General features: G+C 38.3%; 1 protein-coding gene across 1 annotated transcript; it reads right to left on the bottom strand.

Annotated features, from left to right (window-relative positions):
- Positions 1–72,703: 72,703 nt before the first annotated feature.
- On the bottom strand, positions 72,704–140,942 carry Gmnc (geminin coiled-coil domain containing). Its single transcript, XM_035444129.1, has 7 exons — positions 140,883–140,942; positions 79,846–80,284; positions 79,542–79,594; positions 77,981–78,155; positions 76,003–76,091; positions 75,022–75,138; positions 72,704–73,321 (listed from the first exon to the last, which is right to left on the bottom strand). Exons 1-7 carry the CDS (start codon positions 140,940–140,942, stop codon positions 72,704–72,706), a joined length of 1,551 nt encoding a protein of 516 aa, XP_035300020.1.
- Between the last annotated feature and the right edge of the window lie 3,237 nt (positions 140,943–144,179).

Here is a 144,179-nt window from a genome sequence, read left to right as displayed (position 1 = left end):
AGTACAATATATTATTATATTTCAAGACATTTTGGGGGCAATGTCTATGGTGTTTTGAATAAGAATAGGCTCATATATTTGAATGCTTATTTACCAGGGTGTGTCACAATTTTTAAATATTAGAGGAGTTAGGAGGTGTGGACCTGTTGGAGAAAATGTGTTACTTAGGGTGGCCTTCAAGCTTTCAAAAGCCCATGTCAGAGCCAGGTTCTCTCTCTCTCTCTCTCTCTCTCTCTCTCTCTCTCTCTCTCTCTCTCTCTCTCTGCCTGCAAATCACCATGTAGCTCTCAGCTATTGTTCTAATGCCCTGAATGCTTCCATGCTTCCTGCCAATGGACTAAACTTCTGAAACTGTAAGCAATTCCCCAAATAAATCATTTCTTTTATGAGAGTTGTGGTTGTGGTTTCTCATCACAGACAGAACAGTGACTAAGACAATGTTTCACTATGTATCCCCTGGTTGGCCTGGAACTTGTAGTGTTGATAGGCTGGGCTTTGAACTCAGGGAGATCTGCATGCTTCTGCCTCTCAAACTCTGGGATTAACGGTGTGTGGTGCTATGCCCAACTTATTTGAAACTCTTTAACATCACAGAATACCATAAAAATATCAGTGTACAGACATGTTTCATTAGAAGCCCTGAACTATGCTTCGCCCCTTTTGTATTTACAAGGACACCTGCTTCACAGAAGAAGCTTTGGAGTGTTGTTGAAGAGTTTAAGGATTGGCTATAGAACTGTTGGAACATGGTTGTGGAGTTGTGTGAATAGTGTTGTGTGAGGAGCATTCTGAGTGTCTGTGAGAACACTTCAGGAAAACAAGACAAGAATATTGTGACCTCATTTTCTTCAAAACATAAAAAAAAAATTTTCAGACTGTTTTGTGCTCCTCCCTGGTATTGGTGATAGGAGTGAGTCTACTCCAGATTACTCATTATTGCTTGCTGTTGTTATTCAATTAATTGTTTAAACGATCCTTTATGTGTCTCTATAGAAAAACATGTTCTGCCATGTGTGGCTTGTCATTGTGATTGTATACAGCTTGAACTCATGAGAGCTTTACTCATGTCTGCAGCTCTGAATAAAGTTAGCTATTGCATGAGACTTTAGTCTGCCTCACTTGTCCCACCACCTCAAGAGAAGTGACATAGAACTTTCTAAAATTTGGTAAAACTATGCCCTAAGTCCTCGTGTGCTGGGATAGTTTTTCAGTTGGAGGACTTTTATTACTCTCAATATTCTGATTTGTTGTGGGTCTCTTTAGAGTTTTGTCTCTTGGTTTAATTTTAGTGAATTCACCAAATCTAGAAGTTCCTCTATTTCTTTTAGATTTTCTGGCTTTGGGACAAGTTTTTAAAGTGATCTTTATAGTATTCTGCATTTTCTGTTGTTCTAGTTGGATTTGTTGACTGTTTATACCTGCCATGCCTTAGTGCAGAGGATCATGGGACCCTTACCTGACTCTTCAATGACTCTCTACCACCTGTTGTGTGCCTCTGCCCTAATTGCAAGTGGCCTTGGGAGAGGAGCTACACTATACAGGCTGGGGAAGGCTAGAAGGGCTATGGAGAAGTCTTTATCCATAGATGAAAAGGGTTATGCCCAGGTGCAGGCTATGGGGGGAGGGACAAGCATATCCATGCAAGTAGCACCTCATGTATGTGTGAGAGCCGAAGTTACATTTTAAATTTTAATTACCTGGCCTGCAAGATCCATGAAACAAAAATGCCTCTGATCTGCCCCTTTCCCAAGGACAGATAGTTCCTGAAATGCTGGAAGCTATTGGTTATGGGAGATAACAAGCCACATGCTTTCATTGCCCTAAACAAGTTTGTCTGACCCATCTGCATCAGATGGGCTGGATCATATGTGGATGGGAGGTTCCCAGGCAGAGAAAACGTCAGGATGTACAAATGCCCCTGATTGGATTTAGGCTGGAGGTACATCAGGATGTATGCTTGGCCCTGATTAGACCTGATGGGAAATACAATGAATTACAGGTTTTCCATTTTAAGCTGCTGCAAACTGTAATTCTGGGCCATTTTTCCAGGAACCTGGGTATTTATCTGGCCAGAGCCCATCCCATCTGGCCAGTATTTAATTAAAGCTTGCTTCAGATTTGGCTTTAAAGTATGGTGATGGTCTTATTCTTGATCAGTGGGATAACACATGCTCTGTAAGAAAGTGCACTGAATTCCTTGGTCCTCTGGTTGAACATTGTTTGGTTTGTGACTGGGCCCTTAGGACAGAGTGTAGACATGAATTTTGTCTCCACCTGGGAAGGTATTTTTGCAATAAGAAGCACTACTTAAGTAGACAGATACAATCCTAAAAAGACCCAGCCTGGATTTACTTAATGCTTTTGTTGTCTTTCAGCACATAACTTATTTAAAAAATTCAGATCCTCACATATTGTACATTTTGAGGATGAGACATGATTTTAAAGATCAGACAAAATCTATTTCCAAACATTTAAAATGAAATATTTTTTGTTTGAGGGTGAGATAAACACATGAACATAACCAAGATCTACAGCTGGGAACAAAACCAAGGATGCTGACATATTGCCCAGTCAAAGACCTGCTTATGGTTAAGTGTTTTCTGGATTATATTAAACATGCTACTATTAAATAATAACAGAAGAAATAAATATCAAAATCTATAACACTAAAGTTATTAACAAATAACAGTTTTACAAAAGCAGTAAAGTCAAAATTGACAGAGTAGTTAAACTTAAATAATTAATACTGATTTTTTTTTTACACATTAGGCCCATTATCTTAGAAGAAAGCCATATAGTTACACCATCTCTCTGTGTAAAATATGGAGTGAAATTTAGTGACATGACACTAATAAGTCAAACTCTGGAAATTTTATCTCTCTAAATTCTTACAAAATTTAGGTCTATGACATAAGCTCAACATATAAGCTGTGTAAATGTTTATAGAATTGCATTGTATCTCTAGAACAATTTAGAGGGAAGTGACCACTAAATTCTGCTGAAGCTTATAATCCATCAATGTGGTGTGTTTCTTCATTGATTAAGGTCTTCTTAGATATATGTTTCACATTTTGTAGTATTTAAGTACAATATTCTGTATGGTTTTATATTTACTATCTAAACAGTTCTCTTTATTATAAATAATTGCCAATGGGTTTTACAGCATATGTTTTGATTTTTAGTTTTTTAAAATATATAATCATAAAATTTATTTTTCTGTATTTCTCACAAATCATTCAATGGAATGGATAACTTTTGGTTGGGATAGCTTAATGTGTTAAAATTTCTAAAAATAGAAAACAAATTGGGAAGGATAGAGATGAATCCAAATAAAAAGACAATGAATTTTACTGGTGTATACAATATACGTATTGAAATTTCCCAATGAGTACAACAATAATATGTATGAATAACACATATCAAAGGAGCAAAAATTAAAAAAATATGAAAAATGCACAGTTGACTACTACACTGATTTTGCAATATAGGAAAACACAGGAAAAAAAGATTCCTGAGGATTTTTTAGTATTGTTTGTCTGTTTGTTTGGTTGGTTTTTGTTGTTTCTGTGGCTTTTTGAGAGATAGGGTCTCCCTGTATAACCCTGGCTAGCCTGGCACTCACTATGTAGAACAAGTTGGCTTTGTTTTCATAGATATCTATTTGCCTTTGCCTCCTAAGGGTGGGATTACAGGTGTGAACTGTGCTGGCTTTTCTTAGGAATTTTACTTGTAGACATCTTATCTTATGAAAGCAGAGAAAATTTCATTTCTTCATTTCAATATGTGTAACTTTTTAACTTCTACATGAAGTGTATGGTATCAGAAAGTACCTTATCGTGTCTTAATCTTGAAGGGAGAATATTCAATGTTTTACATCTTTTAAGTTATTGTTGGATGCTTTGGTAGATCCTGTTTGTTAAACTCATGAAGCTCCATTTGTTACAGGAGTTATATCATAAGAATCTTTTATCTTGTATCATGAATTAATGTTGTGTTTTGTCAGTTGATATTCTGTGCTAATTGGTATAATCGCATGCTCATTAATTTTAACCTGTTGATAAAGTAGATAACAGTGATTGATTTTGAAATGTCAAAGCTGCCTTCCGTACTTAGAAAAAGTTGTTGAGGATTTTTATGTCCAAATATATAAGAAGCATCAGCCTTTTTCCCCTTTATTTTTATTTTATACTGTCTTTTTATGGTTTTCGTTATCACTTAACACAGCCTTATAAAATGCATTGAGAAAATGCTCATTCCACCTTTTATACTCTAGAAAAGATTACCTGAAATTGGCATCGGTTTTCTAAGTGTCTGGTAGGATTCTTCAGTGAAAACATTTTGAATTGGTTTCTCTGGGAATAAATATGTTTATAATAGATTTTACATATACATATATATACATATATATATGCATATATATATATATATTGTTTTTTTTTTCAAGACAGGGTACTCTGTGTATCTCTAGCTGTCCTGGAACTCACTCTGTATACCAGTCTGGCCTGGAACTCACAGAGATCTGCATGCCTCTGCCTCCCAAGTGCTGGGATTAAAGGCATGTACCACCACCACCTGGCTTAAAAATCAGAGCTCTTTGGGTTGATACTAGGATCTTATACATTTTATGTAAATTCCCCTAATACTGAGTTATAGCTCTACCCTAAGGAAGCTTTGAAATGACAGTTGCAATTTTCTTTAAATTATGTAACTTAAGCTAATTAATACTTCTCTACTGACTATTGGTAATGTTAGACCCCCAGAAAACTCAGATATCCGGGGTCCCAGGCCACAACCGATGTCACCCCAATCACCAGGCAGATTCAAGAGCTTGATGCAAACTGCATGAGGCTTTATTGTTTTTTAACAAGCTAACTGCTTGTTAGCTCTGGTCTTTCACCCACCCTCCATGGCGGATGGCTAGCAAAGACACCTCAAACCAGCTGCCGAGCAATCTTGTAGGGCAGCTTAAGGGGAGTGTCTAGGGGTACGCACAGGCTCAAGATTGGTGTGCCTCCAGGCTTGGAGTGCTTGCCCTGTGTTGATTGGCCAATAGGTTGTTATGGCCCAGAGGCCCTCCCAGGGTGGATGCTATGCTCTGTGTGTCATTGCGGTGCACTTGTCCATAAAGCACACCCAGAGCCATAAAGCATAGAGCCAACAGCTAACTTCTGATTGGTTCCTTGCCACGAGGCAGGCACCTAACCTCTAGTGACCAAGGCAAGGTCATACCGAGCACATGTTACTGTCATGGCTGCCGAAATGGGGGGGGGGGCTGGTCCCTTTAGTAATTTGTACTTTTAAGGAAATGGTAAATTGATTATAAATTGAATTTATGTTAATATCTTAGTTAATTTTCTAATCATATGAGAAAACACATAGTCAAGGCAACATAAAATAAAGCATTTAATTAAGCTTATGGTTTCAGGGGATTAGAGTCCATGATGACAGAGTTAAGCAATGATGACAGGAGTGGCTGACAGCTCACATCTTGATCCACAAGTAGGCAGCAGAGAGAGACACACATTGAAATGGGACAAGTCTTTTGAAACAAAAGCCCACCCCCAGTGACATACCTCCACTAACAAGACCATAACTCATAATTCTTCTCAAACAGTCCCATCAATTTGGGACAAAGTGTTTGAACATATGAACCTATTAGGGCAATTCTTATTGAAACCCCCAATGAACAATCATTTTCCATTGGTTAATTTTCTGTTTTGTGTTCTGGCTACAAAATATCACTACTTTATCATGCTTTTTTCTTTCTTTCTTTCTTCTTGTTTTGAGGTAATAACTGAGATTTGAAATTTTAACTACAATTCATATTGAAGATATGCTTTATTTTATATTTCATTTAGTTTTATTTGTTATTTTCTTTTCAGCATCTTTGATCTATGCATTTTCAACTATTATATCCTAAATGTGCATATTTTCTGCTATCTTTTGGATTAATAAATTCTTGATTGATTCACTATGTTTGTAGAATAATATTTACTTACATATTTTGAGAACTTATAATGTACCTTATGACCTGACATAATGTTTACAGTGAAGTATCCATGGAAATCTTTGACACTTACATACTGATATTGTTGTTTAAGTAACTACTAAGTTTCAATGATATATGGTAGGTGTGTGCTTAAGACATACTCCCTACTCTCAAATAGCTAATAAAGTTCTCCAAGAAAATAAGGGGTTTATTAGATAGGCTTTAAATTGATTGTGTTGACAAAGTTGGTATAGGAAGCCCCAAGTTTGTTAAACATTAAAGATACCTTGACATTTCTTAGAAAAAGAAATAGAAATTTGACTGCCAACTTCTTTAGAAAATATGTTTCCACTAATGGCAAATGGAGTGAATGTTTATTCCTTCTCCTGTTTAAATCATTATTTGAAATTCTAATTCCCAATGTGATAGTTGTAAGAGGAAAGGCCTTTGGACAGAAAATGAAAGATGAGTCCATGAGGATGTGGAGTGGAGATCCATGATAGATTTGATTTCCTTTCAGGGAGTGAAAGATACTAATAGATCTCCATCCTTACCTTCTTCTCAATTCCCTTCCCTTTGACCAGGTGATGAACTCTAAGAAAGCAGCTGTCTGAAAAACAGAGCTCATAAATTGCTATCTTAATACTAGTATTCACCATCTCCAAACCTCAAAAGTGTGAAGAAGAAATATGATCTGATTAAACAGCCTGGAGTATGAATTAACTTATTTTATTAACAAGGAATACATAAAACATTATTAATAGTAAAGGGTGGTAGCACACACTGGCACTCTGTTTTCTCCTCATGAGAAGCACTTGCTCAAAGCTATCCAAAGTTATTGGATTACATAATAAAAATATAAGTTTATATTTTGGGCATTTAGCATTCTCAGTAAGTTGACTTTCTTTTCAACAGGCAAGGGAGCTCTCTATAAATTATGCACTTTAAAATTGGACAGAACAAGTAAGAGATCAAAAGGTAAGAGTGGTAGGTTGAATCAAATTGGCCCTCATAAGCTCATAGGAAGTGACACTATTAGGAGGTGTGGTCTTTTTGGAGTAGGTATGGCCTTGTTGCAGTAGGTGTGGCCTTGTTGGAGTAGGTGTGGCCTACTGCAGGAAGTATGTCAATATGAGGGCAAGCTTTGAGGTCTCCTATGCTTAAGCTATGGTTAGTGTAGACATAGACTCCTGCTTTATGTAGATAAAGATATAAACCTGTCATATCCTTGTCTAGCACCATGTCTGCCTTCACACTGCCATGTCCCAACATGATGAAATGGACTAAATAAACCTCTGAGACTATAAGCTACCCCCAATTAAATGTTTTCCTTTATAGGAGTTGCCATGTCATGGTGTCTCTTCACAACAATAGAAACCCCAACTAACACAGATGTTGATAACAGAGGCTGGAATAGGGCTGGGATAGGCCTGACATGTTTTTGTTTCGAGGAAATTGAATTTTGGCACTTTGGGTCACAAAAGCAGTAGAATGCTTTAAGCATTGCTTAATGGGTCATAGTAGTAGTAGCATGAATAATTTCAACTGTGGGAGCCAGGCACAAGAGGTTTCAGAGGAGAAAAAAATTAATATGTTTGTCTAGAGATTGTTTTGTGATATTTTGGGGAAGAAAATGGCTTCTTTTTAACCTTGCCTGAAAAGTCTGCCTCAGGCTAAAGTTTCAAGATTTGATTAATCCAATCGTCCAAGAAAATTTCAAAACAGCCTAGTATAGACTCTGTTGTGTGTAGTATAGACTCTTCATTAGTGTTAACTCTAATGAAGATATATAATGAAAAGGAGGAAGCTGAGTAAGGAAAAATACAAAATGTACAATTTGAGGAGGAAAATAGCACCAGACAGTGGAATGGAAACAAGTCCTGTGTTCAAGGAGATAAACAGATTAAGAAATGGAATAAAGGGCTGCTAGGAGCCTCCTGAGCCTTGTGGACTGAGCACAGAAGAACCAGTTCCAGTGGACCAGGCCACCCAGATTCTGCCAAAATCACAGTGCTAGTCCTGCCTCCACCCAAGAGAAGAGGAGAGCCATTGGAATATTGGACCTGTTTGTACCCACCAGAACATAACCTTGGACCCATACCCATGAGAAAAGGGAGAGAGCCCACCAGTACCCACTAGAAGAAGGGGTGGTAAGATGACAATATAAGAACACATTAAACAGCAGAAAGATCAATATGACACCACCAGAGTCTAGGGACTCCACAGCAGCAAGATCTGAACATCCCAACACAGATTAAGCAGAAGAGAATGATCCTTAAAACAACTTTATGAAGAAGAAAGAGACACTCAAAGAGGAAATGAGAAAATATCTTAAAGAAATGGAAGAAAAAATGAACAAAAAATGTAAGAAATAGAGGAAAAGCCATACCAAAAATTGCAAGAAATAAACAAATCTCTTAAAGAAAACAAGGAGAGTCAAGAAAAAACAACCAAACAAGTGATGGAAACAATTCAAACACTTAAAGGCTTGAAAGCTGAAATAGAGACAATAAAAAAACACACAGTCTGAGGGAATGCAGGAAATAGAAAAGCTGGGTAAATGATCAGGAACTACAGATGCAAGCATAACCAACAAAATACAAGAGCTGGAAGAGAGAATCTCAGACTTTAATCTCAGATATACTAGGAGAAATAGATTCATTGACCAAAGAAAATCTTAAGTCCAAAAATTTCTAACATAAAATATCCAGGAAATAGGAGATACCGTGAAAAGGTCAAACCTAAGAATAATAGGTATAGAGGAAGGTGAAGAAATACACCTCAAAGGTACAGAAAGCATACTCAACAAAATCATAGGAAAAAACTTTCCTAACTTAAAGAATGACATACCAATAAAAGTACAAGAAGCTTAAGGAATAACAAATAGAGTGGACCACAAAAAGAGTCCCCTTCCCTAATAATAATCAAAACACCAATAAAAATATTAAGAGGAGATAAGGAAAAAGGCCAAGTAACATATAAAGGCAAACCTATAAGAATTGCACCTGACTTCTCAATGGAAACTCTGAAAGTTAGATGGTCCTTAATAGATATTCTACAAACACTGAAAGACCCACAGATGTCAGCCAAGACTACTATTCCCATCAAAACTTTCAATCACAATAGATGGCGAAAACAAGATATTCCATGACAAAACCAGATTAAACAACCCATATCCATTAATCCAGCCCTACAAAAAGTTCTGGAGGAAAACTCCAACCCAAGGAAGTTAATTACAATCACAAAAACACAGACAATAGATAATCCCCCTTTACCAAAAGGCCAAAGAGAAATAGGGGGAAGCAACACACAATACCACCACCAAGAATAAATACAAAACAAGCAAGAAGTAACAATCAATGGTCATTAATATCCTGCAATATTAATGGTATTAACTCACTTATAAAAAGACACAGGCTAACAGAATGGATATGACGACAGAATCAATCCTTCTGCTGCATACAAGAAACACACCTCAACTTCAAAGACAGGTGTTACCTCAAAGTGGAGAGAAACTCAACAGGATTCCTCTAAAATCAGGAACAAGACAAGATTGTCTACTCTGTCTGTATCTCTTCAATATTGTACTTGAAGTTCTAAGACAAGAAAAGGAGATCAAGGGGATACAAATTGAAAATGAAGAAGTCAAACTTTCACTATTTGCAGATGATATGGTAGTTTACATAAGTGATTTAAAAAAAACTACTAGGGAACTTTCTATAGCTGATAAACACCTTCAGCAGAGTGGTAGGATACAAGATTAACTCAAAAATTCAGTAACCCTACTATATGCAGATGATAAATGGGCTGAGAAAGAAATCAGAGAAACATCACCCTTTACAATAACCACAAACAACATAAAATATCTTGGGGTAATACTAACCAAACAAGTGAAAGACCTGTAGAGCAAAAACTTTGAGAAAGAAATTAACAAAGATACCAGAAAACAGAAAGATCTCCCATGCTCTTTGATAAGCAGATTCAACATAGTAAAAATGGTATTCTTGCTAAAAGCAGTCTACAGATTCAATGCAATCTCCATCAATATACTGGCACAATTCTTCACAGACCTTGAAAGAATAATACTCAACTTTATATGAAAAAACAAAAAACTCAGCATAGCCAAAACCTGTATAATAAAGGAGCTTCTGGAGGCATCACCATCCCTGATGTCAAGCTCTATTATATAGTGATAGCCCTGAAAACATCTTGGTACTGGCACAAAAACAGACAGGTATACTACTGGAATCTAATTGAAAACTCTGATATGGACCCACACAGCTACGAACACCTGATTTTTGACAAAGAAGCTAAAATTGTACAATGTAAAATAGAAAGCATCTTCAACAAATGGTGCTGGCATAACTGGATGTTGACATGTAGAATACTGACAATAGATCCATATCTAACTCCAAGCACAAAACTTAAGTGCAAATGCATCAAAGACCTCAACATAAATCCAGCCACACTGAACCTCTTAGGAGAGAAAGTGGGAGGTACCCTTGAATGAACTGGTATAAGAGACCACTTCCTGAACATAACACTAGTAGCACAGACACTGAGATTGACAATAAATGGGACCTCCTGAAACTGAGAAGTTTCTGTAAGGGAAAGGACACATTTAACAAGACAAAACAGCAGCCCACAGAATTCGAAAAGATGTTTACCAACCCCACATCTGACAGAGGGATGATTTCCAAAATATACAAAGAACTCAAGAAGCTAACCACCAAAAACACCAAATAATCCAATTAAAAAGTGGGGTACAGAATTAAATAGAGAATTCTCAATAGAAGAATCCAAAATGGCTGAAAGACACTTAAGAAAGTGCTCAACATCCTTAGCCATCAGGGAAATGCAAATCAAAACAACTCTGAGTTACCATCTTGCACCTGTCATAATAGCTAAAATCAAAAACACCAAGATGCGTATTCATACAATAAGATGTTATGGAATAAAGGGGCATGTTCTAGCCCCAACAAGCAGTAGAACTTGGCTGCTTTGGTCATGTGGTTCTGTCTTTAACGCCAAGGATAGAAGAAGGGAATTATGGAATCTTCCTCTGAGACTAAGAAAATCTGCTGAGACCAGGTTATGTGTCAGGGGTTTCCCTGAAGGGAAGACAAGAGAGGCCATTAAAATTAAACTTTGAAGGTAAAGCCTGGATTGCCTTGAAGATCCCAAGATGTTGGAGATGCCAGAGTCATGGGATACTTGTCAAGAAAAACTGGTCATGAGGAATGGAATCGACCCAAGAGAAATAATTGTGTTGCAGCCAATAAAGGTGAAAGGAGTGGAGCTGTGAAGAGTGCTATGACATCAGACATGGAGATGAGGATCTTGGACTTTGCTCAGTTGGTTTCATTCTTGCTTTGGTTCAGTATTTCCTCACTTTTCTAAATATAGATGTATAGATTGGCTCAATCTATATTTATCCTATATTTTAGGAAGAGTTAAAGAGAGGGTGATGCACGTTTTATGATTTCTCCAAAGTTGATTTCTTCTTTCCATTATTCTATGTTGTAACTTCCAGATAATATAGGCTTCCTTATCCCAGTCTTCTTGAATCAATAATTTTGCCATTTTTCTTTGGGATTCCTATCTTTTATGACTAATTTTCTACGTTACTTTGGATGAGCCATGATGCTCAATATGTGACCAAATAACACTCAGTGCTTTTTCAAACAAGATAAAGTTTGAAATTAGTGCACTCTGCATAAAGTAGGTTTTTCACTCTAATACTAATAAGCCTCATGTAATCAGTTAAATATTTAAACTGAATAACAGAATGACACCCCCATAGCAAGAGAGAGCTCTGATGAGGTGACCCTGACACCCAAGCTTCAGCTTTTTGCTAGGTGTTCATCTTGTCTTTGAGCATAAATTGAAGAAGTGCCTATTCCGAGTATGTGTCCTTCTGACCAGTCATGCAGAGTTTGGATTTGAATATCTCTGCCCAAAGCCCTTTCCTTAAAATAGACCTCTTTTTGCATTCTTAGGCACACACACACACACACACACACACACACACACACACACACACACACACACACACTTCCTTTTAGCTGGAAAACTCGGGTAAATTTCTCAACTCTGTTGTTTCAAATGTGTCTCCCGAAGAATGCTGTGTATGGCATGGTACTCCCTCTTCCTTATTCAGTAAAAAAAAAAAAAATGTTTAAAAAGTTCTACTTTGTTTGTTAGCCTATAGTCTAAAGATGTATTTTCTAATTGTTTTATGGTGTGAGGTTAAAATCAGTTTCTACCTTATCTTAGTAGAACTTATAAATCAATATAAATATTAAAGTAGAAAACTATATAGCTTTGTATCCTTTATAATCACTTTTCTTGTTTTCCAAGTATTGATGAGTCCTTTTATTAATTTATCTATAAATTGAAGTAGAGATTATTTCCATTTAACTTAAGGAGAGTCATAAATATTTACTATAGTAGAATAAATACTGTGAGAAGAAATACTCTCCTTACCAGTGATCTAAATATCATGATCAAGTCATGTCCTCAAAGCTGTTGTTTCCTCATTTGACCACTGTGGATAAGCATTGCTTCACAGACACAAGGAACATAAAGCATTTGAGACAATATGCCCACTCAGTGAATACTAGTATACTGAGCACAGAGTACAGGTCTCTTCCTTCCTTCCTTCCTTCCTTCCTTCCTTCCTTCCTTCCTTCCTTCTTTCCTTCCTTCCTTTTGGAATGTTCTCTTGCTTCTTTCCATACTAGTGAAAATCAAGCCCATAGACCATTATATGTACAAAGCCTGCACTCTTCAAGCCATACTCAAGCTAGTGGTGGTGATGGAACTTAAAGCTAGGGTATTACCATGTCTCTTATACACCATAAACAAAGAAGAGAGAGAATTCACTAGGTAGATTGTTCTCTTTTGAGAAAAGGTCTCGCTTATGTAGCCCTGGATGTCCTGGAACTCACCATGTAGACCAGGCTGGCTTTGAACTCACAGGGATCTATCTTTCTCTGTCTTCCAGTGTTGGGATTACAAGCTACATGCCACTATCTTTGGAATAATATTTTTCTTATAATGTCTGATTCTTTGAATTCACTTTCTAAGACCCAGATAATCATCTATATTGTATTCCCTCATTTCCATAAAATATGTATGTTTACAAAAGTGGTTTTATGTTAAATTACATTAAATATTTTGGGGGATTTTCATTCCCATGACTTCTCATTATTAATCTTGTTCTTTCCTCCAACCTTGATTCTCATTGCTACCTTGAAAATTTTAATTCATGTATTTTCCTCTTGTAATAACCCAGGGGACTCACCTACTCTCTCATGATGTGACATTTAAGAGATTTTTCTTTAAAGTAAACTGAGGTCTTTAAAGTTTCCAGTGAGATTTTGGTAGCTTAGTGTAACTTTTTCAATGTTATCATCTGCTTAGCTTCCTGTAATCCTGTCTTTAATTGAAAATGACTTTAATTAGAGCCCACATTTAAAAATGAAAAACGTAATGAAATATGAATCCTGCTGTTGACCGACTCATATGAATTCAGAAGCTAACAACTTATGTGAAATATGTAAATACTAGTTGGGTTTCAAATGTAACAAAAAAAGTAACAATGAACCACAGAACCAGGTGCACCTCACCAACACCTAAATAAACATCATGTGACAAATTGCTCAACATTAATATATGCTTTGAATAGCTCCCTGAACAGTAGAAAGGCCCAGGAAGCAGTTTCACATACCACAGCTACCTTCAAGAAGGATCCCACGATGGATTATTTATCCCCAGAAATCCATAGGTTTTTTTTTTTAAATATTTGAGTTATGACTTCTGATTTCAAGTAATTGCCATCAGCCTTTAGTTTGATTAAAGAGTAATTGTTACCTAAAAAGGTAAGAGTATTTGTTTCAAATTTCACTATTTTCAAAAATGAAATCACAGATGCTATTATCCATATATTCAATAATTTTTTTGATTTTTTTATTAGTTCAGATTAGGAAAAAGATTGTTTCACATATCAATCCCTTCTCCCTCTCCCTCTCCCTCCCCTCACCCCTCCTCCCCCATCCACGACCTACCCCCTACCCCATCCACCCTCCACTTTCCAGGCAGGGCAGGGCCCTTAATAGGTCTCCCCAAAGTCTACCACATCATCCTTGGCTGGGCCTAGGCCCTTCCCCATGTCCAGGCCAAGAGTGCATCCCTTCAAGTAGGATGGGCTCTCAAAATTCTCTTCTTACACCAGGGAAAAATAATAATCCAGTACCAGGGGCCCCCTAGAGTGCAGAGGCCTCCTCATTGACATCCATGTTCAGGGGTCTGGATCAGTCCTGTACTGGCCTCCCAGACAGCAGTCTGGGATCAATGTTCTACCCTTTGTTCAGGCCAGCTGTTTCTGTGGGTTTCACCAGGCTGGTACCTCGATATTTATTCCTCCCTCTCTGCAACTAAGTTCCAGAGTTCAGTTCAGTGTATATCTGTGGATGTCTGCCTCTCCTTCCATCAGCCACTGGATGAGGGCTCTAGGATGGCATAAAAGGGAGTCATCAATCTCATTTTAGGAGAAGGGCGTTTAGGTTATCCTCTCCACCAAGATTGTCAGTTCATGCCATCCTTGTAAGTCTCTAGAAATCTCCCTAGTGCCAGATCTCTCTTCGGACCTATAATGACTCCCTCTAATATGGTATCTCTCATCCTTCTCTCCTCTATTCTTCCCCCAACTAAATATTTCTGCTCCTCTATTTCCTCCTCTCCTCCACTCTTCTCCTCCTCTTATTCTGGCAACTCCCTCTCCCCTACCATCATGCTCCCAATTAGCTCAAGAGTTCCTGCCCCTTCCCATTCTTGGGTTCCATGCATTTTTCCCTTAGAGTCCTTCATGTTTCCTAGCTTCTTTGGTGAAGAGGATTGTAGGGTGGTAATCCTTTGCTCTATGTCTAAAATTCATATATGAGTAAGTACATATCATGTTTGTCTTTTTGTGACTGGGTTACCTCACTCAGGATGGTTTCTTCTAGTTCCATCCATTTCAAGATTCCATTGCTTTTTTCTGCTGAGTAGTACTCCATTCTACAAATGTACCACATTTTCTCTATCCATTCTTCAGTTGAGGGGCATCTAGGTTGCTTCCAGTTTCTGGCTATTACAAACAACACTGCTATGAATATAGCTGAACATATGTCCTTGTTATATGAATACGCAGTCTTTGGGTATATGCCCAAGAGAGGAATGGCTGGATCTTGAGGTAGACTGATTCCCATTTTTCTAAGCAACCACCATACTGATTTCCAAAGTGGTCTTACAAGTTGGCACTCCCACCAGCAATGGAGGAGTGTTCCTTTTTCTCCACATCCTCTCCAGCATAGATTGTCATTGGTATTTTTTATTTTAGCCATTCTGACAGGTGTGAGGTGGTATCTCAGAGTTGTTTTAAGTTGCATTTCTCTGATAGCAAAGGATTTTGAGCACTTTCTTAAGTGTCTTTGCCATTTCAGATTCCTCTGTTGAGAATTCTCTATTTAGTTCTGCACCCTACTTTTTAATTTCATTGTTTGGTGTTTTGGTGGCTAGCTTCTTGAGTTCATTGTATATTTGGAGATCAGCCCTCTGTCAGATGTGGGGTTGGTGAAGATCTTTTCCCATTTTGTGGGCTGTCATTTTTTTCTTACTGACTGTGTCCTTTGCCTTACAGAAGCTTCTCAGTTTCAGGAGGTCCCATTTATTAATTGAAGATCTCAATGTCTGTGCTACTAGCATATATTCAACAATTCTTATTTCATGGATATTTACAGTTGACTATGGTATTTTGTATGGGTAAAATGTTTCATGGGCAATATAAAATATTGAGCCTCATAACTTTTACTTAATCTCCTTTTCTATTTTTATGTATGTATGTTATTCATGTTTATGTGAATGTTTTCATTTGTGTGTTGGTGCACATATGTGTGGGCACATGTACACATGTGTGTATTTGCATTTGAGGACCTGAGGTTGATGTCAGAAACCATTCTTGATTCATTGAGACAGAGTCTTCCTGTATTATACCCATAGCTTGCTCATATGGTTAGTCTCCTTAGACAGCCTATCTGAGGGATCCCCTTTCAGGATGGAATTGCAGGCTAGTCCCCTAAGCCCACCTGACATTTATTTGTATTTTTAAGGATCCCAACTCAGTTCTTATGCAAGTGCTTAAGCACTGAACCATAATCCCATCCCATATATGTTTATCTTTAAAAACGTGTTTCTTCCAGAGGAAGAGGAGTGGACATGAGGAGGGACACAAGGGAGAGGAAACTGGGCTCGTGATATAAAAACAAAAAAGTAAATAAACAACAAATAAATATGTTTCTTCATCTTGTTGTTTAAATATAATACTTTAATTTAATTATCTATGCTTATTTGATTTACCAATTACTAATTTATTCATTGTTATTATCACTTGTGCTAATTCTCAAATATTCATAGATGTGTGCAGGGTAACTCATTAGCTTTTGGTTTTGTGCTATCTTTGATGTAGTCATTCTTGCTTAAGGACTTGTTTACAACCAGGTGAAGTAAGTTTTTCCAGGATTATTCTGAATACTTGTCGTCTCACTATACAATTAGACCTTCTCTGTGGGTTCCTGACCCTTATATGGGAAAGCAGGGATTAGCATCCAAACTCTGTGTAATAACAGGTGCAACATTGTTAGATACTTTTAGAAAGATTTAACATCATGCCTCTGGTGTATCTACTGAGCATGTTACATGACTCTAACCTGAATAAGCATTGGTCAAGCCTAGGCTCAGGAACATTTCACAAAATATGTCATGTTTGTCAAAACAACCACAGTCATTAAAGAAAGAAAGGATTCTCGGAAGCACAGAAGAGTAAATAGAGGTAAGATAATCTCTGCTAACCCGGCCACAGGAAAAACAACAACAATAACAACAGTGCATTGCTATTTTAAATAAAGTATGACTAGTGACTACATGCAGAGAGTAGGAAGACAGTTTTCTAGTGAAATGACGAAGAATTAAGAAATGACAATTGCTTTACTGTGTGGAATTTCCTGGGAGTATGGCATGATAGATTGGAAAACTTAACTATGTAAAGGGGTGTTACATTTGTTTATGCTGCATTTGCTTAATAATGTAAGTATGTGTTACATTTGTTTCATTTGTTTAATTATGTAAAGATGTGTTGCATGTGTTTCACTTTGCCTGCCAAAGGCATCTGATTGGTCTAATAAAGAGCTGAATGGTCAATACCTAGGCAGAGAAATGATAGATGGGGCTGTCAGGTAGGGGGAATAAGCAGGGTGAGAAATCTAGGCTAGAGAGAGAAGAAGGAGATAAGATAGAGGAGAATAAGGGAGAAAGAGAGAGACATGCCTGGGCCAGAAGCCAGGCAGCCGCCAGACAGACAGATTCTAGAAGCAGGAAAGCGGATCATACAGAAAGAAATAAAGGCAAAAAGCCTTGAGGGAAAACATATATAAAGAGAAACAGATTAAAGTAAGAGCTAAGATAAGGCCAAGCATTAATGACTAATAATAAGTCTCAGTGTGTCTTGATTTGGGAGCTGATTGGTGGCTCAAAAGAAAAAGCCTGGTACAGTAAAAGTGTGTGGGGGGGGGTGTGAGTGCCCACTCTATGCATATGAGGATATGGATGTTTACCCCCATTAGCACTCATGAAGAGACCAAATAAGGATATCAGGTAGTCTCTCCGTATCACTCCCTACCTTCTTGATACCAGGTCTTGAGATAAGGTCTTTCACTGAACTCAACATTCACATTTTGCTAGACCAGCTGGCCAGGAAGATCTTGGGATCCATGTGACTCTTGTCCCCAATTCTGGGGTTATAGGCTCATGCAGCCACTCCATCTTCTCCCATGAGTACTGCAGATTTGAGCTCTGAGCCTTATGCTTTCTAACCAAGTAGTGTTATGCACTGAACAATTTCCCCAGCCCTGTAAGTAACAGTTTTAATGAAATAACAGAAGTTAATTCCTAGTCTTATCAAATATTAGCTACTCAGTTATTATGAAATCACCCAGTTACATTGATTTTCATATATGTGGTAACTATAGGGACATGACTTGAAAAGGCAAAGGAACATTTAAAATAGGAGTCAATATTTAGGCTTAATTCTGGTATCTGTAGAGTATCTTCCTTCTGATTTTACTACTCTGTATAGCATCCATCATTTCCTATATGTATAATGTAGGAGATACATATAATGAAGAGGCAGATTGATAAAGATGTGTTGTCTTTGTTTCCATGCCTTCACAGCACAAATCATGGTCCTGGACCACAAAGACTCAGTGAGGTTTACTGAGAGAATGATGAACGTTGATACCTAGGAAAGGCTGCTATATTTGACTTTCAAGTTCGTCATACTATTTTAGAAGTCAAAGCTTGCCCTTGTTTTTACTTTTTGCTGATAACACCATGACAACTGTCCTATTTTTTTTCAGATCAGTGAAAGTAGCACCCTTAGTGGTGCACTGTCACTGCTCTTTTTGCAGAGAGACCTGGGAGAATGGAGCCAATAATCCAGGCAGACTAAACTCACGCAATAGCTAACTTTATTCAGAGCCTCATACAGTTTATACTCTGAGGGTTAAGAAAGGTCACACGAGTAAAGTTCTCATGGCTTCAAGTTGTATAAAATCACAGGGACAAGCTGTGCATGACAAAATCATGTTTTTCCACTGAGGCATACAAAGAAATACCAGTAGCCAGTTGTAATAAGTAATCTGAAGGAAACTCACTCCTATCCACTACACCTGGGTGGAGCACAAAAATCACATTCCAAAAAACAGTTCTGTGTTTTGAAGAAACTGAGGTCACAAGACTCTTGTCTTATTGTGTTGGAGTTTTCTCACAAGCACTTAGAATTCTTGACTCCATTCCTGGTCTGTGTTTTGACACTGTACATCAGGTACAGCTAGCTATGCCATCAAATATGGTAGCACAAACTGGATGACTTAAAACAACCATTAATTAATACTAATTCTACTGGAGTTCTGGAGTCTAGAACACCATGGTTGAGAAGTTTGCAGGGTTAGTTCTGTGTAAAGTTTTAGAAAGAGTCTATTTTGTGCTTCCCTCCTAACTTGTGGGAGCTTCACCCATCCTTGGAGTTAACTCAGACCCTGTCTTCACCCTCATGAGTTGTTCCCTGTGTTTGTCTGTGTGTTTCTGTATAATGATATCATTTAACTTAGAATACTTTTTTCTACATTTTTTAAATTTAAATTAGAAATAAAATTGTTTTACATGTCAATCCCAGTTCCCTCTCCCTCCCCTCCTCCCCTTCCACCCTACCTATCTCATTCCCTTTCTGCTTCCCAGAGAGAGTAAGGCTTACATGGGGGGTCTTCAGAGTCTGTCATATCCTTTGGGACAGGGCCTAGGTACTCCCCTGTGCCTCTAGTCTGAGAGAGTTTCCCACTATGTGGAATGGGCTCCCAAAGTCCATTCCTATGCTAGGGATAAGTACTGATCTACTACAAGATGCCCCATAGACTTCTGAGGCCTCCTCACTGACATGCACATTCAGGGGGTCTGGATCAGTCCTATTCTGGTTTCCCAGCTATTAGTCTGGGAACCATGAACTCCCCCTTGTTCACTCCTCCCTCTATGCAACTGGGTTCCAGTTCAGTTCAGTATTTAGCTGTTGGCATCTGCTTCTACTTCCATCAGCCACTGGATGAAGGCTCTAGGATGGCATATAAGGTAGTCATCAGTCTCATTATAGGGGAAGGGCATTTAGGTTAGCCTCTCCACTGTTGCTTAGATTGTTAGTTGGTGTCATCCTGGTAAATCTCTGGACATTCCCTAGTGCCTGATTTCTCTTTAAACATACAATGGCTTCCTCTATTATGGTATCTCTTATCTTGCTCTCATATATTCTTCCCCTGACTCAACCTTCTGAGCAAATTAGGAGCATGGGGGAGGGGAGAGGGAGCTAGGAGAATGAGAAGGGGAGAAGAAGATGGGTTAGGAGGACTTGAGGGAAGAGGAAGGTTGACTTAGAATACTTTTAAGAAGAGGGATTGAATTCTTTCATTTCTTTGTTAGGAGAGTTCATTTCTATGAACTAGTATGTCTAACCTCTCTCTGAAACCTAGTTGTTTTTTTTTGTCTTAGATTCTCCATGTTAGGTTACAGGAAGTGCATATATTCAAAAATGACAGCATTGGCTCACCTCAAGGTTGAATGTAGAAGGATTTCTGGCTGTTAGATAAAAGCCAGAATTCCTCAGAAAAATTGTGAAATGGAGTCTTATCCCCCAAAGGAATCCTTTTCCTTGCTTTGGCAGAAGGGATAGTGGCTCTCCATTAAATAATACCTGTGGCTTCATATTCCAAATTAAAGCCTATATTGCCCTCCAGGTTTCTGCAGTCCTTATTCACATGTGCCCATTATACATTTCAAAGTCCCTACACTAGCATCCTGGCCCTTCTAATCTCAGATCCCAGGTCTTTTTTATATAGACAAGGTGGTGGTTCTCCTCCCAACTCCATGCCACTGAGCTATTCTCTACCTTTCCTTCTATTGTTATCTCTACTATTATCATTTCCTTAGCCCTGCCCACGTGCAATCTGTTTCTTTACCTTTCAGTTCTAGATTCTTTCAGATGCCTCTGGATGTTCTCTCTCTCTAGCTATAATAAAAAACATCCCCCATTAACCATGGGATGGACATTTCAGTGAATTCTTTAAAGCCCCTTCACATGCACTCCATTTTGGGGGAGGTATGCTTTAGTTAGCTTTATTTTTAAAGGAAGACAAAACAAACATAAATATGACATCACTTACTCAAAGTGCGCATGTTCATTCGTACATCCATTTCTCCATATTTCAAAACAAACATGCTAATGTTTTCAATGAACAAAGGTAGAAATGCAAAATTAAAAATGTTAGAGATTCCTTGTTGAGTTCTTCAGGGTTCCAGGGGCAGAGATTGGTTTTGTCCATTACTGTCTTAATTTCCTTAGATACTGGTCAGCTATAACTCTCTACAGGGGAATGTTTTCATGGTTACATAAATCACAGCAGAGATCTGAACACACTCTATTCTTTAGTATGAACTGTTCTACAGAACTAATGGCTCAGTACAGCCCCAGCCTTTTCCTGTCATATAGTGGTTTCCACAAAATCTTGAAAGAGCTTTCGAACGGACAAAGCCTGACCTACGAGTAGTTCAACAAAGATAAGATCCATCACCAAATGGCTCAAGAGTCCAAACAACAAACAAATGTGAACCAAAGACCAAGTTGCACAAATAGGGGATAAACTTTTCAAAGACAAGGTGTTCGTAAGAATGCAAAACAAAATCAAACAGTCATTTTTCTTCTTCACCAAATAGAGGCAAAAAGGAACTGATGCCAGCCCAAGTGAAAATAGAGAAACGTGTCTGTAGTAAATGAGTCTGTCACCTCCTGAAAAATGTGTTTTCAATAACTTCATGGTTGCCACACGGTTACCAAATTTGGGGTTATACTCTATACTTAAAGAAGCCAGTTTTGGTCACAGTCCCTGAAAAATCAACCAAAACTGTAAGTGTAATAATAAAAAGCAATATAAAGGAAACACATTTAGTGAGGACACATTGGGAAAAAGGCATAAAGAGATCCAGTGGCCACCTAAGTCCATCTAGGATTATGTATATCTAAAAAGCCCTGGTGTCAAGATGTGGTTCCTCCTACCATTGACTCATGGTTGTCTGAGCTCCAGTCTCTTCAGTAAGGGTTTGTGACAGTTGTAAGCACTGCATGAAATATATTTTTGGGAAGGAAGCTGCATAAGCAGCCAACTGAGACTTCAAAAGAAGAGCTCGTATTTAACCAACAAAAGGAAGTTCCTTGCTCTAGTCTTACCAAAAGTAACTAGAGCCTAAACTATGAAAACTGTTTTCATACCTGGCACAAACAAATGTATTCTAAACTTAATCCTCCTTTAACTGCTTACGGTATTTTTTTTCAGTCCTAAGCATATGCTGCCACAAGATTAAGTTGTTAAAACAGTAGTTAGGGAGTAAACGACCTGGCAGAGATGAAGCTATTTTTTTCAAAAGACACTCAGATAAACACACACACACACACACACACACACACACACACACACACACTGGTTAGTTTTTATGTCAAGTTGACACAAGGTAGAGTCATTTGGGAGGAAAAAAATGCTCTCAACAGATTGGCTAAAAGATTCTAAGAGCCAAAGGTGGTAGGTGACTTCAAGGAAATAACATTTTTGTGGATACAACAGGGTAGTTGCTCATGTGATTGTGATGGCATGCACAAGACTTACACAAGTTCAAGTCTGGTAGTAGGGGATGGGAAGGGGTGTACATGAAGTTTCACCAGTAACTGAGGAGTTATTAGCTGATAGGAAAGGAGAGTCGGTTTTCTTAATGAGTTTGCTCTAAGAAGCTTAACCACACTCCAGGGCAGACCCCATACTCAAAAGTAGTGGGGCAACACAAGTTAAAAATAAATAAATAAAAATTAGAAAAGTGTCTCACAGTTGAATTGTAGAAGATGTTGGGCTTGTGGAAAGTATAAGCAAGGGTAAATATGATCAAAATGAAACCACAAAGAATTAAGAAAAGTATTATTTTAAAAAGATTAATTATTAATAGACACACATCAATATAAAAGATATTTTTATTAGAAAAATAACCTAATGATTCCAAAACCAAAATTAAGGACAGTAGAACATTTCAATACAATTCTTTACTATTGACTTCCCTCAGCAATCAACCCCCCCTTACTCTCCTGAGTGTTAAGGTGATGCCATGATGGGGAAGAAACAGGTGTTTTAAGGTTCATTTATGTAAAGTTTAATTGGTGATAAGGAGAATGTGAATTGAGATGTTTAAAAGAATAAATCATGCTCCAGATTTTTCTCTCTCAATATGCTACTGTTACATTAAGATTGCAAAAGTTGATAGTCTTAACATTAATTGAAAAACTCCTGGTAAGCCATTAACTTGGCAGACTGCCACCACATGTGAGTATACCACCTTTTCTGCAATGTGGATTTCAGCACAGACTATAAATAGTGGGAATGCTAATATGTCTAAAGCTTTTCTTTTCACAAACTCAAAAGAATTCTTGTAAGAATCAATGGATTCTCCTTGAGCAAATCAGATGCAACCCTCAATTAAGTATTCCCCTCCCTCAATTACCAGGACCTAAGAAAGTTTTTTCCTAAATGTTACTTTATCTTCTGCTCTGCCAGAATTTCGCCAGGTACAAGTGGCACATGGTTCCCCACAGAGCCTCAGAAGTGAAATAACCAGCTACCCCAGGACATGGTCAGCATTCCAGCTTTCTCATGTCCCCCAAGATTCTGATATCCCCAGATGGGCAGGAAGCAGTCTTGAGAACTCAGTGCCTCATTCTCCCAACCTGTCACCCCTAACTCCTCACGTTTTAAAAATAAACAAAAAGTGGTAATGTTAGCATTCGGGCATTATGCTGGCCTGCTCCCTGTCACCTGGAAGGATACATTTGTCAGCACATTTGTCAGGCAAACACCTAGCCAGCCGCAGAGTCTTAGATCCATACATCATTTGTCAGTATTCAGGCAAATACTTAGTCAGCCTTACAGCGTACTCGCTACATATCTCCGTTCATGTGCTACACGGCTGTATAAGGCTGTGTCCACATGCACAAAGGCCCCCTTTTCACAGTTAGCTTTACCCGTCCCTCCTCTCTCTTCACCACCACCCTTTCCTGGTGGACCATCACAACTTCTTTTACCCTCCTTTTAATAAACTTCCATGAGGGATTGTTGTATCTTGTGATTTGTTCTTGCCACCTCCCCTAAACTATAATACACACACACACACACACACACACACACACACACAGCTCAAAGGAACTTCAAATACATGAGGTCTTAAATATATAAAAATATTCACATATGCCTTTTTGCATTATTATCATATTGTTTTTCAATTTTCCTTTAATGTTGCTTTACTATCTCTTTATATCTGACACTCAAATTAGTCCTACTGTGGCTCATTTGAAGCCAGAGAAAAAAGGTAAACAGTCTTCTTTGGAAGCCTTCCATTTATAGACAACACATTTGATGACAAAGACATGTCATCAAGGAAGCAACAAGGTCCCCATTATCCTGATCAGACCTGCCATCCAAAACCCCTTCAGCGGTCATAGAAATTCCCAAACCCAATCTACAATACAATGTCAGCATCTACAGTTCAAGGAAAATTGTGCGAGAGGGGCCAGAAAGACTATAAGAGCCAGAAGACCAGGAAATCTGTTATAAGATTGTATATAATAAAAATAACAGAAATCTTCACCCATGTGGGACCTGAACAAATACAATACCAATGGTCATGCTAACATGGAAGGGGGAAATAACATGCTTACCAATATTAAGCCCTGATATCATATATATATATATATATATATATATATATATATATATATATGGATTCATATATATATATATATAGAGAGAGTGTATGTGTGTATGTATGTATATCTATATATGTGTGTGTGTGTGTATGTGTAAAACATTGAACATACTGAACAGGTTGTATTTATGTTCCTTAGACATTAAGGTATATGTGTATCAATAACAAACATAGACCATGATTTTGAAAGGGAGAAAAGAGTGGGCAATATATTGGAAGGGTTGGAGTTAAAAAAAAAATGGTAGGGGAAAATAATGTAATGACATTTTATTTGAATTTTTAAGGAGAAGAAAAGAATAAAAGGAGAAAAGACTTTTAAAAATGCAACTACAGCCACATAGTAATATGTAATTTGAAGCAATGTATTACAGTCACCAAGCTGCACACAGAATAGCAAAGTTCCCAGAGTGTAAGATGAACTTCTGTGCTTGAAAATAGGGGACACTTCTAGTGTTGAGTGTCCCTGCCATTCCTTTTCTACCTATCGGTCTGCAGAAAAGAAAACCTTTAGCAGAAGGGGCTGTGTTTAGGTGACTTGATCCAGGAGTAGTCACTGAGTTGATATGAGGAGACATTTGCATGGATAGTAACTCATGTATTGTTTTCTGAGACTGAAACTTCCAGAAAATGGATGAGCTTAGTTGGTATCTTATAATGTTTCCTGTGGTTTCTACTCTCCTCTGAACTGACCCCTCCTTAGGAGGGAACAGGAATTTCAAGCTCACTATTCTTCTAGCTGTAATCATCAAAGCCCGCCTCTCTCTGCTGTCACAGGTATGTCTGCAACTTAATTTCTAATATTGCAAACAGCAAAGTAATTTGGAACTGATTGAATTCTGATGAAATTGTTGTTATTAGTATTATTTATCACTGCCTTCCTGGTGTCATTGCAGAAGATTTCACACTCATCTCATGTAATACCACCTAAAGTTTATCATTTTAATAACCTGATAGTGAATAACGGTAAAAATTCTCCACCATATCAATGTTGAACAAAATAATGCAAAATAGTGCATATAGTGTGATAACAAGTGTGGAAAAGAGTGATTTTCCACACCTACTCATCTCAACGTGCCTCCTCTGCACTCATACATGTAAAATATATACAAATGCACAAATTTACACAGAGAAGACACAATGCGCAATGTAGCTAGCTAGCTCTGACTTGGATCCTTAACTTTTTCTTAGACTCAGCTGATTTTATACTTTATCTAAGAGATAAGCTGTTACTTTCAAATGCAGAGAATGAGTACATGGTTAAGAACTGTAGGACCAATGATGAAAACATGCTCAAGAAGGCACGGAGAATCAACGGCAGGACTTGGCAATGCTCCTCAATAAAGAAGTCGAGGCAAGGGCATTTCCACTTGCCTCTGCTCAGAACTTGGAGTTGTTCTTTGGCTCAGTATTTTTTTTTCTGGGCAAGTTTCTCTGCTGTGAACTAGCAGTCTGGAAGAGGAAGAATGGCCCATTCCCTTAATGATGATAAATAGCTGCTTTGGTCCTTACCTGGGAGGCTGCGGTAACCTGGGTCTGCTTTTGTGTGTGCCTGTGGGTAACAGGCAAGAATTCTCGTGGTGGCTGGATCCTGGCTGGGGTCCCTTTTGGCGTGTGTCTGACATTGTCTGGGGAACACTTTGTCCCTGGTGAGGCACACTCCCCTCCTAGGGCCTACAGCTAAGAAAACAAAAGCTCCTGGTGCCAAGGCTGCCAGCCTTATCTGTAAATCACTTTTTTTTTTTTTGTCTCTTCAAGGGCACACTGACCTTAGCACAGAGCTTGGGCAGGCAGCTCATCAATTTTTTTTTTTTTTTTTTTTTTTTTTTTTGCTGACAGCCTAAAAGATCAAAGGGGTTTGCTTTCATAGTCCTTGACTCTGCCAGGTTTTATACGTGAGCATCATTTTCAGCCTATATTGGTCCCTAGCACCTCCAGGAACCTGTGTTTGTGTGTGTGTGTGTGTGTGTGTGTGTGTGTGTGTGTGTGTGTGTGTGTGTGTGTGTGTGTGTTTGTGTGTTCACACATGTATGGCTGTATTCACAGCTACCTGTAAATGATTATCCACTTCAAATATATGTAAGAATACCACGTGACTGTTGAAGAAATATTAACTTTACTCATGTTAATAAATTGGAGTCTGTTAGTATCTGCTATGTGGAAATATCTTTGCATGCTCCATGTAAAGATTAATGAGCATAATGTGCTTGGTTTCTAATTTTTACTTTTAGTACTTTTACACTCACAAAGGAGAAAAATGAAGACCACAGAATAAAAGAATCACTCAGGCCAAGAAAGATGATTTGAGGCTGAATAGAGTAAAAACCTTAATCTCCTCATGTTTTGGTACCACACAGCAAATCTGTCAGAAACAGCTGTCTTGCTCATACACAAAGTACTAGAGAATACGATCCATATAGATGCTGTCACATTAATAATCTAATCAGTGGTAAATCATTAGACACATTAATTAGGACCATTATCACAACGAGACATCAGACATCGATGGTGATTTTTATCATCTTTGCTATTTAAAGGTTTTTCCATTTGCCCTTTAAGTATTTGCTATCTTTGTAATGGCTTGTATTTTAACACATACACTAGTCAACATGTTTGCAGTGCTGTTCTGGGTATGTCCCATGGGTCACTTTTTTCATGTAGTTGTCACAGCCAGTCTCAGGAATCTGTATAAATAGTACTGAACATAAGACAATCCAGAGTCAACAGGTGCAGGGTTTAGTCTAAAGAAGAATTATTTTGCCTTCTAGAATTCTGCTGAATATATCTGCTGGATGGCAGGGTGACATTATTTTAGAATCAATGTTTTTAAGAAACCTTGTGAGACTCTGGAGCAGCTTTCTCTTCTGAGACCGTCTAGACTGCCTCCATATCACTGAACAGGTACATTGACCCCACAGGGTCTGCAAAGAGGAAGCACAATGGCTACTTAAAAAATCTGCATGAATAACCAGTCTGAAAATGATCAACCAGAGCTGTTCCCACTAAACATCGCATGAAAGACTCCAAGATGAGTAACTACAGTGAAGGAATGTTGTACAATTCAGACTTTCTTTTTTTCAGTAAGATGCACCCACCAGCCCTGACCTGCTGCCTGACACATGGCTCAAGTTGCAGTTTAAACAGAGTAGAAATCTATTGTGCATGATGGGCCCCCAGTGAGTCACCAGTGTTAATAACGAACACTGCAGAGTAACTGTCCCTCACACGGACTTTGGCAGGGTTTAACCTGAGAAAAGAAGTGATGGGACTCTGGATATAAGAGTCTTCTCAGGCTCATGTTTTGCTGCAAGGACAGCTATGGATGTGCTTTGCTTTCCAAAGCTAAACTCCAGATACTCCTTTGAATGCCCTTCTAAGGCATCTTCAGAGTTTTCCACTCTGGATTTAGGGATGCCTGATTCTGAATGTACACACCAATCACCAACATATTTCCCAACTGTGCTTGTCTCTCATGTCCCACAGCCCATAAACCTAGAGATGGTTATGGTTCCCATCATTGAAAAATCAGAAATGAATCCATTCAGAGACATAAGACTAAATTCTTAACTCTATTGGATCCTGAATGACTTTCAAGGCTCAACAGATGTCAAGAGTCTCTTGAGGGAGGAAACCCTGTAGCTCTGAAAAAAATGTTTCTAGCTTTGTAGATTGGTCCTCAGGGGGGTCCCATTGTCTGCCTCAGCTCACTGCTGACCCTCACCAGGGACATCTTGTGTTTCTTTGATCCAGCAGGCAGTCCACAGACTCTAATCTGTTTTCAGCCTAACTTCCCTTTCTTTGTAATGTGCAACTATTCAACAATGTTGCTGATATTCTAGAATCAGAATCAAGATTTAAGAAGAAATATAAAGCCATGACAGCATGGGGAAAATTAAAACAAAACAGAACAAACAAAAATAGGTTGCAGTTCAAATTATTTCTGTACCTGATTGGGGTCCATGTGGCTGGAGGTGTGAATCCTTGTGCCTTCCAACCGTTATCAGTTTTTCCTCCTCTGTGATGGCAGACAGTTGACTCCCTGTCCTCTGCAGTTCTTCAAAGCACAATTTCCCTTAAAGCCCATCCTTTAGAAGACATAGTGGATTAACACACTGTGTGAATAAGATTTATTATAATTCAAGCAACTTGAATAATTGTATCCTAGATGAAGAGATGAGAAGCTGTCTCTTTTTAGTTCTGTTTGTATGAATGTCAGATATGAACAAGAGACAGGCCTACACTGTCTGTGGCTCTTCACATAGAATTCCAACCACCTTGCATTAGACCTTCCGTGTGTTAGCCAGGAGTTCCACCGACTCACTGCTCCACCCTCTAGGATTCAGTTATGATTTCAGTGGAGCTATCAGTTTTGCCCTCAGAGTCACAAGATGAGTATAGTCCTTGTTGTGTTTGTCTCCACAGTTCATACCTTTGTAATGCCTGTCTGGCATGGTGTCAGAACTCAACTGTGATGGTATATTGGCAAATAGTATCTAACTCAATATTCAGTCTTGCCTACAAGTATTTGTGCAAGATCTGCTTCACTTTTTTCTCAACTATCACTCGAAGGCAAGCTGGGGGATAACATGGGTTAACTGATGAGGAATCAGAGACTCACAAAAATTATAGATACTTACCCAAATTCACACAGCTCACATCCAAATTTCTCCTATTCTCAATGCAGGCTTTATCTCAAACATGAACATTTATGTTATTCTTGATGTCAGAATGCTACCAGTACCCAGAGTTGGTCATGTAGTGTAAGTCTATATGTGACAAGATTCATCTGTCCAGCAGAAAGCACCTGGGTGCACCTCTTAGGAAGGGCGTGGTTCTTACTGACTTTCCCCAGAGTTTCCTAATAGCATTATGCCAGCAAAACCTATCTCTGAAACTTCCTTTCTAGTTCCAGTGTTGCAATACTAAACAAAAGTTTTTACTTGAGGAGAGAGAAGGGGAAAAAAAGAATTTTGTTATGAAGTTCAGTTGTGACTCACACTGTGGGTTCTTTCAATTTTTAGTAGTTTTTCAGAAAGAATCAAAGGGAATTCTAAAGCAGATATCTTAGTGGAAGCATTAGAACCATAAAAAAGCAAGAGAAAGATTCTGTGACTTCTCAAGTGATTTTGCTCAGAAAAAAATATAATTGATAATAATCTTCAAGCAATTCTACTATGGATTGCAAATTATTACCAGTAGATGGTGCTGTGCATTAGCAAACATCATGTCTTAGAACTACCAGGTCTCCAGGGAGCCCATCTGTGGGGAAATTGAAATAAGATAGAATTATCCAAGGGAGAACTACTGAATAGCAGATGCAGTAATAGGCACACCTGTGCTATTTAGAAAACAAAATTATTAGTTTTTACAAAAAGCATATTTTAAAAAACTCACTTAAATTATGTCTGTTAGAATAATTCTGGTGAGACAAATCTGATACAAATTCTATGCAGCCAATAACAGTGCATTCATATGGGAAAATTTTGCATCCTGATGACATCTCTCTAGCTTGAAGATATTACATGAATGTCCAGATATCAACTGATCTCTGCACTGCTTTCTTTGTTCCAATTGAGCTCCAGTTCTCACACTCAGTTCCTCTCGCTTTGGAAGCTCTCCTCTTAAATCACACATCTATGAATTGTATGTAGTCTGACAATCATATCTACCTTATATTTTAGAGTTTTTCCTTTTGAAGCTGTGGGACAAAAAAGAAATAACTCCAGGTGTTGGAAGAGGCATGGTGGCTTACTTTGTTAATCCCAGCATGCTGGAGGCAGAGACAGGTAGCACTGTGAATTCTTGGTCTGCATATGGAGTTCCAAGTCAGCCAGGATTACATAGTATGAGTCTTTTTTGGAACAAGAATTCATTTAGTTTATGCCAACACTGCTTATACTGGGCTTTGTGTTCAACACAGGTTTATTGACTGGTTGATCAGTGAATTGCATTATATTGACTTTTCTATACACACAATCATTCATTCCGAAACAAAGATCATTCTGGCAGAAGTGTAGAAAGCAAATTGCATTTGTCTTAGGGTTATAGGGAGCTTAACATGCTGTACACTGAAATCTGAAGACAGACAGGACACCACTGAAAAATTACAAGTGGGAAATGATTTATCTACTGCTGCTCAGACAGTGTGGAGACCTAAGCATTGAGGAGGACCAGTAAGATATCTTGTGAGAAGATGTCAGACTCTGAGGTGAAATGAAATATCACCAGTGTGAATAAATGTTACTGGGCTTATAAGTGAATGGAGAAACTGACAGTTTTGAAAGTTCCTTTTGGGAAAACACAGTAAGTTATGGAAAGGGACCTTTTGATTGGCATCTTGGGGTGATGATGGAGAGAGAATGTCAACAAAAAAGCTCAGGTTACTCCAGCTGGAAAGCTGCAGGCCATTTGATTAAAATAAACTTTATATTTGTAAGTTTGGAGACAGAGATGAGTAGTTTGAGAAAGCAAAGGTGTGAAGAATGCTACTTGCAGATGCCTCTCTTTCTTCCTCTTTTCAAAGTAATTATTAAACAGACATATGAAGAACATGTGTTCAGTGGGATGCCAAATAATTCACCTTCCCAGAGGGATTGCTCCACTGGGATTTTTTATGGCGGAAAGATTAACTTATGGAGTATATGACATCACTGTGTAGAGTAAAAATGACAACCCTTCCTAATTACTTTGGTATAGGGATCACTGATAAAGAAGAATAAATTAATATCCACAATGATGAAACACACCTTAACATCAAGGATAGACATCATCTCAGCATAAAGAGATGGAAAAAATATTTCAAGCAAATGAATTTAGAAGCAAGCTGGTGTAACCTTTTAATTTCTAACAAAATAGACAAGCCAAAAGTAATCAGAAGAAAGAGAAGGACACTACATACTCATCAAAGGAAAAATATGCTGAGATGGCATTGCAATTCTCAACATCAATTCACCAAACACAAGGGTACCCAAGTTTATAAAAGAAACACCACTACAGCTTAAATCACATTGTGACCCCGAACATGGATGTGGGAAACTTCAATATCCCATTCTCAATATCGACAGGATATCTAGACAAAAACTAAACAGAAGAAAGCTTGATCTAACAGACATTATCAATCAAATAGACCTAAGAGATATTACAAACCATTTCACCCAAGTACAAAAGGATTCACCTTCTTCTCAGCACTTTGTGGAATAGTCTCCAAATTTGATTATGTATTCAGACACAAAGTGAGTCTTAACAGATACAAGAACATTTAAATAATGACCTGCATCCTATTGGACCACCATGGTTTAAAACTGGCCATTATTAACAACAGAAAGCTTATGAACTCATTGAAACTCAAAAACTCATTACTGAACAAAAAGTGGGTCTCAACAGAAATTAAGAAAGAAATTAAAGACTTTCTAGAATTGAATGAAAATGAATACCCAGCATACTGACATTTATGGAACACAATGAAGGCAGTTCTAAAAGGCAAGTTCATGGCACAAAGTGCTTACATTAAAATAAACGGAGAGATCTCATACTAATAACAGCATGCCTGAAAGCTCTAGATTAAAATGAAGATGGCAAGAAATAATCAAAATCAGGACTGAAATCAATAAAATAGAAACAAAGAAAAATACAAAGAATTAATGAAACAAGAGTTGTTTGTTTAAGAACATTAATATGGTTGAAAATTCTTACCCAAATTAGCTAAAAGGCAGAAAGAAAAATTCAAATTAACAAAATTAGAGATTAATAGAGGGGAATATCAACAGACACCAAGGAAATACAGAGAATCATAAAGACATACTTTAAAAACCTGTACTCCACCAGATTGGAAAATCTAATAGAAATGGATAACTCTCTTGATAGATACCTCTTACCAAAGTTAAATCAAGATCAGATAAACAATTTAAGCAGCCTTTTAACCCCAAGTGTAATAGAAGGAGTAATTAAATCTCCCAACAACAACAATAACAACAAAGCAGCCCAGGGAGTCAATGGTTCTAGCCCCAAATTCTACCAAATTTCCAAAGAAGTAATAATGTCAATAATCCTCAAATTATTCCACAAAAAGAAACAAAAGGAACATCTACCAATTGTTTTATGAGGCCTCAGTTGCTCTGAAGCCCAAAAGACACAAAAACACAACAACAAAACAGACCAATTTCCGATATGAAAATAGATGCAAAAATTCTCAGTAAAATATTGGCACAAAATCCAAAAACACATAAAAAAAGATCACCCACGTTGACCAAGTAGGCTTTATCCCAGAGATCCAGGGATATTTCAATACACATAAATCAATAATTGTAATCTATGATATTAACAAACTGAAAGAAAAATGCATGTTCATATCATTAGATGCAGCAAAGGTCTTTGACAAAATTTAATATTCCTTCCTGATGAAAATCCTAGAGAGATTAAGGATAAAAGGAACATGCCTTAGTATAATAAAGAGAGTTTACTGCAAACTCATAGCTATTGTCAAATTAAATGGAGAGTAACTCACAGCAATTCCACTTAAATAAGGAACCAGAAAAGGTTGTACACTTTCTCCATGCCTATTCAATATAGTACTTTTAAAGTCTTAGCTACAGCATTAAGCTAACTGAAGGAGATCAAGGGGATACAAATTGGAAAGGAAGAAGTCAAGGTATCTTTATTTTCAGATGATATGATAGGGGTTACATAAGTAACCCCAATTAGAAAACTCCTATACCTGATAAACACTTTCAGTAAAGCAGTTGGCAGAAGGAGGCACTCACAGCTAAGCACATACTCCTGAAATTCAGTTGTAGAAAAGGAGGAGGGATGAGCAAAAGAGAAAAGACTGTGCTGAAGAAACCCACAGAAACAGTTGGGTTTCTCTCTCCCGACCTAGTGAGAGCACAAAGACCCTATTTGTAAAGCTGGGAAACCAGCATTGGACTGAACCAAACTCTCTGAATGTGTGTGTGTCAGCTAGGAAGCCTGAGCAGTCTATGGAACCTCTAACAGTGGAGCCAGTATTTATCCCTAGTGCACAAATGGATTTTGGGAGCCCATTCCCTATGGTGGGATACTATTGCAGCCCAAATACATGAAAGAGGGCCTAGGCCCTCCCCAAATGATGTGACAGACTTTGATGATTCCCCCATGGAAGGTCTCACTACCCTTGGGGTGTAGGTGGAAGGTGGGTTGGGGGGTTGGTGGGGGACATGGGAGGACAGGAGGGCAAGAGAATCGGGGAATCGTTGGTTGAATAAGATTATTTCTAAAATAAAGATAAAAAATTAACTCACAGAATTTGGTAGCTTTCCGATATACAAATGAAAGAATGTGAAACAAAATAATACATTTCACAATAGCCTCAAATAATTAAAAATGATATATTGGAGTAACTCTAACCAAGCAAATGAAAAACTTATATGATAAAAAATTAAGACACTGAAGAAAAAAATTAAAGAAGATACCTGAAGATGGAAATATTCCTCCATGCTCACTGATCAGCAGTATTAATATAGTAATAATATAACATTTACTTGACATTCTGCAAATTTGAGTACCATCAACTTTACAAGTGTTTGCTTTCCTTTTTCCGAGGCAAGGCAGAAGTTCACGTAGGTTAGAGTACTTCATTTGCAAGAATCTCAGGGTGGCACTGTATGCTGATAAGTCTGCAGTTCAGGGATGTTGAGTAGGGTTTCTTCCCTGCATCTTCTGGAAATATTGCCCAAGTGAGAGTTCTCTGTGGTGGCTCTACTCCTACAAGTTCTATCTTGGCACTCTTCAACACACACAGAGAACTGCAATATCATTTGAAATCCAGCCACATTGCTTAGTTCCAGAATTCTGCTTGTGTGGAGATTTAGTACCATCTGGACCCAGCCACCAAGTTTTACTACTTGTTTCTTCTGCAGCAAAAGTTATGTCACACAGAGGCCCACTTGAATCCAGTACAGAACAGTCATGAATATGCAGAGCTTTCCTTGGATAATAGATGTGAGAGCCCTATCCAATGAATCCACATAGACCTTCTAAAGTTCTGCATTAATGATGAGTGGGGAAGCCTTATTAATATCTGAGATTCCTCCAAATATTTCACTCAAATCCTTCTGTCTCCTACCCACACTAAACTCTACCGAGTGACAGATTGGTTCTGCTCCTAATGCTGTCACAGACCTGCTTTACATAGACTGAATGATCTGAATCTTTTCATATATTTCTTTTAAACTATGACTGTCATCTTTGTTACCTCTTAGCTGTTAAAAGCAGCTACACAGTCCCCCTCTGCCCTGACCTCTGCTAATGTGAGTGTCCCCTCTGCTCCCACCCAACTCCCACCATCACGCCTTCCTTGGATCTTTCTGAGCCTTCTCTTGGCATAGAGTGGACCCGCCCAGACAGGGACACCTCCCTGAGTCTAGAAACACCTCACTCTTGGCTTCCCCTCTGCCCACTACATTCTGCTTGAGTGAGGAGAATACCAGGAGAGGCCACACCATCCAGAGCTATAGACACTGAAGTCATGGCCCACAGATGCCACCAGGTGAAAAGGAGAGATAGAGAGACCCCACCTGCACCCACTGGAAGAAGAGATGGGAACATGACAGAATAAGAACACACTCAAAAACAGAAAGACCAATATGACACCACCAGAATCTAGGGACTCCACATCAGCAAGGCCTGAAAAGCACAACACAGAGGAAGAAGAAGAGATGGACCTAAAAATCTACTTTATGAAGATGAGAGAGACCCTTAAAGAGGAAACAAGAAAATCTCTTAAAGAAATAGAAGAAAAGACAAACAAAATATTCAATAAATAAATAATTTTCTTAAAGAATCTAAAGAAAGCCAAGAAAAAAACAACCAAACAAATGAAGGAAGCATTCAAAACACATCAAGGTATGGAAACTGAAATAGAAACAATAAAGAAAACACAGAATGAGGGGATGCTAGAAATAGAAAGGCTAGATAAACAATCAGTAACTAAGGATGAGAATATAACCAATAGAATACAAGAGATGGAAGAGAGAATCTCAGTTGTTGCAGACTCACTAGAGGATATACAATCATCGACCAAAGAAAATCTCAAGTCCAACAAATCCCAAACACAAAATATCCAGGAAAAATAGGGCACTGTGAAAAGGCCAAACCTAAGAATTATAAGTATAGAAGAAAGTGAAGAAATACAGCTCAAAGGCACAGAAAACATATTCAACAAAATCATAGAAGAAAACTTCCCCAACCTAAAGAAGGATATGCCTATGGAAGCACAAGAAGCTTACAGAACACCAAAAAGGCTGGACCACAAAAGAATTCCCCTTTCCACATAATATTCAAAACACCAAACCTACAGAATAAAGAAAAAATATTGAGAGCAGCAAAGGAAAAATGCCAAGTAACATATAAAGGCAGACCTATCTGAATTACTCCCTACTTCTCAATGGAAACATTGAAAGCCAGAAGGTCCTGGATAGATGTCCTACAACCACTAAGGGGACACGGATGCCAATTCAGACTACTGTACCCAGCAAAGTTTTCAATCACTATAGATGGAGAAAACAAGGTATTCCATGACAAAACCAGATTTTAAAAATGCATATTCACAAATCTAGTCCTACAGAAGTAATGGAAGGAAAACTCCAACCTAATGAAGATAACTATACTCACAAAAATATAGTAATAGATAATCCCACTTTACCAAACACCAAAAGAAAAAAGAGGAGGAAAGCCATACAATAACACCAGCAACAATAAATCCAAAACAAACAAGAACCAACAATCAAAGGACATTAATATCCCTCAATTTCAATGGTCTTAACTTGCCTATAAAAAGATACTGGCTCACAGATTGGATACAAAGACAGAACCCATCCTTCTGTTATATACAAGAAACACTCCTCAACTTCAAAGACAGACATTACCTCAGACTAAAGAGTTGGGAAAAGATTTTGCAATCAAATGGACCCAAGAAACAAGCTAGTGTAGTAATCCGAATATCTAACAAATTGGACCTCAAATTAAAATCAATCAAAAGAGAAGAAGATGGGCATTTCATACTTGTCACAGGAAAAGTCCATAAAGATGAAGTCTCAATCCTGATCATCTATGCCCCAAATATGAAGGAACACCACATTTAAAAAAAAATCATTGCTAAAGCTTAAACCACACATAAAATCTCACACACTTATAGTAGGAGACTTCAACACCTTGCTCTCACAAATAGACAGGACCACAACACAGAAACTTAAGAAAGAAACAAAGGATCTAACAGAAGTTGTGACCCATTTGGGTTTAATACACATCTATAGAACATTCCATCCAAACACAAAAGAATATACCTTCTTCTAAGCCCCACATGGAACCTTTTCTAAAATTGCCCACATACTTGGCAACATAGCAAACCTCCACAGATACAAAAAATTGAAATAAACCCCTGTATTTTATCAGACCACCATGCTTTAAAGTTAGAATTCAACAACAACACAAATTGCAGATAACCAATAAAGTCATGGAAATTGAATAATACCCAGTTACCCCATTCCTGGGTCAAGGTGAAATAAAAAATGAAATTAAAGACTTCCTAGAATTTAATGAGAATGTAGACACAACATACCCAAACTTATGGGACACTTTGAAAGCAGTGATAAAAGGAAAGTTCATAGCACTAAGATCCCACATGAAGAAACTGAAAAATGGTAAGAATAGAGAATTGACAGAACAATTGAAAGCTCTAGAAAAATAAAAAGATGCAAACTCACCACAGAGGAGTAGACACCAGGAAATAATCAAACTTAGAGCTCAAAGCAACAAAGTAGAAACTAGGAACACATGACAAAGAATCAATGAAACAAAGAGTTGGTTCTTTGAGAAGATCAACAAGATTGACAAACCTCTATCCAAACTAACCAAAAGGCAGAGAGAGAGAGAGCATGATAATTAACAAAATCAGAAATGAAAAGGGGATATAACAACAGACACTGGGGAAATCCAGAGAATCATCAGGTCATACTTTGAAAACCTGTACTCTACAAAATTAGAAAATCTAAAGGAAATGGCCAATTTTCTGAATAGATATCAATTACAAAAATTAAATCAAGAACAGATAAGCAACTTAAATAGACCTATAACCCCTAATGAAAAGAAGCAGTCATCAAAAGTCTCCCAACCAAAAATAAAAGCCTAGGGCCAGATGACTTCACTGCAGAATTCTACCAGAAATTCAAACAAGAGCTAATACCAGTACTCCTCAAATTGTTTCACACAATAGAAGCAGACAGGACATTGCCAAACTCTTTTTATGAGCCTACAATTACCTTAATACCCAAGACACACAAAGACACAAGTAAAAAAGAAAATTACAGACCAATATCCCTCATGAATATCAATGCAAAAATACTTAACAAAATACTCTCAAATCGAATCCAAGAACACATCAGCAAAATCACCCACCATGATCAAGTAGGCTTCATCCCAGGGATGCAAGGATGGTTCAACATATGAAAATCCATCAATGTAATCTACCATATAAACAAACTGAAAAGAAAATCCACATGTTCATCTCACTAGATGCTGAAAAAGCCTTTGACAAAATCCAACATCCCTTCATGATAAAAGAACTTGGATAGAACCAGAATAACAGGAACATACCTAAACATGATAAAAGCAATAAACAGCAAACCAACAGTCAACATCAAACTAAATGGAGAGAAACTCAAAGCGATTATAATAAAATCAGGAACAAGACAAAGGATGTCCACTCTCTTCATATCTCTTCAATATTGTACTTGAAGTTCTAGCCTGAGCAATAAGACAAGAAAAGGAGATCAAGGGGATGCAAATTGGAAAGGAAGAAGTCAAACTTTCACTATTTGCAGATGATATGATAGTCTACATAAGTGACCCGAAAAACTCTACCAGGGAACTCCTACAGCTGACAGATACCTTCATCAAAGTAGCAGGATACAAAATTAACTCAAAAAAATCAGTAGCCCTACTATATACAGATGATAAATGCACAGAGAAAGAAATCATGGAAACATCACCCTTCACAATAGCCACAAACAAGATGAAATATCCTGGGGTAACGCTAACAGAAAAAAAAGTGAAAGACCTGTCCAGTTAGAACTTTGAATCTTTAAAGAAAGAAATTTTAAAAAGTACCAGAAAATAAAAGGATATCCCATGCTCTTGGATAGGTAGGACCACCATAGTAAAAATGGCAATCTTACCAAAAGCAATCTACATATTCAATGAGATCCTCATCAAAATCCCAATACAGTTCTTCACAGAACTTGGGAGAACAATACTCAACATTATATAGAAAAACAAAAGACCCATCATAGGCCGACTCATCACAGACCAGACCAGGTGAGCGATCCCCTGCTTTTACCCAACTTCTGTCCTAAGTGCCATTCACCCAGATCCCTCCAGGCTTGTCCCTGCTTGAAACAGACACGCCCAGGCAGGGAGGAGCTCCCTGAATCTGGGTACAGGACACTCTTCCTTCCCCTTCCACCGACTCATCAAAGACCAGACCAGGTGAGCGATCCCCTGGTTTTACCCAACTTCTGTCCTAAGCGCCATTCACCCAGATCCCTCCAGGCTTGTCCCTGCTTGAAACAGACACACCCAGGCAGGGAGGAGTTCCCTGAATCTGGGTACAGGACACTCTTCCTTCCCCTTCCACCGACTCATCACAGACCAGACCAGGTGAGCGATCCCCTGCTTTTACCCAACTTCTGTCCTAAGCACCATTCACCCATATCCCTCCAGGCTTGTCCCTGCTTGAAACAGACACGCCCATGCAGGGAGGAGCTCCCTGAATCTGGGTACCGGCCGCTCTTCCTTCCGTTCCCGGCGACCGATCTGCCAGGAGGATCCCTATGGAGGCCTAACTTCTTCAGAGTGAGGAGACTACCAGGAGAGGCTAGACCATCCAGAGCTTCGGACACTGAATTCCTGGCCCCCACACACTACAGAGTAACAATACCTGCACTCACTGGAAAAAGATATGGGAAGAAGACAGAATAAGAACTTGCTCAACAACAGAAAGACCAATATGACACCACCAGAATCTAGGGACTCCACTCCAGCAAGACCTGAAAAGCCCAACATAGTGCATGAAGATGAGATGGACCTCAAAAATTATCTCAGCAAGATGATAGAGACCTTCAAAGAGGAAACAAGAAAATCCCTTAAAGAAATAGAAGAAAAAGCAAGCAAAAAATTACAGGAAATAGAGGAAAAGACAAACCAAAAAATTCAAGAAATAAACAAATCTCTTAAAGAAGCTAAAGAAACCCAAGATAAAACAACCAAACAAGTGAAGGAAGCTCTTGAAACAGTTCAAAGCATGAAAGCTGAATTAGACACAATAAAGAAAACACAGAATGAGGCGATGCTGGAAATGGAAAGACTGGATAAACGATCAGGATCTAAAGATGTGAGTATAACTAATAGAATCCAAGAGACAGAAGAGAGAATCTCAGCTATTGAAGACTCGCTAGAGGATATACATTCATCAACCAAAGAAAACCTCAAGTCCAACAAATCCCTAACACAAAATATCCAGGAAATATGGGACACCGTGAAAAGACCAAACCTAAGAATAATAGGTGTAGAAGAAGGTGAAGAAACACTGCTCAAAGGTACAGAAAACATATTCAACAAAATCATAGAAGAAAACTTCCCCAACCTACAGAAAGATATGCCTATGAAAGTACAAGAAGCTTATAGGACACCAAACAGACTGGACCACAAAAAGAAGTCCCCCGACACATAATAATCAAAACTCCAAATCTACAGAATAAAGAGAAAATATTAAGAGCAGCAAAGGAAAAAGGCCAAGTAACATATAAAGGCAAACCAATTAGAATCACACCCGACTTCTCAATGGAAACTCTGAAAGCCAGAAGGTCTTGGATAGATACCCTACAAGCACTAAGGGAGCATGGATGTCAACCCAGACTACTGTACCCAGCAAAACTTTCAATCATTATAGATGGAGAAAACAAGATATTCCATGACAAAAACAGATTTAAACAATACATATCCACAAATCCAGCACTACAGAAGGTTCTGGAAGGAAAACTCCAACCCAAGGAACATAACTACATGCACAAGAACACAGGCAATAGATAATCTAATTTTGCCAAACACAAAAAGAAGCAGGAGGGCAAAATCCACACACAATGACACCACCAACAATAAATCCAAAACAAACAAGAACCAACGAACAATGGACATTAATATCCCTAAATGTCAATGGTCTTAATTTACCCATAAAAAGATATGGGCTAACAGAATGGATACGAAGACAGAATCCATCCTTCTGCTGTTTACAAGAAACACACGTCAACTTCAAAGACAGGTGATACCTCAGAGTAAAAGGATGGGAAAAGATTTTCCAATCAAATGGCCTCAAGAAACAAGCAGGTGTAGCAATCCTAATATCTAACAAATTGGACTTTAAACTAAAATCAATCAAAAGAGATGAAGAAGGGCATTTCTTACTCATCACAGGAAAAGTCCATCAAGATAAAATCTCAATCCTGAACGTCTATGCTCCAAATACGAAGGCACCCACATTTGTGAAAGAAACATTACTAAAGCTCAAACCACACAGAAAACCACACACACTTATAGTAGGAGACTTCAACACCCCCCTTACACCACTGGACAGAACCACTAGACAGAAACTTAACAAAGAAACAAAGGATCTAAAAGAAGTTATGACCCAACTGGGTTTAACAGATATCTATAGAACATTCCATCCAAACACAAAAGAATATACCTTCTTCTCAGCGCCACATGGAACCTTCTCAAAAATTGACCACATAGTTGGCAGCAAAGAAAACCTCCACAGTTACAAAAGTATTGAAATAACCCCCTGTATCTTATCAGACCACCATGCATTAAAGCTAGAATTCAACAGCAATACGAATTGCAGAAAACCTACATTTGCATGGAAAATGAATAACTCCCAATTGCACCATTCCTGGGTTGAGGAAGAAATAAAAAAAGAAATTAAAGACTTCCTAGAATTTAATGAGAATGTGGACACAACATACCCGAACTTATGGGACACCCTGAAAGCAGTGCTAAGAGGGAAGTTCATAGCACTAAGTGCTCACATGAAGAAACTGGAGGAAAGTCACATTAGAGAATTGACAGAACAACTGAAAGCTTTAGAGCAAAAAGAAGCAAACACACCAAGGAGGAGTAGACGCCAGGAAATAATCAACCTGAGGGCCGAAATCAACAAAGTAGAAACTAGGAAAACAGTACAAAGAATCAATGAAACAAAGAGTTGGTTCTTTGGGAAGATGAACAAGATAGACAAACCTCTAGCCAAACTAATCAAAAGGCAGAGAGAGAGCATGCTAATCAACAAAATCAGAAATGAAAAGGGGGATATAACAACAGACACTGAGGAAATCCAGAGAATCTTTAGGTCATACTTTGAAAACCTGTATTCCACAAAATTGGAAAATCTAAAGGAAATGGACAGCTTTCTGGATAAATATCACTTACCAAAATTAAATCAAGAGCAGATAAACAGTTTAAATCGACCTATAACCCCTAATGAGATAGAAGCAGTAATCAAAAGCCTCCCAACCAAAAAAAGCCCAGGGCCAGATGGCTTCACTGCAGAATTCTACCAGAAATTCAAAGAAGAGCTAATTCCAGTACTCCTCAAACTGTTCCGCACAATAGAAGCAGATGGGATATTGCCAAACTCTTTCTACGAGGCTACAATCACTTTGATACCCAAGCCACACAAAGATAAGACTAAGAAAGAGAACTACAGACCTATATCCCTCATGAACATTGATGCTAAAATACTCAATAAAATATTGGCTAATCGAATCCAAGAACATATCAGAAAAATCATCCACCACGATCAAGTAGGCTTCATCCCAGGGATGCAAGGATGGTTCAACATACGAAAAACCATTAATGTAATCCACCATATAAACAAACTGAAAAAGAAAAACCACATGATCATCTCACTAGATGCTGAAAAAGCCTTTGACAAAATCCAACATCCCTTCATGATAAAGATCTTGGAGAGAACAGGAATAACAGGAACATATCTAAACATGATAAACGCGATATACACCAAACCAATAGCCAACATCAAACTAAATGGAGAGAAACTCGAAGCTTTTCCTCTAAAATCAGGAACAAGACAAGGCTGTCCACTCTCTCCATACCTCTTCAATATTGTACTTGAAGTTCTAGCTAGAGCAATAAGACAAGAACAGGGGATCAAAGGGATACAAATTGGAAAGGACGAAGTCAAACTTTCACTATTTGCAGATGACATGATAGTCTACATAAGTGACCCGAAAAACTCTACCAGGAAACTCCTACAGCTGATAAACACCTTCAGCAAGGTAGCAGGATACAAAATTAACTCAAAAAAATCTGTAGCCCTACTGTATACAGATGATAAACTCAATGAGAAAGAAATCATGGAAACATCACCTTTCACAATATCCACAAGCAACATTAAATATCTGGGGGTAACACTAACCAAAAAAGTGAAAGACCTGTACAATAAGAACTTTGAGACTTTAAAGAAAGAAATTAAAGAAGATACCAGAAAGTGGAAAGATCTTCCATGCTCTTGGATAGGCAGAATTAACATAGTAAAAATGGCAATCCTACCAAAAGCAATCTACAGATTCAACGCAATCCCCATCAAAATCCCAACACAGTTTTTCACAGACATTGAAAGAACAATACTCAACTTTATATGGAAAAATAAAAAACCCAGGATAGCCAAAACAACTCTTTACAATAAAAGATCTTCTGGAGGCATCACCATCCCTGACTTCAAGCTCTACTATAGAGCCATAGTTCTGAAAACAGCTTGGTATTGGCACAAGAATAGACAGATAGACCAATGGAATCGAATTGAAGATCCAGATATTAACCCACTCACCTATGAACACCTTATTTTTGACAAAGGTGCTAAATCCATACAATGGAAAAAAGATAGCATCTTCAACAAATGGTGCTGGCACAATTGGATTCAGACATGCAGAAAATTGCAGATTGATCCATACCTGTCACCATGCACGAAACTTAAGTGCAAATGGATCAAAGATCTCTCCATAAATCCAGCCACACTGAATCTTCTAGAAGAGAAAGTGGGAATAACCCTTGAACAAATTGGCACAGGAGAACGATTCCTGAACATCATGCCAGAAGCACAGACACTGAGGTCTGCAATCAATAAATGGGACCTCCTGAAACTGAGAAGCTTCTGTAAGGCAAAGAACACAGTCAGTAAGACAAAACGACCACCCACAGAATGGGAAAAGATCTTCACCAGCCCCACATCTGACAGAGAACTGATTTCCAAAATATACAAGGAGCTCAAGAAACTAGCCACCAAAACACCATACAATGAAATTAAAAAGTGTGGAGCAGAACTAAACAGAGATTTTTCAACAGAGGAATCTGAAATGGCTGAAAGACACTTAAGAAAGTGCTCAAAATCCTTGGCCATCAGAGAAATGCAACTCAAAACAACTCTGAGATACCACCTCACACCTGTCAGAATGGCTAAAATCAAAAATACCAATGACAACCTATGCTGGAGAGGTTGCAGAGAAGAAGGAACACTCCTCCATTGCTGGTGGGAGTGTGAACTTGTAAGACCACTTTGGAAATCAGTATGGCGGTTGCTCAGAAAAATGGGAATCAATCTACCTCAAGATCCAGCCATTCCTCTCTTGGGTATATACCCAAATACTGCATGTCCATACAACAAGGACATATGTTCAACCATGTTCATAGCAGGTTTGTTTGTAATAGCCAGAACCTGGAAGCAACCTAGATACCCCTCAACTGAAGAATGGAAAGAGAAAATGTGGTACATTTATACAATGGAGTACTACTCAGCAGAAAAATGCAATGGAATCTTGAAATTCTCAGGCAAATGGATGGAACTAGAAGAAACCATCCTGAGTGAGGTAACCCAATCACAAAAAGACAAACATGGTATGTACTCACTCATATATGATTTTTAGACATAGAGCAAAGGTTTACCAGCCTATAATCCTCTTCCCCAAAGAAACTAGAAATCATGAATGACTCTAAGGGATAAATGGACCCCAGGAATGGGAAGTAGCATAAACTCCCGAGCTAATTGAGAGCATGAGGGTAGGGGAGTGGGTGCTGCCACAATAAGAGCACAAGAAGAAGAGGAGAGGAGAAGAAATGGAGGAGCAGATATATTGAGTTGGGGGAAGAATAGAGGAGAGAGAGCAGGATGAGAGATACCATATCAGAGGGAGCCACTATAGGTCCGAGAAGAGATCTGGAACTAGAAAGATCTCCAGAGACCTACAAGGATGACACGATCTGACAGTCTGGGCAGTGGAGGAGAGGATGGCCTAGAAGTCCCTCCCCTGGAATGAGAGTGATGACTACTCTCTATGCTATCCTAGAGTCCTCATCCAGTGGCTGATGGAAGCAGAGACACACATACACAGAAATACACTGAGCTGAATTCTGGAACCTAGTTGAAGAGAGGGAGGAATGACGAATGAAGAGGTCTGTACCAGGTTGGAGAAACCCACATAAACAGTTGGCCTGAAAAGGGGAAAGCATATTGACCCCAGACGCTCTTTGGGAGGCCAGTACGGGACTAATCCAGCCCCCTGATCATGGATGCCATCGGGGAGGCCCCTGCACTCCTGGGAGCCTCCGGAGATGCACTGGCTTTTTGCCCTGGTGTATGTGGGGGACTTCGAGAGCCCATCCCACTTGAAGGGATGCACTCTGTCTCTGAACACATGGGGAGGGACCCAGGCCCAGCACAGGAAGATTTGGTGGACTTGGTGGAGCCCCGGTTGGGGGCCCTACCCTGCCTGGGGAGTGGTGGGTGGATGGGGGGGGGTAGGTTGGAGGTGGGGGAGAAGGAATGGGGGTAAGGGGAGGGAGAGGGAGAGGGGAATTACATGTGAAACAAGCCTGTTCCCTAACTTGAATTAATAATAATAAAAAGAGAGAAAAAGAAAAAAAAAAAGACCCATCATAGCCAAAACAACCCTGTACAATAAGGGAACTTCTGGAGGCATCACCATCCCTCACTTCAAGCTTTATTATAAACCCATAGTTCTGAAAACAGGTTGGTATTGGCACAAAAGTAGTCACACAGACCAATGGAATGGTATTGAAAATCCTGATATTAACCCACACACCTACGAACACCTGATTTTTTATGAAGAAGCTAAATTAATAAATGGGACCTCCTGAAACTGAGAAGCTGATGTAAGGCAAAGGACTCAGTCAGTAAGACAAAATGATAGCCCACAGAATGGAAAAAGAGCTTCACCAACCCCACATCTGACAGAGGGGTGATTTCCAAAATATACAATGAACTCAAGAAGCTAGCCACCAAAACACCAAACTGTGAAATTAAAAAGTGGGGTGCAGAACTAAATAGAGAATTCTCAACAGAGGAATCTAAAATGGCTGAAAGACACTGAAGAAAGTGGTCAAAATCCTTGGCCATCAGAGAAATGCAACTCAAAACAACTCTGAGATACCATCTTACACCTGCCACAATGGCTAAAATCAAAAACACCAATTACAGTCTATTCTGGAGAGGATGTGGAGAAAAAGGAACACTCCTCCATTGCTGGTGGGAATGCAAACTTGTAAGATGACTTGGGAAATCAGTATGGCAGTTTTTCAGGAAAATTGGAATTAGTCTATCTCAAGATCCTTTGTGCTGCCCAGGGAGAGTGAGGCCTTCCATAGGGGTATTCAGAGTTTATCATTTTTGGAGGGATAAGGCCTAGGCCCACCCCCATGCGTCTTGGCTCAGGGAGTATCCCTCTATGTGGAATAGTCTCCCAAAGTCCATACCTATGCTTGGGATAATTACTGATCTACTACAAGAGGCCCCATGGATTTTTGAGGTCTCCTCACTGACACCCACATTCAGGGGGTGTGGATCAGTCCCATGCTGGTTTCACTGCTATCAGTCTGGGCACCAAGAGCTCCCCTTTGTTCAGGTCAGCTGTTTTTGTAGGTTTCACCAGCCTGTTCTTGACCCCTTTGCTCATCACTCCTTCTTCTCTGCAACTGGATTCCAGTTCAGTTCAGTGTTTAGCTGTGGATGTCTGCTTCTACTTCCACCAGATGTTGGATGAAGGCTGTAGGATGGCGTGTAAGTCAGCCATCAATCTCATTATTAGGGTAGGGTATTTAAGGTAGCCTCTCCTTTGTTGTTTAGATTATTAGTTGGTGTCATCGTTGTAGATCTCCAGACATTTCCCTAGTGCCTGATTTCTCTTTAAACCTATAATGTTTCCCTCTATTATGGTATTTCTTATATTACAGAACAAGAGAGGAAAATGGAAAAATTCATAGTTATATTTGAAGATTTTAATGCTTACAGAAGGAGCAAAGGAACATTTTTCAACAATTTCTTTGTACTGAAATTTCTGTAACTCTCCACTAAGCACTAATAAAAGTACACATTAACTTTATTCTTAATCTAATTATTTTAATGTGTATATGCATGTCTCTACATTTATGTGCAACACATTTATGTACTTGACTTGAAGGCTAGACAAGAGCATCAGGTACCCCAGAACAGGAGTAACAGTCCTAAACTGCCATGTAAATGCTAAGAACAAAACCCTGGTCCTCCACATACACACTAAATGGTCTTACCCTTGAGCCACTTCTCTAACCCTTTATCTAGTTTTAATGAATCAATGTTTGTAGAGTTCGGTAGACAGATTAATCACACCCAAACGTGTACGTATGCTCACTTCTTATATCTATGAATGTTATATTTCTTGATAAAGAGGAAGTAAAGCTATTAATCATCTGATCTTAAAGTAGATTATCCCATAATAATCTTATAATATAATAATAATAATAATAATAATAATAATAATAATATCCCATAATATTGCACTGGGTGGGTCCAGTGCAATAAAAAATGGTATTCACAAGTGGGAGAGAGCTGTTGAAATGCTAGTTTTAGAAAAGGAGAACAATCATGTCATCAAAAGGCAGGCTGAGGCAGACTGATATTGCAGTGACATTTCTAGGTTTGAAAATCTGAAGCAACATGAGAATTTCAGGAAACCAGAGGAGGTCCAAAATATATAGTGCTATTTAGAAAATAGATCACACTGAAGATGAGTTTACTTTCCTAAGTATTATGCTTCTGTCTGTAGTAATACCCAATGTAAATAATTACATTCTTTAATGTGTGAGCTTGGGCAGCACTAATTGTAGTGGGGTTATCAATAATAAAAAGAGGAGGGTATAAAGCTGTGAAGGAGATGGAGTTGGATAGTAGGGATAGTTTAAGGGAGGTAGCAGTGAATGGAAATGATCACTATGGATTCAACGAACATGAAATGTCCTAAGAATACGAATATTATTTCCAAAAATAAAACAAAATGTTTACTTTAATAGGATATATAAAGCCAATTACATACATAGAAAAACAATGTATTCAAAAGAAATAGCATAGCCCACCAACTTACTCTCTGGTTCAAGAAATAATTTCACAGAATCTAAAGGTCAGTATGAGTTTTTATACATTTAATCTTTATAAAAAATAGTATTTAAACATGTTATTAAATATCTTCTGTTAGCATCCCCCATGAAGCCTTTTAAATATAAGAGCTGGAGAGTAACATTCATCTAGTGAATTTTAACATTAAAATGAGCTTATGTTTCATTCTTCATGGAAATTACTTCACATATTCTTCACAACAGAATCCCTTCCCACCATCCAATGGAGATCCTATTATGACCTCACTTAAGATATAGACTACATCAGATGTTTTTGAGTCTCAATTCAAGATCACCTCTTTCCTTGTATTTCCTACATCTCTGTGTGCCTATTTTCTCATCTGTTAAAGGAGGGTATAAGTAGTACATTGTGATTGTGTAGCTGTAATAGTACATTCAATTATATTTTATAAAGTTTATAAATCCATGAGTCACCTACACTAACAGCTGATTACTGTTAATGTTTACTCAATTTATAATGGCTGAGATCAAGTTTTATAGAAGAGAATGGAGTTTAAATCATTCTTTATTCACATTTCTCTTTCTATGTCTCTCTCTTGTGTGTTTCTCTTTCTCCATTTTCCCCTCTCTTTCCCTCAGTCCTTCAACCATGTCCATCCCTCACTTACAAGTCTATACTTAACTTTCCAGGTATCTTGAACAAGTCAGCCTTGACGAAGCAGGTGAAGGACTAGGGGCCTTGTGAGACTCTCCAGTGTCTTGGATCTGCTCACTGTAAGCTCCACTGAGCTATGGAAACTGCCAGATACAGATTTCATGAATCCTATCATCAGTAGGCCTGAATTCATTACAATACATTTTTCTCTAAACATGCCAATGCTTTCTTGACACCATGCATGACCTCTTATTACTCCTCAACAAAATCTGGCAAGCCCAACCATGCTGGAAAAATAAAGCATCCCAGAAGGCTCAACTGCTGAATATACCCATGCTGAAATTAATAGCACATTCCAAAGAAATCTACAGCAGCTCAACCCAGCAGAGCAGAAAAAAAAGACCACAATCCTCTAGACTACTGATTTTGATAATTCTACAATGAAAACCAGAGGTTACGTACATCCTAAAATCCAAAACTATTCTGGTGAATATGCTATGTTCTAAGATGCCATTCTGAACTGTCCTAATCATAATTCACCCTCACAAAAAGAATCACAGATGTCCCCAGATGGGACAAAACTCTAGACTCTTTTTAGTTTCTCCCATTATTGCCAAAGAGAAAAGAGGATGCCATAAGTTTGAATGGGTTTAGCTAAAGCTCAGCCTGCTTTGAAATTAGTCCAGGATGACTGCTGCATGACATAAGAAATGTGCAAGGAAACATTAAATGTAAGGAAACAGGTGTTTGTTTAGTTGTCTCAAAGGCTTTGACATTTCCTCTGTTTTTGCTGAAAAATATTAAACTAATTTTTCTGTTAGGTTCCTTACTCTCCTGTGAGTCCAAAATGAGGTTGATATTTTTCTTGACTAAAATACTAAATGTCAATGAATAACTATTAAGGCATACATATTGTAAAATATATTAATTGGGACACATATATGTATATACTTTACTATACATGCATATATAATACACCCACATATAGATACACATATATACATACAATAGAAGACAGTATGATAATTTTATATTGTGTTAAATGAATACAGGTAAAATCAGGAAAATTTGTACTTTCATCCTCTTTGACTTTTCTCAGTATTTTAAACAAATCTGTGAATAAGCAAGTTAAGGGAAGAAGAGACATTTTGATTCACAGGTTAAGAAGGATTGCAACCCTTTATGCAAGGAAAGCATGGTTGCAGAAACAGGAGCCAACAACAGGAGATCACATTTTCTCCACAGTTAGAATGCAGAGAGGAACCAGAAAGTGAGGTCGGGCTATCCAATCTCAGGCCCAACCACAGTGACCCATCTCCTATGTTCTAAATTTCTCGGCATGCTAACCCGCAATGCATAGGCTTCATGTTTCTTGGGATAGCTATGACTATAGCACAACACAATGTCATGTCATTGCCTTCAGTTTTGAAGTCATTGGTGAACCTACCAGGCTCCAGTGGACATTTCCAATGCAATGGTCACACGTATGCCCCTGCTTAAACAAACTTGGCCAAGAAATCAACTCAAAAACAGTGAATCTGGGAAAGACGCTAATAAATAGGAGAAAGGGAGTTGATAGAGTTAGGGGAGAGCTGGGAGACAGTGGGACAGAAGAAAGACTAATCAGAATGCATTACATAAATATATGAACTTGTCAAAGAACCAGAACAATTAATGGGATTATAGCTAGTTAAAGTGACTGTTATCAGGCTTAACAGCACCTGCTTAATCACTGTTACATTTGATTGCACCTGCTGGTGCAAAGGTAGATTGCTTTACATCAGTGTACACTGTTGCATTTAGACAAACATGCAAAGGCTTCTTTTGCAATTGAGCTTTTCAAGATGTGCAGCAACTATTTATATCATTTTAAAGCATTGTTTCTGAAATGGCAACAATGATTTGCAGAAGAAACACTGTGTTGGAGGCTTTCCTTTGTTATTCAGGATAGCAAATGATTATCTACTAATGTACTAACCCATGAGAATTAGTACAGGGCCATTTGAGAATCTCTGAGAGAATGTATTCACTGAGACGTGAACACTTTCCAGTGCAGTGCAATCTGTGCCCAAGTAATGAATGTAGCCAGTGCATTGTTAGACTGGCTGAGAAACAGATGCTCTTGGTTAATTAGCTGGTTTTCTAGTGATTACTAGTCTTACATTTGAGCTAAATGTAGTTAAAGGCTACAGAGGCTACAAATTAACTCTCCATTTTGAAATTAGATAGGGTTATTTCACAATGGAGGTCATCATTCTCAAAAATAAACATCTATGTCAATTGGTACCATTGCAGAAACGCCACTTTGAGCTTTACTTGTACACAGTATTTGTCCATATAATGTGTCAAGCACTTCCACAGATGAGTTTTGAAACAAGTGAATCACACATGACTATTCAGGCAGACTGGTCTATATGAAATTGCCAAATTCATATCAAAATATATATGTTTTATAGAAATGAAAATTTCTTATGGTTCTGCTGGTGGGAGTGCTTGGGAATGCCCACTTCTACATCTCTTTCATGAAAACTTTTTGTTGTAATGGAGCCACTTGAAATAAAATTAGAGCTGTTTGAAATGTACTCTTCTCTTTTCTTCATTTACAGAAAATCCATTTTTCTGTTTTCTTCATTTACAGAAAATCCAATTTTCTGTATTTTTAAGTCCTTTCAAATCTTTATAAAGAATAATTCTCCCAAGTTAAGTATGCAGTCAATAATTTGGGGTAGAATTATAGGCAGGCAATGGCATATATTTTACAAAAATATAGGGATAGAGAAAACACAGTAGATTGAATCTCATATCATTAAATGTGATAGATAAGATGGTAAATGAGCTAAATAGAGAATTCTCAAAAGAGGAATCTAAAATGGCTGAAAGACACATAAGAAAGTGTTCAACATCCTTAGCCATCAGGGAAATGAAAATCAAAACAACACTGAGATACCATCTTATTCCTGTCAGGATGGCTAAAATAAAAACCACCAATGACAGTTTATGTTGGAGAGGATGTAGAGAAAGGGGAACACTCCTCCACTGCTGGTGGGAGTGCCAACTTGTATAGCCACTTTGAATCTGTATGGTGATTCCTCAAGCAAAAGGAATCAGTCTACTACAAGATCCAGCAATTCTACTTTTAGGCATATACCCAGAAGAAGCACATTCATACAACAAGGACATCTGTTCAACTATGTTCATAGCAGCATTATTTGTAATAGCCAGAACCTGCAAACAACCTAGATAACCCTCAACTGAATAATGGAGAGAGAAAATGTGGTACATTTACACAATGGAGTACTATTCAGTGTGGGTGGGGGAAGCAATGGAATCTTGAAATTTGAAGGCAAATGGATGGAACTAGAAGGAGGTAACCCAGTCACAAAAAGACAGGCATTGTATGTACTCACTCATATGTGGATGTTAGACATAGAGTAAAGAATTGCCAGCCTGCAGCCCAAGCTGCCGGAGAGGCTGGTAAACACGGAGGACCCTAAGAGAGACATACATGGTCCCCTGGTGAAGGGGAAAGGGGCAAGATCTCCTGGGCAAATTGGGAGCATGGGGGGAGGGGAGATGGAGCTAAGAGAATGAGATGTGGAGAAGAGGTGGGGTGAGGAAGACATGATGGTACAGGGAGGTTGAGTTGGGGGAAGAACAGAAGAGAGCAAGAGAAGAGATACTATAATAGAGGGACACATTATAGGTTTAAAGAGAAGTCAGACACTAGGGAAATGTCAGGAGAGCTACAAAGATGACACCAACTAACAATCTAAGCAACAGAGGAAAGGCTACCTTAAATGCCCTCTCCTGATAATGAGATTGATGACTGACTTATATGTCGTCCTATAGCCTTCATCCAACAGCTGGTGGAAGTGGAAGCAGATACCTACAGCTAAACCTTGAACTGAACTGAAATCCAGTTGCAGAGAAGGAGGAGTGATGAGCAAAGGGGTTCATACCAGGCTGGTGAAACCCACAGAAACAGCTGACCTGAACAAGCGAAGACTCTTGGTCCCCAGACTGATAGCTGGGAAACCAGCATGGGACTGATCCCGACCCACCTGAATGTGGGTGTCAGTGAGGAGACCTTGGAAACCTATGGGACCTCTTGTAGTAGACCAGTACTTATCGCTACCATAGGAATGGACTTTAGGAGCTCATCCAACATGGAGGGATACTCCCTGAGCCTAGACATAAGGGGGTTGACCTAAGGCCTATCCCAAAGAATATGACAGATTTTGAAGACCCCCATGGAAGGCCTCAACCTCCCTTGGGAACAGAAAGGGAAATTTAGAACATAGGAGATTGGTCACTGTGATTGGGCCTGAGATTGGATAGCCTGACCCCACTTTCTGATTCCTCTCTGCATTCTAACTGTGGAGAAAATGTGATCTCCTGTTGTTGGCTGTGTTGCTGCAACCATGCTGTCCTTGATGATTGGTTTTTATTCTATGAGAAAGTTATGCTTTAACTTGACCTACATAAGCTGGTCTAAGAACGTTCCAATATTGAATTAACTATCTGTCCTCCTCCATTCATGCTATGTTTGCCAGGACTCCTTAATGTGAATATCCAGGTTTGATATAATGAGTAGCATTCATGAACTGAAGTGAAAGTCAGTGAACCAGGAGATGAGGTAATCCATGAGCAGATTGTTCTGACCTCTCAGAGTACTGTCTGTCAACCTACTTGGCAAGATGAGTTCACTCTTTTTATTCATGCAAAACAAAGTCACTTCAATTTTAAGGGATTAAAATTTCCATTCCAATTTTCCTTTGACCTCAGCTAAATCTACTGTTGCTCCCTGATGTAGAAGTATGGAGGACATATGGACCTATACATGTTTGAATCTGGGTATGTGAGTCTGTGCCTGCCAAAGGTTATGTGCATAGGTAATGATAAACTGCTTTTAAAATGGAGCCATGTTTTATGTTCCCACATTCTATACTGTCAAGGCACATGCAAATTGAAGACATCAGATTGACCTAGAAAGCCAACTAATACATGCATTGTCTTAACACATAACTGTAATTGGTAATTCTTGTCCACACCTTAAATGACTTGTTTCTTAAAATTTTGTGGGAGGATATTTTGGACACACATTGTAAAACGTAGCCTATAAATGTTGGATCAAAGATATTGATAGTAAGTTATTCATGATACACTTTAAGAGAAATCCTGAAAACTGATATGATATGCTGTTAAAATACATGTGGTGAGCTAAGGAAAGAATTATAGTCCATATCAAGTAAAATGCATGTCATGAAGGTGAAAGAATGTTTGAGGAAGTTGTTAGGCTAGCATGGATTTACTAAATGAAGCAAAAAGTAAAGTGTAAAAAGTCAGGGCCCAGAACTCTGTTGATTAGACTGATAACCAAAGTTCTGATGAGAGAAAAATCAACATACCTTAAAAGCATAGAGATGGGCATCTTCTCTGTGCAGGACTGATGTTAGGTGTACTAGTGTTTTTTGTTTTTTTTGTTTTGTTTTGTTTTGTTTGCTTGTTTGTTTTTTGTTTTTTGTTTTTTGCTTCAACAAAACACCTGAATAATCAACTTGCTAGACATCAGGATGTTTTGACTCACATATCAGAAAGTTACATTCCATTGCTGATTGGCCTGTTTTGTCCTGTAGTAAGACAGTATATGGTGGTAGGAGTGTTTTGTAAAAGAAGCTGCTTAGCTCATGGTAACCAGGAAATGGAGAAAGGAGGGGAGCCATGATAGCAATATCCCCTTCAGTTGTACCCTTTCATGTGACTGGAAGCCATTACAGTTGTATCCCACATCTTAAAGTTTCCATTTCTCCATAATGCCACAGGCCAAGGATTCAGCCTTAAAAATCATCCTTATGAGGACTGGAACCCTATCAAAGCAGTAGCAGAATGTAGTACCTAATAGGATTTACAGACAGAAATGACGATAGCATGTGTGAGTCCCTGGATTTGCAGAAAAGAAAAGGCACTTGACAACAGTGTGGGAGTCATTTGGCGATGTGTATAGAAAGATGTCAGTGTTAATCTGACAAGCTGTAGACCTGGTTCAAAGACAAAGCATTCCTTTGGAAAAGAGACGTTAGGATAGCAAAGCTACAAGCATCTACCTTACTATATGGGTCCCAACTTTGGGTCTTGTTTCTAATCAAAGTCATTTCTAAAGCCTTAAATGTATTGAATTTTGAGAGGCGCAGTGCTTGTGAGGCATGGCTATGGACTTTACGGCAGCGGAATGTAGTTATAATTATCCTAATATCATAAAAGATGCATGATTTACCATTTAATCAGCTAAATACACTCATTAATTGGAAATGCTCTCATATCTTGAGACCTATTAAAATCCTAGTTCAAGATGGTATAAATAATAGAATCTAAAGCATTGTTGAAATCTTCGTAGAATGAAAACGAATACATATAATATCCTGATATTAAATGGAGACAGCTCTAGATCAAGGAAAAATTGATTGTCTGCATCCATAGATATCCCAGAAGTTAGATCACTGGTCATAGGTTTATGATTTAAATGACAATATTTGGTTGTTGGGAGAAACTGATATGGGTTTCTTAGATTGTGGAGGTCAAACATTTGAAATGGAAAGGACAAAGTGGATATCTCCACTATGCACCGGGGTCTTTACTGCTAGATAATGCACCAGGATCTGTTGTTTCTTTGTTATGAGGTTACGCAAAATTCCTTCTTTTCACTGTTTTGAAATACTGAAATATTAAATACAATGTTGATAATCACCAAGCACCAGCATGTGACTCTCCATCTTGACATACACCTGTTGGCTGTCCCCCAACTGCACCTTGGTCTCTAGAAATACATTTTACTTGTTTTGGATTTTGTTTATTTGAGATATGCTTTTTCAGATTCTGCTTATGACTGACATCCCATGCTGTTTCTATTTATGTGCCTAGCTTATTTCACTTACTGTTTTACCCTCCAGGTTCAACTCTGTTGCTGTATATTACAAAGTTTTATTGTTTTCAAGCTTGAATAGTATTCCATGGTGTGTATGTACCACATCTTTACCCTATCATACTCTAATGGAACTTGTGATTGGTTTGGAATTTGGTTATTGTGAACGCTGGGGTACTCAATAAATGTGGGGATAGTGATGAATCATTTTCAGACTGATTTCATTGCCTTTGAAATTATAATCAACAGTGAGACTGCAGGATCACATGACTGTCTTGTTTTTAATACTGGATGAAACTCTATACTGTTTCCACTGTGACTTTATTAATTTATTTCTTTACCAACTGTATGGAAGAATCCCATTTCTTCATACCCATGCCATGAGTTATTATCATTTGTAAAACAGACATTTAATCTGGATACGTTGTTATCTCATTATGCTCTCTTCATTTTGACTTTGATTTTGTTTTTTTAATTATTGTCTATTTTGCACATAATTTTTTCAGTTTTTATTAAATTTTATGTCTGTGTATTCTAGTAATTCTTTCTGAGTACTATTCTCATTTTTTTTACAGGTGCTTCAGAACTATTTCTAGTTCTGTCATTGGACCTTGGTTTCTTTTAAATTATCATTATTCTCTGAACATTTACTGCCCTTGAATTGTTATCTGTTCCTAGGTGGAGATGCTGTCTTGTTTTTATGAATGTTGTATGACAGCAGTAGAGCTTCATAATTCAGCCCAGCCCGTGATTCTAGAAGTGCCACCATATGATTTCTTTAGAAGTCTGTTGCGTTTCACAGGTATATGATGGACCTAATACCTGAATTTTAAGGACTAATGAGAAAACTCCTGCACTATATTATCACAAGCATCAGTTGGCTAGATGATAAGATAGTTTTGTACTGGCCCATGTAATTAACCTACTAGTGTGTCATCCTGTTATTTGGGTTCTATAATCAGTCAGGCATGTAAGCTGGCTTTTGAGTTCATGTGAAATGAGTCACTAGGGACAACAGAAATGGATATCTGTGCTTCTTAAAAATATGCACTTTGAGAATTATTTTATGCCTGTTGAAGCCAAAGGGGTTTGTTTGAGTTGATTTACATTTTATGTGAGCTTTTAGATCAAACAAGAATAGTCCATACAATTCTCAAAATAAGTATAGAGATAGGGGATTTCCTCCTCACAGTGTCACTGTTTGGACCACTTGGATGTCTGTGGATATTTTTTCTTTTACAAATATGACTTGTAAAAGAAAATTACATTTGATTCTCTGAAAATTATAAAGTTGAGAGTCTCCTTTCCTAAGCAGGACTTTTGGAATTGCCATGGTATGAAGATTGGGCAGTCTAAAATTTCAGTATAATGTTTCCCACATGGATCTCCTTTAAATATGAACTATGAGCAGGGCTTGTATCACAGCTGGCAGAAACACTGAAACACCATCAAAGTCTTTGTGCTGGTCACATTCTGTGTTGAATAAAGAAGAAAACCACTGCATCTTCCTTAGTGCTCCCATGAAGTGAGAATGCAGTGGACTTCCAGAGAAGATCTCACAGGTCCAGAGAACCTGATGCTTGCTTGTGGTTCTTTTCACTGTGGAAACCCAACACTTTAATGGAGTCCTGTGTCCTACATTGTGATAACATAGGGAAATAAATCTTAGCCTTCAAACTCAGATTTCAATTAGTTTTTCTAAGTATGTAGTCATCTTATGGAGTCCTGTGTGTCCTATACTGTGATGACTTGGGGAAATAAATCTTCAAATTCAGATTTCAGTTAGTTATGCCAAGTAAGTAGACATCTTGGACCTATTTCTACATATTTCCCAAAGAATATTCTAGTCTATGCATACTTTTTACTTGAGCTTTCAGGAGTTGGGAGACAAGGCCCAAGACTTATTTGTCCGATCTCTTACTGATGTCACTCCCGACAAAACCATGTTATTTTTCTGAAATACCTATTTTTTCATGTTTTATATCTGCTTTATGGTCCCTCACATGTATATTTTTAAATTTTCTTGATTTTCAAATTTTATACAGACTGTGGTATAATTTTAATTTTCATTGTATGTTGTAATTTTGGATTTACTTTCCTGCTCTTGGGTGGCACAGCACACATTGACAAAATTCTTAATACTATCAGCTGTGTTTCATTTTGATATGGCTAGATATACAACAGAGGACTTTCACAGCTTCTACATGTTGCCCGAGAGATGGAATGCAAGTTGAGAACGATTTCAGCACCTTGGCTAGAGCAGTGGGCTCAAGACCATTTGAACGTCTTGTGCAGTATGTCGATATCTCCTCTCTATAGTACTAAATCTGTGTCTAAAGTTGATTGATAAATGGATCTTGCTGTCAGCTAGGATAGTTCTATAAGTAAGACCTACAAAAGCCTTCAGAAACTTTAGCTTTTATTATCATCTTTCAAAAATGTTAGGAAAACTAATCAGAGAGCTTTGGGACTGAAAATAAAAACATTAAAGAGCATAAAACCCAACTTCCCTATTCACATCATGAATTAAGACATTAGATCATGTTTCCTATTGAGATATTCTCCTTATCATCATAAAAGGACATTATTAAAAGATACCTATTAAAAGACACGATTTCTGGTGTAATAAATTATTTGATCAGCAAATTCAGGAAACAATTTTATACATCCATTTTTCTGTGTAAAATGAAATGAGTAATATAAATATTATGAATCTAAGATTTTTATTTATGCAATGGAAGTGGAGACTTTATGATACAGAACATATTATTGTATGTATATTATTATCTTACGAAAGTGTCACAAACAAAACATTTATGATAATGGGTAAGCATAATGACTGTCATCTCTTCATTTGTTGTGTCAAGTTTGAAAATATTATCCAATAATAACTGGCGATACATTTAATGGAAGAACTGAAGTGGTTGCAGAGATAATATCCTTTCTGAAATGACTTTGGTTCTCACCTAAAGAATGTGGTCATTCCAATGTACCTCCTAAGGCTACACACTATATAGTGTTGACAGTGCTTTACTCATACATGTTCAGGTGGGATTTAGAATGATGATAAAGTAGTACCTTCTAGACAGAGACAGATATCCCTCCCTCCCTACCTCCCTCCCTCCCTCCTTCCCTCCCTTCCTCCCTCATTCTTTCCCTTACTTACAGCAGATGACAGTATAACAGAGGGAGAAGTGATAATATAAGCAAAGGGATCAAGACCACGATGGGGAAACGAACAGAAACAGCTGCCTGAGTAAGTAGGAGCTCACTGAATCAGGACTGACAGCTGGGGAGCCTGCATAAGACAGAACTAGGCCCTCTGAATGTGGGTGACAGGTGGGTGGCATGGGTAGTTTATGGGGCCATTAACAGTGGAACCAGGATGTATTTCTAGTGCATGAACTGGCTATTTAGAGCCCATTCCCTATGGAGAGATACCATGTTCAGTGGGAAGGGCCTTTGTCCTGCCTCAAGTGATGTGACAGACTTTGTTGATTTCACTATGGGATTCCTCACCCTCTTTGAGGAGTGAATGGGGGTGAGGTAGAGTGATGGGGGAAGTGCTTCTGTGTATGTGTTTGTCTTACTGGATGATAAAGTACTGTTTGGCCAATGAGGCAGCAAGTTAGGCAGGACTGGGATTCAAGGAGGGTTCTGGGAATGTAGTAAGAAGTGGTGATCAAGGCTGGAAGTGACATAGGGAGACTCATATTTAAAGAAAGACAACCAGGAAGTCCCCCCCATTTTTCCCCTATATATCCTCCAGTGGCATGATGTGATCCACCGGCAAGGGAGGACCCCAATGGAAGGTTCCAATAAGATAAGTCTTATAAAATATATAGATTTATGATAATTAAGACTGAGCTAACGGATGAGAATCCTAGTCATTGGCCAAGCAGCATTTGTACCTAATACAGGTCTTTCTGTGCATTAACTGGGGCCCTAACTTGGGCAGGTGGCTGGTGTAAAGAGTACACATGGCAGTAGGGCTCAGGCGGCTTTGACAGAACGATTTATTGTAACAGTAGAGAGGTGAGGGGGGCTGGAGGAAAGGAGAGGGAGGAAACTGGGATGGGTATGTAAAATAAGATTGTTTTAAAAATTAAAAATACAATGACATCATTGAAATTTACAGGCAAATTGATGGAACTAAAAAAATGATCCTGAGTGAGATAACCCAGTCCCAGAAAGAAAAACAGTATGTATTCACTTATAAGTGGATATTAGCTGTAAAGTAATAGATAATCACGCTACAATCCACAGACCCAGAGAAGCTAAGTAAAGAGGAGGGCTTAATGGTGAACTCAGAATCTTCCTTGGAAGGGGAAATAGAATATATTTAGAGGGTAGATTCAGGGTGGTGGGGTTGGGAACAGGTGGCAGTGAGGGAGAAAATACTGAGAGAAATGGATATAATTGGGGACATTTGGGTGGCAAGATGGAAATCTAGCGCAATGGAAACTCCATGGAATCTAGGAGAATAATCCTAGCAAAGACTCCTAATAATGGGGGACATGGAATCTGAACTGGTCATCTTCTGTAACTAGGCAAGGCCTTAAGTGGAAGGTTTGGGACACTAACCCAGCCAACAGTGTGTCCTGCCTGCAGAGTGTTCTGGAACAGGAGCTAAGCAAAATCCTCGTTAAAAAGACACAAGAGACTTCATCCAGCAACTGACAGTTGCAGATGCAGAGTCCCATGGGCAAACATTAGGTGGAGCCCAGGGAGTCCTGGGAAGCAAGAATGGAGGAACCAGAGGGATCAGGGACACCATGATAACATGGCCTACAGAATCAACTGACCAGGACTCATGGGGGCTCACAGAGATCAGGAAGCCTGTAAGGGTCTGACTTGGGTTCCCTATACATACCTTATGACTGAGTAGCTTGGTGGTGTTGTAGGATCCCTAGCAGCAAGAGTGGGGTCAGTCTCTGACCGTTTCACCCACTTATGGGACCTTTTTCCTCCAACTGTGTTGCTTCATTGATCATCGATGTGATGGTATGTGCCTGGTCTTTACTGTAGCTTGTTATTCAGTTTTTGGTTGATTTCCCTAGAGGCTCTGCTCTTTTCTAAGGGGAGGTGTGGGGGGAATAACTTTGGAGAAGGAAGAGGTGTGGAGGCAGAAGACACTGGGGGAAAGAGAGGGAGGGAAAATTGTGATCAGAGTGTAATATATAAGATAAAAACAAGAATAAAAGGATAAAGTAAATTGTTACCATCCTGTTTTAATACTAATGCCAATTAAAGTCTTGTCTAGAGCATTGATCTATGTGGGGAATAAATCATTTCAGTCAAGTGTAGCTTGACAGCACAAAGTGTCTAAATAAAAATGAACTGATACTGTAGGGAGTGTCATTGCATCTTGATTGACACCCTTTCCATTCACAGTCTGTCCCTTCCTAAGCTGCATATTTGCTGTTTGTGTTTGTAAGGGCAGTTGTACTGAGGTGCACCTAATAGTTCTGGAAGATTTTGTGCTTGTCACAATATCTTCTTCCAATAGTCCATGTTATCTTAGCTTTATTCATTGCTGTGGTGAAAGGAAGAAAGGGTTTATCTGGTTTATACTTTCACATCAGAATTCATCACTGAAGGAAGTCAAGACAGGAACTCAAATGGGGGAGGAACCTGGAGGCAGCAGCTGATGCAGAGGCCATAGAGGGGTGCTGCTTACTAGCTAGCTCACCATGGCTTGCTCAGCCTGCTTTCTTATGGAATCCAGGACCACTAGCATAGCATGTCCCCATCCACGATGGGCTGGGCTCTCCCTCATAAATCACTGATTTAAAAAATACCATATATGCTTGTCTGCCTACATTCCAATCTTCAGGAAGCATCTTCTCAATTGACATTCCTTCCTCTAAGATGATTGTAGCCTGTGTCAAGCTGACACAAATCTATCCAGCACAAGTTTCTTACATGGTGTTATTTCTTTACAGATGACAATAGGGGGGAGGAAAATACTCTTCCATTGTCAGTATGTGTTGAGAGCAACCATAAATGCTTCTGTATAGACCATTTAACTGTTACCTTAAAATCTTTGTTAGGCACTCTAATAATACTATTTGGAATATTTCCGGAAGTGAGATTAAATTTTAAAGCTGTGAGGCTTGCTCAAAGCAACAGACCTGTGAAGTAGAAAATACAATCCATCCACTTTTAGTCGAAATAATCTTTTGGAAGGAACTCTGTAGGGAGAAACCCTGATTTAGAAGTATCGCTGACCATGAGTGTGGTCAGAGTTATGTAACAAGGGTTTAAGAAGGAGGGAGGCACACATGCAGCTCTCTTTCGCCTGGCTGAGCAGACTGGGAAGCATCTCAGTGTCCGGTCCATCCTGCTCAAGTGCAAACCTGGTCACTGGCTCCCTTGCAGGAGTACTTTTCCCCAGTAAATTACCGTTTATCAACCTATTTCCTACTCTACTTTGCAATTGTCAATAGAACTTTTCAACTGATTATGTTAAATTTGGGTAGAGTCAAGATACAACGTAAAGGCTACTTTAGCAGACATTTGTAAAGTTGGGTGTTTCAGGGGCCAGAGAGATGGCTCAGTGATTAACAACACTTGCTAACTTTGCAGAGGTCCTTAATTTGGTTTCAGCTCACTGCACTGGTGACCTCTATGGGCACCTGAATGCATGTCATGTACATACATTTACGCAGGCCTACGTATATACACATAAAATAAAATGAATAAAATTCTATTTTTAATATTTATAGATCTATCACATAAATATCCCCCAGAGTGTTGGTTATTACAGGCACCAAGGTTTGATCAGATTTTAAAAAATTGTAGTAGGCATTTAAAAACATGCAGTTTTTGTCACAGGATGTTCACAGTTCTTTTGTATTTGGAAGAATTTCAGTATAATAACTACTATCTTATATAACAGCAGGTTTTTTTTCCATGACTACTCTGTCTCAATACAAGTTGAGTTGTTTGTCTTTGGCTGGGTTAGGGAGTTGTAACTATGACAAGTCCTAGATGACCAACAGTAATCCAAAAGTTTTAAATCCAAAATGCCCCAAATCTAGAATTTTCCAAATACAGTCATGATACCACAGGTGCAAAATTCCTGATTTCATCAATAGGTTGAACCAGAATAAGTACATCAAAGATACTGTGAGATTATCTTCATACTGTAAGGTTTATATAAAACATAAATAAATTTTGCTTTTCTACTTGGAACCCATCCTCAAAATGTTGCATTGTAGTATTTCAAATAGTCCCACATCTAGAACAAAATTCTGAAATATGTAACACTTCTGATTGTAAGCATTTCAGATAACAGGCACTCATACTGAACTAAAATCTAGCTAAAATTCAGCATTGACATAGAAAACAGTGTTTCAGAAATAAAATGAGACAGTCACACTTGAGGGAGAGAAAATATTCCCTAGATAGGCTGTAGGCTGGATGATATGCAAGCTGGAAAGGAATAAATGAGGACAGCCATTGCCAGACATTTGTTGCCTCTACTAACGTTAAAGTCTTGGCAGCATCCTTGGGAGATCACAGCAAGGTCAAGAAGGACAAACGTTTTCTTCCAGTTTCCTTCTGAGATTCTAGGGAAAACTGTGTGCTTGATCACAATGAAGTGAGCTTGAATCCCTTTTTCAAAATATTGTCTGTTTGCATCCCCCACAAAATTGCATGGTGTGTGTGTGTGTGTGTGTGTGTGTGTGTGTGTGTGTGTGTGTGTGTGTGTGTGTGGCATGTGTGTGCATGTGTGTGTGTGTGTGTGTGTGTGTGTGTGTGTGTGTGTGTGTGTGTGTGTGTGTGTTCATATATGAGTGAGCACATCCTGTGGAAATCACAGGCTGTGGAAGTCACAGGTCATTTTTGGGTGATGGTCTTCATATTCCACTTTGAGGTCACTGAACTTGTATCCAAGGCAGCTGCCCTACCAGCTTTAATGGATGCTTTCATCTTTGTCCTCATTCTAATGGAGGAATACTAGGCTTATAGGCATTTATGACCATGACTGTGGCCAGGTTTTATGAGGTTCTAGGGATCTGAACTCAGGTCAGCAGGGTTTTGACACAAGTTCTTTTGCCCCTGAGCCAACTTCTCCAGCTTGAGGTTTTGAAGATCACTATAAACACTAGCTGTTTCTTTTTTGCATAGTTTAGAGTGCACAATTGCATTTCCTGCAATAGTTCATAAAAATAGGGCTCTCGGGCTGGAGAGATGGCTCAGAGGTTAAGAGCACTGGCTGCTCTTCCAGAGGTCCTGAGTTCAATTCCCAGAACCACATGGCGGCTCACAGCCACTTGTTATGAGATCTGGTGCCCTCTTCTGATGTGCAGATATACATGGAAGCAGAATGTTGTATATATAATAAATAAATAAAATTAAAAAATCAGGGCTCTCTCCATATTTCTTGAGTTTCCTGCATCATTCTTCTTTATTTTTGCATATGTGGAAAGTAATCTTTCAATTAGAAGTATGTCTTGAAATCATGAGATTAATTATTGTAATCAAAAGTAGTTTAAGGATTAAGGGAAAGTATGAAGAGTTATGAGCTAAGAAAATAGGGATCAAGCTCTGCTGACTTCCAAGGTTTAAATATCAGTATCCTACCAATATGTAAAATGACTTGAGTATTTGTTGCTTGAACATCTAACTCGGTCGCATGGGCTTTATCTCTTCCTGGGGCACCACTTGCCCTTGTATTGATTCAGGACAATGGAGATTTCCTCCTGTTCATCACCCAGACCTGTGCTTATTGCTGTTTAAAAAAATGTTTTCACATTTTTTTTGCTGCTATTTTGGTTTCAATATTAGTTAGAATGTATACAAGTGGGAAGATGTTGCACTAATGTTTTTCTACCGCTCTCTAGAGGCTTTATTGTTTGTTCAGTCACCTTTTTATGATTAGCTCATATATAAATTTATTACTTTCATATATGATGCAATGGCTAGTTTTTCATTGTTTTAGTTTCATACATGCTTTCTAATTTATTTGCATATATGCAAAATTCAATATACAAAGTTTGTAAATTCATAAACATACTGTAAAAGACACATTATAGAATCTGCTCTAAGACTGTGACTAGAAGATGATTTAATAAAGGTAAAATATTTATCAACATTAGTCAGAGAAAAAAATTATGACAGCCTTAATCTTTTTCTAAAGGAGAAACAAAAAGACTTTGTGTGACAATGGGAAAGACATCAGTAACCAAGGGTAAAGGTGCAGCAACTACTCTGTAGCATTCAGACATGCCATATAAGTCTGAATATACTCAATAAGGAAGTCATTGCCTATTAAGATTCCCATTTTATAAGTTATTCCATAAAATATGATTCATGAATAAATGAACTTGGATTATACTTATAATGAGAAATTGATACAGATCATTTATAAAAGTTAGACACTCATAATTTCAAATTCATGATAGTTATCAACTGACAGAATCAGAACACCCAGGTTCCAGGAATTTTTAGTAAAACAATCAAAATATTAGTTCTGGGAGATTAAAAGATGGGTCATTGGTTAAGAGTACAGGCTGCTCTTCCAGATAACCAGGGTTTGGTTCCCAGCACTCACATGGCAGCTCACAAATGTCTGTAACTGTAGTCCCAAGGGACCCAACACCTTCACACAGACATACATGCAGGCAAAATACTGCTGCACATAAAATTATTAGTTCAACTTATTGTAGTAATTTTGTTAACTTAAACTTTCAAATGAGCAGGTGCGGTTTTCCATACCCACCAGAAATTCTCTGAGTATTATTTCAATACATAAGAACACAGCAAACCCAATGTACCAATTACTTCAGTGTTACTGTCTGTAGCTTCTCTCCTCAGGATAGCATCACTGGCTGGAGAAGTTCTCTATGTGGCTAAAACCCAATTGGTGGGCATATTACACATTGTTAGATGTATATCCTGGTTTACCGTACTTTCTTCTCAGACAGATGATGGTGACTAGCATACACTCTTCTTAGTGTTCATAGTACATTATCAGCACATTGAAGTTTTCCAAAGAAGTATTAAAATATTAAAATTAAAGCCTAGACAAAAGGGGGAGGGCCTAGGTCCTATCCCAAAGGCTATGACAGATTCTGAAGACCCCCATGGAAGTTCTCACTCTCCCTGAGGAACAGAAATGGTATGGGATAGGTAGGGTGTAAGTGGGGAGGCAGGGGAATAGGGGATGGAGAGGGAACTGGGATTGACATGTAAAACAATCTTGTTTCTAATTTAAATAAAAAATGGAGAAAAAAGAAAAACTACAAAAACAATATTAAAACATTAAACTGGGGAGTTTGAAAACTATCTCAATTTTTTTCTTGAGGGATATTTTATTTAATCTTAAGAAATTCAGATCATTTTGAAAGAAAATAGATAAGAGCTAGACTCCCTAGTCTTTGTTCTAAGGCCAGAATAGACAGACATAAAGAGCAATGTTCTGCTTGCAATAATCCAAACAACACACCTTAATCGTCACCTTGCTCTTTTGGATTCATTGCACATTATTGCCTTTCAATTACAGACAGAAATTTTATTTCCAGAAAAAACTTCCACTGCATTCTAGGGACATTATACATCCTTCTATAAAAAGAAATCATGTAATCAACTGTGCCGGTTTCCATTCCTGAGAGGTCTTACACCTTGTCCTGTTTGACTCCTTTTTTATTCTTCCAACTTGTGCCTGCACTCTTTGTCATCAAAAATTTGCATCTCTTGAATGTACATAATACCAGGCTTTCAGCAAATCCTCTTCTGGTTTTCCTCTGCAACAATGTAAGACACGTACCATAGTCCCTAGAAGACAAAGTTGTATTTTGAAATGAGCATATATAAAATTGATTAATAAGTATAAACACATGTTACATATTTAAATGATGTGCTTTAGAGTGTAAGGAGGCTTTTCGTTTGAGAATATAAAGGAATATTTTTTTAACTCTGTGTGTTGGTTAAGAATAAATAATAGAATCTGAAGGTGTGCATAATCCTTAAAAAAATGTAACGCCACTTTTAGGCCAAAACCCTGACATTGATAAGGGGAGTTCATTTTTAAGGCCACACTGTGAGAGAGCAGAGGGGCCACCTATATGTAATTGCAATGTCCTTTCTCTGTTCAAAGTATCATGGCTGTAAAAGGAAGGGATAGTTGAGCATGCTGTGTTTTGATTTGCTGACTTAAACATATCCTAGTAACTGCTGCAGATATTAAGTTGTTTCAGAAGTCTGTGTCCAAAGGCCCTGCAAGAGAAATGAATGCTTCTTCAGTTCTTCACTGGGCTAGTTTAGAATCCTAGACCACTTTGTCTTCATTGTTACTAAGGAGATGACTCACAACAAACTGATTCAGCCGCTATTATTTCAAAAGTCTATTGGCTAAATGATGATACAAATGTTTAGTAAGCACAGGAAGGGCGGCAAGCAAGGCTAGTCCTGGTCCTTACACACCAGAGGAGAAAAGACAGTCTCTGGCAAGATGGTGTTCTAACTCCCAATGGAGGTTGTGGTATTGGCGTTAGCACAGGTCTCCAGGCAGGTGGACCCATGGGAGTACCTGCACAGGTGCCACTTCCAGATTTCACCTGCAACAACACCCTGCTAGCCACACCCTGCTAGAAAGGTGTTTCTGCAGCTTCTGTAATGTGGCCAATCCCAAGAGGTCAACATGAAAAGAGGGTGTGTTTTGGCCTTTTGCCTGATTGTAAGGAGGGCTTTGAATTTGAAGCATCCTCATTAATGATTTGTTCCTGCTGTCAGATCCTCTGCAAGGGAGGATCCCAAGGGACCATTCCCTCCAGAGGTTCCTGAGATACTGAGGCCTCAACCCAGCGGGACATCGGTTTAAGAACTCTATTGAAATGGGAAATTACCTTGAAACACCCCTCCTGCGACTTTTTTTTTATTTCTAATCATCAATCTGGCATAAAGATGAAGACAAAGACAACTGCATCTATTGTGTACCTGACAATGTTGCATTTAATTCTCCATCTCCAAAGAGAGCAAGCAGAAAGCTCCCAGGGTATTAAAATTTGTGGGTTGTACATTGTATGTGTCTTTACCCATTATCTTACTAGACCTCCAGGAGGATCTAATGATTCACACAAAAGAGAATAAAGACAATATCTCAACTAATCTGAACTCTATTTCCTGAAATCCTTTCATGTGTGTGTGTGTGTATGTGTGTGTGTGTGTGTGTGTGTGAGAGAGAGAGAGAGAGAGCGTGTGTGTGTGTGCGTGTGTGTGTGTGTGTGTGTGTGTGTGTGTGTGTGTGTGTGTTGTACCATATATGCACATATATTTACATGTATGTGGGCAGACATGTATATGTATGTAAATGCAGAAGCCCAAATGTTATGAGGTGTCTTTGTCAATCATTCTCCACTGTATTTGCTGGGGCAGGATCCCTTTCTGAACCCAGATAGCTCGGATTCTATCTACTCTATCTAGTCAACCCAGTCTGTTTTAAATGGATCCTGGGGATTTGAACTTTAGTTCCTCTGCTTGCTTTGCAAACACTTTATCTGCTTAGTAGACCCCTTCCCATCACCAAATAGATTTTCATATGAAATGTCTGTACAGTTCTACTTTATGTTTTAATATGAGCAGAAGCAATTGAGAAATAAATTAATATCCTTTTAACATCTGCCTTTTCATTGAAGAGACCCTATTAGTACACTCAATGATAATTTACTTCCTGATACTTTGCCACCATCCCCTCCTCATACTAAATTTGTGAAACAGGTTAGTTTTTATAGTTCTCTTTAAAAATGGTAGAGAATGAATTATTTCTCTGTTGAACATGGTGAGAATTTGGAGTCTCCAAAGGGACCAGCAGTAACAGTAAAATGAAGGATTAAGAGGCCTCTCTACCTCCAGTGCCTCTGCATCCAAAGGGCCTGGTGTACTGTGCTGCAGCCATGGTGCCATACGTTCATTTGGCTTCCACAGTATGTACAATATGTGTTCAAGCACAGAAGACATTATCTTGGGCCTCAACTCGTTCTCATGTTGTGCCCTGAAAGCCAGGCTTAAGTTTTCTCATTTTTCACATATACATATTTATTTATATAAGTTTTCGTTTCTTCATTCCCATCCCTCACATGTACTTGTGACCCCTGGACTCTCTCCAATGTATGTCCTTTTTCTTTATTATTACATATTTTTACGTGGATGTGTAGATATATAAATATGACCTGTTCTCTCTGCTTAGTACTACTAAGCCCTCACTGTTTTTCCCATTTCCCCCTCCATATAATTTGTATCCTGTTGTTTCCATAGCAAGCATTCCCCAGCCTCACACCATTTATTTCCTGATACCTGTAGTTACTCTAGGTTATATACTTATATCCGAAGATTTGGACCTAGGAGCTAAGTGATGAGAGAGAACATACAGTATTTGTATTTTGGGTATGGATTGCTAAATTCAACATAATATTATCTGGTTTCACCTCTTTACCTGAAAATTTCATGTTTATTTTCACATCTACACTAACTACACCATATTCAAGTATCATTTGGAAAAAGATTCAACCAAAATTTTCTTCAAGACAAAAGAAAAAGTCAAACGGCACTGCACAAATGCAAAATCCTGACACTGAGAAAGAATCTGTATGTATTCTCTATAGATATGCATATCCTCCTTGTGAATTGCAGTCTAGAATAGATCACAGACTTGGGGAAACTGCTCAGTTTCCATGATCAGTTAGTCTGGTCGGCTGATCTTCTCCCCTGGTATCACCACGACCGTCTTGTTTCCCTCATTTGGGGAAAGTGTATGTGGGAAAAAAGGAGAAGATCAGAAAGTGATTTATGAGACACTGTGTTGCCGTTTAAGTCCACAGACCTCATTGCACTCTGCTTTCTGTTGAGTTTGTGTAAGCACCTCCTTAACGCCATTTAAAATTCTGCTCCTTATCACAGACTCTCTGGAGATCCCAAATGAGATTCCTGTGACCATGCTTTAAACTTGGATTGCATCACCCTGGAAGAGAGAGTTCTGTCTTCCTCAGAGCCAGTTCCCTTGCTTTGATCAAAGATGCTCAGGTTTTGCCTCACATTTACAGATGTTTTAGTTTCAAAATCACATTGCATCTTCATAGCTTCACTCAATTCTGTCACAGGTTGCATCTACTTAACAATTCCCCAATTGTTAATGATTGTACTTTTAAAAAACTGAATTGGAAATGATGTAAAATTTATAGCAGAAATAGGTACAAAACCTCTTTCTTAGTACATCACTCCATCCACTGTATATGATTTCTAAAATAACAGTCAAAGGACAGTAAAAATAAATTTTGTCATTTATTAGTCAGAGATTCATTACAAAATTAACTTGTATAATTAGAAAGAATTCCAATCACAAATAAATCATAGCATTTAAAAATGCAAGTGGTAAATTGTGCTTGCCATTTGCAGATATTCTGTATAAGAATTAAAACTAAATGCTTATGTTCATCTAACAAAATGTAGACATAAAACATTTAAAAACATAACTATGCCATATATTTGTAGTTTAAGAAATACACCTATTAGGTTTATTCATAAATAACCAAAAATAGAGAAGTTGGATGGGTCAGGAGTTGAGGGTAGGTAGGGTGAATCTATGTTGGTGAATATGATCAAAATACATTGCATAAGATTTTCAAATAGTTAATATATTATTATTTAAGAGACAAAAATTTAAAATATAATTAACAATCAACATTAGATTCAAATTCGCATATAAGGTTAGATTCAAGACTATTGTATCCATAAGGCATTTGCTCCTTTAGGCCACAGATTATTCAAAAGCCTCACTTATATACCTGGAAAAAGGAAACACCTAGTAACCCTAAATACCAATGATACTAATCCAGCTATGTAGTTACTACAAAATTAGTGCAAATAAGGATGAATATGGTCACAACCCAGTAGGAGAAAAACTTATTGTTGCAAATCATTTGCACCATATGAAAGTGCCCGTCACATTCAAAAAAGGACAGAGCTTTTGTTTGTTGCTTTATCTTGTAAAATATTAACTGGTTCACTGCAGAGAAAAGATCAAACCATAAAAGTCAGAACATGCACTCAGATAATGAAATTTTAAACTTTTCAACATCAACAAAATGAGATTCCACAAATAACTCAATATAGTTCATGAATTTCAAGGTGTGATTGCAAAAATATATGATAATTCCTCAGATACTGCCTTTCATAATATAAGTCCAAATGAATTACAAAAGGAATGTAATTTCTATAAAACAGGCTGAGACCAAGTTGCTTTGAAACAATGTCAAAAGCTGTGATATGTATGTGGCTGTTCTTCGTGCACCAAATGCACTGTGTTGAACTTGGACTTCTCCTCAGAGTGTGCATCCCAAGACCCAGCACTTAAACAATGCAACATAAATACCTGATATCTAATTCTGGTATTCTGTTTATTCAACTTTCAAAATAATTGCATTGTTTACTTGATTCCTAGTAGAGTAACATACAATCAATTCTAATGTTCCGTTTGCTATTCTAAAACGAGATTAATGTCACCCACCAGGGACATGGATCCCAGAAAGTAAGACACACTTCTTCAAACAGAAAGTTGTTAAAGGTTCTATTGCTCCCTAAGTTCAGAAATCATTCTAGTGTATACTATTAGGCTCTCCATGATAATAAACAAAACTGATTAGCAATAAACATGATAGCATAGCTTATTTGATTTGATGATCAAACAAAATCAGAGAACAAAGGACAAAAAACAAAGGAACATCTTTGTTACAAAGGATTCCAGACAGTTCACAGTTCAGGCACAGAGTCTGTGGAGTGACTGAGACAGAATGAGAGAAACAGAATGGGTTGTGTGCAAACAATACAGGTGCATATCCATGATAGGAGCTTAATTCTGGGAAGAGCAGGGTGGGAAGGAAACACACTGTGTGACTATCTCTTAAATCTAGAGAGGTATAAATCCTTTGCATTAGAGCTATGAATAGTTTGAACATGTCTCTACTGGTAGATGCAAATGGCTCTCCCATACAAAACTGGCTCACACTGAAGAATGCTATGATCAGAACAGAATTTGCCATGCTAAGTATATATTGGTTATAGTTATTTTCCTTGTTTTGATTGTATATAAGGTGCACCCTAGGTAAAATCTGCATTGCTTATCAAAATTAAAGGGAGGGATAGGCTGGGATGACATCTTTGATTAAAGCTTAAAGCTAATGGAATCCACACTCAACTCAGAATGTTAGTGATGACCTAGTCTAATTTCTATATTCCAGAGTCACAGATGAAGTAGGTTTCTCAAGGTTAACCTGTGCAGGAGTCTAGGGTGCAGGACATATGTCACAGTGCCTTGTCCAACACACATTCTAAGTTCCTATAAACCTTTTGAGGGAATCACTGAACGGAGGATGCACAAGGATAAAACAAGAGCAAAAGAAAGCTAGACTACTCTTTTAGTGACAGGGTTTTCTAGGTCTGTGAAGTTTAGGAAATCTTTCTCTCCTTCTCTTTTTTAAATTAAAGTCCCTCAAAAAAAGTTTGAACCGTATTGCTCAAACTTACAATGCCAGGTGCCAAAAGTAATAGTTATACCACATAGCACTTTAAAGTAGCAGTAATTCTTTGACTGCTGTAATTTGTCATTGGTATTGCTTATTAGTGAGGTTAGCATTGTTGAAAAGACACTTTGACAATAGCATCATGGGACACTCAATTATTTGATCTTCCCTGGATATAATGTTACTCACATTGGTACTGTGTCTTCAGTAGTGCCAATGGGCAGATCCCCCAATCTGTGAACATTCAGTAGTAAGTATGTGAAGCAAAAATAAGGCTCATTCCAGAAGTAGTTTTCAGAAATAAAGACAAGCAGAGGAGTAATAGAAGCAACATTTAGACCATTTGACCAAAAATGATATGCTGTTTAACTGGCCATTATTGGAAAAGTACATTGTGGCCTTGAAAAATACATGTGATCAGAAAATACATTTTCGGGCGCCAGACAAAGAGAGAAAGCCAGCTGCTGGTGTGGACATGTAAACAAGTCAAATATGAGTAAAAGAAGAGCAGATACCTATTAGTATGGTTTCTTGACAACCATATTGTACAGTTTCAAGTACATAACCTACAGGAACACTGGCAGTGGCAGGAGGCAAGCAAAAGCTGCTGTGTTCTGGATGATCCACGTGGAAGAGGTCTTTGTAAACAGATGTCCTGGCAGTACTTTGTAAGAGAAGAATGGTCACTAAGGCTCCTTAGGGACCCAGGTAAACTTCCAGCCTCCCTCCTCATCTCGACGCACAAAGGCTTGTCCCTGATGGAAAGAGTGTGTTTTCACATTGCAGTGAGGGCTCAGAGATGTGGAAAAGGCCACCTCTGTCTTGTTGGGTGACACATCTGCACTGTGGTAAGGAAGAGTTTGCACCCCTACCGGAGGATTGGAAAGCCTAGAAAAACAGTGACAGTCTTGCTGGTGGATGGGGGTGACATTTGAAGCATGTGCTCTGTTGCCTCCATAGTCAAGGTGTTGATCTCTAGAAACAGTAGCATAGCCAACTGTATCATGTAGAAACTGGGAGGATGTACCGGGGACTATTATGGGATGAGAGGCAATGGCACTGTAGTTAGCTGGTAGGGTGTCATCAATGGTGTTGAGGTCTTTCAACCCAAGGGTTTGAAGAACCCAGGGATCCACACAGGGCCCGGTTTGTTCTTGACAGTTAGAAAACTCGGTGGAGAGGTTTCTCTTGGCAGTTTTTGACTGGGGTATCTCAGCAGGGGAGTGTCTGTGTTCTTTGGGTTTCCTCTTCTCCTTTCTGAGTTTTCCACATACTTTAGAAAATTCATCTGATGACAGCAATTTCTGGAAAAGCAATATTTGAAAACTGTACTTCTTTTGGATATTTACTGTTTGCCCATTTGAATACCAAAAAATGGCTAAATGTCTTGTGTGTTCCCACACAAGTAAAACTAGTCACTTAGCTACTGTTTGTTGAGTAAGCATCCTTAATAAGTTGTTACTTTGTTTCACATTCTTTATTCAGTTTTTAAGAATTGAAGGAAGCAGATGACATCTGTAAGATTTCTACTAAGGGAAACAAATGCTAATGCCAATAGCAGCTGTCACTTATTAAACTTATTCATAAGTAAATAAAATAGCATCATTATTTATAAAGCATTACTTGTATGTTTTCTCGTGGGATGCAGATGCTCTTAAAAGAATCAATAAAGATACTATTAGTGATAAGCTGAGTACATCTTCATATAAGAATCTAGGCAGAACCTCTGATTTCAACACTATTTACTACCTCCGACTTTTATCATACTAACTTTTAAAACACTCTCATGTCATTTGTTATATTATTCTAAATTTACAAAACTGATATCAAGGGAATTTAAAATGTCCAATTAATATCACTTGATGATTTTTATTGATTGATAGCTAATGTTAGGATCCCAGACTAATTAATATAGGGATGTATTTGTTTAAGTCAAAGATAAGTGGATTGCAACAGAGTCAAATTTAATGACTCGCTATGAACTCAAAAGCAGGAAGTAGCATCAAATTTAGAACAAATAATACCATAGTTTGTCTAGAAATGAGATAAAACTGATGCAAGACATAGTAACAAGAATGATGGCAAATGCAAACTTAAATGTGAAAAATCAAAGAACAAAAAGGTCACAGGTGAGTTATTTGTCCTCGAGTTAAAGCAGTTCACTCAAATGTACATGGACAAAGAGTACTTTCATATCTGTAATCACTAGTAGAGACTCCTGGGACCCAAGTATATCCACAGCATTTCAGATTCAGATATACCTCCCCCCCCCCCGCGCCGTGTGTTGTGTGTGTGTGTGTGTGTGGTGTGTGTGTGTGTGTGTGTGTGTGTGTGTGTGTAGTTGTCCAGAGGTTGAGTTGGGACTCTCCACCTTACATTTTCAGACAGGGCCCCTCACTGATCTTCCTAGACTGGCTGGCCAGTGGGATGCAGAGATGTACTGGTCTCAGCTTCCCTGTGATGTACTCAGGTTGCAGATGAGTGCTGCTGTGCCTGCTTAATGTGGACACCTTATGGGTCCAAACTCAGTTCTCCATGGATGTGTATAAAGCACTTTACTTACTTAGCCATCTCCACAGCTCCCAGAGAGACTCTTACCAAGGCTCTTGGCCTGTCCATTTACCAATTAGGATAGCAAAGGCCTTGAGGAAGAACTTTAGCTAACATCTAACACATAATTAGAACTACTATTTTTTATGTTTGATTTCTATTCCAATACTCCACTCTTTATTAACCCCAATAGTCTTAGCAGCTCCTCTGATTAACTTCTGTCCTTAATTCCCTTTGTGATGTGAAGCTAAAATCTGAAACTAGAAACTTCTGGAAAATGCTATATAACAATTCTGTTGCAGTTATTTATTTCCTTAAGGATAATATCCATCCTACTAACTCCCATAAAAACATCTCGTTCTGTAAACTTCATGTATTTAATCATGGGGTTGTCACGTAGTGATTTGCTCTGTCAAGTGACTGCCTTGCACTTGGAAAACAGATAATTACATACCTTGGCCTTTTCTTCCAGACATTTAACCAAAGTAGAATTCAGGTATTGTCTGAGGTGATTATTCTCTTCATGTAGCCTAGCAAGTTCTTCCTCCTTCTGTACCAGAGTGTCCTGGAGCTGCAAGAAGCACACAATAATGAAGGGTGCACCCCTCTATTGGCTTTGTAACCTAATAATACTGCACTGCTCCCCAACATTCTTGGACTTGATTATTCTTGTTTGTTTTAGGAACATAATTTCAAAGAACCCTGGTCCTCTGAGTCTTAAATTAAATCTACCCTCCCTACCACCTGATTGTTCAGTTTTGTGCACTGCGTATTCCATTCATTACAAAGTATTTGAGGAGATCAGATGACTTTCAGAACTGTAACCACAGGGAGTCAGGGGGGTGTGAAGGAAAGTGAGCCACACGGAACTGTTTAAATATAGGGAGGATGGTTAGAAGGCTTGGCTAGACTCCTTCCTTGCAGTTCAGAAAATAAAAACAGAAGATGTGACCTGGCTTTTCCCAGCCCCAAACCCGTGTGTCCAATAAATAAAAGTGCTCATTAGGAACAGCCACAAATGATACCCAGAGGAGGAAGTCATCTTTTGGAAAACTTTTACCTTCATTCCACCTCTCAAAGATAAGCCAGGTTTATTGCTCTAAACACTGCTGTATTCATCGTTTGGTCTTTGCAGTTGCCCTCAGAGAAGGGCTGCAGAAGTATTCCACAGATAAGGGGGATGAATTTGGTTAATTGAGAGGTCAATCATAGGTTTTCTTGGAGCTTTTGCTTCTGTGAGTTTATTCATTTAACTTTTATCACTTTGGACACACAATTATTGTTGTGTGTCACAACAAACACTAGGCCATGGTGAAATTATTTTTTAAAAAGAAAATATTTAAAACTAAAGGGAAATATGAAATAAAGGGAGTCTCCAGGAACAGTGGACTTTATGGAACTAGGTTAGTCCCAGTGTCTCACTACCTATCCATACCTGCTTGTTTCTGTAGAGCTGAGAGGAGAGCTGAGCCTCTTCCCATGAACATGAATCCAGAACAGGGAAATTTAAGTCACAGGATGCTTCTATGTAAAAACACAAAATAAATGCATGAACATATTTAGAACTATGCAATAAGTACTCACAAACAACTCCTAAAGTTTAATAGATTTAATTACTTTTATTTCACACTGGAAAACAAGACTTTAAAGATTTCAGAAGAAAGTGAGCAAATATTTATGCATAGCCTACCAGTGGCAGATGTATTTTAGGAGCTGAGTGGCTCCTAAAATGTGTGTATATATTCTTTCTGGTTAAGTTAATAGAGGCTGCCTCTTCCATTGAACTTCATAGAAATACTTACTGACCCCATCTCCACTAGGCACAATATTGCAATTCCACCCCTCCTTTCTAGTGTTAATCTTATTTTCTGATTTTTAGCATTTGATAGCAGTACGTTTGGCTCTATAATCAAATCCTGTATTTTGATGCTGCATTTTCCTCTCACTCGTCTTACTTATGAAATCTGAAAGGCAGACTGTGTTCAGAATTTCATGTCATGGTATGATAACATTTTATAGCATTTGTTTATTTATTAGTGCTACACATGAAAACTAGGACCTTGCATATGCTGGAAAAGCACTGCATGGCTGAGTCAAATTCCCACCGCTTACCTCCCTTTGCCTTAGTGATAGGCTTCTTTTTTTTAAAAAAAAAAAAAAGATTTATTTATTTGTTGTGTATAGTGTTCTGCCTTCATATATCCCTGCACACCAGACGAGGGCACTAGATCTCATAATGGATGGTTGTAAGCCACCATGTGGTTGCTGGGAATTGAACTCAGGACCTCTGGAAGAGCAGCCAATGCTCTTCACCTCTGAGGCATCTCTCCAACCCCGTGATAGGCTTCTTGTTTCTCTGAAGAATTCTATGGCGATTTCACTGCTAAGCCATACCTGATCTATTTCAAGTGTCTGCATCTGTATATTTAAATGTTTTTTCAAAGAACTGCTTTTGTTTTCTTTTTCAAATTTTACAGCAAGCTATGCCCATCAATGAAAAATGGTTTCTACATGCTAATGTACTTTAGCCTTCACTCCCCCAATCCTTGGCTTCATTCCCCCATTTAACCTGCCAGTCTTAAAATGTTGAAACATTTAGTGGTAAGTTGGAGTGACATGTAAGAAAATAAAAATAAAACTTGGGTTCACATCCTGAGACACGCCTCTCTTTTGCTAGAGTAAAAAGACAAAACTGAACAATGTTCTCCATGACACATGTTTTATTCATTTCAGTGTATGCTTCAGCATCTTTTCATACCCCTCTCCCCAGTCTCTAAAATACTTTGGGGGTGGAATGAATGCACAGGTATTCTGAGGTGCTGAAACCAAGCATTAATACAGAAATCCCATTAGTATGTGCAAGAATATTAATTAAGCTTCAGGCCAATGTGAGTGTTGTACGTAATTTCCACCAACATTGGACATCTCTCTAAAACTGAGGTGTGTATATGAAAGGGGAAGGGTTATTTCTCTGTATGAAGCTCTGGGCACAAACTTTGTATGATATTAACTTTGTTACTCATTATTTATTTTTCTCTCAGGGTCACACGAATCTCAACAAATTACAACATAAATATTCTACCTGATGTTTTGACTAAAGAAGCAAATTGCTACGAGAGTGCTGTTTATAACCCGGTGCTACACCAAAAGTTTCTTATGAGCTGGCAGTCTCCAAGAATTACAGAATATAGGAAATACACGCCATCTAGCACACAAGAAGTAGGGTTTCATTTTTCTTAGTTGAGAAGTACAGAACAATGAGTTTACTGCTAAAAAAAAATTCCAGGGGTCTCAGTGCTTACTTAAATTCTCTATAATATCACTTTCTCTGTTGAATCCCAGTCCTTGATGATTACAGTCACGAGACTGTGAAAAGACCCATTCTACAAGCAAAGCAGAAGAGTAGAACTTACCCTGTGTCTGTGGTGCTTGTTGGGGCTCAGCGTTGTCTAGGAGACTAGCAGCCCAGAAAGAGACCCAAGTCTCCTTGGAAACGTCAACACTAGATTCTGACGTTGTAGTGGAATACGGGCAATTATAACTCTGGCCTCCTACAAAATACGGATCTTGGCAAGGCAGAATGCTGTTCTGTGAATTTCAGTTTGATGGGGGTGTGGGAGATGGCATGGCGCAGTTGGGAGGGTGAGAGAATGGGAGAAACATGGAGAAATTATACATGGTAAAGCACATCAATAATAAAAGCAATAACTACAGGTCCAGCTACATAGTTGAATGGTGGGGTTACAATTACTAAAGAATACTGGGTTCTTTCAATTACCCACTACTTTCTTAAGGCCTTTCACCAAATAACTAGTATTGGACAGTCCAGGTTGTAAACATCAGAGGGGTATTTCCTATTGTAGTGCCTGGCTCAACAGATAAGCTACCCAGAAACTAAGTAAAAAGAACTAGATTTCATGATCTAAAAATGTAAGAACTGCTTGCTGCTCTGTAGTAGTTATCTTGATTGTATCCTATAAACCTTGAAAGGCAAAGATCACAGACTTCAAAGGGTTAAGCGAACAGTTCTACAAGGCATCATCTCAAGGAACTTCCTAATTTGGAAGTCTGAACCAGCTGTGTGTTGTGTGTCTTACATTAGAATGGATAAACATGTACATATATATATATATATATATATATATATATATATGGAGAGAGAGAGAGAGAGAGGTGATCACATACATTTCCCCCAACTCCAGTCACAGAAACATGAATGACATCAATCAAAAGCTGAGAATAAAGGCAGCGGGTTCTAGTTCCCTCCATAGTTAACACTCAGTACCCTTTTCAAGTTATCCTGCCACCAGTAGCTGTCTGGCATGCCTTTCTCCACTGTGTTCTGACTCAGTGAACACCTTCCTGTCCCGCCCCAAGTCACTCGTCAAACCTCAAATGTGGTCTCTCCAAATGCCCCTGCAGGGGTAGGCAGTCTGCCTCCTTCCTAGCTTAAGCTGTCCAACAGCCCATTCTTAATTGTGTGTCAATGTTTAATCAAGTCAAAAACATCCCTTACAGCAGAGTCCAGGTCTGGGCAAACTCTTTCTGGCTACTCCAAGACAGGTGTTGCTGCTGTGAAGACTTTCTTGGACATGACATAGAGAAGGCAGAGAGTGTGGGAAAGGAAGGGAGTAGAGAAGAGGAGGAAAAAAAAGAGGGGGAGAAAGAAGAAGAAGAAGAAGAAGGGAGAAATAAGAATAAAAGAACAAAAGTTATTATTATTGAGTCACTGGAGTCGCCCCAGGCCCCTGCTGCCAGTGACTGAAGGTTTGAAAGGGTACACTATTGAGGCAAGCACAGCTTGGGCAGCTCTGCCTGAAGAAATTCAGCCAAAAGTTTATCAAGTGCTATTTTCTTTTATTCTAAAAGTATGTTTGTAGACTCCTTTTTTTTTTTTTTTTTTTTTTTTTTTGAGGTTATTCTTGGAATCAGAGCTAAGCTATTAAGCAATCGACACCTGAGAGGAAAACAAACCCCAAACACTCGTGAGGATTTCAAATCTAAGTGTTTGCAAATATGTGCATAATCTAGAGGAACAGGTGGAAGGGACGAAGGTGTGTGCAGGGTGAGGGGGGGAAGGGGTGGAATGCTGAGGCAAACATGCAAGGAGAGGGAACAGAGAAAAATAAGGCATGCGGGGCAGCAGGAATGGCCTCTACTAATTGGAAAGTACAAAGGCATTTCCCAAAGCAGAATACATTCTTAAGGCAGTTTATTGTCTTCCAGGGCCCCCCGGAGTTCTGGCAGCGAGACTAGCTAAAGCCAGTTCCTCACTTACCATCTTGCAGAAGAAAGCGCTGCAGAAACTGGGCCCCCTCAGCGTTTTCCTTAAAGCCAGAGTTAGCTTTGAATGGGACGGCAGAGAGGAGCAAGGAAGCGAGTTCTAATCCGTTGGAGCAGCGAGTGAAGCCCGCAGGTACTGCTCTTTGGTTTAGTGCGAGGCTGTCAAACAGGTGACTTGCCTCGGGAGTCACCCAGCCTAAGCCACAGCAGCTCGAGCTCCGGAGACACCGACACTGGGACTTAAGACCTGCAGGACTTCTTGCTAGGGCCAAGGAAGGACCCTGTGTTCCAGGCCTCTGAGGCAGTGCTTGGTCAAAGCCTGTGCCTGTGCGAGCTGAGTCTACCGAGTCTACCTGGAGCAGTGGCGGCTGGCGATGGGGACTCAGCTGCCCTGCTCCCTCTGTGCCACGCGCCCAGCAGCCGGCAGGGCGGGGCTGGGCAGGGCGGCCAGCCAGGCCCCGGCGGCATCAGAAGCCCAAACCTTGGTCTCTGTGAAGCGCTAAGGCAGCCCATCCGAGGGACCCTGGTGTGAGTGGCTTTCTATGCATGCCTTGCTCACAGGATAACAAGTGATGGCAACTTAATAATAACGACAACTTTATTTTTATTTTATTAATGAGTCTTATTTCACCCAGTTCTTGAAATGTTTAAATGTGAGGGCAAAATGTTCTCAATCCTATAGTATACATTTTCCAAGACATATATGCCACATCTAACTCCATAGCACCGTGGTCAATGGGCTGCACACAAGTACTCAATAAAAATTTGTTCAAACAATGAATTAATGTTCACATTTATGAATCTCAGGTGCTTTTCTCTGAGTTGGACTGATGCACACCACAATTACATAAAATTTTTAAAATTACGATTACGAAAAGAGATGTCTGTCTATACTTTGTAAAGTATTATATTCTCCTGTCTTTAATTTCATCCTCACAGGTATCTCCACAATGTTCAATCTAGGGATGCAAGAGAAGCCTCCTTTAGAGGCTTCTTCTATCTTGGACTCATCATCTAAATGGATACAATGCAGTGGACAAATGGGATCTAACTCCATCAGCCCTGTAAATATCCTCAGAGGTCTCTAAGACACCCAGCCAGAGACACCTGAACACACCTGCCTATTAATGAACAAGGCACAGTAGACAAGCTGTGGACTCTGTCCACCAACAGATAAACACACAAAGAAAACATAAAAACAAGAGAGCTATATTCAGTTATAAAGAATGACATAATGTTATTTGCAGAAAATAAATGGTAGTCTTAGACATCATTATGCTAAGTGAAATAAACCAGACTCAGATAGACAAAGAGCTTATATATTCTCTTGTATGTAGAGTCTCTATTTCAAGTGTGTGTGTGTGTGTGTGTGTGTGTGTGTGTGTGTGTGTGTGTGTTGTGTACAACAGAAAGGGTACTATTTTACTATTTGGTAAGAGGAAAAGGACCAGCAGATGGAAGGGACAAGAGGGTAATGCATGTAAATTTGAGAAAAGTACATGATGCACTTGAACAAAAAAATGTTATGAGGAAGCCTGTTATTTTGTACAATGAATAATGCTATTAATAATTTAAAAAGAAAAACTAAAGAGGTTGACAGTCAACATAGGAACCAGTTTTAAACTCTCAGTTTAAAAGGAAAATCCTGAGGCTAAGAATATGGACACTGTTAGCATGATAGGTAAGTGTCAGACAAGATTTAGACTTCAGGCTAAGGTAACCATGCTTCATTTTACCTATTCCCAAGCAAGTTCCTTTGACACTCCTGCTCTTTATACCACATAGGTATCTGTGTATGTAACTGGCACGGTTACTAACTGATTTGTGTTACCTTCAGATTCCTAAGTTGAAGTTCTGGTGCCAGTGTGACTATATTTAGAGAAAGGGTATTCAACAGACATAGCTTAAATGTGGTCACTAGTGGACCTTATGTCTGGTGGTATTATCAGAAGTCAGGCACACCAGGAATCTGAAAGAAAAGGTCGTGTGAGTTCAGAGTGAAGTGAGTCATGAAAGGAAGGCTCAGGATAAACCAACAGCCCTGCAGAAGTCTTGGTGATGGGCTTCCAACCTCTGTACTGAGGATAGCTCTCCTGTGACACTATTGGTGGGTAGCCTTAACAAACCAATGGGTACATGACACAGAAACTGAGAAGCAAAGTTCGTCCAGCTTACATATAGTTCTTTAGAGAAAATTTGACCTTTCTTTGATGCCCCCTTCCTCTATTTTCATGCATAGAATTTAGAAAAGCCACAAAGTGACTAACTGCTCAGTGCCCCCAAGATCAAAAAAGGTATAGATAGAGAAGGAAGTGGGAGATGTGTCAGAACTCCTTCTCTGATAATATTTATTTGGAAAAGATGTAAATGAATACCACTACCTGTGAAGATCATTGCATCAAAAATAGACAAGCTGGATCAGTCAATGCCAGCTCATTCCAGGGTGTCATAAGAGAAAGTGGTCCCCAGTCTGCCCTCACAGTACAAAGGACAAAGCCCAGAGCATGAGGGATAACAGATCAAATTCACTTAGATCTTGCCAATCTACAATTTTATTTAAGGCAAAGAGTTGTTGATGCTTTAGTCCTGCAAACAGCTCATCGCTTTAACAAAACCTACTTAGTTTTGTGATGAGCACAGAGGCAGAAACAGGAGGGCTGGGTGGCTTTGCTTTGGGAAGCTTTCACAGATGAGATGTATAAGCCTTTGAAAGGCACATTTTCTTCTTCATTCCAACAATGATACAAAGAAAGTAAGTGAGCAACTATAGTAGTTAAAGAGGAACATTGGCTTTTCATTAAAATATACATGGATTCCAATTCCTGGTATTTTCTGAGATGGAAGTATGTAGGTTGTATTATCAGGGTCTCTAAATCCTGGAAACTCATTTGGTAAATTAGAAGAAAAATGCTTACAAGACAGATCAAATATTAACCCTGTTTGTTAATGCTCAATAATTTCCCAATTTGCTGATTAACTTATTACTATTATTCATAAAGAGGGTTCTGCCTTTGATGATGAATAATTGTCTACTGCTCTGCTGGGTCTGCTGAAGTCACTGAAATGAATGTTGAATTTGCAAAATGGGAGGTTTTGGAGGGCTAGATGTAAGTCTTAAAATTCTTTGGTGTATTTTTAGTACATAAATACTTTATAAATCATCAACTACCTTAGCGAAATAGATGTGGGAGGATATGTGGAGACATAGAAGCACTGAACACAGAGAGCTGTGGACAATTGAATGTAAATGAGATCATAAGTTCTTGCTAAAATTAAAACACAATGGAAACACTTTAGATCCATGAACTCTGACTGTGCCCATCATTTTCTTATAACTCACTACTTAAGCATGAGCTTAATTACTATTATTATTTTAAAAAACACTGAACCAAGTAAACAATAACATGAAATCCTTTGGCAAGTGTATCCATGTGTATGAAATAAAGGTGCACATCAACCTATGCAAATTCTTTCTTATGTAAGTAATGAGATTAGTTAAAAGTTGCCTTTATGTTGTGTTAGAGGACATGGTGTTAAAGAGGAAACAATAACAGCTCAGCTGCTGAATCAGGGCTGTATGTATGTATGTATGTATGTATGTATGTATGTATGTAGAGAGAGAGAGAGAGAGAGAGAGAGAGAGAGAGAGAGGTAATTTGACCTGCACAAAAACCAGGTCTGCAGACAGACAGCACAGTGTAGAGTATGATCAGAGGTGTGGTGGGGATATAAATAGATGGGCATATGGAATGGTCTTTCCTTTCACCCCTGGAGAGTGCTTTCTTTGATTTGCCCATTAATGGATTCAGTAGCATATATAATAAAGAAGAATCATTTTTCTTTGTAAACACAGCTCCTTCCCATGGCACAGACAGCTGAGTCTCCAAGAAAGAAGATCATGTTTCTCCTTTCTCCTACAGGTAGATTGTTACATGTGGAAAAGTTGCAATGCAGCAGTTTTGTATTGTGAGATTTAACACTTGCAATTCTTCGCTATATCTGTATAGCCATGACACTTTCAGTTTACTGCATACAATTTTAAAATTACTCATCCAAAAATATATGTGGGGATTATTCTAGTATGGACAGAAGCTTGCCTAGTATCCATCACCTGCTTGTTCTTGGAAATTTCTAATGATTATGATATATGTGATACATTTTTCAGGGATGAAAACTATTTCTACATAAGCTGAATATGTGAAAGTATCAATATTTAATTCTGATAAGGGAAATAAAAAATTGAGAAAAATATAGTGGTCACTAGCCAGAAAAGAGAAGTGCTTTGGATGAGGTCAGGAGTGAAATGTTTCATTTGGGACCAAATCAAAAAGAATGCTTCTATGTGAAAAGCATGGGCATATGTGTGCGTGCGCGTGCATGTGTGTGTGTGTTGTTTATGTCACCCAAAATTTCTTTAATAGCTTTATATCTACCATTATTTATTTACTCATAAGATAATTGTTGATTCAGCTATGCTTGATGTATTTTATTAAGTCAGTTATATACAGTTATCATATGGGACAACCAGAAGATTTTCATTGTTAAAGTATGTTAAAGACATTGTTAAAGTCTTTCAAATATCAACTATGTACTTTACATACTCAAGATTGCTTGAAAATGGATATAGACCTGTATTAATTATTCAGGAAAAATGTTCTGCCCTTTGTAGCCTTGCTTTGTGCCTTTTGTCATAATTTAACACTTCAGCCCAGAATTTCAGTCAAGTTAAAGTTGTTTCCATTTTATTCAGGTCCCACATGGGAACTGGGGTAATCAATACCTTACCTCCCTGCCATTTACTATGAGAGCACTGGTAGGAAGCTCTAATCCATGGTAAGGTATATATCTAAATTAAAATAAGAAAATGTCAATAGGACTAGGAAAGAACATAAAAACATTGAAGTTTACCTTACATTGACAGAAACATTAGAAAGGAAGCATTTCAAGCCAAGCAAAGAGGAGGTAGCTTCAGGGCTGAGGAGGTAGCTCTGTAATTTGGTGCTGGTCTATTATGTAAGGTTCCAGAATCCATCCCCAGCAGCAGTAGCAAAATATATAAACAAGTCAATAAATCAATAGAAGTTTATTCCACACACTTTATCCCACTGCACTGAGAAATCATTAAAATAGTTATGATGATTAATATGTGTCAGGGATATGCTCATCTAACTTTGATATAAAATAAAATTCTATTTCATGAAAATCTATAGTTTTGTCAGCTAGGCTCCAGTGCCCACATTGTTCAAGACTCCCTATCAGGGATGCTTGGCAAGCTAGATGACAGATGATAGACAGTTGATGTAGTATTAACAGCTTGGAAGGCAAATGGGCAATGACTGCAGCACTTAAATTTATTGAAAATACAGAAATCAGGAAGTGGGTTCCAATTTCTAACAAGATGATTGGACTCATTCCATTCTACCCTTGGAGTTACCCAAGAAACTAAACCTGTGAATTATTTCACAAATTATACACAAAACCCTGAAAAACATTCCCTAGTTTCCTTTTTATTATTTGATTTTTTTTCCGAGACAGGGTTTCTCTGTGTAGCTTTGGAGCCTATCCTGGCACTTGCTCTGGAGACCAGGCTGGCCTCAAACTCACAGAGATCCACCTGCCTCTGCCTCCCAAGTGCTGAGATTAATTTTATTATTTGATTTTTATTAAATTTTTCATTTATTTTACATACCAACCACAGTTTCTTAATGACACATTAATTTCTGGCAAATTTATCTTAGTAACAACCACATCAAAGAAATTTAAGTCAATATCTGTTTCCAGTCAAGTTTTGTTTTCAATTTTTCTTGTTTCTTTAGAAAATGAAGGCATTATACCAATGTGTACCAATGGAAGCATTTACACATATTAACAGAGCCTTAAAAGCATTCACGTTGTTTGGATGGAGGGTGCCACGACAAAGGCAAGTGAGAACACTGCAGATATCCAGATGCTCTCTCTCTCTCTCTCCTCTCTCTCTCTCTCTCTCTCTCTCTCTCTCTCTCTCTCTCTCTCTCTCTCTCTCTGTCTCTCTCTCTCTCTCTCTCTCTCTGTCTCTCTCTCTGTCTCTCTCTCTGTCTCTCTCTCTCTCTCTCTCTCTCTCTCTCTCTCTGTGTGTGTGTGTGTGTGTGTGTGTGTGTGTGTGTTTTCCTCTCAATCTAGCTTTATACAGGTGACACTTCCAGATGCCTTCATATCCGGGTAAGAGAGCAACAAAAGCCAAGAAGGTAATAGTATTTAAAATGTTTTTTTTTCTTTTTATATAGAACACAATTGGGAAAAATCTCCAACTGAAAATTGTGGAAATTACATCATGTAAAAACTTTTATTCTATGAATTCTCTAGTCCTCATAAATTTACATCTAGATGTATATTTGTCCCCATGCATGTATCAGAAGCAATCAGTAGAGCCCACACCTCCAGGTACTTACAGAGACAGAAACATTCAGAGGTTAGAAATGAGCCTATATTCTGCACTCCCAAATTTCCAATAAGGGACAATAATCAGTACAGAGTCTGCAGACAGGGAAGCAATATGTCTTCCCTCCCATTGACATCAGTGTCTGCACTAGTGGATTTCTACTCTTCTAAGGACAACTTAGAGAACAGCCTGTGGCCAAGGCATGTGTTGTTGGCCCCAGGTATTTTGGATGATGTGAACACATTTAAAATATTCAGACAGGCATTCTAAAGGAACCCATTTAACTTATACATGAACATTTTACACAAAGCCATTTACTACCAAAGCTCATTCTCTCTTGAGTTGAAACAAGACTACTTAAGGGATACTAAAGACAGCTTTTTATTTTTGCATCTATCTTGGGAATCTATTATATAATTGATGTTTCAGCTCAAGAGAGAAGGGAGGGAGTGTGTGAGCACTCTTGTATGCGAAGAAGCAATCAAAAGCTAGTTCAGATATCAAGTTGCCTGGAGAAATAATATGTCAATTTGACATTTAGGCATGTACAATATGTTTTGAGAACTTGCAACATCCATGTTCTTCAAGCTTGCAAGCACAAAGGAAATCAGTGAAAAACTTGAACATAACTAGATTAAACTTTGTCCACACATCAATATGAAGAACACAGTCAGATTTTGTTGTTTTTATTTTGGTGGGGTACATTGCATGCATGTATTTGTATGTTCACATATGTAGATATGCATGTGTATATGGTGCACATGTGCACACTCATGTAAAGGCCAAAGGTTGCCATCAGATAGCTTCATCCTCCACTCTCATATATTGAGGCCTGGTCTTTTGCTGTGCCCAAGCTTGCTGTCTGTGGCTAGTCTATCTTCACAGCTTGCTCTAATCATCCCTTTTCTCTGCCCACCTTCAATTGGGATTACAAGGATCCAAACTTGGCCCACAAGCTCAAACACCTAATTAATTAATTCTAGCATTATCTCCCAAGCCCCTGACATTTAAAAAGCTGGAATAATAAGGGATGGTTTCAATAAATTAGACTGCCTACAGTATGGATTGTAATTCCCAGAAAACGACACTGTGTTTCTTATGTTATGCATGTAAGCACATTCTCATAAACATAAAGGTGCTAATACATTAATGTTTAATTGTTTATTGCAAGCTCCTGCTGGGGCTTGTTGTCTATATATGCTTAGAAACCACAAACGTTCTGCAGTATTTAGTGGGTGCCCGTTTAAAATCTGAACACTAGGGCCAACTTATTTCTTATTTTACAACACTTTAAAATGTGAGTCTAATATCTTTCTTTGATAATTCTTAGCATTAATATTCTGAATTAAATTACAGTTGCAATTCCCATACTGTTTAATTTGGTACAATATTCATAATATAGAAGGTACCATATTCTTAGAGGGGGACAACAGATAATAAATTAACATGTAAAAGTAAATAAGGAAATTATATAATTACAATAAAAATACATGGTGGGCATGAATAATCACAAAGGAAAATAAGTGGTTGCCATTATACAAAAATGTTAACATTACCTCTTGAAATAGAAATCCAGGCTGCATGCAGAGGCTTTCTGCAAGTAGTTGCTCTAGTTGGCTGCCTTACATTTCAGCCTACAGCCTATATTTAACCCTCAACACATCTTTCTCCTGATTTCAGAACTAGTCCTGTAGCCTGATCCAATTAATTTATCCATGTCCACAAACAAATGTGTAAATAATAAATGTACACACAACAGGTAAAGTTATTTTAACAGTACTTTACAAAAGAATGGGGGTATTACACAGTTTTATTGGTACATTCTTTTTCTTTTTTGTAGTTTATTTTTGTATTCATTTTACATACCACCCACAATTCCCCCTCCCTCTTCCCCCACCTCTCCCTAATCCATTCCCATCCTTCCTCCTTCCATCAGGAGTCAATAAAGCCTGGCACATTCATTTGAGGCAGGGCTCCCCCACCAACTGTTTTTTTATACATTCTTTTCCACTAATACCTTACAGAAACCAAGTAAACTGGAACAATTTTAATGCATGCTGTTAGATTTGTTATAACCCAATAAATTAACTAAAATATTACATTGAGTACAGAAGCAATCCTTCCACTGTTTCCTCTCTTAATGGAAATGTTCAGATTATTTCCATGCCTCTGTTTCTAAAAACAGTATATAATATAATTTTGGTATGTATATCTTATATAGTAGTGATATATTGGTTTACTTAATAGGAATACATATTTTAGGAGAATAGTGATGGAGTAAAAAGGCTTAAAATTTTAAACCCTCCAATTAAATTGCCAGGTTGCTTCCTATTAATTTGGTTCAAATTTTAAGTAGCCACACACAATTAATTTTTCAGAACATTTTTTAAACTTTGAAAACTTTCAAATATTTATTTTATTCAGTATGATGTACAAGTTTTACATATATGTACATACATAGTTGCATGTATATGCCTCCGCCTGCTTAATTTATTAGTGTTTTGTGTGTGCATTGTTATTAATGAGATTTCATATTTTTCATTTATAACTGCTTCAAGGTTGGAGAGGTAGGTAATTTGATGGAATGCTTCCCTAGCATGCACAAAACCTCAGGTTGCACCTGCAGTGCCACATAAGCCAGGAGTTCTGACTCATGCTTGTCATCACAAAACCCAGGGGACACAACAGAATCCAAAGTTCAAAGTCAGCTTCAGCTACAGAGTGAGTTTGTGGCCTATCTAGGCTACAGGAGCTTCTGCTTCAAGAAAGAGGGAAGGAAGGAAGGAAGGAAGGAAGGAAGGGAGGGAGGGAGGGAGGAGGGAGGGAGGGGGGAAGGAAGGAAGGAAGGAAGGACAGATAGAAAGGTTGTTTCAAAGCTAAGCAGAAGCCAGGTTTGGTGGTCCTGGCTTTAATCCCTGCACTCAGCAAGCAGAGCAAGGTGCATCTCTTTGAGTATGGCCAGTTTAAAAGGTAAATTCCAGGCCATGAGGGTGACTTAGTGAGACCCCATCTCAATAAATAATCCAACAAATATTACTGATTTCTTAAAATTATGTTTTGTGTCTTGGTTAACTAAACAATTAACTGTACTTTTTTTTTTAAAGAATCTTTTCTGTTAGCTAGAATCATATCGACAGCAGAAAGAAGTGAAATTCTTTCCCACATTAATGTTAATGTGTTTCTTTAACCTGTGCCTTCACTTTCTCAACCATCACTGAAATCTAACAGAAAAAGCAGGCTTCCCAGGCAAAGGTCCAAACTTAAAGTAGCATCAAACCTTTGTAATATTTAAAAGTTTTCAAAGTTTAAAAAATGATGTGTATAATCTAGTATTTGGCTAATTTCTCTTCACTTTTCTGAATAACTTCTCTCTTTTATCTCTGGTATTTCTGACTGCAGGTTTTTGATAGTCATTCATGATATTCCTTCATCACGTCAGTGCTTCAGAACCACCCATTCCTCAAATGCTAGGTACAAATCCCCTATGAATCTGTTTCTACAAAGTGTTTTTTTCATACTTTCTACTTTTTAAAATTCAATAGTAGTGGTTATATAATTTGTCCCAAATCATCCATTTGTCTTCCAAATGTGTCCATGATAGGAGTTGCATCTCACAACACTTACTCTGTCCACACGTCCTTAGTCTCATGCTTTCATATTGCACTCTGTCTTTTGCTCTTTATTGGGATTTTGAGGGCTTCGTCATATCCAATGTGGCTTCCCAGAGTTCTGTTGATTTACTTGTTTTATTGTGTTTTTCCTCGGTTGTAAGCATAATGTATAGTAGTGTTATATGCATAATGGTTGATATGGTGATGGCTGGTTAATTTCCATGAAATGTTTATTTTACTCAAGAGCCAAATGAGACACATGCAATGTTCTTATTGTAATTGTATTATTATCAAGTTGCCCATGTATTAATAAGCAGTTTTCCCTTCTGTTTTTATATATAAACCATTTTCATACAAAGGTCTGTGGCTGTGTGTGTCTCTTCATAAATGCACATTTATCAGAGGACAGCAGCCTACTGCAGCCTCCAGACCATGCTTAAAAACCCAAGATCTACTCATGCTCGTTAAAGCTGCTTCTTCTCTGTCACTGTTTCCTCTTCCATTTTCTCTTAGATTTTTATTGCTTACTTTTCTTTTTTCTTCTTGTAATTTGCACACAGTTACAATTTTGCAAACTGAATTTAAGGGCATAATTTTTGGAAGACTAGAATTCATTCTTATCTTCATAACTGATGAAAATGTTTTCTATCCAGCATTGTATTTTAAGTTTGAGTTTATATGCTTTACAGTTTTATCAGTTTTGCAGAATGATAAAATTTTATCTTTCCAATATCCTTAAATCAAAACTATTTGTTTATGTTTTCACTCAAGAATTTATATTTTCTTTGTAGTTACAATTCAAAAGCTCAAACACTATTGTCATTTTCATTTTTGAGATTACGATCATCATATATGCATACATACTTTAAAACAGCAAATTTATAAAGCATTAATACTTCAATCTATAGTAGCAGCAATTAAAATATTAAAGACTAATAAAATTTATTGTATTGAATAGATGACAAAAATTACATCAATGGACAGTATAGGAAAGACTTGCATCACTTTTAAAATTAATAAGTGCTATTTTATTACTTCCAACATTGAAGTTGAGTGGGAAGTATGGAATTTTATAAGCTGATCCCTTGTCCCTTAAATTGGCACCATTATCAACATGCTCACATAGGGATAAATCTGTTAAAATTTCAAAACAAATTGGAATGCTATGAAAACTGAGTCCTATTGTTCATGTTTAGTTACTCTTCATGGTGTACCCTATTGGATTTTAACTGATGTGTAATGGCACATGTCCACAGGTAAATCATCTACAGAATTGGCTCCACTACCATAAAATCATTTTGCTCTCTTCATTCTTCTCTTTCACCTCATTTCCTATTTTATGTTATACTTTTAGGTATCATGTTTCTCTTTTTATTGTATTTTGCCTACTTGACAAAATTAGTATTCACTGATACCATCTTGTTAACTTGCCATGTAGAATAATACTGTTACTTAATTTTATTTTTTACTTTTGGTGCTAAAACTGAAGACATATTTCTATTGATATTTGACTAAAATGATATTAATATTATGTAGTGCATTTTATGCTCTTATGTGCTTGCCAATTGTTAATAACCGATGTTATCTGTGGGGTATAGCTAATAATATATAACCCATGTTATCTAATCCAGTCTTTATATCAATGCCACAAGATAGGCAAAATAATTGTAACTAACCAAAAATGAATAAAAGTGGTTGTCTAAACTGTGCAGATAAAATGAAATGGAGCTAGTATTTTCTTGAAATCAAGTATATTCGGTTTTAGCAAAACTTGGGATTTTTTATATACTTACTCTTATAGATTCAACACTTGTCCATTCATTTTTACTGTCATCCAAATGTAAAACTACATACATAGTCTTTTCACTTCCCTCTCCCTTACTTTCACCTGTACCTCCTAGATTTTTAAAACACTCTTAGGCTCTAATTTGTGCACCATTTATCCCTAGATTTTGATGAGATAATTTAAAATTTTTCCTCAATATTATCATTCTGAACAATGCATTTCCATGTCACAATTTCAAATGGGATATCATTTCTCACAGCACAAATTAAATTAAGATTAAAAATGAATATCATGAGATTTGTCTAGAGCACATAGAGAAAGCTAGTGTGGCATTTCTGAAAAATGCTTTTGTGATAGGAATTCTTGCATGTTAACTATATTTACTTACATGTTCCACTTGTAAGTGACAGCATAAGAAAATATCCAGAAAATAAAATTTAAGTTCAATTAAAATATGTTTGTCATAGCACTAATTTGTAATAAACAATTTCTCTAAAATTAATCAAGCTGAATATTTTTGTTAACATTTAACCTTATGAATGAATTGTGTTTATCCATAAAAATAATATGCAAAACAAAGAAAAAGATAGCATAAATTTGAAAAAGAAAGTCAGTGGGTTTGGAGGGAAAGAAGGGAAGGGAAATATGATATGCCATAACCATCTCAAAAAATTATTAAAATTTTGCAAACAACTCAGGCTAGAAATATCTTCTTTAGACCTGGGAAGATACAAAAAATGCTGTGTGACCTGGCAACAAATTTGAGCTGCTGGCATCATCAAAAGGGCCATTTTTACTGAGGAGCAATAGATAATTTAACGTGTAGTTTTAGAAATCTCTACAGATTTCTTAGTGGTTGTTTGTTTATGCTCAAAACCTACCCTGGCATTTTAATACTTTAAAGTTCATTTGTCCATTACCACTCCCCATAAGCATGATTTTATTTTATATTTCTTTATATTTCAAGCATTGTAGTCTTCTTAAAATCTTTTAAATTTTTTATTTGTCGTTTTTTTGAGATTACAATATAATTACGTCATTTCTCCCTTCCCTTTTCTCCCTCCAACCTTCCCATATACCCCTGCTTGCTCTCTTTTAAATTCATGGCCTCTTTTTTTTTCAATTAGTGTTGTTACATACACACATGCACACATTCCCAAATGCATAAATATGTCCTAAATGTTACTTATATGTATGTTTTGGCTTTGGATAATATATCCACAGCTAAATAAAAAAATGCTGAAATCATTATAGTCTTTACAATACAAAGTAGGATTTCATACTAAGACAACTTGAACTTTACTGCCCTCTATGGGATTTTAACTGATTTACAACTTTTCTTTTTTTTTTTTTCTTTTTCCTCTCTGGTCTATTCCTAGCTCTCTTCTAGTGTTCTCTTCCAGTCTTTCTGTGTTTTTTCTTAAAGGCCCAATCACAGATTGCAGAATGAAGTTACATAAGTAAAACTTGGGTGTATAGTGTGTATGTGAAAGGAGTATACGCTAAAATGAGCAACATACTCACACGGCACTGTACAGTGGCGGGACTAATATTGTATTTATAATTTATATAGAGTACAGATACTAGGCCAAAGTGAAGCCTGAAGTTTACTCATGAGCACACAGACGCTGACTTGGATAAAATCAATTCTCTAAATCATGGATTGAGATGTAAATCATCAAAATTTGAGAAAATGAAGAAAAAGTAGTAATGGCGATTATGGTAATGAGCTTGCAGAAGCTGTGTGATTTTGTGCCCCTATGTGGCCTTCCCTCTGGGAGATTCATGCAGAGATAATTTTGATGATAGATGCGCAAGGAATTTTTGAGATCTGTGTTTTTTTCTCTTAGTAACAGAGCTCTCTCTCTCTCTCTCTCTCTCTCTCTCTCTCTCTCTCTCTCTCTCTCTCTCTCTGATTCTTTCTTTTTAAATATTTAAATTATAATTTACACAGTTTCCCCATCCCTTCATCCTGTCTCATGTACCCCTCCTTCTCAAATTCATGGCCTCTGATCTCCTCCCTTTCTTAATCGTTGTTGCATATATATTCAATAAAAATACAGAGAGACATGATAGTCCTCATGATATTGTTGTATATACACAAGTTCAGACAGAACACATGGCATTGGATAACCAATTGAGCATCTATTCCCTAGGGCAGACTATTTCTCATAATCCTTTAATTTTTTGTCTAGGGTTGGAGCCCTGTGAGATTACCCCCTTCTATGTAAACATGTCTGTTTGTATTGTCCTTGTTTGGGGTCTTGTATAGAGCTCTGTCTCTAACAAGTACTCAGGATTTCTAGGTCAATGATATCTCTCACTCTCACTCTCAAGGTCACTGATAGACCTTGTTTGGTATCTGGTGGCATCATTTCTGCTCAATTCTTTCCATATTTTCCTGGGTGTCTTCAGCCTCTTGTTTTTCTTCTTGTTCTTCTTCCTTCTTCTACTTATTTCTTCCTTCTTCTTTCTCCTCTTGCTCCTCCTTTTACTCTTTCTCCTCCCTATTGTCCTCTCTTCCTCCACTTTCTTTCTCCTTCTTATTCTCCTCTTTTCCTCCTCATTTCTCCTCCCTAGTCTCACCCTCTTCTTCCTCTTCCTTTGTCTATCTTCTTTTCTTTTTAGTTTTCTCAAGTCCACAACCTGTTCATTATTTTACCCAAGGGTTCTTTGCAATAAACATAGTATTTAACTCCTTTTTATTCATAACTTAGGTTTTCTATATACACTGAACATACTACATAAAATATTCTTTTTATCTAAGTGGTAAGTGAATGGAGTCAGAATGTGGGGAGAGAATTAAGAGTTTGAACAAGGCTCTGTCTTAAACAGGAGCTGTCTTCTGTTAGAAGCAAGCATGTATGCTATTAAGTCCTGTGCCTTGATTTCTTTATCTCTAAAGAAAGTGTATTCCCAAATGTTTTGCAAGTTTGTGGTAAAGAGTAAAAGAAATACTAAATGGAAAAATCACCATGACTTAATATGTGGTTTGGAAAGTAATTAGTTTTAATGAAAACCCAAATTCAACCATCTTACACTAAACTTACTAACAGCTTATTGATTACTTTTTAATAAGCAAAAAACATTTCATTTATTGTCTGTGTTGCTTCTATAATTTCATTAAGATGCTTTGATATCAGACAATATAATTTTAAAGTGGTTTAATGAATATTTTCTTCATATGTATTTACTGTCTTATACTTAAATTGTTTAGCTGCTCCAAAATCACAAATTCCTGTTTTGTTTTGTTTTTTTCTGAAGGTCTTATTTTTTTTCTCAGACATTGTGTTTTCTTCCAATGAGCTATTGGTCTGCTGAGGCCTCTAAAACACCATAGGCAATCATCACTGTCATTGGTTGCTAACCAGAGTTGGATGGTGAGACTCTGTTGCTGAACACATATGTTCTGGTCAAAAAACAGAGAAGTTAAACTTGAATTCAGAAAGAAGCTTCCCCAGTCTTCACCGACTTCATGGTGGTGGCAGGTACTAGCCAAACTATTGATAGCTTTTGCGATGCTAGTAGATGCTATTCAGGCCGATGGGAGAAAAGTGACATCAACAATCTTACTCATCCATTGACCTGTGAGTCATACTTCCAACAGCCCAGACATCTGCTACAGCAGCAGTGGCAATTCAGCTATCATGGAAACTCACCATTTGCCAATATGACTTGAGAATTGATCCACACAGGCAGATAATATCTGATGCTATCATCTTGGCCAAAATCCTGCAGCTGATGAGGGCTTAGGTCCTAACGAGGAAGCTAATTCTTCTGGTAATTAAAAATGATAAGTCTATGGGACCTCTAATGGCGGAGCCAGTGTTTATCCACAGAGCACAAATGGACTTTGGGAGCCCATTCCCTGTGGAGGGATACTGTTGCAGCCCAGATACAACAGCCTAGGCCCTCCCCCGAATGATATGAAGGACTTTGAAGGTCTCCTGTAGAGGGCCTCACTGTCCCTGGGGTGGGGGAGTTGGGGGATGGGTTGGGAGTGTTGGTGGGGAACATGGGAGAATGGGAGGGTGAGAGAATTGGGGGGGATGGAAAAACAATATGTTTATAAAACTTCCATCTAAAATCTCTCCTCTCTCTCTCTCTTTCTCTCTCTCTCTCTCTCTCTCTCTCTCTATATATATATATATATATATATATATATATATATATATATATATATTCCAAGCATGACATGGCTGCTGCACTCTCAAAATCTTGCCTGCACAAGATTGGTTCCGTCATTACCTTGCCATGGAGCAGAGGGTGACATATATCTCACAGATATAGATGCAGGTGTTTGTTGATGGGGGAGGGAGAAACATGTTCTTCAGTGGTGTAATCACTGGTAAATTGCCCATGCCTTTCCAAAAATACCCTCAATACCTTTTAGTAAGCAACCTAATGAAACTCACTGAGTCACCCCTTCCCTTGAAAAAAACAGCACATGAAAGTAGAAGCAAAAATAATTGGCAACAAGAAGGGGAATGAATAGGAAAGAAGGTAGGACAAAAGAATGCAATGTTAGGTGAATACAATAGCAAAATAAAGTATTATGTATTTTTGTATAATTAACGTACCCTAACAAAATTTGTCAAAGAGGAAAGTGTACTGGTGCTCCAAAGTGCCAGCAAGGAAGCCATTGCTCACTGATGCATGCCTAGATGGAGATTTTAGATGTCAATGAGACTCATGATGCATGAAGTCATATGTAAAATGACACAAAACAGTCAGAGTTTGTGTGCAACAACTATGATGTAAATGAGGCAAACACAAGAGCAGATTGCTACCTTTAACATAGCAGATTGGTTGAGCTGCTAATATCTCTCTTTGCTCTGGCCCAATTCCTGTCTTGGAAGTGGATCTTTTCTTCATGCATTTTCTTATATGGGTTTACAAATGACCCATCTTCACTATCTGCATGACAATTTTATGTTGCCTGAAAGAGGTTAAGATTCATCTTTACCAATAAATAGATCCAAGTTGATCCAATACATTTCTTGATAAATAATCTGTACCCAACTGTGGTGTCACCATGCAAATCCAGTCAGGCAATCCATATTCTGAAATGAATCTTCTTTGAATGTTCTATTGTGTTATCTCTGTGTGTATGTTCTAGAGTACCACATTGTCATGATCACTGTATTTTCTCTGTGAATATGTGTATGTTCTGGGTATCACATTGCCATGGCAATTGTATTTTCTCTCTGTGTTTACATTCCTGAGTGCCACATTGCCATGATCACTGTATTTTCTCTCTGTGCATATGTTCTGGATTACCCATTGCCATGACCATTGTATTTCTAAATCTATAAAGTTTTATCCATTTCCTTGGCCAGTTTTATTTTCAATTCATTCATTTCACTGTTATTTTTTTTACCAAAACATTCTGAGGTTTGGTGGGGAAGAAAATTAAATTTATGGGTTGTGTTTTGTAAAATAAGTGTCGTGAAAACCAAGTCTTATAATCTTAGTTGTATCTAAGTGAAGAATTATTAGTAAAGTATATCACCAAGGAGACTGGTTCAATATTTTCTCACCACTATGACACAAATACATGATAGAACATGTCATGGAGGAAAGATGTGTTTTGCATCACAGTTTCAGAGAATTCAGCCCATGGTCATATGTCCCCTGAGCTTGGGCTAAGGACATTATGTCAGGAAAAGACTTTTGAACTCAATGATAGGAAGGAAGATAAGCATGAGACAAGTAAGGTACCAGAGACACAATGTCCAAGACAACTTGACCTCAGTGATCTATTTTTATAGAGGTAGACCAGTTTCCTGAATTCTCCCACATATTGCCTCCAGGATGGCCTAAGCTTTAACCAAAGAATCCCAGGGGATGATTCATATTCAAACCAGAGCAAAAACCAAGTAGATCAAGGATGCTACACCTAGACAAACAGTGCAGTTATAGGCTTTAGGACAAGGTGTAGGAGGAGGATTGAAGTGACAGATATTTTAGTACAAAACTGGAGAGTTTACTTGGTAGGTTTTATTTCTATAAAGTAGAAGATACTGAATCCATTGGTAGACAAACATATTGTCTTGTAGACCGCTAGGAAGGTCAAAAATTGTGACAAAGGGAAGAAAATTAGGGAACTGAACATTAATGGGAAGGATTCTGACAAAATGAACAGCAGCAGATGTGTTGGACTAAGTTTTATGAGGTTGGGGCATACAGACACAGGAAGAGCATCTGGATGGAGGACTTCTCTCAGAAGAGGACACTCCTAACTCAAAAACACAAAAGTGAAAATGGGAAAAACAGCAAGTTAGGCAAGTGCTAGGTAAACAATAGATCTTCATCAGCTAAGGAAACAAGGTTGAAAATTGCACACTTGAGCTACACACACACACACATACACACTTAACATGCACAATTCCTCTTGGGTACAGAAAGAACTCATTTAGCCATCCTTTAAGAGTACTTATTGTGGGCTGGAGAGATGGCTTAGAGGTTAAGAGCACTGACTGCTCTTCCAGAGATTCTGAGTTCAATTCCCAGCAACATCATGGTGGCTCACAACCATCTGTTATGACATCTGGTGCCCTCTTCTGGTGTGCAGATATACATGGAAGCAGAATGTTGTATACATAATAAATAAATGATATTTTAAAAAAGAGTACTCATTGCAGAATAATTTTACCAACCTGAGAGCCTCTCATGAATGACCAGTGCCCCTGGGAATGTGTACAATGTCAGCAACAGTGTAAGTTTTACCTTAATGCACCCAGAACTTGGAACTCCAATGTGTCTAGTTTTCTCGGCCCCCTCACCTTACCACCACAAATTCACTATGAACCATCCAGTCCTAGAGCCAACCAACTTCAGGATTGTGAGTGCAATGTTTTTGTAATTAAATTGCCTCCATCTTTTTAAATTTAAAAATATATCTATCACATTTAGAGCATTTTCTTAAGTATATCAACTCATGAAGCTTAGTGACATATTTTAAAGATTGAAATGTTAATTTAGTGGTAGAAAGTTTGCCTAGGAGACATGAGGCTCTATATTTGATAGGCAGTTCTAGAAGAAAAACCACATACCACATATATATTTCAAATATAGGGCCTCCCTGAAGGAGGAGTTGAAGAAGGATTTCCCAAGAATTCATAAATGACTTTGTGGTTTTCCTTAAGCTGATACCAAAATGATGCAAATACCTCATAGAACTAAAACAAGATAAGGGTTGTGAACATGTTAAGAATGGTGAATTGTACACATTTAGTTCTCACTTTATTTTAGCTTATTAGTTATTTACTTTAATTTATGAAAATCTTGAACATTGAAAAATAAGAAAGAAAATTAGGTTTCTGTATCTTCTCATTTTAGAATATGACTTCATAGAAATATATTTCCATGACCCTACCATAAGCTTGCCTTTCACAGCACTGTTCAAATAACGACTGACTGAACAATCATATATTGAAAAGTGTTCTTTTTCATCCCAGGAACTCTGGGAACTTTGTCTGAGAGACTCGGACAAGAGACAAGAGAGCTGCTTGTTTGTAATTCCCCAGCATTCCCAGCATTTTCTCAATTTGATTCATATATTTTATTTCATGAGATGTCGTTTTGTGTAACACATTTTGTCTTTTGAGATCTCCTTACAAAACATACCCTCCTTATTTCCCTCACCCTGCACTTATTTCACTTTTGAGTGAAAATTAGCTCAGGTATGAGTTACACTTCATACCCAGCAGTGTTAATTTTGCTAGGGTATATTCAGAGCCCTTCAGTACAATATTCCACAAGTGTTATGGTGTAGATGAGACATAGAGTTAAACGGTCTTAGAAATGTTTTTTATGGGGGGGGTAGTTTTTCGAGACAGGGTTTCTCTGTGTAGCTTTGGAGCCTATCCTGGCACTCGCTCTGGAGACCAGGCTGGCCTCGAACTCACAGAAATCTGCCTGCCTCTGACTCCCGAGTGCTGGGATTAAAGGCGTGTGCCACCAATGCCTGGCTTTTTTTGGAAATAGAGCAAAGCATGCTCCAGAATGTTTTTACACATTCAAATTTTGTTTTGTTTTTCGAGACAGGGTTTCTCTGTGTAGCTTTGGATCCTGTCCTGGAACTTGATCCGTATACCAGGCTGGCCTAGAACTCACAGAGATCTGCCTGCCTCTGACTCCCAAGTGTTGGGACTAAAGGCGTGAACCACCACCGACTGGCCTTAGAAATGTTTTACTTCTTTCTTCCCTATTCTTTTGTATTTCCCATCAAACTAGGGCCACTTTGCTTCATACTCTAATATTTAATATTCCTGAAAAAGCAGGTTTTTTTTTCACAAACTCATTCTCAGGAACAGTACACAGTCAAAGCTGGCCCCTTACTCAGGAAAAAAGCTAGTGAGGCAGGCTCTAATTCATGTCTTTGTAGAGAGACAAATGATGATTTTTTTTTTTTTTTATCTAGAGCAGATGTGTTCTTTGTGCATGCTGGAGAAAGGAAGGGACACCAGGAGCTACATATTCTGCTTCAGGGCATTTTATAGTGAATAGTTCCTGGGTATCACCATTGCCAGTCCTTGATAACGAACAGGCCAGGATGGGGAGGTCGAGGTTTACTGTCTTGCTATAAGATGTGAACAGCGTGATGTGTGAATGATCAGTCCTGAGACAGGCCCATAGACAAGACTCTAGTAAAGAAACAGATTTTAATCAATAGGGGATTACTGGATGACTTTCATCACGGATTTTTCTCTTCAGAATGAAAAATCCATAGTTCATAATCGTCATTTTTATAATGTTTCTAACCATTATCGGTATAATTGGAAGTATCACACATCAATTCTTCACCACCCTGCCTATAAATCCTTGTTAAATCCCATTCCTGGACCTTTTCCCTAGTCCTTTTTGTTCTTCCATACACCCATGACCATAACCCTTCCCTTTAAAACCAGCACATATCTTTCAAGCACCTGTTTTTATTATCCTGTGGCTTTTCTTGCCCCAAACCCAAGACCACAAGCACAGTTTTTTAAGTGAAGGGTAGAGAGATCTGAGTTATGTCACTTTATTTTCCCCGACCTATTGTGCACTTTGGCACTTCTGTTCTTTCGGGAGGGATTATTTTCCCCACTTCTTAGCAGAGCAAGTTTTGGAGTGAAATTCTCTCTGCCTCTTTAGGTCTAGGAACTCTGAAATTCTTGCCTTTTAAAAATTTCTCACAAATCGGGCCTCGGTGAGCTATTTCATCCTTCAGACACTAGAGGGGGCTTCCTGAAGACCGTTCTAATATCCATGCACACACTGAAGCAAAGGAGGACACCATTAACAGAGATAAAAATCCTGATAAAGAAATACAGTCCCATTTTCCACTTTAAAGAGCTTATAAACAAAGTGAATATTGCAACCATTGTAGTAGCATTTATATTATGTATGATCTTGCAGTTTGAAGCTCAGTTAATTTGCTTTAAATCTAGGCATGGCCATACACACTTGTGATCCCAGTACTAGAGAAATAAGGACAAGGTTATTGTGAGTTCAATGACAGCCTCAGCTACAGAGTAGGTGTAAGATTTGCCTGGTCTACACATAAGACCAGGAAACAACAAACAAACAGAGAGGCCACTAAAGCAATTTGCTCTAAATACTGATCAACTCTAGAACATTCTATTTTCTGTCTTTAAATTGTGAATGAAAAGCATGTTTAGAAAACAAACACAGAATATGGGCAAATACAAGATTAAGATTTAATACATTGTTAGGTGTTGAAACTTTATTCTGCTGATGGCTTGAAATCCACACTTTATTTTCATCTATTCACCACTGGTGAACAACTAGGCTGGTGCTTAACTTGTCTGTTTCAAATAGTGTTGTGATAAAGATATGAAGATATCTCTATTATGAAGGAAAACCATTTTAAAATGCTGAGCAGTATGGGCATGGAGTGGGAAGGGAACACATAAAATTATTGGTGGCAATATAAGTAACATACACACTATACGAATTGGTCTGGAAATCTTGAAAAAATTGTGAAGCTAGAACAAACATGTGATCAAATAGAATCCAACTTAATCTAAAACACAGTCACTTGACTTTTGGCCAATATTTCTAGACTTCAGTTTTAAAAAATATAATGTTAATAGAAACTTATTTTTCCTCTGTATGTATCTGTCTGTGCAATATATACACATAAAAGAATATGCAAATCAGCAAGCTGTAAATATGCATGTAATCATTCCTGGTGTGTGTGTGTGTGTGTGTGTGTGTGTGTGTGTGTGTGTGTGTGTGTGTCAGGGTGTCTTTTTATAACCTGCTACCATGGCAACACATAATGGAGGCAAAACCTGTCAAGTATCTGATTGTGAAAGAGAGATTCGAGACCACTAATCTTTAGTTGCTATACTTATAGAATAAGTTCTAAGGCCATCTATTCAAATAGATAATATGATATTTCAGCAACTCTTCTATTATAGCATGGATGGAACAGAGAGAATGAAGTTGATCCAGATCATTAGAGTCAGCCCTGATGGTTGTGTGACTAGTGTGCTTTCCCCAAAAAGGAGAACTAGGGGCAAAAGCCAAAAAATGAAACAATAAAAAATAAAGCACCTTTGGGTCTCTCAATCTTATGAATGGAAAATGTATAGTTTATACCATTCCTGTAATATCAAAGGTTCCTATTTGAATTATTAGTCATAATTCTAATGGGAACTTAATTCTGGGCTTAGAACTTGATATATGTAATATACTATCAACAGGGTGTTCAATCATTGCACTTCATTGTTAATGCCATTTTGGTCAGATGGTCAATCTGGACTTTTCTCCAAATACTATATTCTCTTGACTTAAAGCCACACCCCTCTTTTTCTTCTCATTCTTTCAGATTTCAGAGATTCCTGCGTCAACCTCCCTTCCCCAAATTGATTGTGGGAATTGCTCTAAATTAACTCTGCTCCTCCCCTTAGACCTTGCCATCATTCTAGTGTCTTTCTATACCTTGATGAATTTGAAATGCATGTATTTAGCCTACGTTTCCCTTGATTTCAAAAGTGAGTCACTATCTTAATGCATCCTTGTCTCCTTCTGGCACAGACACACTCTGTCCAAAGTAGATACACAATCTGAAATCATTCCAGTCTTCATTCAACCAACAGCAAGGCCATCATCTATGCTGCAACAGAGACCTCTCTCATCTTCACCTTTTACAGTCCATCATCCATGAAGTCTTTTATTTTTCCCAATATAATATTTTCATTGATTATTTGGGAATTTCATACAATGCACCCAATCACACTTTCTTCTCATTCCTCCCAGGTCCACTCTCTCACCCTCTCCCCTCCTCCACCAAAAGAAAAAGAATACACCAAGTTCAGTTTGTGTTGTCCATATACTCATTGGTGCATGGTAAAAACTCCCAGTGGCCAAGCCCTTAAAGTAAAGTAATCCTTTCCTACCACCATCCCACCCCTACCAGAAACCATCAACTGTGAATAGCTACACTTCAGTATTGCTACCCCACTCCCCATCCAGTTTCCATGGCCACCTGATCATTGGCATAAGGCCCTATAACATCTTATCTTGGCTATTATAATAAACACTTTAAAACATTACTAGATTCAAAGACTAATATTTACTCTGTAGTAAATTACTGGACTTTCCAACAAATTTGGAAATCAATAATATGAACTAAGACATACTCAAACTCCATGTTTAAGTGACTAAACAAGGAATTCATTGAAAAAGAAAAGTTATAAAGTGATATTATAAAGTATCTAGAACTACAGAAAACAGTGGATTTTCCACCAAAATTGGGCTGTGGCTGTTGCTCAGTGGTAAAGAACTTGCCTAATATGCAACCATCCCCTCTTACTGCCAAACAAACAAACAAACAAAATCCTCACAAAACCCCAAGAAACAAAATCTCAAAATTGAACTTACTATTTATCCTACAAAACTAGGGGAAAATGTTTAAAGTAGAAACGAAAGAAAAAACAGTGAAATAGTGAGCGAAATTATAATATAGAACTGAAAATATACTGAGCTCATCAGAGAATGTCTTTACTTAGCTTTTAATAAACCTATACAATAGGCATATAAGTAATTTACCTGACAATGAGAAGAATGTTAAAGTGTCTAAGATACAGAGAGAAATATAAAATTAGTTATTTCAATAAAAATCAAGTCCCTGTGAATTTATCAAGGCAAACAATTGTAGTAATACTTTGGAAATATTGATGTTTAAAGTGTTAATTATGGAGCTGAAGATCTCTTGTCCCAGTATAGTGTCCAAAATTCAATTCCCAGCACTGGATCCTGGCACTTCAGAGCTACCTGTGACTCCATTTCAGGGCATCTGAAGCTCCATCTTGTCCTCCATGGGCACCCATATACGGTGCTCATACTTACACATACATACATAAAAATATGAAAAATTAATTGAAAATAACAATATGCTTTTCTCATGTGTTTTCATTGATGAGTGTCTAATTATACTTACAAAAAAACCAATAATCTTATTTCATTGGCATTAATCGAAGAGAGAAAATTTAAGATTTAAGCATTTTATGACGGTAATGTAATGTTCCGGCGCAAACTGAGAACAATTAAGAAGATGCATTGTTCAAGCTTCTTAAAACAACGGCTGTGGCCTTTGTCTCTGTGATGTCACTGCATTATTACCGCCCACGGTTTAGAGAAGGATTTGATGGATACAGCTACTCTTTGGTTTCCAGCCATTTCCTTCATGCTTGATCTCTAAGCTTCACAAACTGTTCGTTACATATTCTTACTGTGAATAATTGACTTGCAGGGCTGCTATGTGACTGTTTTGCAGACACCCCTGGCTTTAGGTTTGACTTCCTCTCTTCAGCCCCCTCATTCTGGGAGCTAAACATCAGGAACCAGAGTCACTGCCTTGAGTGGCCCATGCTCTTTACACTGATGGCTCCCTGCGGAAATCTGCCCCCACCTCATCGTAAGGTGTCTGGTCCTGTCGGCTATTCTCACTCCTCTACTCCAATGAGACAGACAGACAGCAAACTCAGCATGTTCTGTGTCAAAACAACTGACTTCTAATACACTTGTATTCACACTTTTCCTGACACTCATATTTTATTAACACATGCTGGCTTGGCGTTATTAACTTCTCTCTCCCTCATCTGCCAGTGAGAGAGAGCCTTTGGAGTCAATCCTTAACATTCTTGTTTATGCCTCTTTCTAACCAGTCTCACTGGCACCCCCTTGGCTGAGTGCCCATCACTAACCTGGAACATGGCATCTTCCATAACCTCTTGTTTTCCCAGTCGGCACAGCTCATCACTGCTCAGTTTTTGTCAAGCATCCTGCTCATTTGTTAGATCACACGGTTTCCTTCTTCAGTGAGTCACTTTTTTTCTTACTGCAAAAATGCTACAAGATTTTTAAGAACTCTCAAAATTAGTTCCCAGTATCTAATCCATAGCAGGTCCCGTGTGTAATTGCACCTCTTTATGCTCCTGGTATATTCACTCATAAGTGAGATCTCATTGTAGATTAAGCACACTGAAAGGGAAAGTAAAGACCTCCCACTATGACCTTGTAAATGAGCCCCTGGCTATGGAAACAAGATTATAGTGTGGGTCAGTAAAGCTTTCTTTTATTAAAACACATCAAAATAGAAACTTTGGAGAGGTTAAACTGAAAAACAAGTTTATTGACTTATGAGTACTTTTAATTTTAGTTAAAAGGGTAGTTGTTTGCTTAATGACAAGTCATAAAATACATTTTTTTAAGATGGCAACTGGTATTTAAAAGCAAACCTTTGGCTTTGAGTGTTAACCAGTTTTCTCCACCGGGGGTAGCAGAGACGCTCAGCACAGCTTGTATAGCATTAGCATAAAGGTTTATTAAGAAAACTGCCTGTAACTTGTACCAATCTGTGGTTTCTGCATTTTCCCATTGACTTATGTCTTCCAATTCCCTGGTCGTACATCATATCAGTTGTTTCCTAATTCACTTTAAGCCACATGTCATTATGACAGTGTCTGTTACTCAGGAGCCCAAGTCCCTTGCTACCTTCAATGGTTATTTAATATAATAGCAGAGATTATGTAATTGACAATGAAACTGGATCACAAGCTGAGGTTTAACTTAAGGGTGGGGGACAGGAGACTGTGCTTGGTAGGTATTTAATTTTTGAGCTGTTCTGCCCTGATCTTCGAATTGTCCAAAATTCCCAGATTGCTTCATCAGAGAATTGACAGTAACAGTCACAAAATCACAAGTATTAAAATTGGCATTATTTAAATAACCAGTTTCCTATTTATTTATTTTTTTACGGTTTCTTTAATTTTTAATCTTTTAACTTCGGTTTCTTCTTTCTTTTGAGTTTATGTCCACTTTTCTGGTCCCAAAAAATTTAATCAATGAAAAGGTGAATTTTCTACACAAATTCCATCTGTGATTCCGAATTTTATAGCACATTTATTTTAGAAATATAAATTAAGAATTTGCATATTTGCTTACATAACATTTTCTATTGAACTTTATTAATGCAGTCATTTGTATTAATTAAAAATAGATTATCTTAGCACTTGAATTATAGGAAATATGTTCTTTTCTAAGTTGAGATTTATCTATTTATTGTCCATAGTCTTACTAGGTTTAAAACAAATAACATTGCCAAGTTCTGGTAGTAAAATTAAACATCCTTCTGCGCTGTTCGTGTCATTCATTCAAACAAAGCTATGCTGATAAACAAAGTGCAACAAATGTTGATGTAAATTTGTCAAAGTAGTCATCAGTGCTTTTCATTTATACAAAATAAGAACAATTAAATCAGTATGTGCTTATTCAAAATATTAGGCATTTCTTGTGTAGTCAATGATAATTAAAACAGTTTCAGAAAGCTCTCATTTCCTCATAACTTTCCCTCCAAACATTGTTTGACAACTATTTTCCATAAACGCCAGACCTGCAAATATGTACATTTAATTTTATATGTGGCATCTCTTACCTTGAGATGAGATTTCTTAGCCAGAATCATACACCGCTGTTCCTGACATTTAACTTCTCGTTATTGTCTGGAAACCTCACGACTACCTGAAAATGTGTTCCACTGGCTCATGCACAATTATATCATCAGTCCTCTCCGTGTGTAACAAGAGACCTTAACCAGAGAACTGGGAAATTAAAGGAAGAATGATGCCAGGAGCAACAACGATGCCAGAAACCTGCTTAGCAGTGATTGGCTAAATGTGCCAACCAGTTGAGTTTCATTCAGCACACTGGACTCTTGAGTTAACTTACCAGCATATTTTTTTTCTCATTTTCTCTATTTTTTTTTTCTTTTCTAAGGTCTCCTTTGATTTCATGCTGGCTTTTTAAATTGAGGATAAAGTTAATTCACTTAACAATGCCACAGCTGGAATTAAGTATGCCTCTTCTACTGCTGAGCTGAGGGGCTGAGCTGCTTGGTGTGTCCTATTGGATGCCCAACACCCTTGACGGCTGTTGCTGAGTGAGTGATGCTTCTAGCGGCAGGCAAGAAGTTAACTAATTATGAACATATGGTTTGGCAGGCACCTTGTTAACTCGCTGCTGTGTAGGTGTTTGGAAGCAGGAGAAGGGGAAACTTTGAGGTAGAAGGTGTGGTTAAAAGTCCCACTGATAAGCCTGGGGGAGATTTGATTGATCCTAATCTATTCTTTTTGTCAGGAGCCAGCGTGCTTCTGGCAGCAACAGCTTGGTAATAACAGAGATTTGTGGCCCTTAAGCTCTTGTGGTGATAGCCGGCACACGACCAGACCAGTCAACTGGCTGTTTAAAAGGCCTCCCTTTAATTGGCCACAGTGGTGAGAACAGAAATGAGATGTTAGGTCAAGGTACAACACATGGCCTACCTGAAATGGCTCACCATGATTGGCTGCACAGATGTCGCCCTTTATTGATGTGATCCACAGCAATGGAATAGGAGAAGCCTTGGGGAACAGGCAGCAGGCAAGTATGTAGAAAGAGCAGCAAATGCAACCTCCATGTGCAGATTACTTCCAGGAAAGCACAGGTGTGTACAGGATTGGGAGGAGACTTAGCACATTGCTTGTGGATTATCTGATTTAAAAAAAAATGAGTGTTTGCAATTTATAGAAAGGAAAAATTTTTTAAAAAAGTATGGAGTTTGTAAAATTCTGTGACTTTTACAAGTGTGTCAGATAGAAGAGCGGATGGGGTAGGTTGGGGGAGGTGAGAAGAGTGGGAGGAGGAGAGAGAGGAGAACTGTGATTGTTATGTTAAAATGAATTAAAAAAATTTTAAAAAGTACATCAGATAAAATAGACATTTACACACTTGGTATTCAACAAGTCATACAAAATAGGATATTTCCCATTTCTGTAAATATATATATATATATATATATATATGTGTGTGTGTGTGTGTGTGTACGTGTGTGTGTGTTATACATTATACATAGTACTTATATATTGGATGATTTATTATTTTTGTTTTGTAAATTGTGTATGTGTGGGCGGGGGGATTTGAACATGTGGCCCAAGGAAGTCAGACACTTCAGATCTCCATGGATGTGGAGATCTGAAGTGACTGTGAACTTGCTGGACAGTTGGATGCCAGTGCTGGAAACAAAACTCCAGTCCTCTGAGAGAGTGGTATAAGCTTGTAATGATTGAGTCACTGCTCGGCTTCTGTTGCTTCTGATTTGTGTCCAGATATTTCAGTGTAGTATTTGCTGTACCATAAAGGTTTCTACTTAATATGAGCCACAATGGGGATCTTATTGCTTTTATCCATTGACTCTTCTTTGTCTAAATTTTACAAACTTTCTTAGGCTAAAATTTCTTTTGCTTTGTTCCTTTTTGTTTTGCTTTCTGTGGGGCAGGATCTCTTTGTCTTGTACGCATGATTTTCTTGCTCGAGATCATGAGTCCTGAAATTATAAACTTGCATCCTTAAAAAAATCTGAGTACAAAATATGTTTTTTTCATGAAGTTTATGAAGACCAGTATGTCTGTGGGGAAACCTTAGCTCTGGAAATACTTTCTTTGAAAAATTATTTTGTCATTTATATGTGCATTTTCTTATGCTAATTATCCCATTTAGGCTACAGAAATATTTCTTTGCATTAGCATTGGTAAATATATAAAGTAATTGTCTAGCCTCCATTACAAAGCAGTCAGTTACCAACAACATCACAATGACAGTGTTTGTAGCTGACATCAGCTAGAAGTTATGTTGCTCCAGAGACCCAGAGAACAGTATCAATAGATACCTTAGTGCTTTATCAATCAAGAAGATCGACTTAGACTTCCATATTTCAAACCTAGAATTAACTTTTTAAACATTCCAAAACCCATATCTTACTAAAATACACAACAAAGAAATTTGGAGATAAGAGGAAGCCATAAGCAAAACACTAGATAGAACAGGTTTTGGGGCCAGGTAGGTTTTAGACCAAGCTCTAAACACTAGTACTAATGTGATACTAGGCACACCAACTTTGTGACATCCCTGTGTCCTTAGTTATGGATAGGATGAGGCCCTACCTGAATACCTGACCTCTTGCAGAAATTAGTGTAATGATGACTGAGTTACAATCAGGATTTCATTTACATGTTACATACATGTTCAGACACACAGAAGTGCCCTGGAGGGAAGAACTAAAGTTGCTATGCGACTTACTCTGGGTCTGTGTTGTGCTATGCTTCCTGAACTAGAATTGCAGAATATCCACAGCTGGATTTATCCACTTCCCTAACTCACTCTAGTTATTCATACCTATCTTCTGCCTTATGTCTCGTTTCTCCTTTCTTGGAGGAACTATTAGCAGTTCTGTATCATGTGAGGATTGGTTCCTAAGTGACATTTGTGGAGAAGTACCACAGTGTGCTGACCATTTTTCTCACGAAGAATCTCAAATTAAAGTCATTTATTCGTGGTCACAAAAGTTGAAGTTATCAGTGCTTGAACTTACACACGTGATTCTTCACCTCTTAAAGGCTTTTCACACATCTAATTATGTTTTCACACCAGATGCAGGATTTTAGCTTAAGGTTCATATGATAGAAGCTCTCATATTTTGTCTTATATGCACCACTAGCTGAGCAGGCTGTAAGTGAATTAAAAGTAGATCGTGTGTGCATAGGAGGTAAAACATTTGATATTTACTAGATCTTCTATGTAAGGCACAGAAAAAATTGTGCTCCAGAGAATGTGAAGCTGATTCCTCTGGGAGGTGTTCAGGATCTCTCTAACATTAGTCTGATTTATCTTCAATGCTACCACTTTTATTTCCGTCAATTATAAACCTTACAAGTTTGTCATTCTGTCTGATCAAAGCTTCATGACATTGTCCACTTCTGTCCTTTCGCAAATACAATGCTTTTTTTTTTCTCTGCTTGAAATCTAAACACTCTTTAAAACCCAGGTCCATTGTTCTCCTCTTGGCTAAAAAGCAACAAATTGTTTCCTCTCCTGTCTCTCTTTGACAATTTAAAGTATATTTTGTCTCTAACTATAAGTGCCTTTGTGCATGACTTCATGCAAATTATATCACTTAGCTAAGAGGTAGATAATACTCTAAGGACATGGGCCTCAGGTTAAAAGATCGAATAAGTCTAATTCCTATACCCGACTGTGATACTAATTAACTGTAGGACCTTGACCATGATGCTTAGCTAAGCTTCTCCATAGAACCTTCAAGGATGATTACAGAGAAGACATACAGTTTTTAACCATGGGAATGGTGTCTGGTAGATTGTTGTGTCTCAATTATTAACCTATTTCAAGAACATATTTTTGCAGGAGGAACTGTTGATGGGGCTCTACTGATTACCATCTTCCATATTAATATACACAATAGCATGGATGCATCATCACAAAACATTAAATGAGAAATCTTAGCAATAAGTGGCTGCTGTTCAGGGAACTGGGGGATACAATCGGTATAAGAATAATTCAGTCACAGAAGAGAAGTGATAGACTGATATTCTTGTATCTAAGATTGTCAATGCCTGGACTTTTGAACTTTGAAGGAAAAATTAAGACTGAAGTGGAGAATGACAGGGAGACTGTGGCTGTGCTCAGAATTAAAGATGAGAAGAGGGACATAGAAAACAAAGTGCTGGGTTAACCTAACACGGGGAGAACATAGATCAGGAAGAAACAAGTTTGGGTTTTCTTTCATTCTTTTGTTTGTTTTGGGTTTGGCAGTAGAGGAACTGAACTTAGAGCCTCCGGCATGCTAGATAAGCACATGAACACTGAGCTACCCATCAGCCCAAGCTTCACTTCTTTCTTTTAGTTAATGCTATGAGCTAGTGTGTGTGTGTGTGTGTGTGTGTGTGTGTGTGTGTGTGTGTGTGATGTGTGTGATATGTGTGTGCAGGCATGGATAAGGATTAATGGGAGTAGGTTCAAATATTAAATATAATTTATGTTGGAGAGAAGTCACTTACACAAGAAGTAGATGGCCACCGTAGGTTTCTATTCTAAGGATCTGCACAGGCTGCTCCCTGTGGTGACTGGACCAGACACAAGAGAGACCCACCTGCCAGAACCCCAGACCTAAACTCACTCCCCTCATGTCCTGTGACCACACCCAAAGGCGGTAGATAACTTACTACCTGTGTGTATGTATATGAATGTTTTTGTGTGTGCATGAGTGATTGTGGATGTATGCGTGTATGAGTGGTTGTGTGTGTGTATATTTGCATGGTTGTGTATGTGGATGTGTACGTGGATTTGCATATGATTGGTTGCATATGAGTGTATGAGTGGTTATATGTGTATGTATTTGTGTATTTATGGATTTTTGTGTGTGTGTGTGTATAAAATCCTGCGTTTACCACCTGTAGGCCAGAAGGGGATGGCAGCTGTTTTTCTTCATTAACTATCAGAACCAATATTCTCTCTTTTTCTTAATTTAATTTTTAAATTTACTGAGAATTTCATACATGGATACTGTTTTTAAATAACTTCTACACCACTCACTCCTCATCAGCCCCTCATGTATACTTGACTACCTCTCAAACTTATAATCTCCTCTTTAATAATTATTGTATCTCTCCTCCCTCCTCTCCCTCTCTCTCTCTCTCTCTCTCTCTCTCTCTCTCTCTCTCTCTCTCTCTCTCTCTCTCACACACACACACACATACACACACACACACACACACCAGTCTCCAAGGATTCAATAACCAGGTGTAGGTAGATGAAAAAAAATGTTCTGTACAGACTTTTTTCTAAGTTCCTGACACAAAAGTCTACAGCTTCATTGCATCTTCACACAGTCTTTTCAAAGCCTTTGATGTTAGACATAAATAAATGAACTCAAGAATCATAAAACCACACACTAAATCTAATTGTGCATCTTTCCCTTATTCTCTGAATACAGAGCTAATTCCCTGGGCTCTTAGTCAGTGGCTAAGCATTCAGCATGTGTGACAGTCAGAGCTCTTGACATATTGTTTTCACTTTCTTGCTGTCTTACAGTACTTATCACTGCCTGGGAAGTGGTGGGTGATGGGGGTGGGGGGTAGGTTGGGGGTGGGGGAGGAGGGATGGGAGTGGAGGTAGGGAGGGTACACACAGAGGGATGGAGGTGAATCAATCTTTTTAATCTCATTTAGTCATTATCCTTCCCCATTTATTTTTCTGAATGAGGACCAAAAAAGTTAAGTTATGGCCCATAGCTTTTTAGTCCACCAAGCCCATCTCCTCACTGAGTACCCCAACCTACCCCCACCCCATCCACCCACCACTTCCCAGGCAGGGTAGGGCCCTCAAAGTGCACCAGATCTTCCTGTACTGGGCCTGGGCCCTTCCCCATGTGTCCAGGGCCAGAGTGTAATCCTTCACGAGGGATGGGCTCTCAAAGTCCCTTCTTGCACCAGAAAAATACTAATCCACTACCAGAGGCTCCCTGTAGTGCAGAGGCCTCCTTATTGACATCCATGTTCAGAGGTCTGGATCAGTCTTGTACTGGCCTCCCAGACAGCATCTGGGGTCGATGTGCTCTCCCTTGTTCAGGCCAACTGTTCCTGTGGGTTTCTCCAAGCTGGTACAGACCCCTTCGCTCTTCATTCCTCCCTCTCTTCAACTAAATTCCAGATTTCAGCTCAGTGTGCATCTGTGGATGTCTGTCTCTGCTTCCATCAGCCACTGGATGAGGGCTCTAGGATGGCATAAAGAGAAGTCATCTAATGCATTTTAGGAGAAGGGCTTTTAGGTTATCCTCTCCACCATTGCCTAGATTGTCAGATCATGTCATCCTTGTAGGCCTCTGAAGATCTCCCTAGTTCCAGATCTCTTCTCAGACCTATAGTGACTCCCTCTGATATGGTATCTCTCATCCTGCTCTCTCTCCTTTATCTATAATCCTCTTCACCAAAGAAACTAGGAAACATGAAGGACTCTAAGGGATAAATGGATCCCAGGAATGGGAAGTGGCATGAACTCCTGAGCTAATTGGGAGCATGAGGGTGGGGGAGAGGGAGCTGCCACAATAAGAGCAAGAGAAGAGGAGTAGAGGAGAGGAAATGGAGGAGCAGAAATATTGAGTTGGGGCCTATAGTTCTTCTAGCTCTTGATCCCTGTTGTCCTGTTCTGACACTCAATCCAACTGTACTAACCTCAAACACAACCAAAGCAGCAAAGCAACCAACAGGCAGCCTCTGACCAGCTATTGTCTGCAGCCCAGGGTATACAAGGTGTGTTGTTTTATTTATTAAGCTTCATTGAAAAGTTGATGCTATATTTTCCAGCTTTCTGTTCTTGGGCTCTGACCTCATCTATCTGGAAAACTAAACTACTGAAGACGAACACATGAAAGCCAAATGGTATATAAAGGTGTATGCTTTTGGTAAACAACAGATTCCTTAAATATGACATAAAATAGTATCACACACCAGGTGAACACAAGCATAGGACGCCTCTGCTCATAGACATAGAAGCATAAGCAATGAAGTATGCAATATATTAACCATATTTTAGTGGAGGAGAAGAATGAACAGAGCCTAATGTAACAACTATTACTGTAGAGGCAATTATACAACTCCAAGCAGAACACTGTGTAGCCTGATCCCTTCCTAAAAACTTTGAGAAAGGCATTGCTAAGGAAAGGTTAGCTAGGAGTCTACAAGTTGAAAAGGATATATGAAACTTTAGAGGAGGAAATATAACATATACACCTTTCAACCTGAAAAACGGCTTGCAAATCTAAAATTGTCTGTCTAAGGTAAATAATGATCAACTATGCGTGCTATGGTAAATAAACTCTGTGATAACATACTGCAGTTCACATTATTTATCATCCCAAAGCTGAGCCCATTGGTTTCTCTCCTGATGAACAGGGTGTTGTCAGTGGGGTGACTTGGTTCATGCTGAAAGCAGTATATCTGATGTGTAAGGCACAAAACATTGTTGTAAAGAGCCTATGATTTTGAACAAACTGGCCCAGCAGGGAGATTTTAACATGCCCTCCCTAACAGGCACAACAGCCTGTGTTTGTAAACAGAGCCTTATTGCACTAGTGAGAGAGACACAGAACAGTGTCAGCTCATTAATCGGGTGTCAGCTCCCTGCTGGGAAGAAAGCTTAATGAGTCATCTCATCATAAAGAACCATGGCTCAGGGGAGGCAATGGCTTAGGGGAGGGGGAGACCAGTCCAGCAATAACTATGGCGATAGAAAAGCTTCAGGCCCACCTGTTGTGATAAAGAGAGAGCAGCATTTGGGAACGGATGGTTTCTCTGTATTCTGCTATTCATAGGGGAAATCTGAGTTTATGAGTTTTTAAGTGCATCAATTACCAGTCTGTATACTCAAGATATTAGAAATATAATAAACTGCAATTATTCCAAGCACATTGTATTTAGATTTGGGAAGTTTTTCTTGTTTCTTCCAAATATATATACTCCTGATTTTCTACATAAAATCTTCTATAAAAATGTTCAAAGGCCTGTATTGAAAGTGAAATATGCCTCTATTGCTCGCTGTAACCAATATAAGAAGGTGCCTACTTTAACTTAGTGTGTATTATAGACAGTCATTAGATAACTTTAAAGTAATAAAAAACAGTCTTAAATCTGAAAGATAAAACTTTTCTTTGGTTTCTTAATGAAATCTATCCCAAGACTATACATAGAAAGATTTTTCCAGGGTTTCATGTGTTCTGATCTTTCATCAGATACCAGCTCATGATTACAACAGCAAATTCTTCTACATGGCCATTCACCTTATAAATTTATAAAGTTTTAATACTAAACCTGCTAGCTAACTGTTGTTGCCCTATCCACCTGTACTTTGACTTTTTTTTCAGATTTTTTAAATTTGAATTAGAAATAAGATTGTTTTACATGACAATCCCAGTTCCCTTCTCCCTCCCGTCTTCGCCTACCACCCCCTCCAACCAAAACCCTACCTATCACATATCCTTTCTTCTATTCTTCCCCTGACTCAACCTTTCTGCTTCCTCATGACCTCTGCATTCTTCCTCTTCTTCCCTTCTCATTCTCGTACCCAGAAGTGCTGCCATAAATTACATGAAGAAAATGTATTCTAGGGGTCTGAAGAGACAGTTCAGTAGTTAACTGTGTTTACTGTTATTTCAGAAGACCCCAGTCTGGTTCCCAGCATCCACATGACTCACGACCATCTATAATTCCAGTTCCAAGGTATTTTGTACCCTCCTCAGGCCTCTGAGGGCACTGCACTTACAAAGTGCATAGAAATGCAAGCAGACAAAACACCCATACACATAAAATAAAGTAATAAATGAAAAAGTGTTTAACTTTTCTCTCATCTCACTATTTCCCAATTTCAGTGGATCTCCAAATCTCTACTCTTTGTGCTTTAATTCTCAACAGTGAACAACCTCTTCGACATTTCTGCTTCTTATCAAGTCACCAGTTCTTCTCATCTTCATTCTATATCATTCCACCAAAATAGGTGTCTCTACTGATATATCACGCACTCTCTTGAAAACCAATCAAGGAAGTTTAGTTATGTAGAGGGTAACACATGCCAGAATACTTTCTTCTTATCTGAAAAAAGGCCCCATATGGAGATCATACTTACGGTATAAGAAATCCAACAGCTGTGAGCCACTGCTTTAGTTAGGTTTTCTAGGGAGGCTCTGGGATATGAAGAAGGAAGGAAGGGTTTTTGAGTTAGAGGGAGGCTGCAGAGGTCACTGATCCCCAGCTGTTCAAATCTTTCTAGCTGAGCTTGCACATATTGTGAGATGAAGATGAGTCTCACTGTGTCTGTGTTAATGCTTTATTCATGGAACTATGACTGACAGCAAACAGTTATGTTCTACAGTGGTTTCATTTGAAGCAACAGATGCTAGACTGCTTGTTTCCAATAATGCCTTGTTACAATAAAGTGGAAAACTGTTTTTTTTACATGCTCATCAACACTGGATAACTCTTGCTATTAGTTGTCATTTTTTAGTCTTTAAACAACCTTAATGTTATAAGTTAATTGATCTTGTTGATTCCTGATTTCACACATATTTTTTCCTACTTCTTATGTTGCAAATTGTTTTGAAAATATTTGCCTCTGTGGGTCTCTTTAACTCTCTTCTCTGGTTCCTTCTCTTTTTTCCCATGGCCACCACCACTGGGATGAAGCAATCCTCACAAATCTCATAATTCTTCTGGAAAACTTATTGCACTACAATGAAATAGTTTGGTTCCTTAATTAAACTTGTGTTCATTTCATGTGTTTTTTTTTTATATCTTGCAGTTAGTGATTACCCAGTAAAGCAAAATCCACTATCTTTGGAATATATAACAATATCAATATATATTTAATGCTTTAAGAAATTCCCACACCATTTTACAAAATGATTTCAGCATTTCATGTTGTCACTAGAGATATTGAAAGTTTTATGTAGAGATTTGCCACCAATTCATATGGTCAATGTTTATGATTTTAGGTATTTTGATAGGTGTGAGGTGATATCACATGGTGGTTTTAATTTTAATTTTCTTATGGCAAATGATAACATTACTTAACTTCCAAACAAATGGTGAATTGTCTTTTTCAAATAATTGGTCATTTTTAGAAGGTATGAAAAAATTTTAAGTCATGTGTATTTGTGTTTCGTGTGGAGTGGGGAGGGTGTATGTGTGTACCTGTTTGTACAGATGAGTAAAGTGTTGAGGAGGCCAGAAAAGAGCCTGGAGCTGGAGTTATAGGAAGTTATGAATTGATATACATTTGTTCCAGTAATTAAACTTGGGTCTTCTGCAAGAGCAGCAAACTTGACTTTTAATCACTGAGCCATCTTGACATGTCCAGATGTAGTTGGGTATTTGTTCCCTCAATTTTGACTTATGAAATTCGTTGCTCAAAACACAAAATATGCTTTTATTTTTATTTTACCTTAAAATGTGTGTGTGTGTGTGTGCATGTGCCTGTGCGTGTGCATGTAAGTGTGTGTGTGTGTGTGTGTGTGTGTGTGTGTGTGTGTGTGTGTGTGCAGTCTCAGGTGTGCAGGTTAATGGATGACTTACAAGAGTCAGTTTTGTCCTTCTGTTGTGGGTTCTGTGGATGAAATGTAGGCTGTCAGGTTTGCACAATAAACACCTTCACCCACTAACCCATATTCTGGCCCAGAACATAAACCATTATTGCATAAGCAGATTGCAAACAATTTCTTGCCATCTGTGAACGATGGTCAACATAACACATTCTTAATTGTTGTATCATTTTGATGGTGTTGGGATGGGTTAGAAAGCTTGCCTCTTCATTCTCACTTTTAAAACTGAAGCTGATCTAGATGGGCTAATTCTTATTTCCACATGAATTTCCGATCACATCATTCAAATTTCTGTGAGTGATACTTGTATTTTATACACTTTGAGTCTCCAGCCCATAATGCTAGGTCTCTCTCCATTTAGCCATGTCTTCTTTAACAATTCAGGAATATGTTTTCATTTCAGTGAATAGGTTTTTCCCATATTTTGTCAAATGTGTCTATAAGATGTTTACATTTTATAGTATGATTATAGTATAAGTTAAAATTATTTAACCTTTTGTCAAGGGACAAGCTTCCCCTACACATGCTCATTATAAGTTTTTCATAAGTTTTTTTGTCTAGAATGAGGGAATCCTACCTCTAGAATACCAAATATTTTACTTTTGTTAATAATGATGCCTGTTGGATTTAAAAATATCTTTTGTAAAATGTTGAGGTGGTCATTTGGTAATAATATGTTTCCTATTAAAGGAATAAGTATCACTGACTGCATCACTGGGATAGATCTCACTTGGTCATCCATATTTAGTGTTTTCCAAAATATTTAACACTGCTGCGATGATGCAGTGGACAAGGATCCCTCCCACCACCAAGCTTGATGACCCTAGATTTCTGGGAGGCAAATGGTAGAAGAACACAAGTAACTTGTGGCTACATGATGCTCATAGCATATGCACCATGCCATCACTCAAAGATAAGTGAAAGTAATAAAAAAGAAAGCTTTAAAAAGAGAATTTTTAGCCGGGCGTTGGTGGCGCATGCTTTTAACCCCAGCACTCGGGAGGCAGAGGCAGAGGATCTTTGTGAGTTCGAGACCAGCCTGGTCTACAAAAGCTAGTTCCAGGACAGCCTCCAAAGCCACAGAGAAACCCTGTCTCGAAAAACCAAATAAATAAATAAATAAATAAATAAATAAATAAATAAATATAAAAAATAAAAAGAGAATTTTTGTATATATAGTAATCAGAATAATAGCTTCCTTGCTTAAAAATTTTGGTTTTCCTAATGAGTTAGTTGATTTACTATGAATTATGAAATAACCCCTCCTCCTCAGTATTAAAAAAAAGTGAGTAGAATTTGGTACTTTTAAATGAAATATTAGTTATAATTTTCAAGGAAAGCCACATGGGTTTTGAGACATGCTATTGAAAAATTTTAAACTGCAATATTCTTTATTTTAATCAATAAAATTCCATTTATTTTGTCTATTTCTTCCTCAGTCAACTTTACTGTTTTAGGTTTTTTTTTTCCAAGAATCCTCTTGGTTTCTACATTGTTTAGTTAATGTTAGCAGTATTATTTTTAAAAAATGAAGTACTATGCTGCTAATATTGGAAATGCAATTGATTTTTATATAATGATCTTACAGGGTTGTGCCATTTCTCATCTTAATTCCAAAATTGGTATTTTCTACAGAAGCAATCAAGCTCTGCTAAAAATTTACTGATTTTTGACCTTTCATTTTTTCAATTAAAATTTAATTATGTGTGGTCTTTCTCTGTGTGTGTGTATCTGTCTGTGTGTGTGTGTGTGTGTGTACACACACGTGTGTGTGTGTGTGTGTGTGTGTGTGTGTGTGTGTGTGTGTGTGTGTTTGTGAATTTATGCATGTGAATTGAGATATCTGCTGAGGGCAGAGGATCAGATCACTTCAAACTGGAAAGTCAGTGTTATAAGCTGCCTGATGTGGGTACCAGGAGCTGAATTTGGGTACTCTGAAAGAGCACTACAAGCTTTTAACTGCTGAGCTGTATCTCAAGCCTCCAATTTATATTTGTAAAATGTATTCTTAGTCTCCAAAAAGCTTAAGTGGCTACACATTACAACTTTACTGTGTTTTAAACTTGCTTATGTGGAAATAATTGTCTGATGTGTTCTGTGCTGTATTATCAACAAAGATCCAGTGGGTTAAAATAATTTTAAACAGGATATGATGGTCTTTATCTCTGGAAACATTCTTTGCCCTAAATTGTACTTTGTTTAATAATGTATCCAATGAGCCCTCTTCAGATTAATGACAGCATGGGGTCTTCTTTCCATTTGCCCCTAGTTGTTTTCTTTTTAACCCTTTTATATATTTTTAAAAACTTTAGTGTATGTATTATGTTTGTGCACATGCTTGTATGTGTGCATGTGGGAAATTTTCCACTGAGGCCAGAAGAGGCTATCAGAAATCCCAGAGCTGGAAGTACAGGTAGTTGTGAGCCCTTTAGCATGGATGCTAAAAACAAAAAGAAATTCTCTGTAAGAACAGCAAGGGCTCTCACCCACTGAGCATCCTTCAGGTTCCTATCTTCCCATGTGTAAAAGTAAGGTGTAGCATTGTGTGGTTTAATTTTGTTTTTTGTGTATCCATTTTTTTTTTTTTTTGATTTTTCGAGACAGGGTTTCTTTGTGTAGCTTTGGAGCCTATCCTGGCACTCGCTCTGGAGATCAGGCTGGCCTCGAACTCACAGAGATCTCTCTGCCTTTGCCTCCTGAGTGCTGGGATTAAAGGCATGCGCCACCAACACCCGGCTTTTGTATCCACTCTTAAGATGCTTTCTAATTTCAGTTTGGGGCAATACACTTAATACAATAGAAGTTTAATCAAACACTTTTGCATATTTTTCTATCTATCCCTCACAACACTTTTTCCTTTTCCAGTAACTAAAGGTATTTTCATTTCCTGTTTTCTTTTTAGTTGGCTTGTCATCTATATTTTATTGTGTTATTATTTCATTGGAGTTAATAATAGATACTTTGTTTATAACATTCTACTAGTTGAGAATATACTATCACACACATCAGGTACAAAGATATAAAAAGTATCTGGCTTGTTTCCTGTTATAGTTTTTATAGCATTTTAATTTTGTCAGTCTTCTTGAAAGGGGAGTTTAATTAATGATATTATATTTAGCTGAGAACGTGCTGTTCTGATGTAGATTCAGTTTCCTGACAGAACTTTCCATTCTCTCTGAGGTGCCCTCTTACATCTCTTGTAGTACTGTTCTGTGGGTGTCTGCCGTGACTTTTATGAAAACAAAAACAAAACAACAACAACAAAACCTTTCACCTTAAATTGTATAAATATTACTAACACACTGAATTTCAAGTATTTTTTCTTTCAGTTCTCTGGAGGCACTATCTTTCTGAGTTTTAGGTTGAATGGTGACTTGTGTACCATAGGTTTGAAATGTTGTATTTAAGAAGAATCCACCAGCAGGCCACACCAGCCAGAACATGTTGGAGCCTACCCCAGTTGTCATCAGAGACTTCATCCAGTAACTGGTGGACACAAATGCAGAGACGAAGAGCCAAACATTAGGCTGAGCTCAGGAAATCCTGCTGAAGAAAGGGAGGAGGATTGTAGGAGCCAGAGGGGTCAAGGACATCACAAGAAAACCTACAGAACCAACTAACCTGGGCTCATAGGAGCTCACAGAGTCTGAACAGACAACCAGGGAGCCAGCATGGGAATGATCTAGGTCCTCTACATATATGGAACAGCTGTGTAGCGTGGTCTGTTTGTGGGACTCCCTCCTAACAGTGGGAATAGGGAATAGGGAATGCTTTGGCTGGCTTCTGGGAAACTATTTCCCATACTGTTTTGCCTTGCCCAGCCTTAATACAAGGAGAGGAGCTTAGTCTTACTGCAAGTTGATATGCCATGCTTTGTTGATACCCATGGGAGGTCTGCCCCTTTCTGAACAGAAACAGGGGAGAGGGGAGTTGGGAATAGAGGAAGGAGTGGAAACTGCAGCCAATATGTAAAATAAATAAATTAAATGTTTTTAAAAAGAAGTATCCACTAGATATTTGTACAGGAGTCAGATATTTAACACAAAATGTTGCCCTAGGCCGGGCAGTGGTGGTGCTTGCCTTTGATCCCAGCACTCGAGAAGCAGAGGCAGGCAGAATTCTGTGAGTTCAAGACCAGCCTGGTCTACAGAGCAAGTTTCAGGATAGGCTCCAAGGTTATAGAGAAACCTTGTCTTGGAAACACACACACACACACACACACACACACACACACACACACACACAGACACACACACAAAATGTTGCCCTAGGATGTGGCTGAAGCCAGTCAGAGAGACAATAGCATTCTTGGGGAACAGAGGTGCTGTTGACTTCAGCTTCGAGACGGGTGGAATGTGGGAATAAAGTTGGATCATTGGTCAAAATATTACAATCTGTCTCAGCAGATCTTTTACTCACATGAAAATCTGTAACATTTAAGATGACACTGAATAAAAACAATACAAACATATGGGCAGACACATAGAACATTTCACAGTTCAGCCATTTATATAGAATCATAGTGTTTATCTACTGAGTTTATTACTTTTTTTCTAAAAAGAAAAGTTATAAAGAATTGGTAACCCACACAGGTCACATCACATGGATGTAAATACCCAGACTTTCAGAATGCCATGTGTTCATGCCCCTCATGCATCTCTTTCAAAGTTTTGATTTGCAAGTAAGTATTTAGCAGATATGAGTTGACATGGTTTGTGAAGTCTGTCCATATAAACTGTAATTGCAGTCTAGATTCCAATTAGGAATTTTCAGCTTTGCTATGCTGAGGAATGCTGCTTGGGGATATAATCAATATGAGCCTGTATTAAAGGCATGAAAGGAATTAGTAAACTCTATGATAGATTGGTATTCAGTCTTGATCCCAGGCACTAAACAACAATCTTCTACTGGCATGCTCAAATGGTTGCATTATCAGGTAAAAACATCAGTATCCAGCTTAATCATGAAGGACTTGGGATTTTGATGAAAAAATTCAAGAAACTACACTTGTGTTCTTTAAATTTCTTTTACGACATGAACCTTGTTAGTGTGTGTGTGGGGGGGGGGGTGCATGTGTGCACCTATGTATGTAGGCTTGAGAAAAACCTGCAGGACTTGGTTCTCACCTTCTACCATGTGGGTCCCAGGGATAGAAGGCTGGTAGTCAAGCCTAGGGATTAGAACCCTTACCCAATGAAGTACCCTGCAATACTGAATTCTCTCAATTTCAGCTACTAGAAACCCAAACACAATTGTGAGGTACATAATATAAAAAAGTAGGCAGTGGGAGGGGCAAGAGAAGACCTTTGGATAGAGAAGACCGTGATATCTTCAATTTATATTTAACAAGTTAATATCCTAGCAAATTAAATAGATTTTTACAAGTAAGACTGAAAAGAAATAATTACAGACATATGACAATAGCAAGAAATATCGATGGATCTTTGATTACAAAGAAAAGAGTGATGCAATGGCTTCTTCATATACCAGGGTTGTATCTTCCCCCAGAGCTGAATTTATTGATAGGCTGAAGACATTAGTGGCTCCATTCAGTGTCCTATTTGCACACTGACCTAGTTGAGTACTATTCCTGGAAATTAGTTCCCTGCTACCTCTGCTCTGACATGTTGATTAAAAAAAAAAAAAACAAGGTGTTCATAATTAGAAGACATTAATGTGAAAAGAAAAGCTAGTTCTGGCCATTGGTGGTGGAAGGAGTTTACTGAAGCTGCTAAAACAGAACAAAAGGAATGGGATTTTTGCTTTATTTATGAATATAGAAATATTTTACATATAGTGACTTTTGACATTTTCATAAAATGTTGACAGTATTTACCCATATTATCCTCTTATTTTTCTCCTTTTCTCCAATTTATTTCCTTTATCTTCTAAAATATATCCCCTTATACTTTCATCTCTCTCTCTCTCTCTCTCTCTCTCTCTCTCTCTCTCTCTCTCTCTCTCTCTCACACACACACACACACACACACACACACACACCCTCCTAGATGAGGCAAAAAAAAAAAACAAAAAAGATATTCAGATTTTGAGTCTGGCCCATTCCACTTTATAACACGACATCCAATTCCATCCATTTATCTGAAAATGACACAAAGGAATCTAAGCTCCCATACTACTGAAATAACTCGCCTAGGGTTTCCAAATCTAAGAAGACTAAAAATCAGCTTTCCTCTCTGGTCCACAATCAACTATCTGCCAAAGTTCAGTTAATTTACTAATGGACAAAACTTGGACAGTATGATGCACCACACTCATGTATCATAAGTATTATGTATGATGTACGCGTTGAGTCTTTACAAGAATGTTTCCTAATGTTCTAAATAGGAATGGGACAGAATATTGCCATTTTTAATCATGTCTATATTAACTTGGTATTAATTTAAAAATGTAACTTAGAGGGCTAGAGAGACAGCTAAGCAGGTAAGAGCACTTGCTACTTTTGCAGAAGACTAAATTTGGTTCTCAGAACCCATGTCAGGCAGTTCATGAGTGCCTGTGATTCCAGTTTCCGGGGATCCCATGCTCTCTTCTGGACTCCTTGGGAACCTGAGCTTACATATTCATAAACCCATACACAGCTACATACATATACACATATTTAAATTATAAATAAATTAAACCTAGATCTTAAAATATAACATAGAGGTAATAAACACTGATGGTATTCAAATAGATGCCATAAATGAGAATTGGATGGTATTATTTTAATATCTTGTTTTTTATAGCAATTTTATAGCAAAATTGGCTTCTTTACTTTCATGCTTAAGTAACAAAACAACTAGAGTCTTGTTACTGTTGTACTTTTCTTTTCCTTCAAAGATCCTTAGTCTTCTTTCAAATGTTCATTTCTCTGAACTTACTACACTTTTGGTCATGAAATTTGTAGTGTCAGTTACCACATTTTGAATGTTGTAGTCCATGGGGCCTCTGTAAGGATTTCAGAAATAATATAAATAAAATTCACTGTCAATTGTTCCTCCGCTCATATCCAGGAATTTGCCATCTGCCTGGAAAATCTACTCTGCTTATCATTGTCTTCAGAGACCAATTTGCTCCAAATGTCTTCCTTAATCAACAATGAGAAATGTGATTTGAACTATCTCACAGAAAATGAACTGTGTGCACTGAGACCCAAAACCACAGACTTCAGAAACAGAAAGATAGGTTTGAGCTGCACTCTTGGGCACAGTCTTGACCCTTCCAGATTAGTTCTCCACTATAGAGTATATCCTAAAGATCTTTACAAATAAAGATATGCTTATAGCTTCAAAGAGTTGTGTTTGCTATATAGGTAAAGCTGGGATTTCCTTGAGGTATTTGTTCCTAGTGTTAGCACTTGTGCTAATGAAGGTCAGCAGATGCACTTCTTGATCTACAAACTATAGAACAGCTAGTACACCAGTACCATCTGGATTATGAAACTATGGACCTTTTCATATTTCTTGGGGAAATTACATTGAACACATTAGGCACTCAACTCTTTTTTTTAAAAACTCTTTTTCTATAATGTAGCGTTCTTCATATGTGCCTTGAGGTAAGTGTTGCAAAACTGGCTCTAATTATTATAGTCATTCATAGGAACAGGTATGTTGGTGCACATAAGTGGTATTTGTTATGAAATATTTTAAATCATCTAAAACATATGGTGATAAAAGTGGGTATGAACCCCTTAAATCAACTTTTTTTTTTAACTCATTGAAGATTTTATCTCTTTGAACTTTCTCTTCATTATTAAAGTATGAAAGCAATGTTCTGACTGTTTTAATATGAGTAAGTCTAGGAAAATTAGTTGCTTTACTTTCATGGTTAAGCAACAAAAAGTCTTCATGTAAGCAGATTTCTTGGTCTAGTTCATTTTTGTAAGTACCTTAGCCTTAATCCCTGTAAAAATGAGAATATGCCAGATCTTAACATTAGCCCTCACATTATGATAGACAGGAAAAAGATGATTGATAGATAGATAGATAGATAGATATTGATATAGATAGACAGATGATAGATAATTTATAGGTGATATACAATAGATGATAAATATGATATATGTAGAGAGATACAGATTGATAGGATGATAGATATAGATATATGATGACTGATACATAGATGAAAATGATATATAGAAATGATATATTGACAGATGATAAATAGAAGGAAAGATAGATAAATGATTGATAAATGAGAGAGCGATGGCAGATAAAAGATAGATAGATAGATAGATAGATAGATAGATAGATAGATAGATAGATAGATAGATGATAGATATGATAGACTTGGTTCTTCAATTTCTTATGTTTAACTGATCCCATATCTCAGCCTTCTCTTAGTGATTTTGACTAATCTTAAACTATTTTACTTTTTCTCTCTAGCTTGCTATTTCATTGAAACAACCACTATCTAGATCACATCAATTCAATTGTTTTTTGCAGTTCTTTTGTAGGCTTTATTAGTCTAACTCACCTAGATCAAATTTTTATCTTTCCATAAATTTAAAATATTTCTGCCTATATATCTTATTTTAAGGGACACATGAAGTAATTAGCTTAATGTGAGCTGCCACATGAAATGAAAAACCACAAGCACAATGCAGCTCTAACTATAACTTAAATTCACACCTTCCTGTATAGCTCTGGGTAATTGCCAGAGTGAGGTCCAGATAGATTATCACGAAGCATCTGATGGCCGTCCTTATGCTGCAAAGTGTGTTTTCAGAAATAATTTCCTGCCACATTCCTGACTGCATTTGCAGGCTGAGTTGATCCCCTTCCCTGCTGTTCTGTGATCTGCCCCTGGGTTACTAACAGCCCCAACAGACAGACTGGCTGGTGCTACCTGCTGCTCAGACACAGATTAACTCACTACCAGCCATATGGGCTAGCAACTTCACAAATTCCTCTCCTTTTGCTTTTGGCTCTTAGGAAAGTTAATGGAGAGTTTTTTGGTGGAGAGAAAAACAACCTGATGGCGTGCAGGCTGGGAAGTAATCACCTGCACCCCACACAACTGCCCCTTCCATCTGCCTGTCAGCAGCTGTTTCTGTGAGGAAGACTGATTACTGCATTTGGTTCTCCTGTGTTGTCAGCCATGGCCCTTTGCCTGCATTAGAAAGCCAAAGGCATGTGTCTACCAGTCACAATATTTTCCAAACATACCTGTTCTTAGCACATCTCAAAATGCCTCCAGAATAATAATAAAAAAAAGATTTGATATGTTTTGCCATGTATATTAAAACACCTCTCTTCTTTTGATTGTGAGTCTAACCTTTAACAGCTGAGCCATCTCTCCAGCCTGTTTCTTTCTAAGTGTACAAATAAAAGTTCTAAGAAACTGGAAACTTCATCTATGGATCTTCTAATCTGTGGCAATTGTGACTCTGGGAAAATCTTTTCCTATGATTATTGTAACAGAGCATAACCAGACGACATCATTGATTAGACTTAAAATTTTGGTATTCAATAGCAGTCTTTAAAATTAAAAAAGTCAACAGGGATTCTTTATTCTGAATCTCCAAACTGATCATTTCATTCATGAAAATAGTAACATCTCATGTGTTTAGCTTGAGCTGAATATCCAACATACTGTGACTTCTGTCTTTAATAATAGCCTTGTAGTTTGTTCTTATAAATAGAGTAAATGAAATAGAATAATTGCCTTGAGACTTAATAGCAACCTTATAATGTTTTACTCTATTTTCCGTCCTTGATTAGAAGCATGATTTTTTTTCAATCTGTTGATAATATAATGCTCTATAAACTAAGATAATGAATATTTTAGCTTTTTGTTGTATATATTAAGGTTAGAATTGTTATAAATAATTAAATTACTTAATAATTATGGTGCCTTGATTAAATCCCTCATTTCCTTTTGATTTAAAATCCTCAAGACTAGTGGAATATAAAATATAAATACATGATCTGAAATGTTACAAAGGAAAACTGTTAGCTTGAACATCTTTTACATTCATGTAAATTTATCATTGTTTTTTATCAAACACTATGAATCTGTTTCACACAGATTATGTGTGGTGTGTATACTTTCAATTACAAATACTTGTTTGTATATTCATGTGGCATGTGTATCTCTGAAAGAATATTTCTTCCAAGATATGTGAAACTTTTAAACCTGACATGTAATCAGACTAGCTATCCTTTCTGTTTGAGAGACTGTGTTCTGTTATTCGTTTCACTCTTTACTGTCAGATTTTTAATTAAAATGGTATGGAGCACATTTTAATTGAGTTTGTATAGCACTGAGTGCTAAAACTTGGTATTATTTATCAAGATACAAACCTTTAATTATTGGAGGGTTAAATAGAAACAATGTGGATCAAGATCTTTGTGTTTGCATCAAGTTATTGCAGTCTCTTAGATCATTAAAACATATGAACAGTTATTACACATAGGCCTGATAATGGACAATATTACAGAGAGTGACTGTGGCTAAAACTTATTTGATTCAGTACCGATTTATTTTTAATTAAACATCTAAAAATAATCTACAGCTTATGGTTGTACTCATTTCCCTCTGCTCCTTCACAGTAAGAATCATAATAAGTCTTTGAATGCTGTAAAAATCAACTGAAGAAAAAATGCTAAGAAGGTAATGGGAACATTGTAGTCCAGGACTGGGAAAAAAGATGAATTATTCTCTCATGCCCCAGAAGAAGTTCCTAAACCTAATCAAGAGCCAGAGCTCTTAGATAAGTAGACAAATAGGTAGGATACTATTAAAAATTAAAAACACCAATGGTTTCAATCCATTTGTATTGAAAGATCCCCAGAGGCTCAGGCCCCCCAGGATCTCAGGCCAGGACCACGGTCTCCCCAATCACCATGTGGAGTAGAAAGCTTGATGCAAACTAAACGAGGCTTTATTGTAGTTGTTTAACGAGCTAACCCCATGTTAGCTCGGGTCTTTCATCTACCCACCATGGCGGATGGCTAGGAAAGACGCTTTGAAGCCACTTATAGGGCAGCATAAGGGGAGTGTCTAGGGGTACACACAGGCTCAGGATTGGTGTGCCTCCAGACTTGGAGGGTTTGTCTTGTGTTGATTGGTCAACTGGTTGTTATAGCACATAGGCCCTCTGCGAGTCATTGCTGTGCACTTGTCTGAAAAGCATACCCAGAGCTGTAAAGCATAGCACCACCAGCTAACTTCTGATTGGTTCCTTGCTACGAGGCAGGCATCTGACCTCCTAGTGACCAAGTCAAGGTCAGGCAAGTACGACGTGTTCAGCTGTTATGGCTGCTGAAATGGGGAGCTGGTCCCTTCAGTATGGTTTAGTATACTTACTGACTTATGCTGAAAAGTCATTGCATCTCTGAGATAAAGCCAACTTGATCTGAATGGGTAAACTTTTTGATAAATGCCTGGATTTGGCCTGCAAATATTTTATTGAAGATTTTTGCATCTAAATTCATCAGAGAAATTAGCCTGTAGTTTCTTTTATTGGTTTGTGTGTTAGAGTAATACAGGCTTTGTAGGGGTTCGAAACTGATCCTCCTGTTTCTTAAAAAGAAAGAATGAAAGAAAGAAAAAGAAAGAAAGAAAGAAAGAAAGAAAGAAAGAAAGAAAGAAAGAAAGAAAGAAAGAAAGAAAGAAAGCATTGGTTAAAGGTATGATTCTTCTGTAAATCTATCTGGGACTGTGATTTTTTAATCAGAGAGCTTTTCATTCCTGATTTTTCACTATATTTGTTATGAGTCTGTTCAAGATTTTATCACTTCTTGGTTCAAATTTGGTAGTTTAGATGAAACTAGGAATTCATCCATTTATTTTAGATTTTTTAATTTAGAGAAGCATAGGATTTCAAAATATTCATTGAAGGTTTTCAGAATTTTTCTGGTGGCTGTTGTAATGTTTCACTGTTTATTTTTGATATTTATAGGTCAGACATTTCTTTCTTTCCATTAGTAGGCCCAAGGATCTGTCAGCCTTATTTATCGTCTCAAAAAATCAGTTTTACATTATTGACCCTTTATATAGTTTTTCTGTTTCTATTTCATTAATTTTTGCTTTGATTTTTATTATTTCTTGTAATTTATTTGATTTGGGTTGGGCTTGCTAGTCTGTTATTTTTAAACAAGTGTTCAGTGCATACGTATTTAGTATTATGGTATTTTCCTGATTAGTTGACTCTTTGATTAGAACAAAGTGTCCTCATTTGTCTGTTCTGATTAGTCTTAGTTTAAAGTCTATTTTGCCAGATGCTAGGGTAGCAACACATGCTTTCTTCTTGCTACCATTTGCTTATAATATTATTTTCATCCTTTCAGTTTAAGAGACTGCATATCTTTCAAGTTAAATTGACTTTCTTATAGACATAAACAGACAGAATTGGTTTCTTAACCCAATCAGTTACCCTGTGTCTTTTGAATGGAGAGTTGAGGACAGTAAGATTTAGAGTTACTATTGAAAGGTGTGAGGAGATGGCAGGTACTTTGACATTTGTTTATTTTTTTAGATGGTTTGCTTTATTTGTTTTCTGTCTAGGATCTCTTGGCTATGCTTATTCCTCTTTTCAATTAGAAATATTCCTTCTAGTATTCTGTTTAGAGGTGATTTTTGTTGTATATAAAATTTTTAGGCTCATTATATCATGGAAAGTTTTTCTTTTTTCTTTAAGTATGATAGATAATTTTTGGGAAATATAGGAGTATCACGTAGCAGTCACAGTCTTTTATGACTTGGATAGTATAGCTTCAGGCCCATTGGACTTTCTGAGTTTCCATTGACAAATTGGGTGTTCTGTCAGTGGGTTTCCTTTATATATGATTTATGTTTATTCTCTTGAAGCTTTTGATATTTTTCTTTGTTCTATATATTTAGTGTTTTAACCATGATATGCAGTAGGATGAGGTTTTTCCGACTTTTGTTTTTTCTTATTTTTGATTTTTTGGTCTTGTCTAGTTGAGGTTCTGTGTGCTTCTTGTATCTATATGGCTGTATATTTTGTTAGTTTAGGGATATTTTCTCCTATGATCTTGTTAAAGATGTGGTCTATATCATTGACCTGGGATTCTTCTCTCTCTTTTATGCCTATTATTTAAATATTTGGTCTTTTGGTGGTGTCTCACATTTCTTGTACATTCCTATCTTGTGCTTTTTAAAGATTTTCATTTTATTTGCTTATTTGATCTAGATCCTCTAATTTATCTTCATGGCATCATACTATCCTCTGTTTGATTTATTCTACCTGTAAAGATTTCCCCTGAGTTTTCTAATTAGGTTGCGGAAATTTTTCAATTCCATCTTTATTTCAGCTTGTGTTACTTTCAATTTCTCTATATCTTTATTGAATTTAATTTTCAGATCCTAGACTATCATTGTTGTTTCATTCAAGTGTATATTTGTGTTTTCTTGGATATCACTCAAGCATTTATTGTTGTCCTTTTAGAGTTCAATGAAGTATTATTGGCTTGTGTCCTATTTAAATTTCTTAAATTCCTTGATGAAGTTTGTAATGGCTCCTTTGAATACTATGTTCTGGATCCACCTAGGTAACTCTCATTAGAAATAACATCTATGGGACTAATGTATTTGATGGGCAACCTGTTATTTGGGGTAATTACATTGATTTTGGTTTTGTAATTTGACCTCAGCATGTGGACTTCTTTCTTCGATTGTGTATCTGATGTGATAATCTGGCCTCCCTTAGATTAAGGCAGTACAGGATATGCATGGCATGAGCTACATCATGTAAATATGGAAAGTGAGCTCTTTAATTAGAACAGGGAATTATGGTTTATAAACCACAGGTCTAAAGCTAGGCTAGGCAAAGGGAGTTCACCTAGAAGGAGGGTTCATGGATATAGATCTGAAACTAGGCTTGCTGGTTTGTAAATGGCAGTGGTTTGGAGGACGGGAAGGCAAAGGAAAGAAGCAACTTACTCAGGAAAAGTGGCTAACACAAAGAAAGTTCACAGGTCTGGAACGTGCCTTGTGGGTTTGCAGGTGACAAAGCTGGTTCTTTGAGAAGGTAAACAAAATTAGTAGATCCTTAGCCCAACAAACCAAAAGAAAGAAGCAGATGACACAAATTAGCAGAATCAGATGAACATGGATACATTACAATAGACATGAAATAAATATATACCATGTGAAAACAATAAAAGCCTATACTCCATTATGCTTGAAAATATAAAATAAATGGATGAATTTCCTGATTCATCTGAAGTTAAACCAAGAATTGATTCAACCTAAAGCCATAACCAAAGAAGAGAATGAAACAGTAATAAAAAGTCTTCTAACTAAAAATTTTAAGCCCGAGTGGACTCAAAGACTTTCAGGAAAGACAGACAACAACTTCTTAAACACGTTATCTTATTTATGGTTTCTGTTAATATAAAGAGATGCCTTGATTACAGCAACCCTTATAAAGGAAAACATTTAATTATGAATGGCTTACAGTTTCCGAGATTTACTCCATTATTTTCATGGCAGGAAGCATGGCGGCATGCAGGTAGACATTGTTCTGGAGAGGTATCTGAGAGTTGTAAATCTCGATCCACAGGCAGCAAAAGGAGACTGCCCAAATAGGCAATGCTTGAGTGTATAAGACTTCAAAGCCCACCTGCAACAAGGCCATACCTACTCCAACAAGGCCACACCTCCTAATAGTGCCATTCTCTATGGACCAAGCATGCAAACACATCAATCTATGGGGGGTCACTCCTATTCAAACCACTCCACACAAACAAGAGGGCTGGAGAGATGGTTCTGAGGTTAAGAGCACTGACTGCTCTTCCAGAGGACCTGGGTTTAATTCCAAGCACCCACATGGCAGCTCACAACTGTGAGTTTTCTTAGCTTCGTGAATCTTCTGATCTAATCTACTCTCACCAGGAAGGAATATTAAATACAGAGTAAATAGCTAAACAATGAAGGTCAAAACTAGAATGTGAAAGATAGTCTTCCAATATTTGTGCTTTTCAATTGGTTACTTATTCAACTTTAAAAGCCTTTTAGTGTTTCATTATTCAAGCTATTTATGTAACTGAATATTTAAATTAGTAAAGTATGTTCAGGACATTATATATACTCTCCTCAAACCCACTCCATCCCCTCTCTCAAAACCATTTGGTCAAGTTTGTGTTGGACAAATTACTCCTGGGTAGGGGTCCTGCAAAAGAGTATAGCCAATATGCCAGGTATACCACCATTAAGGAACATAGACTGTCTCCCTCCCAACAGCAATCAAATGTCAATAGTTCCTGAGCTAGAGATGGAACCTCACATCCACCTCACCTTATCTGTGCTGGGATTTTGTTTGGTTTGAGCTTGTGCAACCTTTTTTGAATGCCATCACTACTGCTGTGAGTTCATATGTGCATCTATCCTGTTTGTTTCCTTGAAGTCATATTTCATCCCTGACTCTTAAAATCTTTCTACCTCTTTTGTGTGATAGAGACATCCTATTTAGAGCTCAACACTCTGAAGTGTCTTATTCTCTGCTTGTTGACTAGTTATGGGTCTCTCTACCAATTGCTATCTGCCACAAGAAGAAGATTTTCTCATGAGGGTTGAATCATGCACTGATCTCTGATAAGTAATAAGTCATTGGGACTTGTTTAATTGATGCATTTAGCTGGAGAATAATAATAATACTTGTTCTCTTAGGGCTGTGATCTTATTTAGCCACAGGTTCTTGGCCTTATTGACAGTGTTAATTATGGGTTGCATCTCATGGAGTGGACCTTCAACCCAATCAAAAAGTGTTGGTTACTACTGTAAAACTTGTGCTACTATTGCATTAGTTGGCATCTCTTGGCAGGCTGCACATGCGACAATCCACCCAAAAGTATTAATGTTGTATGTTCTCCCTCCTATGTAGATTCTTAGGTTGCTGTGTTAAGCTTGGAGTGCCCATCAAAGCCTGGAAAACAGAAACTGACCACAAAGTGGGAAAGAGCTTGAGGATAGGGAACTAGCAAAAAGAAGGTGATATGGAGGCAGAAAGGGAACTAATGGGTATGGGCTTATGCAGGAAGGGGGAGGGAAGGCTAGAAGACAGGAGGAGGTGAGAGAAGTGATAACTAACTCTGGAACAGTTTGAAAATGTCACATGGAAACTTACTATTGTACAAACTTTCTGAAAAAGGTCCTTTTAAAAAGTTTAATTAGAAAAAAACTTTAATATTTTAAATATATGTACAATATGACCCAATAGAACCATCCTTAGCTTCTTCCCTCACAAACATGCAAATATGTCTCTTAAAGGATTATGCACAAATACAAATACGTATATCAGCTTGATTTCTAGTAGCAAAAGTTTTGTGGAAAGCACAAAATATTCAAAATAAGTGAACAACTAATCAATTGGTGCCATATATGTAATGGATGCTATTCAGCAGTTAATGAGGCAGCTAGTGGAATTCATACAAAGAGGAAGGAGGTGATGTTAGCAAGGTAAGACTTCAATGAGGGAAGGAAAATGTAGAATGAGACACAGAAGGAGCTGAGAAGGAGACTGAAGAAGTGACCAAAGCTGAGGAGATAAGAAAAAAATCATATCAACTATAGCATGCTCTATTAGCTGATTTAAAAGTGTTTGATATAATTCGAATTGCGGTTCCCTACATGGCAGATAATACCAATCTCAGAAACATGGGTGATCAAATGCAATATCAAGGTCAGGTGTAGGATTCCTCTCTCCATGTTTCTGGTCAGGAAAGCCCAGCAGCTCCCCAAACATCACAGAGTACTAATGTCAATCTTGGTTACTCACCAGAACTAGATGGGTCAACTATATTGTTGAAGGTACCATATATCTTACTTACTTGTAGTGCATAGAACATGAAGATGAATCTGAATGGGCAGCTCTGTAATTAATTATTAGCTATCAGTGACTTGATAGCTAAGGTACCCGGTACCTGAAGTTGCTATCCAGAATGCTGGGAAAGGAAACTCATCTCTGGTCTTAAGGAGGTGTGAATCCTGAAAGTTACAATATCATCCTGCCAGGCAAGTAATGCAGTCTGATGAGTGAGTGTTATGGGGATAGCCATATGACTTTTTATTGGACTTAAGGACAACTACAGAGGAGGGAATTCATGCTTGGTGCTATAAGCCTACTCAAAATGCCATGACTCAAAACCTCATAGGTCCTATCTAGATGGGGAGGAGATTTGTTACTCTTGTTTGAATGAATCAACAAGGCATCAAGCTATCTTTTTATTTATGTGTGTTTCTATTCAGGGAAGCTTCTCTTTGCAATGAATAACAGTGAGTCCAGAGATCCATTGCAGCTCAAGATGTTAAAAATATGTGACAGTTGAGTACTCAGCCCTAAACAGGACACTTATAACACCTCTTCTAAGCTTGGACAGTCCTGAAGAAGAGAGTCCAGAAAGCATGTAAGAATTCAAGAGAGAGAGAAGGGATGGGAAACAGTGACTTTTGAAATCATGGCAACTGTGGTCTCCTACACTAAGGCTGTACTCAACTGGACCTTTCAACAGTCAGTATTGGAAAAAAGAGGTCTGACGTGCCCTCACCATTCCCTCTGGGAACCTATTGTCTAGCTGTGGTACTGGATGGGGAGTAGTAATTGCTTTCAGTAGAGTACGCATTGGTAAAATCATCAGGCTCTTATGGATAATTCCATTCCCTTGGCCATGTAGATGCTCTGACTAATAATAGTTGGTCACAAAACAAGAAGATATGAATGTGGGAACAGGACTTGTAAAAAAACAGGTTGATTAGGTGGGAGGGAGATAAGAGAACATGAGGGTGGAAGTAAACATAATGCATTATATATATATGTGTGAAATTGTCAAAGAAGAAATCTAATAAGAAAAGTGTTTGAAAACCATGAAGTACTAATATATGGAACTACATAGATGGCCATCAAAACATGCTGAAGAAAAATAGTCATACATAAAGAACGCTTCTAAGATGATGCCAATAATATTAGGTTATTGGAAGGAAACACTATGACAACGAAAATAAGATCAGTGGTTGACTTATTCATGAAGAAACTTTTAGATGATGGAACCATGGCATATCTTGCTTCACTGAGTATACACAAAATACACACATACTTGCTAATATCCATCCTTCAGATGTTTTTATATTTCTTACACATGAAACTTGCTCTATTTATATATTTGAATAAATTCCTCAGAGAAGCAGCTACTCGACAGTATTTTGCTTATGTTTGGCATCCGAGGCTGCATCATCAAGGTTGTCCATGTCTCCTCCCTTCCCACTGTAATAAATCCCTGCTTAGTCAGGTGCCAACCACCTAAGCCAGTCCTCCACCCAGGGTGCTGAGCTCTTAATAAAGCCAGGGGCTAAAAGGTGAGCACAAACTGCCCCACAACTGCTTACTCTGGAAAAAGTGGCCAGCAGCCCTCCAGGGGTAATCCTCTTAAAGATGTAAATTTGCAGGAAACACTTCTTGTAGCTTTTATTCTATTTGTTGTTCAGACATTCCTATAGTGTCTGTTTAATGTTTTTCTCATTCTGCGCTTTTGTTTTGTTTATAATCCTTCTCAGTATGACGATGGGTTTATAGGCTAGTAAGGCGGGCAAGTAGATAGATTAATGAATTAGTCTATTGAGTAAATAACAAACCTCATCAGTCCTGGAATACTGTGTGGGCAAAGGGTAGTAAATGGACAAATGGGGCTCCTAAGAGTGAAGAGAAAGGCACGTAAGTGGGGGAGCTGGTGCACCATCTTAATGTCACCCCATTCAGTAGATTAGTTTACAAAGGAGGGAGGAGGGAAAAGTTTGAGCCTGGGATGGTATTAATGCTGAAGAGGGAATACTGATTGAGAAAAGTAACCTGGGGATCAGACTCAGCATAGGAACTGACAGGACTCTGCTGATAACTGGGTTAAAGGCAATCTCTAGGTTTAATTAACACTGACAAGTACTGACATTTCATAGGACTAGACCTCAGTGTACTTGTTTCAGTTCTGTTTTGAAAACAAAATGAAGAGATTCTCAGGTGAACAGTATAAAAGTTGTTGGAAGTAGGCTGGATGCATTGAGTAGATTTTCCACATAATTATTACTTGTGATGTGAAATTTTAAATGAGCAAAAAAGAGCTAGTGAAAATTATGAGGTCAGGAGATATCACAGGAAGTAGGATTTGCTGAGAAATTATTTAACTGTCAACATTTCAAAGTGTGAAAAATTTATCTTTGTTGTTTGACAAATTTGCTTTCTGAACAGTTATTGTGTTAGTATTCATAATATCCAAGATGTGGACTCCATCTAGTCATCCACACACAGTTTCTTAATGCCTCTAGGTCTCAGTTTCCTTTGCTTTGACAAAAACAAAGAATACTTGCATTAAGTCTTTGCAGCAGTAAAGTGCAAAGAACTATTTGGACTATGCAGATCAACATTTTTGAATGGAGAAATATGGGGAAGCAAAGTTTGAGGGTTTCTTTTACAGCCTTGGGTTGACATCCAGTGGGAAGACATAGCTCTCCATCTGAACAGCTTCCACATGTACTCACAGAGAAAACTGGGCTGTTGTATTTATCTGCGCAATGGCCTGTCCCTGCTAGGGCTGTGGAAGTGGTGACTGTGCTTAGGTAATTGAAGAGCTCCATGTAGTCACATTTCATTTTCCTTCTTACTAGATTACATGTTTATATTCGGTACAAACTGAGAAAAAGAAAAAACATCAGCTAGTTACCAAAACTCTGTCACATGTCCAACAGGACTTCCTTCCACATAGATAGTATTGAAGGAACCGGCTTCCCTTTTGGCAGCCATAACATCCGAACACGTGCTTGCCATAAACCTGCCTTGGTCACTTAGAGGTCAGATGCCTGTCTCGTGACAAGGAACCAATCAGAAGTTAGCTGGTGGCGCTATGCTTTACGACCCTGGGTGTGCTTTACGGACAAGCGCACAGCAATGACGTAGAGAGCATAGCAACCACCCTGGGAGGGCCTATGGGCCATAACAACCAGTTGACCAATCAACACAGGGCAAGCCCTCCAAGCCTGGAAGCACACCAATCCTGAGCCTGTGCGTACCCCTAGACACTCCCCTTACGCTGCCCTATAAGATCTTTTGGGAGACACTAGGAGCCGTCTTTTCTAGCGGTCCGCCATGGCGGGTGGGTGAAAGACCCGAGCTAACATGGGGTTAGCTCGTTAAATTACAATAAAGCCTCGTGCAGTTTGCAGCAAGCTCTCGAATCTGCCTGGTGATTGGGGTGACCGCGAACCTGGCCTGAGACCCCAGATACTTGAGTTTTCGGGGGTCTAACAGTATCATCTGAAGACAATCCACACTGTAAAAACAGATCCATCTTCCTTCCCATTCCTCTGAACAATTATGTGGAAGACACAACTTCAAGGAAGAATGTTTTGCATTTGTGTATGTTTCTAGGGGATTAGAATCCATAAAGGCATATGCTTGTTGTTGCCAGTGACCCTGCTTGGACACTCCTTGAGGGAGGGGATGAGAAGATGCAGCACCAATGACACAGGCACTGGGAGTCAGTGAGTAGCAGAACATGCTCCAGGCCCCATTGGCTCAGGTGGCTGATTCTGCTGTGTTGTCCTTTCTTCATTGGTGTCTCTTTATAACCAGTCTCTGGGCATAGAGGCAGGATTGGCTCAGAGAGGATCTCATGCAGGCTGGCCTGGGGACCTGGGCAGGGGTGACTGTGGCTTGTGTAGGCTGGCCAGCAGTTTCTCCTACAGCTTGTGGTGTGGCTTATCATATCTTAGCATGAAGGGACCAGCTCCCCATTTCCGAAACCATACAACCGAACATGTACTTGCCTGACCTTGTCTCGGTCACTAGGAGGTCAGATGCCTGCCCCTTTCGGCAGCCATGACAGTAACATGTGCTTGTCTGACCTTGCCTTGGTCACTAGGTCAGATGCCTGCCTCATGGCAAGGAACCAATCAGAAGTTAGCTGGTGGTGCTATGCTTTACGGCTCTGGGTATGCTTTTCAGACAAGTGCACAGCAATGATGCGCAGAGCATAGCAACCACCCTGGGAGGGCCTATGGGCCATAACAACTAGTTGACCAATCAACACAGGGCAAACCTTTCAAGCCTGGAGGCACACCAATCCTGAGCCTGTGTGTACCCCTAGATACTCCCTTTACGCTGCCCTACAAGATCTCTCGGCAGTGGCTTTGAAGCAACTTTCCTAGCCATCCACCATGGTGGATGGATGAAAGACCCGAACTAACATGGGGTTAGCTTGTTAAATAACTACAATAAAGCCTCGTTCAGTTTGCATCAAGCTTTTGGCTCCACATGGTGATTGGGGTCCTGGGCAGAGATCCTGGGGGCCTGAGCCTCCAGGGGTCTTTCAGGCAGATCTGGGAACAGCTAGATAGAACTGGAGGAAAATGTCACATTCAAAGCCACTTTTACAACCACTAAACAAGCATCATATCCCAAAGTTTCATGGTCTCCCAAAACAGAGTCTCTAGGTGAGGCCCAGCTGTTCATAGATGTGCAGTTGTGGGAGACATTTCAAAGTTGAACCATAAGATCCTACATTTATAGCTTGCATCATTTGGTAAGTAGTTCATGAACTTCAGTAATGATTTGATCCTTGAACTCAATTCTGATCTTATTAGTTAAAGTGACCTAATTCCAAGCTAAAACTTGTCTGACCAAATTTGATCAATTGGTGTCTAAATTGACCAGTGATGGGTTTACATAAAATAGAAAAGAAAAATTGCTGATGTGCATTAAAAAGCACACATTCGTGGAGTGAGAGGTGGTTCCATCCTTAAGAGAACTTCTTGCTCTCCTGCACACCTGAGTTTGGTTTACAGCACCTAAGTCATGTGGCTAACAACCACCTGTAAACTCCAGCTCTAGGAATCTAATACCTGCTTCTGGCTTCCATGGAGACTCTACTCAAGTGTGTACACACACACACACACACACACACACACACACACACACACACACACAGAGAGAGAGAGAGAGAGAGAGAGAGAGAGAGAGAGAGACATTCATGTACACACCAATGATGTTTTAGTCATTAGTACACACATTTACATGGCTTTCCTATTGGTTCATATGATCTCTCCTCTGTATTTTACATATTCAGAAACTTATACTTTTTAAAGAAAAGAATATTATACTTCTCTCTAGGACATGGAAAGACAGAAACATGGTAAAATGTTCCATACTAGTAAAAATGTATTTTATTAATAAAAATATGTGTACATAGTATAAGATAGAAACACACACACACACACACACACACACACACACACACACACACACACAGGTACGTGCTGAGCACATGCCTTATGTAAAGCATTTGCAGGGACAAGCAAAAGGATCCTTGTGAGGATGTACTGTTCTTGTCTCCAGTTCTGTACATTTTTCACCCTTTTGTGACACAGCTTCAAATAACTTGCTAAGCAAGTCAGATGGTGTTAATCAAGATTCATTAGAAGCTGATAAAGATCTGAATGAAAGGGGTTTATTGGAAGTTGCACTTAGGAACAATGCCTGTGAGGAAACCAGGGAAAATCACGATCTGCTTCATTTATCACATAGATGTCAGCCAAACCCTTGGGGAGCTCTGGAGCAAGAATCTCCCCTTGAAATTTCAAAAGGACACAAGGTTGTAGGGACTTTGTAGCCCCATTTGGGGTGTTCAGATAAGAAATGCTACCACAGAGAGTGTGACTTTTATGGGGAGCATGTCCTTTTGGTCTAGGGTAAGTGCCAGAATGAGAGCAGCTGTGGGCATTGAGCTAGCTCTCCTAGACTTGTGGTAGGCAAGAGAATGAATAAATCACTTCTGAAATTTAATTCTACCCAGCAAAGCAGGATACCAATTTAGAGTGAACTCTTACTTGGAATCATATGCTTTGTGTAATAATTTTATCCTATCTATATCCAGCTTCTCATAACTCTTGCTCTTCTCATTTACAAATAAATTAGTGTATTGGTGTCCTAGTTAGATTTTTGTCAATGTGACACAAGCAAGTGTTATCTGGTAAGAAGAAACTCAATTGAGAAATACCTCCATTGGGGTGTTGTCTTGATTAATGATTAATACAAGGAAACCTAGCCTATTGTGATGCACCACCCCTGGTCAGGTGGTACTGAGTCGTATAAGAATATGGGTTGAGCAAGTTGTGGAGGGCAAGCCAGTAAACAACATTCCTCCATGGCCCCTGCTTTGGTTGCTGCCTTAGGGTTTGTGGTGATATTTTGTTTGTGCTTTAACAAATAAAGCTTGCCCTTATTTGAAAAGCAGAGAAGCAGAGCATCCAGCTACTAATTCTTACCTCTACTGAATCCTTAGACCAAAGGGGCAAGCCTGTCCTTATGAATCCTCAAACTGAATGCTGTCTCTACGAAACCTCAGACTGAATTCACTGAACCCCTGTCTCCTCACTACTGCCATAGCCACATCACTCCTGTCTTTGCCTCCTTAGTGCTCAGATTAAAGGCATGTAGCTCCTAAGTAACTGAGATTAAAGGTGTGAGCCACCACCTCCTGTTCAGTTTGTCTTTTAGACAGGCTCAATCTCATGTAGCCCAGGGTGGCCTTGAACTCACAGAGTTCCACCTGCCTCTGCCTTTCAAGTGCTGGGATTAAAGATGTATGCTCCCACTGCCTGACCTTGATGGCTAACTAGTGGCTAGCTGAGCACTCTGATCTTCAGGCAAGATTTATTTGTTAAAGCACAACAGAATATTATCACAAGGGTTCCTGCTTAATTTCCTGCCCTGACTTACCTCAATGATTAGTGAGGTGTAAGTGCAAGCCAAAGAAACACTTTCTTTCCCAAGTTGCATTTCGTCAAGGTTGTTATCACAGCAGTAGAAAGCAAATTAAGTTGGTAAAGGGAACTTTAACTTTGCTATTATGGCTATACTGGAGAAGCTTTGGGTGCTCCTTTTTAGCCTCCTACCTTACTTTCTTCACTCATGTCAAGCACCTGCACTTTTCTGGGTAACTGACTTAGAGGAAGCATCCATTCTCTGAGAATTTGATCCTCTAAATTTTCTGGGGGATAGGCAGTATCCAACAAGATACAGAGCCAGCTTTCCCTGGGCCTTAAATGGGCAGGGTCAGCTCAGCATGGCTCTCTGATTTCATCACACATGGTTCCTATGCCACCTGAGGTGACAAGGGTCACAGACATCAATATAGATCCCAGCTGCAGCTGGACCACAGACCCAGGCATGCCACTAGCAGCAGCTTGGACCTGGCCAATATCCTGGCTCTGGGTAGAAGGACTGGCTACTCAGATCAGGATGTCTCTGTAGGCAGCATGACCCCCAGATACTACCAAGGCCTCAGGTTCCACCACAACTCAGGCTTCTAGGCAACCTTTTGGGGCAATGGGGGACGTAGAATTTAGCACAGACCCCAGCTGCGGTAAGACCACTGACCCAGACACGGTCCTCTGCAGCAGCCTGGTCTGGATGTCAACATCGCCCCAGGTGGCAGTACAGGCCACTCAGAGATGCATGGCCCTGGCTACATCATGTCCCTCAGAAACCAACATAGACTTGGGTGTCTGACCTGACCCTGGGCATCCACATGGTCCTCAATGTCAGCAAGAGTCAGACACATCAACCTAGACCTTGGCTGCTATAAGACCATGGACCCAGACATGGTCCTTGACAGTAGCGTGGGCCTGGATGACAACATAGCCCTAGGTGGCAACACAGGCCACCCACATTTGAATGGTCCTAGCTGCAGCATTGTCCTCAGACTCCAGCAAGGCCACAGCTTGCAGCCTAGATCATGGACCATCATGTGGGTCCTAGTGGCAACCTGGATCACAGACTTCAACCCATACCATAGCTGCAGCTGGACCATGGACCCAGACTTGGCTCTAGGTATCATATCAGCCTGGTTGGCATCCTGGCTCCAGGTGGAAGCACTGCCACTCAAATCAGGATGGCTTTGGAAGCAACATGGTCGCCAGACATCAAGAAGGACATGGGCTGCAGTCCAGACCTCAGGCTTCATGTGGCCTTTGGTGGCAACATGGGCCATGAATTTCAACATAGACCTCTGCTCTAGTAGGACTATGGACCCAGACATGGTTCTCAACAGCAGCCCAGATTTGGATGTCACCATGGCCTCAGGTGGTGGTAAAGGTCATCCAATTGGTATGGTTCCAGTAACAGCATGATCCTTGGACACTATCAAGGCTCCAAGGCAGCCTAGACCACTGGAATCAGCATGGCTCTTGGAGGCAGCAGGTTGTTTTATTTCTTTAACCTACTTTTACTCCATTAAAACTTTGCTTTGCATATTCTATTGCTTCACTCAGCAAAAACTTATGTGTCTCCACATATAGTTCTTATGCTGTATTTCATTATGTATAATATAGAATTAATTGTGTGTTAAAGAGTTTAATTGCTAAGTTCTTTGTGAAACTGGGCAAGTACAAAGAAGTGATTTTAAGATGGGCGATGGTAACATACAACTTTAATCCCAGAACTTGGGAGACAGAGGCAGGTAGATCTTTGTGGGTCCAAGGTCAGCCTGGTCTACAGAGTGAGCTCCAGGACAGGCTCCGATGCTATAGAGAAATCCTGTCACACACACAAAAACAAAACAAACCAAAAAACTTTGCTTTGCCAACCTCTGCCTTAAGCTGGTTGTCCAAAAAAATCTAAAATGAGGGAGCAAGTGTCCTGTGAGTCCCCTAAGTCATTCTCATTATTTGAATAGTACCTTTAATTAACTTCAAATATCCCCCTCTTACTTTATGTGCATTGCTGTGCATCATACAGCGGGGAAGGAAGGATTTATTGCTCTTCCTTTTGAATGTGAGCTAACCTTGGGATTGACTTTTACCAATAAACATAGCCAAGTAAAGATTTTGATTTTATCTCAGGTTTTAAGTCAATGAGGTGGTTTGACATTCTGCCTTTTGTTAAGCCAGACTCTGAGAAGCCAAAATGATATGGATGCTATGTATGAAGGAAAACTAAGGCGTCTTGATCACAAATTTGAGCTGAAAGTTATGTTCATAGTCAACATACCTGCTGACTATAAAAGCTGCATGGGGCAGACTCACCTAATTGAGTCTTTAGGTAATTGAAATTCTAAACAGTATCATGTAGAGTAGAATTACAAAAGGAGTCAGAAAGCATTATGAATAGTCAAACAATTATCACTCAAAGTAATTAAATATGGATCTATTTATTATGCAGAAATAACATGAAAACTGAAGCTAAGATGCCACTAATGTTATGGATGAAGACGTACCTAGCGTTGGTAATGTGGAAAGGGGGCTATACATGCTACAGAGAAAAAAAGTAGCCATCAATTTTACCCAGCCATGAATCTCCCCAGCTATGATAATGGCCTACCTGCAAGATAGAGCCACTGGTGGAATAGCAGTATAAATATTACAGGAGTACTCAAGCATATTTTGACTGGATTTACGGATCACTCCAGAGATGTAACCCATACCTGATACTGTTACTAAGTCCAAGCACCTGAAACCAGAAAAGTCATGGGAGCAGGGGAAACCAACTAATAATAATCTCCTAAATGAGCATAGCAATAAGATGACTACTAACAACACATTGCTATACCCATCAGGGCATCGCTCAGTCCTCATCAGAGAAACTTCTTCAAGTAGATGACAATTAACACAGACTCAAAACCATACATCACACCGAGAGTGAGAGATTCATAGTGCTCAGGCCTAAATGGGTTATCTTTGTCACATGCTTCTCAAGGAATCCCTTCAGAAGAGGGGGGCAGAACAATTTTCAGAGCCAAAGGAGGCAGACAACTTCAAGGAAACATTTCTCGAACACGGCAGGGATGGTGCACAACAGGACAGATGAACTTACAGAAACTGGTAGCATGCCTACAACGGTTACAAGCTCACACCACACAACAGCCCCAGCAAGGAGGAGGGGTAGTGGGCTCAAGGTTCACTCCTAATTAATAAACTGTTCACAACTGTTAGCTACTTGAAGAGGAAGTAAACTTGCAAGTTTACTAGGGGGAAGTACCTAGGGAGAAGGGTAATAGTACCTTGCCTATGCTATCTC

Source organism: Cricetulus griseus, chromosome 4 (assembly GCF_003668045.3).
Source record: "Cricetulus griseus strain 17A/GY chromosome 4, alternate assembly CriGri-PICRH-1.0, whole genome shotgun sequence".
NCBI lineage: Eukaryota > Metazoa > Chordata > Mammalia > Rodentia > Cricetidae > Cricetulus > Cricetulus griseus.
This window is presented reverse-complemented; position numbering and strand designations above follow the sequence as displayed.

Coding starts and splice junctions, on each gene's coding strand:
- Gmnc (XM_035444129.1), bottom strand. CDS start 140,942: ATGCAACTTGGGAAAGAAAGTGTTTCTTTGGCTTGCACTTACACCTCA. Junction 78,156..79,541: donor AATCCTCACGAGTGTTTGGG/GTTTGTTTTCCT, acceptor TGAAATTCACAG/AACAGCATTCTGCCTTGCCA. Junction 73,322..75,021: donor GTCTGGAAGAAAAGGCCAAG/GTATGTAATTAT, acceptor TTGCTTTTCCAG/AAATTGCTGTCATCAGATGA.